Here is a 130109-nt window from a genome sequence, read left to right as displayed (position 1 = left end):
CTGTAAATTACAGGGGTTTTTCTCCACTTTTATGATGCATGACGCAGTTCCCAAATCTCTCTTGGCACATTGTAACTTCTAACATATTGACCAACAGCGAGTGGACCTTTGCATCTAATGTATTGATGCGGAATTCAGCCTTTAAAAACAATATGCACAGAGGACGATGACAATGTCAGTGTTCCCTCATTGTCAGTGACTTGTTCCTAATGTGACCATGTGGTGCTGAAAAGCTGGCCTACTATGGTAACAACTAGGTACTGTGTGTACCAAGAAAATGAAATTCTAAACCATGAGAGGAACCTTAAGGAGCATCAGTTAACGCTCACCCCAACTTTTTTGGGACAGTGCAGACAGTGACTCTTGAAATGCCGCAAGAGGGGAAGATTTTGATTCAATTGAAAGCCTAAAGCATCAACATCCAACGCAGAAGGCAGACTTCAACGTCTACTATGTGACATAAAAGTCACATGAAAAGTTATGCCTCAAGGCCGCCACACACATGACGATGAACGAAAGACTGACAGGTAAAAAAAAAAAGTTCTATACCCACTTTCACAGCCAGGTGAAGTGTTCAGACAAAGTTTACAAGAGGGTCCACGACCCATATATGCTCTCCCGTGCTGGGCGACAACACCCCACATGGTGCCCCCAGAGACACAGGACTCACCGTTGCCTGACACCATCATCTGCCCTGAGTTCCTGGTAGGCTTTACTGAGACCTTTCCTGCTACGAACTCATGCCAAACCCATGTCAACAGCCAGCATGTCCCTGCACCAGGGAGTGTTGCTGGGTTGCAATTCTCAAAACAATGGCCATGGAGATCAATAGAAAATGCTGATGCTTTACGTCTACACCCTCAAACATAAACAGTGTTATCTATAATTACACGTCCTAAAATAAGTCGACATGATTTTCATGCATCATGAACAGACCGATCTTTCCTCAACATGTTAATCCACGATTACCAAACCAGCGGTAAATCTCTGACTGAGGACCACAAGCTGGGCGGCCACAGGCTCCACAGACGTCTACAAAACGGATGTTTGCAAAATAAGTCATGAAACAGAGTACTGAGCGAAAGGAGGTCTATTTCTGAAACACTGTTGCATACAGCGGTGAGGAATCTTGACCCTCACAGAACCGATTTACGGATTCATTCATTACCAACATAAGATTGGTTATTTTTGTTATTTAACATATTAACATTAGTTAATATTAGTTTGGCTAATGTGATACATCACCGACAGCACTTACTAAGAAGCACAAATTGAGGTTGTAACCTTGTAAAGAGGGGTGCCTGTGAAATGGATGGGTTTTCAGCAGCATCCGCGTCGTGCAGAAATAAAACGCACCACGTCACGCCAAAGCTTCTGCTTTATTAATCCATGCAAGTGTGGGCCAAAAGCTTCCTGGATGTGAACACGAGTGTCAGCCAATGTGCGACGGAGAAATTGCTTAGTCGTGTCCATCCAAGGCATCTTCCATCCCGAGAGGCAAGCAGTCATCCAATCTCTTCTCACTTTTATTTTAGTAGCAACTCCGACTGCACATCCTGTCAATATTTTTGGCACAGGACCGGTCCAAGACCGGTTTGGCTCGGTAGAAATATCATCACTGACAGATCCTCATTCATTTCTTCAGACTGTTTTGTCAAACCAGAACATGGTGAATGCATGAAAGTAGATTTAATAATGGCCAGTGCGAGACTGTGGCTACAGCAGTTCTTGGGTTATTAATAGATCCGGATGACGTTTTAAGTGCCCTCCAGCTTAATTGTTATTCTGATACAGTATTGATCCACAGTGATGTCACTCCTAACCTTTCAACCCGGTTCAATGTTTCAGGAATTTAATTTGTTGAGCACTCAAAGCAACAAATGAAGGGCACAACCTGCTTATTTTTGCTTAGACCTGTTCTCTGAAGTCGGATTTTCACTCTTGAAAGCTACTGTAGCACAAACTGACACACTTTTGATGCCAACAGTGGCTTGCTTGCTGTTTTCCTAATGGGACTTGCAACACATTCACCAGAGGGCGCTACGTACGCTCCCACTTTTTCACGTTATATCCCAAACTACGCCACCTCAGGTTCAAACTGTAGCATAATGCTAAATATATCGTGCGCTTATTTGCAAGCATTGAACCTGCAAACCCTGACCACTACAAATGACCTGAAACGTACAAAGAATGTGACACACTTAAGATGAAAATGAGTGATAAACTAAGGCGCTTGTGTATAATTTCTTCGGATGAGTGAAATCACATGGAAGTAGGAAGCACTGCAGGCGGGGAGAGAGGAGCAGGACTGCCGTCATGGAAACCCCCGAGATATGACGGAGCGGGAACACTTGAACGCAGACAGAATCAGGACGCTATTTATGCCCTTTTCACTTACTTATCATACCTTCGGCCTCGTATAGATGCACGGCGTTAATGTTGCGCCCTGAGGTTAAGTGCTTCCAATCCGCTCGCTTTAGACGTGATGAAACATCCCAGGAGCAGCAGACACACGCTGCCTGCGGGGGGCAGGGCACCGAGTCATCACGCCGGCGACTCATCACACCGAGACGCGGCTAGTTTCCTACTGGAGAATAAATGGAGAGTCCCACTTGTGGTTACACCGCCACAGAACAAGTCCTTCACTGTTGGAGACATTCATTCTGATCTCATCATGAATACATTTCACGCGACACTTTTTGACAAAAGGTTCAACAGTTAAGATCTTTCCTCTGTTGTCTTGTCTGTGGTTGCCATAGCAACTTCATTGATCTTGATCTTCCTTAATCGCTAGACTTCTTCACGCCTTCCTTTGCTCACATCCGCCCTCGACCCACTACTCTCACATCTTGTCCTTTCCAGTCCCTCCCAACGCAAATCTGAGTATCTTCATCTCTGACACTTCCAGTTCTGCTTCCTGCCATCTCATCTTGCTGCAACCCATCAGTTGAAGATCACCCTATTCACCCTTCTCCACTCTCCTCTTCGCCTTCCTGGATCGCAGTCATTGTAAAGTACGTATTGTAATTACAATAGTAACAAAAACAAGAAGACAAAGTCATGAGACAAATGTTAAGTTACCTAAAGTAAAGCGAAGCCCATGAGGGCAGAGCACGTATGACATAGAACTAAATAGTTTTTAATATGATGCAGTGAACAATTTTACGTTCTCACAATCCCATAAATCTTGCTCAGATTGAGATGAATTTCCGCATCTTCTTCGGCATAAGCACATTAGCTACATGAGACCTCAATGGGTTTCTAACATAGCTACGTTTTTTAAGACAATGTCACCAAATTATGAAACATAAAAATTTTAAAGCTCTCCTGCTTGAATGGCCACTTAACTGAAGTGAAAGATGGTTCGCTCCTCGCCATCCACTGCATCTCCTGACGCCTTTGGCAGCGCATCCTGTACTATAGTGTTGGAGTTGACCAGACCAAGACCGATGAGGGGTCGAGACCAAGACTGAGACCTAGCTGAATACAGATACCTTTTCAGTTCTTGATTTCTTTTGCGGTAAGAAATAACTGTCTCCATATGACTGAGAAAACTACGCTTTTGTATACAGATTGGTCTTGGTGCCAGGGCGTAAATGCAGTATTCAGAAAATGCATAAATGATCTGAGTAATTAATACATGACTGGATTTCCGGGCCAAAAATCAGCTGAACTCGATGGAGTGGCACTAATGGCATCAGGGTCGTGATCTCTGACTCAACAAAGCTAATTTCCATAATCTCCAGACGAAGATCTGCTCACTGACACCAGAGCCGTCAGACTGGACGATTTCGCCTTTACTACTTCAAAAACAGCTTTTTAATGAACCAAGTGCTAATTAAAAAACAGAATCTCATTAATGCACCGTCATCATTAATTAAGGCCGACAAACAGATGGTTAGTCGCCTCGCGACTCTGGAGTGGTGAAGCTAAATGTCTACTTCCTGGATTCATTCGGTAAATGGCCTTGTGAAATGTCTAAAAGAACCTCGGGGAGTTGGAGAAGGAGGGTCGCATATGTTCCAAACCGCTCTGCGGTTTGTCATTCCAGCATTGAACACGCGAGTCGGCAAATGTTTGAAAGCTAAATGAAGATTATTGTCTTTTTATGTGTGTGAGAAAGTATCAAAGATGAGTCTTAAAAGAGCATCATCCAAAAACAAAACATTCTACTCAAAACACATACATGTCCAATAACAAAATCTTGACGTAAAGCTCTTCCATCTTGCATACAACACGTCCCATAATGCACTGCAACTGTCATAATTACTTAAAAACTCCATTCACTGCATTTTTGTTATCATCTATTACTGAGTTTGATGCCTCTGATATCAGGGCATTTGTTTATATCATATTTTATGTCCTCCTCTGCTCTCATGCTAACACTAGTGGTGGGCTCATGAGGCTTCATGAAACAGTGTTCTCATTTTCAGAGCCCACTAGATTCACTCTTTGCTCAAAAACCTTTGGATTTTAACAACCATTTCACATCGTTTTTAAACCAAGAGCTCCATCTCCTGAGCTCTGAAAATGAGGACACTGTTTCATGAAGCCTCATCTGCCCGTCACTAGCTAACGCGAAAGTAAGCCTCGGAAAACAGCAGCCACAACACGCTTGTCCAATTTCAACCTGCCTTGACATTTCTGTTCCGTTCCTGGCTCTTTCTGTTGGACCTCCGAGACGTGACGATCAACCTGTCAACTGAGGGCAGTTTCACTCAACACCACATGAGCGAAGTGCTTGTGGCGGCACGTGGAGGTAAAAAAAGAAGACGCCATTAATCTTCCCACGTTTCGGTGTGAGTCCACGGTGTGAGGCAAAGCAACGTGCACCTGACAAGCAGCAGCAGGATGATTAATACCGACTTCCTTCTGTCCTCTTGAAGGGATGTGCGGGATGAATAATGTATTTTCAACTTACTAGTGCATTCAATTGCCTGTTTTTTTTAATGCCCACTTTAAACGGAAATTGTAAATTAATTTCTACGCTTTTAGGTTCAGGGCATGAAAGAGTGCTTTTGCCTCGATGTCATCTTTGGTTGCACAACTAGTCATGTAAATGACTTCAAAACTGCGACACACGTTTGTAATGACTCGTTCTGTAAACCCCCAACCAGCTCATGAATGGCTGCCTGATATTTGAAACAATTTCTTCTTCCAAATCGAATGAAAAATGTCCAAATATGTAAATTATTGGGTTTGTGTGGCTAACTTTTTATGTCTGGAGACAATAATCACTTTTGGTATATGGCTGCTCTTCCTGAGAATGGAAATAAACCCTCATATTTTCCTCTTTTGCTGAATTTTTTTCTTTCTTCCCTCACACTTGAGGAGCCGACCTGGATGAGGGTAGTTCACAAAAGCTGGAGATTGCAACCTTGACGGAGCATGTAGTTGACACATTGACAGGCGCATGCTCGACAGAGACGCAGCTTGCTGGAGACACCATTACAGAGGGCATCATCTGCAGGCCGCCATCAGCCATTCATGGTGATTTGCTGCAGCAGACTCCAACCACTGGAAGCAGTGGGGAAAAGCTGTTTTGTTCTACACGTTCACTTTCATTCTGCTGGATAAAACACAGGCGTAAAATGAAGCTGGACTCATCTTTTCAAGTGGAGTTGCAAGATCAAGGCGAATAAAACTAATATATCAAGGATCCTCTGAGCGAGGAAAACTCAAGAATATGTGCGGTGATGAATACAATAGCACTTTTTGAAGATAGATCAGACCCGCTATCAGTCGGAGTTGGCTGCAACAGTGTTCTCCAGCCCGTGCTTTCCGTCATGCCTCTCCAGAGTCATTTCTCTGCATCATTACCTGCTCCATTTGTTTCCAGGAGACCTCTCCAGAGTCGCCGGACAGAAATTGAAATGGCGCCAGATATGAGTGGATATCATTCTGAGGCCAACTCACCTAGCATGAGACCTTTTTTTCAATTCAGAAAGTGGAGGAAACCAGAGTTTCCAGTGGAAACACACACACGCCAAAGAACAGCGTACACTGAAAGGACACTAGTTTAAAAAAAAAAAAACCAAACTATTTTGATTCATGATCCAAACCTTCTTGCGCAGGACTAACCACTGCACCACTGAGCCATGATCTTGTCACATGACATTAATATTTTGATAAACAGACGAGTCACTGCACGACTGAGGGAAAAGATGTTCTCCAGTCACGTCTCCTCGCGGTGTCACAGCACCATGTGTCACACTGAAAACAGATGACAGCGACCTGTTGACCCGCCACATTTTTGGCAGAAACTGTCGGGTCCCTAGTGTTGGACACACAGCGCTGCTAATGACTCACGTCCACCTCCCTCAGGGTTGCATGTATCTGGTGGGCCAAGGGTGAGCCAAACAATATTCTCCTCTTCCGCTGGGTAATGGGAAACAATATTGGGGACGGAATAAGACTAGACTAGGAGGAGGAGGAGGAATAAAAAGGAGAGTAAACGCCATGTTATTTAACTCAAATACAAAGCAAGCTCATGTCAAATGATTTCATGATCAACTCAACTTGTTCAATCACTTATTTCAATTCAAGTCTCCTCCATACATTTGTCTTTATCAAGTCTGCAGTCCTGTCTGCCTGCCAGTTTGCTGTGTAGCTACACACCATAAGAGTTTGGTCTTTTGGTCGAGTTGTCGTGACGACCGTGCACTAACAGAGGCGCTGATTCAAGGATTTATCTGACCCCGCTTGTCAAGTCGGCCCGGAAGAAGTAATGAATCGTCTTCACTTGAAGAGAACCGTCTCCAGCATCACGCTGGAGATCATTTCATGCTGTGTATACTGGACACAAACACACAGAGCTGGTGGGCAGGAGATTCTCTGCAAAAGCTCAACGCAGCTTTTGGAAATTGTGGAATCGTGTTGAATTTTTTTTTTTTTTTGCCAATTATTTTTCACCACTCACACAAACATGATCAAGGAGGTCTTCCAAAGACTCATCCTGGATGTGAACTCAATACTGTGACTTTGGCACCTATAAAACGCCAATCAACCATTTGGTGTCCACGACAAGAATGAGGACAACATACAGACTCGAGGGACATGTCAACTTCAACAGTGACGGGCCTCAGTCAGCATCTCAGGCAGGAGCACAAGACGACACGTGGGTTTGTCGTCACACTAACTTAGGTGTGGAAATACAATAGCATATTGCCAAGATAACGTGACATTTTTATTTTACTTTTAATAACAGGCTTGTTTATGCAGCTTTAAATGCTTCTGTGAATGGCATATAAGATCGGATTAAACCGAAAGGGACACACAAAGCACAGCTCATCCTCCATGTTTGTAGTTCTTAATCGCAAGTTCTTTTCGCAAACGTACTTTTAAATGTCATTTTAAAGTGAAGCTGCTCTATTTGTATGCGAGACTTGGTTCCCGCAGGTGCAAAATTGGATCCGAGGGGACCTTCATCGTCGACCACGTTTCTTTTTCTCTTGAGTTGACTGTCGGAGGTGCACTTGCTTGACAACAGCGCCGCCTAGCGGAGTCAAAGGAAAGTACAACTGACTCGAGTTCACGGACTTGACAATATTTTCGGACAAAACCCCAGCGAGATTTAGCCAGTCTTCTGAAATTGAGCATGTTTATACCGGGATTGATTTATGATTTTGAGTTTAATCTTTTCTGAATTATCTGAAGCCCATCTGGACATCGATTTAACATTTTTTCCCCCTTCATTGTCATTTTAATAAACCTGTTGAGTCTACTTTCTGAGTTTCACTGAGCAGTTTTCGGTTGTTTGACTGACAGGATGTGGTTTAGTTCCCTTGCCTCCACACACCTGGCTTTTTTGGGTCAGAAAAAGTCAATTACTAGTGGAAAGGAGAAATATGTGTTATTTAAGAAGGTGGACAGATAGGAGAGGCGCTGTGGGAGACGCTCCCAGCAGACAGAGATGAGAGGAAAACGTTTGTCTCCCTCAAGTTCCTACATTACTTTGGCAAGTCAAATTTTAATCGAAAGTACTGTAAAACAGAAATGATGGAATCAGTGATAGAATCTTCAAGTCAATGAGTAACAAACAAGACAAACGCAACACAAGCCCCACTGTAAGTCAGCAAGTTTAAATACTTATCTGGGAGAAATCATTGACAAGTCATGAGTATTTCCATCCGTCACTCAACATTTAGTACTCACTTTGTGTCAGAAAAGTTTGTTGGAATCACTGCACTCCTGGCGAAGATTCACCCAACCCATGCGATCCCCAAAGATTTATTTGAGTTGTGTACTCAAACGTGAACAAAAGTTCCGCTCAGTATTTGACCGTTCAGAAGAAGCACTGACTTGTCTTGACAAATGTGTTACAGCTTGATCTTTGGTCCTCTGCCCATCAGTTAATGATAGACTAGTTAGTTCCAATCAGAGAGGAGGGGCGACCAGGTCGGTCAGGTATGAAAGGGGTTCATGCAGATCTCATCAGCTAGTCTTCCAGTCTTCAGTCCTCTTAGCTCCATGGCATTGCGGATTTCTTCGTCCCGTTTGAGGTCATGCGTTCGTTCAGTGGGTGGACATGAACCCAAGGTTGCTTGGAAGCCGCGAAGATACGGTTGGTCCCAGTGGTGTCGGTAAGTTTACGGTCCACGGTGAACCATTTTCCAGTGGGAGATAAACATGTCTCCATCAGGACCTTCCAAGCAGACAGCCCACCTCACAGGGAGACTCTGACCAGCAGCTACGTCCACGGCACCTCCTCGCTCCCAATGCTGTCACTCACTGTGGCTCAGAGTCTGGACCAGACAGTCCAGCGTTCACCTGATAGAGAGGCGGTGGTCTTCCTGGAAGATGGCATTCGAAAAACCTTTGCACAGTTTCAGCTGGACGTAAGCATCTGGCATTTTCTACCCAAATACTTATACTCTCATGTGAATAACAGCTCTGTGTCCCTTCTGTTAAACTATGAGGGAGATCATCCGAAAATATCAAGCTTTTCTGTTAAGATTTTTGGCAAATTTTTCAAGTTCAAATATATTTCCTAGATATCATCATTTCTTAAAAGACGAATGTCATCCTACTCCTTTATCATATTATATGTATATGCTTCATTTAGTCCTTAAAACACTGTCAAATAACCCTCACCCTTTATTGTTTATTCTTTAAAAAAAAAAATCTATTTTAGTAAAAACTTAGATGGTCTGGAAACCCAGAGCGCCATCTAGTGGGCTTTGTAAAGGAGCTTTAAACTGCTTTTTAATGGATTGGCCAACTAATAAAAAGGGCATCACAGCTCTTCTGCTCTCTTATTTATCTGGCTGTTGCAGGTAGACAAAGTGGCTGCTGGTCTCATTGCTCTGGGACTGAAACGTGGCGAACGGTTGGGCTTTTGGGGACCCAACTCATATGAGTGGCTTCTCTTCCAGTTCGCCACAGCCAAAGCTGGAATTATACTGGTGAGTTTGAGGTCCACGAGAGAGAAAGATCATGTGGAAAAGCCCTGTGGGGCCGTTATGTTCTTGTGTGCAGGTGTCGCTGAACACAGCGTATCAGGAGAAGGAGTTGGAGTTCATCCTTAGGAAGGTAAATTACAGTTAAATATCTGTGAGATGCTGACTTCTGTCAATAAAAATGGAACTCACATATTTTATCCTCATCACAGAAAAGACGGTGAGCTGAAATATTTTTGTCCCGTCACTCCCTCATTTAAACCCTTCATTTCAATCGACAGTCAATGACATTGCTCAATAGTTTCCCAGTTAAACAAACAAAAGATCCATTCATTCTTAGTTTTCCAGAGGAAAAAATAACTTCATTTAACCCCCTGAAACAAATTCCATCAGGGAGTTGCACTTCAATAGCTCATTCTCATGCCTCTTAGATACAAAGAGTTTTCCTTTGTGTTCCGTGAGAATCAACCAGAACACACACAACAGGATGCACAATGCAATGTTATGTAATCCAGCCATCGCTGTACACACGAGGTATCAAACGACACACTCAGCACAGTTGTACTATTCAACCAGTTTCAGCGGAAGAAATGAAATCCAAAATATCAAACATCCACATGAGGGTGGAACCGAATGTCTTTGTTAAATCACAAACAAATCTATACCGTTTATGAATTAAAACGCTCTAGTGCGAAGCGTTTAAGAGCAATGTAGAATGAAATGTTGCTTGCACAGACAGTTGCTACTGTTCCGCCCAGGTCCAGTGCAACGCAATCGTGTGTCCGAGCTCCTTCAAAACTCAAAGATTTTGCGACATCATCAAAAGGATCTGCCCAGAGATGGAGACCACAGCAGCAGGAGCCTTGCGGAGCTCCAGGTATGAAGGTAGAGAAGTTACTCTTGTGACACGCACTGACACTTGTGAGCGGCAGGTTGCCACACTTACGACTGGTGATCGTCACGGAGAGCAGGCAGCCTGGAACGCTGCACATGGACGACGTGTTTCAGGCCGCGGAGAGCCGACATCACAAAGAGCTGATGGAACTGCAGAGCAAACTGATCCCGGATGAACCCATCAACATTCAGCTAACATCTGTAATGGCACATCTGTCAACCCATGAATGTATCGGATGTGAACTGAACCATGCTTTCAGGGGACAACCGGGAATCCAAAAGGAGCCACTCTCTCTCACTTCGGCATCGTCAACAACAGCTACTTCGCGGGTCTGAGACTGGGGATGAACGTGAGTCGTAACTTGGCTCCAAACGTGTTTCAAACGTCTTAAACACGACTCATTTCAACCAGCAGCGGCCTGCTCGCGCCTGCGTTCCTGTTCCCCTGTTCCACTGCTTTGGCTCGGTGTTGGGAGGGATGTGTATGGCAGTTCATGGAACCACGTTGGTCTTCCCTTCGTCCAGCTACAACAGCCGAACTAATCTACAGACCATACAGGATGAAAAGTAAATAAAAAGAAAACACCTCAATCGCTTCCATTTAAAGTGACAATTATACTCCCGATTCCAAATCCAGATGCAACTTCATTTACGGGACTCCGACGATGTTTATCGACATGCTGTCACAGAAGGATTTACACAAGTTTGACTTGTCCTCGGCTGAATTTGGTAATTGCTATCAGAGCTGACCCATCCTCGGAGACGTACCAACAAGACTTTTGCCTCTGTTTCAGGGCTAATGGGAGGGTCTGCTTGCTCCCCTGAAATTGTACGGAGAATAAAAACAGACTTGAACATAAGAGGGATCATGGTAAGTGATGTATGGCCTTGTATATATTTAAAGATTCACACTCATGGTCACTATATACGTATAGTCACAGACTACTGAGATGCTTTGAAACAGCTTGTCAATCCAGTAAGACTTGAACTCTGACACAAAGGCCGGTCCAGAGAGCCATGGAATACAATATGATTGCCGTCACACAGGTTGCCTATGGAAGCACCGAGAGTGGCCCACTTTCTTTCCTGACGTTCCCCTATGACAACAACAACAAAGACAACGTTGGACACATCTTACCACACACTGAAGTAGGTGTCCATCGTTGAAGTTTCACGATGAACGCCGTGTGATCTAGAATGCTTCCTGCAGGCCAAAGTCGTGGACCCGACTACTGGAGAGATGGTCCCTCTGGGAGCCACAGGAGAGCTGATGATCAGGAGCAGCTGTTTGATGCACGGGTACTGGGATGACGAGGAGAAGACCAGGGAGGTTATTGGCAAGGATCACTGGTACAAAACCGGGTATGGAACATTTGATTTTTCTGCATTCATTTCTGATGAACAGTAGTTGTTCATCAGGAAATACAGTCAAAAACAATCTAGATGAGGAAACAAAATGTTTTCCTTGTTAATAATGACAGCAAAAAACAACTCGACTGAAGTGAAGAGGATTTTATTAAGTAGTGGCATTTTGTTGCTGAATTGGTGAAAGACATTCACCAAATGAAACATGAAGTGAATGAATCATTGTCCATTGTGTTTATTTAAACCAATGACATTGCATTTGTCTATAGCTTGTGATGCCTTCATTCCTACTTTGATCAATTTTGCATGGTCTGTGGAACGAATGGTGGCCCTTGGGTCATGCTTGACCCCTGTGTACCGTTACATAACAGTCTGGGTTATGAAATCAAAGGATTAAAAAAAGAAAAACAGTGAACATTTACATTGTATTATGTAGATTATGATAAGAATTGAGACATTTTTATGAGAAAGATGGTCTCATAAAAATTTTTACAGTACTAAGTTAAGGCAAAATGAATGCATTGACTTGCTATGCAGGTGAGGTTTCTGTAGTTTGCGGATAAACAAGATGGGAAACAGACAAAAGAACAAAACAAACAAACTGGTTCTGGTGACCTTATTTAGTCAAGTGAGTAGTAAGGCACCTTGCGTTTTAGCCGCCATCTTGAGAGGGAACCTTTTCACTGACATGTTCACGTTAAAGTACGAATTGTCGCTTTGTTCTCTTCGTTTTCGACTTCAATTTAAAGTTTCAGTTTGAGGCGCATGTGTGAAGCCAACGTGACCTTTAGCTAAGGACAGAGTGAGTTGTCATTTTCAACACAGACAAACGTTTGAGCTCGCGCGTTCGTCAATGTGTAAGAGGTGTGTCAAAAAAAGCTAGTTAGCATAGCAAAACATTTGCAAACCCGAGGTTTAACATAAAGTAGTTGAGTCGCTATCGACAAACAAAGCTGGATTAAAAGTCTCAGGAACGTAGAAGATAATGTTGGTTGTAGAACGTATTTTAAAAGCTCTATTTTGGGGACATATAGTCACTAGACCGCCGAATGAGTAAGACGTTTGTTGTAATAAATGGCGTGTTTCTCCCTTGCCTTCAGCGACACCGCGAGCCTGGACAGCCGGGGTTATCTCCGCATTGAAGGTCGTATCAAGGACATGGTCATCCGTGGAGGAGAGAACATCTACCCCGCCGAAATTGAGCAGTTTCTCTACACGCATCCCTCAGTGAAGGAGGTGCAGGTGAGACTCGCCACCGACAGAGGGCGCCACTGCGGAAGTAGGGTCGACAATTTCAGCCCGATAAACGAGCATCAGAGCGTCTCGCGCACCCTGGAGGAGGAAACAGCTGGAACACAGGGCTGCTGTTATTATACAGTTCAGTGCGTGAAGCCTGCTGTCGGTTGTTAGTCACATCTCAAGTCGAGTCCACAGAGATTGTCCTGCCTCCGCAACTCATGACATAACTTCATTTATGTTCTCGCTGACCTGGACATCACTGCCCCCCCCCCCCCCCCCTTCTCATGTGGCTTGCGACAGGAGAATAAGAGGAGTCTATTTGTGTCTGGCAGGTGATCGGGGTGAAAGACGAGCGGCTGGGTGAGCAGGTGTGCGCATGCATCAGGCTGAAGGAGGGACACACGTCCAGCGCTGAGGAGATCACAGCCTTCTGCAAAAACCAGGTGGATTATCACACCAGTGCTGTGTGGTTTGTCATGATGATGAGATCTAAGGTTGTCTCTGTCCCCAGATCTCTCACTTCAAGATCCCCCACTATGTGGTGTTTGTGGACAGCTATCCTCAGACCGCCTCTGGGAAGGTACTTGTTGACTTGAGGGAGTAGCATAATAGTAACAAATAAGCCTCTGTTTCTTAAATTGTAAGATCATTTTTCAGCATTATTTTTAGACAGAGGGCAACTTAACTTACCACTGCAGCACCAGCACAATTTTCATCATCAGATCGTGACCTTTAATGTCTAAAAATGAACAAGCAAGAAACTTAAGATGCAGCTTTTTTTAATTATTATTTTTTTCCTACTTTATTTCACAGCATTCATTTGTATCTCTATTGTTATTTTATGCATATTTTCCAGTTGGAGCATATATAATATATATATATATATATATATATATATATATATATATATATATATATATATAAATATATATATATATATATATATATATATAAGCAACAGAATCTATGATGCATCTGCATGACATGTAATGAAGTTAATAGTTAAATTAGAAAATAGTTTATTTACATATACATTAACAGATGGCAGGGAAATGGGAAGTCATATAAAAAAAAATATATATATATATATCGGCATTCAATAAAACCGATAACAAGAAAGCCACCAAGTGAAACTGTCAGAGCACAAACAAAGGGATATTTTTGTTCGAGTTGCGTTGGAATCCAGTCTTTAAAAATGTGTTTTCTTTACAGATCCAGAAAAACAAATTAAGAGAAGAAATGGAAAAGAAATTAGGACTTCTTTAAATCGAGGGGGAAATACATCGGCCAGCACGTTTTGTTGTTTTCTTTCATGTTGCATTACTGCGTTTTATTCCCCAGAAAATAAACAAATCAACTGCATATTTCATTGTCAATCTTTATTTAGTGAAACAATTCCAACAAACATCGTCATAGGCAGCAGCTACAGCTGAACACACATTCTGAAATAAATAGGACTTTAATGTCAGTATGTACAAATTTAGCAAACTTATCAATACAAACTATGTACACTGACACCAGATCAGTCAGTTCGGTAACAGGCTTTCACTGTGACCCAAAATCATTTGAAACACAGCTGTGGAAATACTTCAAAAGAGGGTTTAATTGCAGAAATCCAGACCTGTTAAAATCAACTTTTTATTTCAACAATTTAACTAACAATTTGCGCTGGTGCTGAGTGACAAACAGCAATGGTGGAGATCGATTTCCCACGAGGCCTTCTGTTTTTATTCATTTCTTTGTCACAATAAAAGCACGGAAATTTATAGTGATTTTAAAAAAAAAAAAAAAGGCAAAACCTGCTCCTGACAAAACGCTCGCTTGTGGCGCAGAGTAAGGAGCCACTTAAGTGCGGGTTTGACCTTGAGGACAGAACCAGCTGATAACAACTAGCAGCCACACAACGGCGTCGCGGCTACATGGCTTCTGAACGTTCAACATTCACTTCAGTCATACAGTGGGTGAGGGGCTGCAGTGACCCTGCCCCTCACCTAACACATGCACCAAAATGAGAAATACTGCTTCTTAAAGTTAAATTATATCAACAGATCCCTTTTTTAAATAGAGTACATTCTGAGTGAAATTAGCTTAAATGTGCAATTGCAGAGGACACAAAGGAGGTCAAGGTCACGCAATGACCTTCTGTCATGTTAGTAACACAAGAGACACATGCAAGTAAGTTTCAGGACATAAGAGCTGCGAACTTTGGGTATGTTTTGTTGCACCATTGAGCCTCTTGTGCTCCCCAAAACTTCCACACACACACGCACGCACACGCGCACACACACGAACATTCAGTGTCACCACAAAGCATTGGCTGGACTGGAGTTGGAGCATGTGCCACTCACACGCTCACAGGCAGGAGGCCTGACGGCGACACGGTTCTGGCAGATGCCATGGAGGTCATGGTGCTTGGGTCCAGTCCGTTTAAGGTCCTGCACACACAACCAATGATAGAGTGATTTTCCAATCCAGCATATGGATAAGGTTAAGATCCGGCTAACTGATAAATATGTTTAAATTAATTAAAATGGAAAATGATCCATAAATACTATAACAATAATAATCTATAAAAATGATTCTGTTTTATTTCATATTATATTTGGGGAAACAAAAGCATTTTTTTGATTAGGAAAGATCTCTTATTTTATATGTACACATCTTCACATCTCAATCAATCCAGACTCAGAAAAATGTATATAAGTATATAAAAAGTATATAAGAAAAAAATCCAAATGAATCGAAACACAAGCTGCACCTTTCAAGTAAATTACGAAGACAAACAGTTGCGCGGCTCTAGACTCACGTTTTGTCGTAGCAAGTGGTGTGAAGTGAGTGCGAGAACTTGTTGGAGTTGTTGCTGATGATGGCGCTTTTGTCAGTGGGGAAGGGCTTTCGGGTCGCTTGGTTTTTGGAGAAGTTCTTGCAGGCGGCAAGCTTTGATTCCAGCGCCTTGTGAGGGAATCAAAAACCCGTTGATATAAAATCTCATCTAGTTCCAGTTGGAAATCTCAGGTGCTTCAGACTCACCCCGACTTTCCTCAGCAGATCCCCTACAATGTTGAGAGCGGTGATTCTGGCGGTGGGTGTGAGTGATGAGCTTCCACACCCGTTGGTCAGAGCTGTCGGACATAAGCCCGCATTAGTTGTCTAGTAAGTGGATTTACACCTGCAGTGTGTAAACAGCAGCGGTGTGGCTCCTGACCTTTCGGACTCATGAAGGTGAGCTCGGCCGCCTTGCCCACCGGCGTAGCTGGTAGCGACAAAGACGCCTGCACGGCCGAGTCCATCTTGTCTGCGTCTAATGTTGGAGAGCTGGGAGCCGACATCCTGTCTGTAGTTCTTTCCCGGACGGCCAGTTCCTGTCTGAGGTCTGCGGAAGAGACGCAATCTTGTGAATGGGAAGCAAACACTGGCGACAGAAGCTGGAGGAGACGGTGTTTACCTCGAGCTTCGTCTTTCAGCCGCTGCACCGACACCAGCAGAGACTCCTTTTCATCCAGCTCGCTTTCCAGGAAGGCGTTTCTCTCGATGGCCTGGTTCAAACGACCTTCAAAGTCCTCCAGGGACACGATTGTTGCTCTGATCAAAAGCAGGTTGGACACAAATTAAAATTCATTGGACCTTATTTTTGAAGACATTTGAACCCGAAACTCTCTTCAGGGCAACACACCTCTTGGCTCTCTCCAGGTCGTCGTTGGCCTGCTCCAGCTCCCTCACATATTTGTGAAGCTGCTCCTTGATGCTCCGGGTCTGACCCAAGTCATCCTCCAACACAGAAATCTGTTTGAAGCTCTGCGCGTACTGCTGCTCCAGCTTCTCCTGTAGGGATGAAAGTCAGACATAAAGGACGTTATCACTCACTCTCCGCAGCACCGGAGGGGAACAGAAGCATCATGTGAATGATCCACATTTAGTGACTTTCAAAAGGGAGTCTTTGTTCCTGGGAGAGGCCCGTTTACACGCAGCGGAGCAGCCTGACTCAGCTGAGTTTACCGCCATGTGATGAGGACAATTTAACATGGAGGCCATTGATTTCAATCCTGAGTACACCTTGTGCTTGTGGTAATTCCAGGCCAGACTGTTTTCTATTTTCTCCCCATCCATCCCATATTAAAGCGAGCCGCAGGCCTTAAAACACAGGTCTTATTAACACCAAGCGCTGGAACAGCGAACATGGATCAGATAACCTCTTAAGTAACCGCTGACGGCTTTATTGGTAGCGCAAGTTTCAGACAGGCCAAGTCTGAAAATAAACCATGGCGAGCGGCCAAGTACCTTCAGGTTTGACACCTCGTTCTTCAGCCTCTCGTTCTCCGTCTGCAGGTCTCTCAGGCGATGTTCGGCCTGCGTGAGCTGGGCCTCTAACTCGGCCTCCAACTCTCGGCTACCTTCCTGGAACTCCTGCAGCTCCTCCTGGGCATCATGGCAGCTGGAAGGACAGAGACGTCTCTTATCGGACGCGCTCCATTGCATAACACTTACTAAATCTTAATGAGATTATTCAGATTTTAAAAAAACAGCGTACAATTGTATTGACTGTTTGAATCCACTCCTAAATCAAGTGGTTTCATCTCAAAACAACAAAAAACATTTTTGAGATTTTCAACCTTGAGCTGATCCTCGACCAGAAACAAAACACTTTACAGCTCAGCATTGTGCAGTCACTTTCTAAATAGAGGAGACAGCTGGAGCATAAGGGGTGGTTCACATGCATTCTGTCCTCAGCTGTGAGAGGTGAAAGGTCACGGCAAAATGAGAGGGCACAGAAACAGGAAGTGAAAGACAAAGTGGAGATGTGTTCTGTTGCTCCACACCCAAACAGCAGCTTATTATCTAACAAACTCATCGACAATTAACCCCAACCGTTCGTCATTTCCTGGAGCCCACGCAGAATGACATAGTAGCTAACAGGGAGATCAGCTGACTCCCGCCGAAATAATGGCCGTACAGAGAGCTGGAATTCATGAATCAGTTGTTGTGCCTGTCGTTCCACACATGCCTGCACAGAAAAGAGCCTGCCTCATCAGCATGCCGCACATTTCACCGCTGTTTGACACTTCACCTAGACTTGAGTAAAGGGTCTGCCTCCAACAAAATTCCCACCTGTCCACATACCTCCACAACTACCAGGAACAATTACCTAACCAGCAGTTACACAAGCCAGCATTCATGTTCACTGTATATTAGTACTTCAGTAAGTTTACCACATTAACATCATTTTATTACATGTTAAATTACTCAGCAATTCCTGTAAAAATATGCTCAATAAGTTTTAGAGTCTGTTTTCCTTCAATGCACAACACATCAAACACAAGGCCGGGGGCCAAATGTGGCTCACTAGAACTTTAAAATTGGCCCCCAGCCTATTACAGTTTCACAACCAGGTACATTTGTGTGAAGCTACTTTGACCAGGAAATGTCAAGGTTCTAGTGGCAGAAATCTCGATAACTTATACATCAATTTGGGAGAAACTCTTAAGAAACTCTACCATGGGAATTCCCAAATAGCTGATCAATCCTCCATTTTAATAACTGTCTAATACAGACATGTGGGATTGTTAGCTGGAAAAACGCCCAACATTTTGTAATATGATCAAGGTTCTGATTCAGACTTCAGAGAAAACTCAATTTTCCACAGCATTGCTGTCACAACGTCCTCTCACTTCCCTGTCAGCTTTTAGAAAGCATCTCCACGCCAGTCCATTTGAAGCAACATTCTATTATATCAGAATAATCAAGTCAATGTTTCCATGTGGAAGCAGGACACTGACTCACACACACAAGTAAAACCTCAGTTGCTACCATTCTACATGAGTCAGCAACTATGGTTTCTGTTGGCTTAGTGTTGGTGGTGGATGGGGTTTTCTCCCACCATACTTTTTCTCCATACAAATGGAAGTTTTCAGTTCTACAGCGACATTTAAAACAGAGCACATGAAATAACCTTCAGTGCAAAAGAACAAAATATGACACTACTATTATCAAGCTTGTGAATGTATTGGCCCAAATTCATTTTTATTGAAGCTTTGAAGTACTTTCATCCAGCAATTCTTCTCATCAGAATCCATTTAAAACCCTCAGTGAAAACACAGTCCTCAAAAGACTTGTGGGTACAGTCCTGGATACCAAACTGTGAATTGTTTTTCCATGAGCATTTGTACCCACAGCTGAAGTTTCTAGGAAAACCACTGGAATATTTATCCACACCACAGATGTGCCACCTCCCTCTGAGAGCAGACCGAGATTTCAGGCCACGAATAGAAAACGCAGATGTCTGATTCAGCCAAAATTTACATAACCTTTTCTATGTTGGCCGACTGGGCAAGTCGCGGTCACTCGAGAGATTAAGATTACTTCCATAGAGGCCACATTGCCTACAGTAATAGGGAGAAAACCTTTTAATATTTTCCCCTTTGTTTTGCTCCACAATACATTCTCTCAGTTCTGACCAAGTTTCAGCTTCCCCTTGTTGACATAACTCGGAAAAGGTCTGGTGTCCTGTTCATAGGTCATGAGTGATATGACTTTTCCACTTTGTTGCATAAGCTCTTTTACAAAAAAAACTATGAATAGAGAGCCCTCAGATCCAGAGCATGTCGAATCTCACAACAAAAAGAACTTACCTTTTCTTGTATTTGAGAGCTTGTGCCTTCCAGTAAGCCACTTCCTCATCCTTTGACAAAAATTTTGGAATCATCTCTGTGTCCATGTCAGAGCACACTGCGGGAAAAGTTGGGAAACATTTATATGACAGCTTCAATGGCTCAGGGTGAAGGCACTTTTAGATTTGAATAGACGGCCTTTATTAGTCCCACGGTGTGGGAATTCAACTATTTATGCCAAGCAATCTGCTACAATAACATTCCTTGTGTGTGTTGTTGTTTACGTGCCTTTCTTTATATAACATAAGATGAAAACTATAATCCAATTCCAATAGTAATTTCAAACTGGGACAAAAAATAACAAAAGAATGAGGGTAAATAATTTAAAAATGACTTCCTTTGGCTTAGTTTAACTTATTCATTAAAGGCGTGTCTTGGAAGCACATTAAGAACGTGTCCCCAATACAAGTCTGGATTTGCCTAAACGCAACACAAGTGACAGGGCAGTTGAGTGTCAGTCATGTCAAACAGATTTGGTCCCTACTGCCTGTATGAAACTCTATGAATTCATGAGTTTAATCCAGTTTCAAGAGCATGTATAATCTTGTGGTACGTGGATTATAAATTATAACCACTGAGAAAAAAGGCCACCATGACATCAAGTTTAATACCATTATAAGTGACAATTGAAAGTACAAATCTAAGGAACACTCCTAATAAGGGCCACCGCTTTTGTGGAGTAGGTGGTCTGAGCTCCATATAAATCTGATCTGCCGACATAATGTTCCCGCAAATGTACTGGATCACAAGGGCGGAAACAAGGGAAGCCACCCCTCAGTAGTTCCACCCAGTATGACTGGCTTACACTCATGAGTTGTACGACTGCTTCCCTCCTCAGACATTCCAAAGTTCTGGCGTCAACAACTTTTTCTGACAGGCCTCTCACATGTCTGCACACTCCTCTTGACCATCATGAGGGAATGCAGGGACTAAAATACCAGGAAGATGAGGTGCCATTGAACACTACACTTTTAGTTAATGTTTTCTTCACTATTAGAATTTGTTTACTCAGTTATGGATTGTAAAACAAAACATGAACAGAGATCTGCCATCTCTTTTCACATCATTATTATTAAAAGCAGAAAAGACACAATGGGATAAAACAATGGAAAACAGCAAGATAGTTCTCTTGTCAATAAACATCACAGAAGCCGCTCAAATAGAAACTATTGAGGTTTATTGAAGGACAGCTGTGCACTGAGTGTCACTGGGTTTGAAAACAGATTTAACATATAATAACCTGTACATTAACATCTTTTACATCAACTGGTTTCAAGCTTTTCTATCAAGCTTGAACTATGTTATTTTGGAATTAGTCACCGTTCACTATGGTTGCTGTAACCATTCACACACACAATGTAATGGAAGAGCAGCAGTTCAATAGGTACATGCCACACTGCTTCACCTCTTAAACTATTTCATAAACTCAGTCAACTGGCCATGAACTTTGCGATTAAAACACGATAGTCCTTCGTAAGGTAGAGCCAGTTTAGACGTCACACACCAGAGAATGTGCTGAAATGTTTCCTGTGTAACATTATCTCCTCACACATCCTCTTTTACTCTGCAGTTTTTAACCACATGAGTCTTAGGGACCAAAACGATGCCATGGCTAGTGAACACATATGCTAGCAAAACATTAGAAGCAGGTATATGTCAAATAAGAGCAGCTTTAGCTGAACATTATTAGCTATTATATTCAAACTATATTGCTAATACGAGAAAAACAGACACTATCAAATACAAATTGGTGTAATTTCGTAATAGAAACACAGTTAAAGAATATAGCTGACGTGACAGCGAGACGTCATTTCTCGCAGAGGTCGATTAGTCATAACCGTACGAGTGAAAAATACTGATTTGAATTGAAGAAATAACATGAGAATACCTGCTCATGTCAAACAGATGTCCGAAGGCTTGTCGGTTTTCCCGTCCCGGTACCTGAGAGTCCCTCTCACACACACAGTCACACAGCCGGACTCTCCCACGACAGAGCTGAAGACTCCACTGACTACCGTGTTTAGGAAATTGCCAACGCGTCTCCCGGAAGCGACGTCAAATCCCGACGTGAACGTGCTGACGTCATGCAACTTGCGTCAGTACAGGGCGGGTCCGCCATAGACCTAAACGTGATAGAAACTGCCGCACCTTTTTTTTGTGTTTAAATCGCTCTTTATTGGGTTTACTGTTTTCGCCGCGTGATGGCGTGTGATTTCCATAACAAAACAAAGTGGACCATCATTACGTGTCCCAAGCAATGTCACCCGAAACGCGCCACAGAAAAACAAACTGAATAACAGGAGCGTTGTAAAACAAATGAAATACCTGTGAAACAAAATGCAACGTTTAATATTTTATTAGTGACTGTCTTGACTGCATGAACGTTTTTATTAATCAATATTTATTGGATTAAATTTACATAAAATGTTTTGCCCAGCAAGAATGAAAATAAATATCATCTGTATGAGTAATATTGGCAACTTAGCATTTTGACCTCCGACCCGTCACACATATACTCAGTGGGCATCTAAACGCTTACCTGGTAAGCACCTTGAAATTCAGGTCCAAGGGAATGGTACATTCCATCATAAGTGCATGTGTCCAGGAAAGCTCCTCCTGCTTATCTGGGGAAATACCAAGGTGTTCCTTGGCCAGCAGGACTTGTAATCTTCCTTGTGTGTGCTGGGTGAGTCCAACCCTCACCTGAAGACTTTGGGTCATAAAGGCACTTGTGGGGACCTGAGCATGACCACCTCATAGACCCGTCCTTCATATTTCTCTCGGGAATTGTTAGCGCATTGTGTCATATTGTTGGCACAATACAAGTTCAAAAAAGTACTTTTTCAATGACTGACTTCGAATGCCTTTTCATTTTTCTCATTTGCGGCTGCTTTTTTCCACGCCGCGAGCCACGACAATCATGATCCTCTGAGTAACGCCACAGGGGAGGATGCAGAATCTGTTTTGCAAATATAACAGATTGATTATTTCCCTGCTTTCCCTTTCTAGTTTGAATCGTATGCATATTTGCAGCTGAACTGAAACAAAAGTTGCTTTAGCTAAATCACGTTCAAGTTACACAACAGTAAACATGACACTACATTTTGCATTTTTTGAGGAGATTTAAGACACAAAGACAGATGCATAGGAACTTCAATTTTTTTAAACACCATACTTGGTGATCTATCTAAAGTAATGATGCATCGAATTTGAGAGGTATAAGTACTGCAAAATTATGTATTAAAATGTGTTTTTTTTTGCAATGGAATCATTAGAATTTCCCAGAGTATCATGCCATTTTCTAAACCTGTATTATTTGAATTATAAGCAAACTAGATAAAGACTGACTGCTGTCCAACAAAATAAATAAATATGAGATAAGTATACCATATAATCCTGAGAATTTAGCAATTCTAGATCAATGTAAAAGCTCAGTATCAGATGCACTTTTTAAGCACAAATTTATTTAAAAATAAATTAATACAATTTATAAAAGATTATTGTTGGCTCTGTCTTTATAGTTGTAATTAAACATAATCATTAGTTACTTATTTCATGAATCAGGTAAGTTGTGTTGTGTGTACTTTTTGGCATCACCTTTGTTTGTAACCAGCGATTAAAGTGTTTTCCTGGTAGCTCTGGCCAGGTATTTCCCCATAGCTTGATACAATGTGAATACTATAATACTACCTCCTCGTCCAATAAAAAAAAAAAACAATAAAAAAAAAATCTTCCCATGTGTTGGGGATCACCGGAACCTAAAAGCACGCGGATTGTTTTACTGTAAATGGCCCGCAGAACGTCGGGGTAATTCCGGCGGTTATTGTTGACTCACAAATTTTCAGGTTTTCTTTCCTCCAGTGTGGCAGTACATAAACGCTGGAACCCGCTCGTCCTCTTCAGCCGGGACCCAATCAGTGCAAGACAGAGGTGGCAGACCCAGTTGGACTGCTCTCTCCACCTCCACCCACTCCACAGTCATGATCCCTGCTGCTCCTTCCACTTGACTCGGCGTCGCTCTCTGTGACTTCTATGGCATTTTCCAGAGACCCGGAGGAGGCTCGGGAGTGCCCGGTGTGCTACGAGGGATTATCCGGCGCCGAGCGGACTCTGAGCTGCGGACACGTCTTCTGCCACGACTGCCTGGTCAAAACTCTGGTCAACAACGATGGCCACATCAGGGACACGATCATCTGCCCCGTCTGTCGACACCTCACCTTCATCACTAAGCAGAAGGAAGCGCTGGTGTCGCTGGCAGCGGAGAAGAGCACGGGTGACGGACAGACGCTGGAGGTTCCGCTCCCTCCGCCGCCGAGCCAGCAGGTCCCTTCCTCCGATGCGTCCAGCTTGGCGACCCGCTGCTTAAGGGGGGTGTCCGAGCGCATCCGACGGCAGAGGTTAATCAGCCCGAGCCACAAAGCATCTCAGATCTTCATCATCAGCTCCCAGGGGAGACCCATGGCTGAAGATGATGCTCTCAGCGCGGTGGAGACTGTGGTGCAGCCTCCACGCAGGAGAAGACGCAGGTTGTGCACAACGGCTCGGTGTCTTCTAGTTTTACTGTCGACTTTCACCATTCTCGCACTGGTGGCTGCAACTCTACCCTGGATTTTGCTGGCGTAGCCTCCATCTTCCATCTGCCTTGCCAAAGAACAATTTTTTAGGAGCATTATCATTGTGACATTATTTGATGGTTTTGATTTTGTTTCCACACTTGCCTCCACAGATTTCCCTGGTCATCACGTGAGCAAAGAGCAAACATTGAATTTTGTCTCCTAGCAACTGTCCCTATAAGGTTAGAAAAGCCAGGGCGACCTCTCTTTTGTTTGGCATTCCTGAATGTGTCATGTCATAAGTGTTTGAAAATACTTGTCATAGTTTGGAATCCAGATTATTATTTGTTTTGTAACACAGGAACGACTTTTTGAGCCTCAGAAACGCAATAAATGCGCTGTTCATTGTTGTGCAGCGGTGTTGTTGGATACGTGTTTCCAAGCAGCAGACTGGAACTGTCTGGATTGTAAAAGTTTTCTTACAACATCATGCTTCTTTTCTCCAGAGACAAAGGGAGCGGTTGCATTTTTTTGGGACGTGAATTGAGAGTATTATTTGAGGGGGAAAGTCGACTTATATAAACAAACTCATCAGGTAATGTCCTGCAATAATTAATGCATGTGAAGGAGATAGATTTGCAGGTGGAGATGAGCCGACTGCTGCAAGGAGATACGCTGCGAAACAAAGGCGTCGAATTACTCACTACTTGTACGTCACTGTTATGTCAGCAGCTCCCCAATAAGTCATCTTAACTTGGTCGCAGTGTAAGGGCCAAAGCTCCAAGGAGTGGGGAAGCCTCTTCATCAGTCAGGGTTGTCACCACCTTGACAGACTCGTACACTCCTAGTTTCCCTGCGTCGAAGGCCGACAGCCATCCTGCTCATCCAGTCATGCAGGTTACAGATGAGGAAGGGAAAAAAAAGGGTTGTCACAGCATAAATAATAATCGTCCTCATGATCCCTGTTTGTGATTCACTGCCCCTTACTGCAACCCTGGGTGTGGCTTGCTAAGAGACATGATTTGAATTTGAAAATGAAGGGGAAAAGGGGGTTGACCGGATCAGGAAATACAGCCTTTTAAAATGAACATTTCCGTATTATTGGCGAAAATAAAATATCGTGGTAAAAGCAGTTTTAAGATAGCTTGTAGTATTGTGCACACACTGTGATGATAATGTTTGCTTGGGTGTATTGGAAATACACCTCCTGTGTGCCTCTGCGTGTTTGTTTACTTGTGAGAATGACTACCAAGAGTCCAACAAGTTATATCCAAGAAATGTATTCCCTGTCAGAGGAGTCTAATGCGCCTGACTTAGCCTTAGCAGAAGTCCAGTAGAGCGACAAAAAACTATCTGAGGTCTTGACCCGTACCTACACAAAAGTTTCTCCACGTGGGCTCCGTCCTCATCTGATTGGTCCTCAGCTGTTGACACCAGTCCTGGTCGCTGGCTCCCGCGTAACCATGGCAACGACCACAAGGCATGCGCCCCGGTTCCGGACCCAGGTGTTGCTTATCAGGACCAGCTCCTTCCCAGCATGGTACTTCCCAGCCTCCTCCGTCTGACCTTGGACCCTCTAACAAGTTTCAATGTTTGTTCCTCCTCTGTGGTGCACTCTCGTCTTTGGACTCCACCTGCAACTTGAAATTCTCACACACACTCAACCACACTCCCTCATTCAGCATTCATGCATTAGACTTAGACTAGACTTTATTGATCCCTTTGGGATGACTCCCTCCAGGAAATTTATATTTCCAGCAGCAGCACTAGAAAGGACATGCAGTCAGGAAGAGCATCACAGAAAAAAAAAAAAATAAATAAAATTGAACTAGATAAAAAAAAAAAAATATATATATATATATATAGTAATATATGTAGTATAGTAACTACTTTACGCAGGCAGATGGAGGACACCGGAGCAACATTTGAGGACGTGTTTCTATCAAAGTTTGGAGTTAGCAGAGATTCAAACTGCTCCCCAGGTGTAGTATTCAACATTTCACTGAGACTCAGACAAGGAATATCAACACTGATGAAGACTGTACAGATAGTGACGGCTGCTTCTGTGCACAGCGACAGTCCAAATGCAGCGCATAGTGAGGTCAAAAGGGTGGTCAAAATACCTTTATGGAGGTCGTGGGAATAGTAAAAAAAAAAAAAAAAAAAAAAAAAAACATCGTCAGAGGATCAAATAAAAAGATGCAATTCACTATAACCGCCGCATGGTGACGTCATAATATACAAACTGGACAGTGATTTTACTCCCATCCAAACTTTGGGTCTCACTGAAGATGTTTCTCATCTACAGTAAGCCTTCGTCTCTCACTGTTTTCAAGCTACAGCCTATTGAAATGGTGGAATTCACTATCCATATTTCTGCAGCGGCTCACGCATTCCAAAAATCGTATACATAACAAGCCGTGACTTGTTTGATTAACGGGTGTAAACTATGAAAACTAGTTCTATTGTTGCAGCATTATCTCTGGAGACATGGGAAAGAAACATCTCCCAGTATGGGGAGTAAAAAAAAAAAGTAATTGTCCTCAAGCATAATGTTATCTGTGTGCACTGCGTTAAATGAAATTTCTCGTGTCAGCCATTTAACGCAGTGGAGATATTGAATAAAAATAATTCATCAGCAATATACCCACAGCGTGAAGAAGGGCACATTCTCGAGTCGACACAAAAGAATGACACCACGTGAGATTATAAAAAATGTATAGTTTAATATATATATTTGTATATTTTCTGACATTCTGATAAGGATAGCAGGTTCGGCTTCACAGTACACACTGTGTTCCACTTGATATGCTAAGCAGAAGAGGGGTAGAGGGGGAGCGGTGGGGGCGGGGGGTGAGCGGCATTTTTCAGTTGGAACGTCTAGTGGTGTTTGAGGCAGCACCTCCACTCCTCTACTGTATTGCTCAAAGGACCATTGGCCACGATCCACATTCTCCAGAGTCAGCCCCATTATTTGCTCCAGTGACACCTTCACAACCCTTAAAAAGATGATTGACACAAAACATGTTTTTTTTCAAAAGACTATCTAGTCGCATGCAAGTTTTTTCCCCCCCTTCAAAAACACCTCCCACCCACACAGAATGTAAACAAGCCGTCGCAAGACAATTGGTGGCGAGTGATCTGAGATAGTAAAATAAATACTTTATGTGGCTGTAACTTCCAGCAATCCTCGCTGTAATACTGCTGTGTTTCTGTCATGCAAGCAAACCTCCACTCCACAATCTCAGAGCGTAACAAAGATCAGGTAGATTTCACTGTCACATTCCGTCACGACCCGACCTCCTCTGGATCCAGCAGGGGGGGGGGGCAAAAAAGCTTTCATTACATGATAAAGAGAAACAATAGTGAGGGCACTTAAAATAGAATCACCACAACCATCAATATATTTACCAAAATCATCATACACCAACCCACTGAGGACACACCGAAGCAGACACACGACTTAGATGAACGTGAGGTCAAACTAATTGCACTTAAATCTAATTCCTGTAGTGGCGACAGAGAAATTTAGTTTGTGTGGTATCATGAAAATAAGTATAATTTCAGGTGCTAAAAACCAATGCACCACCCTCAACCCATTTATTGGAATATGTTTGGAACAGTTCATTTTATAACAGGCTAAAATTTTCATTAAGTTAGCGGTAACCTGCAAACACAACAATACCAGTCAAAAAAAAAAGCATCCCAAACGGCAGTATACAGTTTGAAGCGCAAAAGACATGAGAGAACTGAAAGGTTGAGAAAGAATTGTGCCGGTGTTAGCTGCCACTTGAGCGAGGATTTGAAGAAAACAGCGCTAAAAGCAAACCCAATATTTTCCAGTGGAACAATGCAAGATGAAGGTTCCAACAGAACACCTCCATACACTGCTAGTACGAGTAAGGCATTGCTAAACTACTGTAAACCTTAATGTTCGTGCAATACAGGAGAAAAGTAACGTACAAAACTACAACTTAAAATTGTTTTTGAGGGTGGTCCTTAACTTTTGCCCAGCGATTTTCTCAAATCTAACCAACACTGAGAGAGGACATCATCACTTCACTCATGATCAGAGAATCTTGATGTGTGCAGGGAAAAATAACATCTTCTTCACATAATAAATATCAGCACATATATTATTATATCTTTATAGTCAATATGCATTTTACATATATCTCCTCTTATATTTATATACATTTATCTATGTACAGTCTTTGTCTTTACACTGGGTGGGGGGTCAGAGGTCATTGAACCTGAAGCACTTAGACAAGGTTGAGAAATAGAGAGCATACAAAAACCTCGAGGCAGTGTAGTCATCCATTCATTATTATCAACAGCACAAGTTTGGTCGAAATCCACTCTCCACGGACAACGGCAACGAAGACACTCACGCCAAGTAAAGCGCCGCCCCCCTCCGAGACCCCTCCCACCGACGCGGTTGGTTCGGTTTTTCATGCAAATGTCGCTGTCTTCAGGACAGAGAGGTTCAAAAAAGTTGTAGTTTACAATGACATTCTTTTTGTGCTGGTACAAAGTGAGTTAAACTAGTGACAGGGTGGGGGTTCGTCCGCTAACCAAACCTGTCCCCAGGCCTCTCCTTAAATGTGCACATAGCATGAAGACCCTGCAAGCTTCTCGGCATCTCCCTTAAAAAAAAAAAGTTGTATCATTGTTCAAATGAATTAAATCTAATAAGGCAAATAGAAATCAAAGCACAGAAATACAGACCACTGCAACAATGATCAAAGCAAAGCTAAAATCTGATAGATATCCCAGTCTTTCCTCCTAAAGGCAGCTGTTCCTCCTGTATGGCATTTTGGTGTTCTGTAGTCACATTACGGGCTAGCGAGCAGTGGTGCGAGAGGTTTTGTTGCAGCTTGCAGCAGGAGTTCCGGTGGGGTGTCTGTGAGGCCATGTGGTGCGTCCCTCAGACTTTGGCGGTGACAGTTCAGAGCAGCCACAGGGGGTGTCACTTGTGCATTAGGTCATAGAGTCGTGCTCTGGGGCTCCTCCTCAGGCACAGCATCCCTTTCTGGAGAGTCTGTCACTGCCAGGGTTCTCCTGCAGGGGGCACCGCTGAACTCATCGATGAGGCTGTCCAGATTTACATTGATGGAGGGGATTTCATAGTTGAAGATATCTAATGTTGAGCATGGGGGGAGAGGTGAGTGTCATGGGCAGAGGAGGACATGGTGGTGATTTGTTAGAGGAGGAGGACAGAGGGGCACGAGGTGATGACAATGAGGTGTAAACAAACGGAAGAGAGCAGAAGTAATATTAATTGTTTGGGGTCGGAAACTGTATTAAGCAGGGCATTATAGTCGATTAAAATAATAGGATGTGCTTTAAAGGGTCCATAGAATATCATCTGGTTTGTTTTCTTCACAATCTATCAGAGGTGGCTTGTGTCACGCACCTCACCCTGGCTCTCCTGAATCTGGATTAAGTTTTGCTCAGGACTAAATCTACATAAAGACAGAGACTTCATGTATAAGAGGAACAATTTCTGCGCGTCCAAAAAACCTTGTTTTTCACAGCCTAACAAGAAACACCTCATGGGAAAATAATTTATCAATATTGTTATTAAAATGAGAACATTTTTATTTCTGATTCAGCTCCCTATTTAAAACCATTTCAGAAGCATATTCAATTCAATTCTATGGTCCCTTTAAATTCAACATGTTCAACACCAGAGAATAACCAGTATGATGGGTCAGAGTTTTGGTGTCCGTAAAGACAGTAGTCACAGGAATGGTTGCACAATGACACGTCACTGCACACGCTTCAGAACAATGGCCGGATAGGTCAACACAGAGGCAACACGATGTGTGCAAGACTGGCACCAAGACTCCACATGGGCTTGAGGCATCGATGGAGTTTAATGAGGACCACATATTTTCTCTATTTCGAGCTCCGATCGTCGGATTATTTAGCAGGTCGTCGTAGAGACTGATGGCTACTCCTATGATGGGATGAAGAGAGGTTAAAAGAAAGCGATGGACCTGCCGAAAGAGGAGTAGGGGTTACCTGAGTCCCCCTGAACCACTGGCAGGGGCATTAGAGGGGGATGTCTGATAGCGCAAAGAAAAAAGGGAGCGTCAAGATGGATCTTTGGAAGCACAGAGTCTGCAACAAGAGCGCAGTGTGGTGCACTCTGGGAAATCCTTGAGCCATGCATGAAGAAGAAGCAAATACAGTATCGGCTAGAACAGGATTGAGCGACTCGCCGGATTGACAGGTGTTTGAGCCAGGCTGCAGGAGACCCCAGAGGCAGCCACACGGCGAGGCCAGGCAGTGAGATGGAGTGCATGGGGCGGGGGCGGTCTGGCTTACCCTAAAAGTCCCCCTCACACTTAGCCCACAATGAATCCCTGGCCTCACACAGCTGCAAGGTACACAACCGTAGCAAGGGGAACAAGAGAGTGATAAATATAACAAAATAACAGGAGGATAGGTATATTGACAGAACGCCTCATCATCAGAACATCACATGAGATATCTCGTGGTTTTGTCCGAATGGGTTCACAGCTGAATTTAGAGAGACTGGAGTGGTGGTGCCTCTGACCTACCTCTTGCTGCGTGAGGGTCTGGGTAACACAGATAAACAGAGAGCACATGATGAGTCTAATGGCGACTTCGATACGAGCAGGACAAGCTATGCCTCGCTGATGTTTCCAACCATTACCCAGAAACATCATCACATAACACAAGCCATGAGTACATCTGCTCTTCTGAGAAGCTCCAAAATGCACATTTACCGTGTCTCTCTGTCAGATGTCTTAAAAGGCAACTTTGATTTCATTCACAAAAGGGACAGACAAGAGTGGTTTATATAGACAGTAGAGACCTAAACTCGGCCCCCATCTCCATTTGACAGAGCCACAGCGAGTCTGAGAGTGGGCCGCTGTAGCCCCGTCTGTGGTGGAGGGGGTGTGCTTGTCAAGGACTGGTGATTACCTGTTGACATGCTCTCTCCTGGAGACAGTCCATCCTGAAGACCTTGCTCCAGGGGTTGGGGAACAGGGGGCGGGCCTTGACCAGTGATCCCTGGGGGAGCAGGGGGTGGCTGTGGAGGGGGCAGGCTGGGTCTCTGCCGCGGTTTAGTGGCTGGCCGCGACTTGGTAAGAGTCCCAGTCAGGGAGGGAGGGGAAGAAAGAGAGTGAGGTGTCCCCAAAGAACTCTGCCCAGGGGATGGCGGAGGCATTTGTCCAGGGGGGCACACCAGTCCATAAGGAGAAGGGGTACTAGGAGGCGTTGGAGATAAGCTCACTGGTGATGGCTGACCTGTCGACTGGTCGGACATCCCTCCAGACTGGACATAAGGGACCTTTGGGGGCACCGGTGCCAGCTTTTTGGAACCTGGAAAGACACACGATGGTTATCGTACAAGATTTATGTGAAGTCATTTCCCTTGTTATTTCAGGGATATATGCGTGTCGAATATTACAGCTCTTGCTGTTTGCTCTGTGGACCGTGTTGTCTGAGGAAGGAAAATGTGTGCACTGGTGACAGGGTCATGGCCAAGGTTCACTGACACATGTTGTAAACCAAAGCTGGCTTGTATGTCCCAGCGAATGAGGTCAAAAGTGTCATATGCGTGTAGATGGCGTAAAAGAAAACATGATTCATCCCACGAGGCCACCTTCTCTCCTTCACTGCGACGCTGCTTCACTTCACAGCAACGCAGAGGTGTCGGGATCAGACCATATCAACAACCTTCACTCCCTGTCTCTTCTTTACGTCAACCCTCTCCTCAGACTGAAAATACTCACCTCTCCCCTCACGCTGAAGAAGTACTTTGTGGACAAGCCAATATTTTTATGGCTTATCTCAGGATTCTCTTCCAGGTAGAACTTAATAATAATATCGCAATACTTGATTGTATTGTACTTATTGTATCATGTTTTTGCAGAATTATCACAATACCTAATACAGTTGGTTATATCAATATTTACTACATAAACAGTGACAAGTTTTATTCCAACATTTTTTGTACACAAGTTATTTTGTTGTTTAAGGGTGCGATTCATTCTCTGTTGCAAAATTTAACCGAAAGTCGAACTGAAGTGATGTGACGTTCATGCACATAATATTCTCCTTCATTATCTGACTTTCTCTCAAAATTACAATTACAATACTGAAACAGTTGTATCACCACTCCCGTATCAGAATACCTATTATATTGCAAGACACCTGCCAATACACAGGCCTAGACCTTAAAAGGAGGGCTGTGAACGATTTGCTTTTGTCTAACTTGGTCAACCCTGCCACTGGAAACACTCCCTCTGCTGGGAAAGCATCCTGGGGAGAACCATGTCATATCGGCAGAATCACAGCTGTAAAGAAGAAAGCTTTTTTTGATATTGTGCCACAACTTGAAGCTCAATTCCAAGACAGAAAATGTGGAAAAGCACAACTAATGTTGCCAACCGACCATAGCGCTGACAAGTAACAGTCCAGCCGATATCTTGAGTGTAACTCTTTGGCAAATTGTTGCTCATAATTCCCACTGTGGACGCTGTTTCTGTCCTTTCCAATTCTGTTCAAATGGCACCTCACGCAAAGCTTTTGCTTCAACACCATGGTCGAATGATCCATTTGATCTGTCCATGGAGGTCACCCCAGTTGTCATCCGAGGACTCTTTTACTCACAGAACAGAACCCCATTAAGTGTCAAAAAACATGATCCTGTTATTTTCTCTTAGGTGTGGAAGACTGCGATTTACCTGAGCTAAACATAGCTATTACTCCTTTGACAAAGTTGTAATAACCAAACAAGGAACAAGACGGGACAACATTGCAACTCCAAAAAAGTAGAACCATTTGAGTGAAAACAAAGCAGCGAGATAGTTGATACGATCTGTACCCAAAGAACATAAAAAAGGACAATGAAAGATCTTTATATGGTGATGGTGACAACCAGGAAATGTGCTGACCTTTGCGAAGAGTGTGTGGACTGTGCTCTGTGGAGTGGGGGGACTGACTGCTGCACTGAGGACTACAGTTTGGGGGGACTGTCGGACTGGCCACTTGAATGGCTTTGTGTCCAATGACAGGAGAAAGTTCTTTACTCTTCAGTGAACTGGAAAAGACAGACAAACATAATAAAACTTTTTTTCAGTATCACCGACAACCTCCGCCATCATCACAGCTTTAAACTAACCGCACTGTTTCCAAGGTTACCAGCATCATGGCTAAGTACAATGCAGTACATCAAAACTTCGTTTGGAAGCTGTGGAAAAGGTTATAGTGGAAAGAAACATGATTTTAATCCAATTTTGTGAGTGAATTACAGGTTTTGCAAGTTGAGCGTGAATCCATTTGATCCCACTGTGAAGAGCACTGTATTATTTAGACTTTCTCACACAACAATACCAATGTAGCACATTGGCAGGAAGGTTCTCTTGAACAATGAAACACAAAACTCCAATTTGTGCAAACCATGAACATGTCTACCAAATGTGATAGAAGCAAACCAATGATCTTAAATGTTGTTCTAAAGCCTAGTTTGGTCACAAATGCTTGTGACATGGTCACTAACCGAGCTGCTGTCTCAGTGGTTGATGCAACTTTTCTCCAACAAATAGAACATTCGAACGGGAATCCTGCGAATTATCGGGTCACTAGCCATTCTGACTGCTGACAGAAAAATTGCTGTAATGATTCACGCTGTCCTGTTTGGTTGTAACACCCGAGACGCATGAGTCAGGAAACTGCCACAGTTGGTCGATTCATAATCCAAAGTATTGGCCTTGCTGCAGGGAACTTCTACATATATATTTATAAACCCTGGCATGACCACATTATTGCAGACATGTTTTTATTTAAAATGAAAAGCTATACAACCTGGACGCAAACCAAGTGGAAAAATGTCTATAAATCTAAGGAAAAACATTCTGTTCAGGTGGATGAAAACATGAGGATTAAGATGATAAAATGGTTACAAGGATGCACAAAAAAATCTAAGTATCAACAAGTGCCAACACATTTGATCCATCATTACTAACTAATAAAAGTAGATTCTTGCAGTCACCATTACCAACATTACATTGCTACGCGGTTAAATCTTTTGATACCGATGTAGCGTGTTTGAGAGCAAGGGAGCCAAAGCCAGAGTTGAGGGAACCATTTTTTTCATTGATGATTCTCCATAGCTCATTCACTAAAATGCTTGCAGCAGCCGCCCTTTTTGCAAGCCATGGAATAAATACATTCATGCAGTCACATCGATGCATTTATTTTCCATTCTGCTTTACGGGCTCGATATAAGAGAGTAACGTCTTCAGTTGCTAGGCAACCAGTGACAGTCAGACGTGGACAAGCAGAATCTGATACACAATTGAGGGGTCAGAAAAAAAACAAGAGGCGAGGTGATGGAAAGGAGATCAGGGCTGCCACTCGCCACGGGTGTGTTGTATTTACCTAGTCAGCCTGGGGGGTCCTCGTTCTCTGGCACATGGGCAGGCTGCCCACGGTGGGGCCGGGGGAATGGGCGTTGAGGAAGGGTTGCTAGGTGGATTGACAAGGGACTGGTCATGGCGGGTTAGTACCAGAGGGGTTTTGACGTAGAGCGGTGAAGCGTTAGTATCTGGTGCCGCGGCATGCGACAGTTCACCGGGCGGACTGTGCTTAGGGAAGTGCAGACAGCTGGGTTTGGGGTTCGAATTGATGTCAAGTGACGAAGAGGAGGAAGAGGAAGAGGAGGACGGTATTGGTGCAGGGGGAGTAAAGCCAGACCAACGTAGTGGGGGCGGGGGAGAGGCAGGGGGCTGGGACTCTGGACCTGGTGCCACGGGGCGGGCACAGGGAGGGGGTTTGGGATAGAAATGGTGGTGGGCAGTGGCAGGGTAAGGAGGGGGTGGGCGGTCGTCCCCGGGGGGTGGGTGGGCATGAGAGGTGTCCGGCCGATGGGGCGAGACGTTGTCTGAGCTGTAGATATTAAGAGACAGCACAAAAGACACAGCTCTAGTGATTGAACAGGGACATTGCAGCGGCATCAGCTGTTGTGCGGGTGTAAGTGGGTCCACCACAAAACAAAGAAATCAAAGAAAGCCTTGAGGTGGGGGGTGGGCGCCACACTTTGCACAGTGTCCAAATACATGAAGAAGCACAAAGAAACAGCAACAGAAGGTGTTGTATTGCAAAAAGAGGGGATGTCGGTCTCCTCCTGTGAGCAACTTGTGTCTGCACACTGCAGTGGAGCTGGCCATATCGCCACACTTGCGGTTAAATATGTCATCTGCGCTGCATATAGGACGCATATCTGCTTTAATCCCATATGTCTTGTGTGCATTAGGGGTCCTGCAGGCAGCTCGGGGGCAGTGGCTATCAGACACAAAACCCTTTCACTGACTGAAAGAGCCACAGGAGAGGAGGGCAAAGCCAGCCAAGCTAGAAGCAGTTTTTTTTTATCTCTCGTCTGCCACACAGGCAGAGCCAGCGACCACGAGGTGATTATTCATGTGTTGGAGAATGATAACCACACAGAATGAATGATGAAATCACCCAGTGTCAGGACAGATGGAGGAAAAATCCACACGCAAAGCTAAAGAAGCCAAGCCGGAGTGACGATGGTGTTCGGTAAGTGACCAGTGACAGACCACAGTGAAATGAAGCAGGGTGTCAAGATTCGTCTTCCGAAAAAGTGACCAACAGCCGAGGTGATGGTTGATGACGGTGGTGTAAAAGGACCAGCGGGATAAAGAGGTTGCTGCAGTGACCTACCAAACCCTTTCTCCGAGCGGTGGCGTCGCCGACGGGGACATGGCGAACTCTCCCGGCTGCTCCGGGATCAGAGTGTCTGCAGGGGAGCTTCCCGGTGGCGTTGAGGAAGTCTTGCGTGCCAGTGTGGATGAGCCTTTACGTGACACCCAGTTAGTATCCATGACTCTGACTCCCATGCTGAGAAGGAACACACGCGAGCAAACATTTAGGGAAGTTCAAGGCCATGGGTGTGTTCAGAAGGGGTGGAGGGGGGAGAAAGATATGATACGGTACCTTTGGATTTTCCTAATGCTGCGTTAGTAGGGAGAGACAGGCAAAAGGAAGATGATATCAGAAGTGATTCACCGCAAAAGACTTCAGGAGACTCTCAAGGAAAATGAGTGCGGATAGTTTTTAGACAGGTTTTTAGGAAGGAGAGAAGGAGTGTTAATACTTATGCTTCAATGATGATGTAAGGAGGCGGGGGGATGTGGGGGATTGTCGCCTTTCATTTTTAGTTTCATGAGGAAGAAAAGGTTTCTCTGTCATCACCTCCATGCGTTAAATTTTAAAGTCTCAGGTCGGATGGAAACCAGCAACCTTTCCCTTCACAGCAATGCAAGTTAACAACTAGGCCACTGCCAAGTCGCATGCAAATGAGCTCTAAATATTGTACACAGTTACTATATATTGGTCGAAATAGACAAATAAAAAATTGCGTTATTTCAGTGACCACGACAATTACAATGTATTTGCGATGTGCCCCCTTCAGCTCAAGATACGTGGACTCAGCGAGTGGCTCTTCTTGAGGCAGTGAAATGATGGCATCTTCTTCCACTACTAACTTCTCCATGGTCAGAATTTCTCTGCATTTTTGTTTCCCAGGGCCATTTCCTAACGCAGAAAGGCAGTACTTCACTGCACTGGCAAACACATAAAACGCGTCACCTAAATCCAACCTTTATTTTTCAATGGCAGAAGATGCCGTGGGTGGGGAAACATTTACCACAGTTGAAACACTGAGGCGTTAACAGGCAACGCAGAACTGGTAGCAAATGTAAAGGCCCATTTATGCCCACTTTATGTATGAAATTCTACCCATCTGTGTCACTGATCACATGCTTCGATGCGCTCTTTACGTTTCAATTGCTGTTCACCAATATATCCACTAGGGGGCGCAGCCCTGAGTCAAAAGTTTGTGACAACTACAAACTCCAAAACAAACCTGGCGACTTTGAATCATTGATAATGTACCTCTTGCACAAAGAACGAAACAGAAGCAGTGTTGTAGGAGGCAGTGGTGGTGAGGACTGGAGGGCGGAGAACTTCCGCCATTGTTATGTCTTCTTCGTGTCTCATTGGAGTTACGTGTCGGGTAATAACAGCAATGCTGCCCCCCTTCGGTCTCTGGTGGTACTGTCTGTATCCGTACGCTTTGTGGGAATATACAGAAATATGGACAAAAGGAAGGCAGAGCACGGACAGAAGGATCCGCATGCAACGCATAAACAAAATCTATTTGAAATGTCCATGTGAAAATGTCCATATAAAGGCCACTAACTAGCATAATAGTTGACCCTAACTTTTTCGGACTTTTGTATTTTTTATCCCTCTATGGGCATGATTCCAAATTTTCTGTCTTGAATTTTCTTGGCGAAATGATGTTCTCTCCTCTCACCACACCATGCCAACACGGTCTCACGCCTGCTGCCTTTGAGTCATACTGCAACTTTTTAGGCACCAGCTTGCAGAGCTGTTGGTCACGCTCCAAATTTCTTTCAATAAATCAATTAAAAGATTCGGTTTTAATCATGTCCCCCAGCTATAGAGGGATTCGTTGCCACTTCTGACCTCATTCATGCACAGAAAAAGATTTTTATTGAGGTTTGACTGCGATATTTCAGTGATTTTCCGCCAGCTGGTGGAGTGACTCAGGCCAGGTGACGTGGTCGCCAGACTGCGAAGGAGGAGTGGTGTGTGGGTAGATGAGGAGAAAGCAAATATTTTATCTGAAGAAACGAAGTGAAAAAGCAGAGCCACAGTCCTGTTTCCACGGCGACAATAGCACAAGAATTCCCAGTGAATTGAAATGAGCCTCTTTATGCAGAGGAACGAGGATGGATCATGTTTAAAATGAGAATGCGGTTTTAATGAGTTTCTCTCCTCAGATGGCTGAATGCAACATCAGCTGCGCGCGTGGGCGCAACGAGATAGAAGAGCGGGATGCTGAGTGAGAAGTGGGCAGCACAAGGATGCGGTTGGCGTCATACCCATCCTTCTTGTAAAACTCCAGCATCATGTTGTCCGTGGCAACGCTGAGTGGGCGTCGGCTCTGGTCGTGCGGCTGCTTGCGTTCCGCTTGCTCCATATCTGGGGAGGGCATGGAGCTGTAGTTGGAGTTGTGGTTGGTGTGGATGGGGCTCCCGTAGCTGCCGGTCAAGTTGAATTCAATGTCTGACGGAAGGATGAAAGGAGACACAAATGAAGTCCCTGTCATGAACTGCACCATCTAAAACTATTATGAGCTAAATTAGTGAAGTTTATGTGGGACTCTGTCGCCTACAGATGATTTTTTTTTTCAATTCCCACTTTAGGCCAAAGGTTGAGACAATCTAATGACAGTATATTCGGTAGTGATGGACACATGAGGCTTCATGATACAGTGTTATCATTTTCAGAGGCCACTACATGGCACTATTTGCTGTAAACTCTTGGGATTTCAACAACCATTTCAGAGAAACCTCACATCATTTTTAAACAGAGGGCGCCATCTCCTGGGCTCTACAATGTTTCATGAAGCCTCATCTGCCCATCACTAATGTTCGGTGTCATTGGAGTGTAGGGTGATGGTAAACTGTAAGGATGAGGTCTTTCACAATGGTCCACCTTTTCCCCAGGAGAATCATCAACCATGTTGTTTGTTGCAGAATTTGTGATCTGTGATTGGGAAAAAAAATAAAACAAAATACCACAATAAAACTAATAAACTTACTAAAATTTTGAGTTGTGGGATTATAATTGGATTTTTTATGGAGGTAAATCTCTGCCATGAACCCAGAAAAACTGAAGAGAAATATGCAAAGAAAGTTGTGCCATCCAGTTTTGAATACACAAAAAAAAAGTGCATTTTAAATACAAGTAAATAAATTAATTAAAAAAAAACTTTGAATTTCCGTCAAAAACCTTATGAATACAAACATATTTTTTTCAGTTTAAACATAAAGAAGATTTTTTTGGATTCAGATCACGATGGCAGAGATTTACCACCATAATTTTTAAGGGTCCCCAAATTTGCATACCTAGACAACTGGGGCAATTGTTGTTTCATAAAGTCTTTTGGCTCCTAATATATTTTCACATTGATTTACAGGGTTTTTCTGTTTAGTCTTAATAATACTTAATAATAAATATAAATAATAATAATAAATATAAATACTAACTATATAAATATTATTAAAAATACAAAAACAATAAATTTAAGGAGTACACATAAATATGTATTATTATTATTATTATTATTATTATTATTATTAAATAATAAATAAACATAAAATCATTAATAATACTGTCATAATAATTTAGAAAAAAGCACCATATTTTCTCTTCTTTATACACTACCAATTAAAAGTGCAAAACCTGTATGTTTTCATTGTTGGCCACTCGCAGTTCAGTTTAAGGACGAATAAACCTCAGAATAACTGCTTTTCCGCAAAGATTGGTGAGTCACAGCTGTGACTGATACCTCCAGGGAAGAACCAGTCTGCGTGCTGGATGATGGGCTCGATGACACTGACTATCTGTAAGGACAGCGTGGTCATCATCTCCGTCATGTTCCTGTAAAGGCCAATAGTTTAAAAAGACAATTTAAAAACACCAATAACCAACAGCGCCAGTACGTACGGCTCCGTGTGTGTCCAGAGTAAATTGGGGCCGAGGACGATAGCGATGTTTCCGGGAGTCATCTTGTTCGAGTCTTGATAGTCTGTCAGCTTGGCTAGGAATTTGATCAGGTATCTGTGGACAGTGATCCAGATCAAGAAGAACTCAAGAATGTCCTCAAATGTAAATGGGTCCAGTGACATATTCCATAATGCAACGCAACAGTTTTAGACCTCAGTTTGCTTTTTTAAATGAAGAATAAAGCTGACCTGAAGTTATTCAAGTTGTCAGTGGGGAGTTTTTCGCATGCAGCCATTAGCGCCTGGAGCCGCTTGTCCATGTCTTGAATGCTGAGAACAAAACCCCAGAATATGAGCGTATTCTACAACAAGCAAATGATTTAAATGCAGAAGGAGCTGGCTCACTTTGAAGCCTGGATCCATTCATCATAAAGTTCAGTGGTCATGAGCGGATCCGGGAGCTCACGGAGGTACGACTTCAGAGCCCCTGGGGGTGAGAGAGGGAACAGAATGTCAGCTGGAAGCACCGATAAGGCTGCGCTCCACATTCAGGCGCTGGAAAAGCTGCCAGATTCAGATCACTCAATTTGGACTTGTGTGTGACACAGACAGATGTCAGTTGAAGGGAGTCTGAATAGATAGATGTGTTTACATTCGCAGCCAATGCTTCCCGAAAATAGGCCAAAGAATCAGCGTCGATATCTGTCCGACTAAGATCAGGAATGTTTTTAGCATATCAAAGGGGCTGTTTAACATTAGAATAAACTCAAATATGAATTTTTCCACCAAATGTATTTTTTTTTGTGATGTTGAGTAATATTAAATAATTGGAAAAAAGCATTTAAAATTATAGAAATGTTTTCTTGAAAACTTATAGTAATTATAATTATATTTTTTATTACATTTACTTTTAAAATACCCTAAAACATTGCAAAATATGAATAAAAATAATGTATTTTTGTATGTTCATTCCATTGGATCACATTTAGTCCCAAAGTTGTAGCCATTACAGGGCAATATATTTAAAAATATATATTATTTACAAATATTTATATATATTAAAAATATTATTAAATTATTTAAAATATTTTTATTTTAAAAATGAAAATAAAATAATTAAAAAATATATATCAGAAATTTTATTTTTGCTATGCACTTATTAAATTCTGACTCATATGTTTTTTTATACAAAACTTTTCAAGAAAAAAACGTATTGTTTGCATTGAAAAAGAGGAGAAACAATGCATTTTATTTTTTTAAAAAAGGTCGGTTAGGTTGAATTTCATTTTAAAATTAAAAGTTTGCACTCATGAATCATAGAAAAACACCCCCAGCATTTTCTTATAAATTTAATTTATCTTGGCGCTCTAACTTGATGAAGAAAGTTGAACACAGCGGGTTACTCAACAAGGAAGCGGTGTGATTTGGGAGAGCAGCTAATGTTCTGGAAATAGCCGGAGGAGCAGGCGAGCATGTGGGTGCAGCTCACCTGCGATGGCGTGCGGGTCAGAGGAATACTCCTGCACATCTAAAACTCCACAGTCCAGCGACGCTTTCAGCTTCTTCAGCTTGGAGGCCGACGGAGCCACTCTGAAGAGACCCTGCAGCCCACCAACGTATTCATGAACAGACACAACCGGACCCGCAAAATGAAGCCTTCATCCTCACCAACGCTGACAGCGCACACCAGAGTTTCACTCCTGCAATTACCCGCTATGATCAAACCAGTCGACTCACTTTTAGTTGTCGAATGAAAACCCAGGAGACTCCAGCGCAAGCATAAGACAATATCCGTGGGCCGGCGGTTTTTAATTTAGAGCCAGAGAAAAAGCTGACGAGAAAGATGTGAAAGTGTGTTTTGACAACAGAGAGCGCTCACCTCCTCCTGCATGCCACATTCCAGCAGCATGGTGACGCACGCCTCGATGGGGAAGGCGATTTCTCTCCCACTTATGTTCAGGTGTTCCTCCAGAGACTTGCCAAACGACGGTTTCTCCACCCACGCCTCTGTAGCGGCGCAAAGAAAGACCTGATCAATCTTCCTTGCTGCAGAATTCAAAAGATTTATTCACATTTCAAATGATTCTGCAGCCTTTGACTGGCACTGCTAAGTATTCTCTCTTCGGAGATATTGATTTCCCCTTTATTCCCCTTTTAAAATACACGTTTTATTTGTTGTCATTTTTATTTAATTTTTCCCAGGTTCAATTGTTTCATTTTTTGTTATTTATTTATTTTATTAATTATTTGTTGTGGTCTTTGCATCACATCAATAATAATTGTTCTGAAATTACTACATTATTGTATAGTGATTTGTCTGTAAATAATGAATCTTTTTTCCTAAAAACAAAACAATACATTTTGAAAAAAAAGTATACCAACTTCTAGTTATACAATTTATTATTTAATGTATTATTATCCATGTATTATCCGTCTAGTTATCTTGACTTAGATTTTATTTATTTATTTGGCCATGATATTTTTTCACATATTATACAGGTAGGTATTTATTTATTTGTCTCATGTTGTTTGATAACTTCTTTTTTATATATGTATGCTGATGCTTCGTGCATGTCTTTGATCCTTGTTGTGTATCTTTAATGTCTTTGGAATGTGTCTTTGTTGTCATTGGCTGCTGCAACTTGTTTAATTTCCTCACTGTGGGACGAATGCTGTCCAAAATAGATTATAATATAGTGTTTATTTTGGCAACATTCATCCATTCACTCATCTTACTTTGTGGTTGTGGGTACAAGAGTCTATCCCAGGAGCTTGTGGCTTGGACAATAACATCAAAGGACAAAATATAGTCCTCAATTAAGATCAGTAGATTTTTAGGGCAGTGGGAAGAAACCAGAGTGCCAGTCTAAATTCTAGCGTCAGTAGCAGAATTTGACCCCAAAGACAGTAGGTTCAGTATCATTGGCGTGTAGGATGATGGTCAACTGGAAGGATGAGGTTTTTCATCATGGTCCGCCTTTTCCCCAGGAGAATAATCTACCTTGTTTTTTGTTGCAGAATTTGACATCTGTGGTCGGGAAAACAAAACAAAACAAAACAAATAACACTAATAATCCTCACTAAAATCTTAAGTAGTGGGATTATACTTTAAATTTTTATGGAGGTAAATCTCTGCCATCGAGATTTGAACCCAGAAAAAAAAAATATGGCAAGAAAGTTGTGTCATCCAGTTTTCAATACATGAAAAACAAACAAAAAATGTACATTTTAAATACAAACAAATAAATAAATAAACTTAAAATAAACCTTTTGAACACTAACTTATTATATTCAGTTTAAAGTCGTAGCTGGATTTGAACCCCCAACCTTCTTGCCATGAGGAGGCAGCACTAACCACCATACATCCTGGAGGACTCAAACAGCTCAAACAAATAAACAGCCCTTTTACAACTGAGTGACAACAAAACTCTAACCAGACAAACACTCTGAGATTCTATAAGCCAATGACGATCGGCCATTGAGATAGCAATGGTTGCTGCTCCAGATCGAGAGCTGACATTTACACACACACACTGACCTTGCTGAGCTTTAATTTGCGGCAGGATGCTTTGCAGTATCTCCAAAGACTTCCTGTGATACTCCGCCTGTGTCTCTATCATCTGTGGAGGGCGAGATAAGATGCGTCTGATATGGCGTCGGGAACAAGGGTAATGAAACGCACACTTACCGTCTGGAAGTAATTTGCATAGTCTATTTCTTTGGCCACAAAACTGTACATGTCTGCTGACAATTGATCCTGAAAGATGAAAGGAAAGCGGAAAACACTTATAAAGGCATTAGCATTTTAGCTTAGCGTGTGGGGCAATAAATGAGAGACATGTAAAATTCTGTCTGTAGTAGATTTTTCAGTGTGTTATGATGTGAGTCATCGTGGAAGGTTACAGTCTCATGCATTGACTGATATTCTATCGAAAAATAATAATAAAATAATAATAAAAATTCAGCGTGTTTGAAGCGCAAAACCTAGTCCATCTCAGGCTAGATATGCTAATAGCTAAACCACTGAGAATGCAGCGTTTTTCTGTCCTTGCTTACCCTGCAAATCTCCATGCGAGTGGCAGCCTCTTCCATCTCCTCTCTGAGGGACTCGGACTTCGCGCCCGGCTGCAGAGTGCTTGGGTGACTTGATGACTTGGAGGCTTGATGAAATCTATAAAACCAAGTCATCAGATTGAAAACTATTCATCACAGATGATGTTCTCCTTACCTTGTGCGTGCGGAGTCCATGTCCAGTACCAGTTTGGCTAAGTGCTTTCGTTGCTTCTGGATGTTGGGGATGTCCACCTGAAAAATGAGGGGATTAAGCACTATTTTTGAGACGTGACCGCAATGACTCACCTCGGCCAGTAAATATAGAGGCTCCACCACGTCTCTCTCGATCTGGAACTCGAACTGGATCAGCTCCTGCGCCAGCTTCTCCTCCGTCTCGCCACACATCTTCAGCATCTTCCTGTTCAGGTTACATTTAGAACAGTTACCACCTGCGGACGTGCGGACACGAGTTTGGAAACCCACCCGAGGAGCGAGTCGTCCCCCAGCACTGCGGCGCCCTCCACCATACATTGCGCTAAAATGGCGAGCGGTAGTTTCTTCTGCGACGAAAAGCATCGCACAAGAGTTTGTCATTTCTCATCGTCGCACATTCCTGCTGGATCCGACAGGATGACGGACGCAGGGACGTACCGAAGGTGACTTGACGGATCTCTTCTCCACGTCGGCCCCCTGCTGGCCCTGCAGGCAAGCCGTCAGCTTCTTGTGAGTGCTGTGTGTCACTTGTTTGACCAGATCCAGACGCTTCTCCACCTGCGGCACACACACGCCGTGACTCAACATCTGCTACTGTCTTTGTTTTCTCAATGACTGACACTCCCCGTAAACCGTCTTCTACTCAACACCTTGGGTTATCACGCAGTGTTTTTGATGATTCATTCATTCTTTTCCACCTCAAAAGCTTCACATTAGCGTATGTTTTGCCTTTTGGAGAGAAGCTCTGTCATCTGGCTGAGACACAGAGTAGAACCACCAGTCAAAGTAGCCGAAGATGCTGCTCCCCTTGATCCAACTTCAGAAGCGAATGTGTTTAAATCCCTTATAAGTAACTTCTCTCTGTCCTTTTACTTTATCTTCCCATTCTTTTTGGCACTCACCACAGACTGACTAATCTCCAATAATCTCACGTTATTGCTCCATTCCTTGTTTGTATGTTGCTCTTCTATTTTATTAAACTCCCAGAACCAGCACTTCCTATAGTCCGACTGAAACACAGTCAAACAAAAAGCAGGATATTAAACTGTAATTACATTTTTATCTCTTCTTTGCGCTTGAAGCTAAAACTAAATGAATTAGTTCTCAAAAGGGAATAAAAGGTTGCGTACACATGTTTATTTATTTTACCTGCAAAAGGTCCTCGCTCAGCACTTCTGTTTTCTCAGCCCTGGAATGAAAATTGAAAATCAATAAATAAATTAATAAAAGAGTCAACTACTCACAACTACAAAACATGCATAGATGTTCATCTCATGAAACACAAATGCTGCTCAGTTTATTCAAAGTCTTCAATTGTTGGTGGAACCAAAGAGAGATGATGGGAACAGAGGAAAAATGTTTACTAAAATAAAATCTGCATGAATAGTAAATAAATCAATAAATAAACAGGCATAGACGTTAAGTAACATATTAGCTATCCAAAATGAATGGTTAAAAGAGACTGATTATTATTATTATTATTATTATTATTATTATTGTCATTGTCGTTGTCGTTGTTGTTGTTGTTGATAATAATAATAATAATGCCATGGGGGGGAAAATACAAAGTATAAAATATGATGGAAATGATCTGTGTATATATTTTTATTATTATTGTATTTATCTATTATCTAAAAATGTATTTCGAAACATTCAAGGAAGAAAAATAAACACAAATGAAGTGACACCAAATGACAAAATGAAATGTTTAATTATTAATTAATTGCCACGACATGCCTCTGAAAAATGTCAAAAATATTCTGCACTTTTAAGTTGCAATAGAAAGACATTTCAAAGTACACGTCTTTTCTCATACATAAATATATAATGTGCGTCTTTGATAGTATTTCCCTGCCTGAGCAGTCAGAAGGCCACGTGTAGCCTGAGGGACAGCTCACATGGGGAAGAGCAGAGACAGCGTCAGGGAGGCCAGATGGTTAGGACACGTGGAGGAGAGACAGTGGACATGTTGGACGAAGAATGTTGACGCTGGGAGCAAGGAGAACAACGAGACCGATGGGGTGGTGGCCAACTTCCTTCGGGAAAAGCCGAAAGATTCTCTTTACATTGTTAACTATAGATGCTCACAGGGAGAAACACTATGTTCTATTGTTTAAAAAAGGAAAACCTCAGGACATAAAACCTGGTTACGAGACACTGATGACACCTCTTGTTCTGCGACTTCAGCCGAACACCTCAGCTCTCAAGTGCAATACAACTCGGCCCAAACAGTTTCACGGTTGGTCCGGCGCACATGTTTTCAGCTCGGGTCAAATTTGGTGGATTTTCACACACCATTAATCTGACATTGATATATAACAGAGGGGCCCGCACTCCTGCACCTGCTCTTGTGTTTGCTCGGTTGCTAGCCTGCGCTTCCCTCAGTGTTGATCCAAGATGATTTGGGACAGTTGCACGGCGCGTTGTGAAACCAGGACGCACGTGTGGGACTAATGGAGCAGAGGTCGCTAATTCACATGGGTCCAGTGAGACTCTCCCTGGTCCAGAAGGTCGACAACATGTGTGTACTTCAGATCAACTCATGAGGAAGATTCCGAAACTCAAGTTCTTGCTTCAATGACTGGCGTCTTAATCTGGTTGACAATCTATCTTTCAACATCCGCCTCAAAACCTCTTCCTGCTATTGTGCCACGCCGACTCTAAAACAACTTTTTATTAAAGCATAAAAACTGGAACAAATTTCATTTTTAAGTCGTCGAAGCAAGTAGGTTGAAGACTGAAGTGTTGTTTTCACCCATGTCTGCAGACTCTATTCAGCCCTGACTCAAAGTCATGGCGCACTGATGCGCGGGGCGGTGGGAACTGGGTCAAACCGCGTACCGATGGATCCAGTCACATTGTGAGTGTGGCGAGCTTTGGGGAAATTACAGGAAACATGTGTAACAGAATGATGCGGGAGATTCGTGCCATGGTTTCTGAAGATAACTCTGATTGCAGCACGTTGACTACATGACCTTTAGAGGACCAGGAGGGTTCAAAAGGTCAAGTGAAATACCTTCTGACTTACACGCCGAGTGCCAGCAGCTGTTTAATTTAAACAACTTGGTTAGACATTTGGACAGCACCTTCAAATCCAGAAATGCTTCTATCGTCGACATCTGAAAAGGTTTGCTGAAAAAATGCAGTGATTGAGTGGTAACTCCATCCATCAAACTACGGGTTCCGGGGCCAAATCTGGCCGGTGGTTTCAGCTCACCGCTTGCAATGTCTCTGGTTTCAAATTCAATTGACAACTGAGATATTCCACTTGTGAGGCGAGATGAACCACCATCCTCCTCTAGGCGGCAGCATTTCCACTTCAGCCTGAGACAAACTGAAATATCGCTATTTTTGTGAAGACTGAATCCAAAAAATATCCAAGACCTGGAAATAGTCTTAGATAATAGGAGTAAGTTTCACATCCAACATGAATATATGTATGCTAGCACCACATAGTGTAATGTTCATTTCTGTTCCTTTCATTGGTTCCTGACTGAGGTGCGACTCCAACTGGCCACCGTCACTGCGCGCCCCTCAGTCACAGTCACAGAGGAGTTCGAGCTGCGACCGGTCGTAGTGTTCAAAAGTGTGGCTTCGTTTTGTTTGCGAAGATAACACGTCTTAAGGTTGAGCAAACCCCTTCGACACCATGATAGAATGGTGAAAGAGTTTTTCCGTGTACGGTCTGTGACGCCACACACTCTTGAGCTAACAGCTAGCATATCGGTTAGCACGGAGCTAACTTGTAAGTTGTAGATGTAGTGAAGCTGCTCTCTGCTAGAACAACCAGAACTGAACTTGGGAGCAACACTGAACACATGGTTTTAGATTATTATTCAAATGGGACCTTTTGATGTGGATGCTGATCAGATATTTTATATGAGATAGATATATGAATATGATGATTTTAAAGTCTTCAAGGACCAACAAAGACCTCTGTTTTAAAGAACTGGAGCTCTCTGTCAACAGTTTTATGCTTCATGCTTCACAGGGTTAATGCATGTTCCTGGATGATGTGTCATTATTTTAATATACTATGCATCACAGTGAGATGATTTAAGCAACTTTACGTTCAACAGAAATTCAAAACAGGTTTCGTAGGTTTGTTTAAATAAAATTGGGCGCAATATCCAAGAGAAAAACCTGTCTGTGGGCACTTCCTTGCTGAGTCCTTTTCTCATATGCTTTCCTGCTGACGCCGCTAAAAGCTGCTGCAAAGTGAAACATCAAAAGCAGACCTCAGATGGGGGATCTGCCGCAGCACAACATCGCAGGATGTCGAGGTATTGTGGGGTCACAGGGACGTCGGTGAATCGTAGAACATGATGCTGCCACCATCCAGCCGGACAGGGTGAGTGAACCCAAGTGCATGGCTGAAACAGTGAGTATTATTAAACAAACTGTGCTCAACACCAACTTTGGGGAGCTGTAAGGTTCCAGGTCAAAAGGTAGAAAACTAATGCCACGGAGAAGATCCAGGAATCTTGTGCTTACTGAAAATGAAACCCCTGCTTTAAGGCTGAACACCCTAAAGATGCCCCATCGTTCCTCTCCTTTTTTCCAGGGTAACTTTGCTGAATCCAAATTCACTACTTCAAGCCTTGTAAGCAGTCACTTTGAGACCACCAATCTTTTTTGGGTAGTAGTAAGCTTTAAACATTTAACAATGTTTCCAAAGAAATTACTGACCGAAAGGATGAGATCGCGGATACAAGCGGCTGAGATGAGTTTCCTCCGCAGGGTGGCTGGACGCACCCTTAGAGATAGGGTGAGGAGTTCGGTCATCCGGGAGGAGCTCGGGGTGGAGCCGCTGCTCCTCCACATGGAGAGGAACCAGTTGAGGTGGCTCGGGCATCTGATCCGGATGCCCCCTGGACGCCTCCCTGGGGAGGTGTTCCGGGCATGTCCTACCGGGAGGAGACCCCGGGGAAGACCCAGGACTCGCTGGAGAGATTATGTCTCCGGTCTGGCCTGGGAACGCCTCGGGATCCCCCGGGAGGAGCTGGAGGAGGTTTGTGCGGACCGGGAAGTTTGGGCTTCCCTGCTCCGAATGCTGCCTCCGCGACCCGACCCCGGATAAGCGGCAGAAGAAGGTGAAGGTGAAGGTGAAAGAAATTACAAAAGTTGGATAGATAATCTGAGTTTTGGCTTCTTTACTGGCAACGGTCAATGAACCAGAGGAGAAACAGCAACAAAAACATCAGGATGATGACTGTATTGTAGTGTTTTCAATAGATGAACAGGAAGTAAACAACATTTTAAACAGCGTTGTAACAAAGGCAAAAGAACTGTATGTATTCCACAAAAATAGCGCATTAAAATACTGGAATAGCAGAGGTGAGAGTTATGAATTTGGGGTACATAATCCTCAGTTAACACCTACAAAACTTCATATATTAATACTACTTAATATAAATGCTGAATACATTAAAACAAATGCAATGATGTTGTCAGTTGTGTTGGCATAAATGGCTGTTTTTTTTTTAACTGATAATCCCCAACTGTGTCGAATCCTTATCAAAGCATCCTTTACTTATAAGCAAGTTCAACAAGCCTTGAGCCAAAATCGGCATATTTTTGAATCCTCTCATTTTCATGTTGCTGCTGTAAGTGTGTGAGCGTGGGAGACTTTATCCTGCAGGGCTGTGAACAGCAGAATGCAGAGCCCAAACAGAGGAGCAGCACGGCTGTATTTGCTGTGTAAAACAGGGGCATGAAATGAAAACATGAGCTCCGCATGATTTATCAACATGATTTCTGCAGATTCATGACCCGAGCTTCAAAGTGAGGCTTGTGTATCTCTCCGTAAATCAGTTGGAAAACAACACACTGTCTTGTGCATGGAGTATTGTTTGTTTATCAGAGGCTGGTATTTCCTCTGAGAAGCATCAAACATCATCAGGCGAAGAAGACGGAGGAGACCGTGAGCTTTATAAATTCAGAACTCTGCGGTAAACAGCGGAAGCCTGGGATCTCGAAGAGTAAAATGCAAAGGCAACACTGTGAAGGTTGACTGGGTTGATGAATAAGCAGCAGCACACAATGCGTCCTGGGACGGAAAAAGGCACGTGCGGCTTTTTGGCAGCCATGTGGTCAGTGCGTTCCTTGCAACCATCTGCCACTTCGTCTTCACCTGAAACAGTTTAAAATACTCCCAGCCCGACATGTGGACTTGTTTTTTTTTAAAGCCTGAGAAAGCTACACATCTAAAGACATGACATTAGAGAGCAAGCTCACATGAGCTCAGAGATCTTCTGTCGAGCTCACCATTATTGCGACATTTAAAAAGTGCTGATAAGATAACTCAGTTGTGTGTTTACAGCTCGCTGAAAGGTACCACTCACCATTATTTTCCCATTTCGGACGCTGTAATTTAATATGCTATTGACTATAAAAGCATGCTTGAGACAGAAGAGAACGGAAAGAGACGGTGAATATCAATAGTCCTTAACCACCATGTTTAACCTTGACAGCACTGTCTCATGGAAGTGTAGACAGGTGTAATAAGGGAGGGAGAGCAAGACAGGTTCACTAGTAATTCCAACATACAGTTTTCACAGTCACGCGGCGGGAGCAGCTTGAAATACCGATGTGAAATCTATGGCCTTTAATTTATCTACTGAGGGACAGTGTGCATTGAGATGTGGCAAAGTGTTACACATAAAGTCATAGTGCCATCAGTACAAAGGAGCCTCTGACTCTGGAGTTGATAAATCTCTGGCTGAACAAGAGGGAGGAAGCTCCACTTGTTCAGCCAAACCAACGTGAATAAAGGACACTGAGATGCAGTGACGGGCTTACGAAGCTTCATGAAACAGTGTCCTTATTTTCAAAGCCCACTAGATGGCACTCTCTGCTCTAAAATCTTTGAGAGAAACCTACAGTAGCGTCATCTTTAAACCATGAGTGCCACCTACTGAGCCCTGAAAACGAGGACAGTGTTTCACGAAGCCTCATCAATCCATCATTACCGAGATGTGACCTCAAACTCATGAGAATCCTTTATAAACTCCCAGCACTTCTAAAGGGCTAGCTCATGGTAACAGCACTGGAACAGCGTCCGATACTGAGAGTCATGTACATTGATACTCAAAGATATCATTAGATGGAAGCTCCAATATAATTATAAATGTCCAGTTGTCCTTCCCTTCGTGCACATTAAACATCCCATAATGCACTGCAACAGCAGTTACAAGAGACTAGGGATGGTTATCGGTATCTGCCTGGATGGATCACTTAACATTACATGCCATAATGTCTGAAACAAGGTGTGTAGCCAAATATTTTAGCTTTATTTTTTAAATTATCTCAATATTTTGGTGATGTTGCACTTTTATTTATTACAAGCCTTCTGTTTTATTAAAGCCAAATGCACGACTACAGTGCTGTGGGTTTTTTTGGAGTCACTATTAAGAAGTAAATACTCATAAACATTATTGGATTTGTATTGACCGAGCCTCAAGGCTGCAGTTTCGGTAAGGGACGTGAAATAGTGCAAATTGTCAACTGCAGACTGAGCATTGTGTTTTAAAATGTTTCAAAAGTGATAGAATAAAAGGTAAAATAAATGAGCGGCAACAAAATTGTGTTAAAAAAATCAGATCCCGAGCTTGTGTATTTGCACTTATACTCATAGAATGGCCACCGATACCTCAAAACCGATATCATGAAGCAGCGTGCAGTTTTTGAACGTCAATTTAAAGTAAGTAGTGGAAAAGTTGGGTTTGTACTGCAGTGAAACTTGTAACCGTCAACCATGTACAAGAAAAACAAACGGAGAACTATTTACTTCTCTGCCTCTCTCTGTCTCTCTCTCCCTATCTATCTATCTATCTATCTATCTGTATCGGTGAGCACTTAAATGCAACTATTCGTTTTGGGAAAAAACGGTGTTGGTGAATCCCTGGAAAAATATTGGTGGAGGTCTGCACTTGTCACTTTTTTGAGCTTGTCAACACCGTACCACAGTTGGAGCCAACCGGTCAAGCAGCACATCTGAATTAGACACGGTTTACATAATAAATAAATAAATGTTAATGATGGTTGCAGCCTGCTTTGCCCTTTAGCGCTGCGCTAATGAAAGCATGACTGAGCGACGGCTGAGAATAACGCAGAGTCACATTAGCACCAGACATATTGCATTTCTAGCCAAAGGTCCCTCGCATCACTCCTTCAACAGGTCAGTGTGATTTTGGAACACACAACACAAATGTTCCTGCTGAAGCCCGACGGGACGCTATGCTACATGCTAGTTCTACGGCAGCGTAGAGAGGGCACTGGAGCAGAACGGTGGCCGTGGGCCTCGGCAGTACAGCACATGGCCTGGAGAGCTGGCATGAGAGCCACAGTCAGCGGCAACACACCATGACAAGAACGAGTCGACTTCATGCTAGAAATGCTCCATGAATATTTCCACGTTTTTTTTTTCTCCCCTCCAGACATTCGCCATGGAAACGCCGCTCCTGGCTCAGCCCCTCCTGCAGGAGAGCGATGGATGATGGGTTACTAAAACAGAGAAACCCACTTACTGTAGTTGTCCAGCTAACTAGGTCACGGTTCTGTTAAGTATGCAAGAATAACTGTGAGAGGAGTGTACACACAAACACACACACCCGTGTCCAGAGAGGGAGGGAGCGCGGAAACACAAGCACTGAGTTATCTCTAACAACTTTATTCAGGCTGAAGAACCTCCAGAAGACTTGGTGTTTACACTTGACATCTGCTCGTGCACCGACACACACAGCCATGAGTCACAGCCCCAAGTAGTCAATTATGAGTCGGGAATGCAACCTTTACGGTGGGATGAGAACTGATCCTTCCCTACGAAAACGTGGGTGGTGGACGACAACATTTTGCGACTAAACAGCCAAATGAGAGTCGCTAGGCAACCGACACACAAAAGCTTTGGCCGCGACAGGAGGCGCTCATTCTATGTACATCGGAACTGTTGAGTTCATAACCCAGAGGAACTTTAGGAACCCCGATGTGCCTCCCTCTTTGGTCCCATGATCGCGACAACGCGAGCCTGTCAGAGCCTGTTGAGATCAAGCAGCCATCCCGAAAGCTAGCTGTTAGCAAGGCTGACTCTTGGAAACAGCCTGCTCTCTGTGTAAACTGGAGCAGCACGCGGCTCTTAAAGAGGTTTCTCTTTTGCCGTGGCAAGTGAAAAAGCTCCACTTCTGTCACTTCTTACATCATCTCTCCTCTGATGGCCAAATGGGCCGCTAACAAAGGGTCTTTATGGTGGACACTGTTGTCTCTGAGAGGCACTAACAGGGTTACTGTGGGGTTATCGACATGGATTCTATTACACCACACAAACATATGCCGTAGAGGCCACTGCAAGTCGTACAGTACATGCTGACACAGCAGCATGTTGATGGGAAGGGAAGCTTCATTAGTATTCAACGGAGTTTCCTCCGGTATCACAGCGTTACCTGTCACCAACCGCATGTTCCTTTGGGCTCTCACATGCTGTTGTAGCAGGCGGAGCAAATCATTGAACGCTAGCTCTGAGTATTAAGCAGGGCTATTAACATATTACATATATCTGTTAATAAATATCTTTTCAAGGCTACTGATAGCATTAGCTATAGCGCTACAGAATAAAAAGCAAGAAACAAATCCAAGACAGATTGTTGTGGGACGTACTAGTGGAGAAAAAAGAATCCTCCCACTGACAGAGATTAACAGGCCATTCACCGTTTGATGGACTGCTAAACAGTTACAGCAGCGCAGTATCCCAGCATCTCTCACACAGTGATCTACCACTACAGTAGTTCCTATAGCCCTCGCGTCTGCCATTTTGAATGACATGTAACTCACGTCCAATCCGACTTACGACAGATGGTCGGAACCGATCTCGATCGTAAGTGGGATGTTATGGTTTCTTGACTACAAGTGCCTTAGTATTCAAGGGTGTTATATAAGCACATATTTTTATGGCAGGATTCCAGTGTCTTGAGGGGGTACAGCGAAGGGGAACATGCAGAGGAAACCAACAAAGGCACACTACTCAGGCGACAAATAATCTTGAGCCGTCTGTGTCGCATGTTGACGCATTTGGCTATTCGTAGAATCGCATGATTCCGCTTCCGCTCCCGCAGCATAGCCTGCTGTAGTTGTAGCCTGTAGGGAGCATGTCAGTTAAGGGAGTGGTTGGGGGTTTGGATGCCTTGTAGCACCATTCTTGGGACACGCGACCCATAGAGAAACAAGTAGAGGGGGACGTTTTGGCATGAACTGAATTGGCGACAATAAAAAATAAAAGGTTTTCATCATGATGTCAACTTCACTCCTTGTGTGTGTCAACATGGAAGATTTCCGTGCCAATGTTCAATGCAAAAGACGGCTTGACAACACTATGTGAATCCTTAAGAGAGGGAATGTGTTGAGGCAACACTGTATCACATACCTTTAGTTTTATTAAATCCATGTTATTACCAGCCATCCATATTTTTATTGTAAATCTTCAATAATTTCTAACTGCAAGTCAAATGCCCGTTCAGAATGAATTATTCTCAGAGGTTCTAAAAGAAAATGAATACCACAAAGCTTAATATTACTGAAATGTTTATTTTTGGTTCATTTAGAACAGGATTTCCCCATTTCTCTGTGAGAAAAAAATCCCGACAAGCCCCTCATACTTGTGAGTTCCTCACTGGCACACACACACTCTAAAGCCAAAAATGGCAGATGGGTGAATGAGCAAAGTGCTGGTGGGAGAAAAGCATCTAGGACTCAGCAGCCAACCTGCAAATGGCTGCAGATTCCGATAATAGCTTTGTTGAGTGGCGAGTGAAGCCTTAAGAAAAGAGCAGCGGGAATGATAATGCCACAGAACAGGTTTCATATAAACTTCCTGTGCAGTCTCCTGCCGCGCCGCCTCAGACCCAGATAGGGCAGTGAGTTGGGAATAGAGAAGTGGGTCAAGAAGGACGGAGGGAAGGGGACGGCTGAACCAAACTCATTTATCTGCCCTGTTTGAGGGCACCCGAAGACATCCATCAGGGATGAATACGGATCAAACAGCTCACTTCAAAGCACATTAACACAGAACATCTCAAACAGAATTCCCATCACCGATGTTTGACAGTAACCTAACATGAACAATTGAAAGGAAACTTGTCTCCTTTCCCCGAGCAGCGTCAGCCATTGTCTCCTCCGATGAGCCAATACACAATTTCTTTAAGGCCAGGAGTATGCATGGCTGCACATCCCCCGGTCGGAAGGCGACCTCCACGCAGGGGATTGGCCAAACAGGAATCACATGACGCAGATGTCACCCTGCCAAGCAGCGGCTGAAACACCACCCTCAGGGAGCCGGAGTGATGCTGACACAGCACACCTGAACACCCGCTGACAGAAGACCTTCACTCGACCAGCTACCTTTGAAACGGGACATGACATTCATGTTAAGCACATTATAAATTCACAACACCAGTGTGGAAAAAAAGATATTTTTTCAATAAATAAAATCTTAATTTTACCATCATGATAAAAAGGGTCAGTTGTAAGCTGCTTTGGGTGGAAGTAGAGAGCGATTAAGAAGGTCCATTAAGAGAGGTCCACCAGTTTGCGTTGGGCTTTCCCGTGGGCCTCCCTCCAGGTCGACTTAAAAGGCGCCCAGGAGACTCACTAAATCATGATTAGCACGGTTTAAAGCACAATTAAATTAAAACAACCAACCAAAAAAATCCGCTTTCACAGGCTGAGGAGAAGAACTTGTTCCGTCGCCGCCATTTCACAGGAGCGCCGATACAAAAAAGACAGACTTGAAAAAGTGGGTGAGGAGGCAGCAGTGCCCTCTGCATTGCATGAATCAGACTCCGAAATAAAGAAAGCTTGTGTCGAAATATTGGTTAAATAAAAGTAGGGATGTTTTGTGTCTCCCATTTGTCATCATTTTATCTACGTATATTTTGAGTTACAACTCACTCACATTATAATAATAGTATTGTACATATACATGGATTCACTACAGAAGTTTGATTCAGACTTTAACAATATGAAAAACTTTAAATGGCGGAAATCTGAGAAAAATTTGATCATGGACCCGACACCAAAGATAACTATTGAGAGTTTCAGAAATGCAAAACTCATGTAGTGCTATTGGAACCGAAGTACTTCCTCTAGTGTGAAAGCACCTGATATTTTCAGACAGAGGAAGAATCCAAAAGAAACCCACTCTGTACCTTTTTATATGAGCTGGCTAGGTGGAAGCAGAGGCCGCCTTTTTTTAAGGTAATGTTCTTACTTGAAATGTATGAGGCAAAAATGAATTTATAAAACGAACATATACATGAATATATTTTTAGTATTGACTAGTTAAAAAAGTCAAGACATTCAGAGTATTTTCTGCCAGCAGAGTAGCAATGCATAAAAGCTAATGCAATGCAATGAAAAATAAAAATAAAAATGCCTGGGTTTACTGTATTGCATCTATTTCTTTACTGTTAGAAGCGTCTGGTCTGTAAATCCCATTTTGTAATCTAGTAAAACCTTTTACTACGCAATCATTAGACAGAGTGAGAAGACTGGAGTCAACATTTACACATTTCCATGATACTCCAGCGGGATTAACTAGCAAAACAAGCGGAGCCTCCGTCCTCCAAGACAAATCGGAAGCGAATGCATCACACTGAGGAAGACCGGGGGGGTGTTTGTTGCGTGAACAGTTCTATTAAGTCGCCCCATTAACCTGCACTCACAAACATTTGTCTGACTCCACCCAGCGATCCTTCACAGGGACGCTACTGTGCATGTAGAACAGGCTGTGTAATGAGGGCTCATAAATATATTTAATACTAGCATGGCTAGAAAGACACAGAATCCTCATAGAGATATATCTCCAGCAGATAAACCTTGTTTGTGTTGCGTTTTTTACCCAATGCTAATATGAGAAATGTCGGTTACATGGTGTTCAGTCAAGTGAGAAGAATTTAAGAAGCTTTTTCAGATGAAGAACGACAAAACATCTGTTTCAAAACCAGACGGTGAATAAGACGGCATGCACTGGTGCTTTGGGATATCATGTGACCTTTCACCCCGCTGTTATGATCAGAAGGCTGCATGTACAGTAGCAGCGGGCTCCAGTTTCATCTGTTGCATGGCAACAATGACATGAAAACATCAGTCTGTGTCTACTTTGGGGAACAAGGGGATCTGATAAACACAATATGTCTTTGATTTGGTTATTATCATCGTCACTGATCACGAATTATGGACACATTCTCAAGACTGCTGGTCTGCTAACAAGCTAGCTGCGGCGATGTACCAAGAAATCCCAGAGAAAATACAGTGGTACCTCGGTTTTCAAACGTCTCAGACTTTGAACAAATCAGAGTTCAAACAAAAATTTCGAGATTTTTGCTTCGGATTTCGAACGAAAATTCAGAACTGGAACGCCCCCGACAAAAGACGGAAAAAACCTAATGCGCACGGACCGATCAGCTGACCCACGACGCGTTTGTTATTGTGTATAACGCACCCTCTGTAGGCGCTCACTCCAGGGTTTGATGTCCTGTTGTGGGCTGGAGCTGGGACAGGGATGAGGCGAGTCTGGGACAGAGCGTGACTTGGTTTATGACTTTGTCACAGCCAAACTGCACAGAAGCGCACATTCAGAGCTGGACACGCACCGGGCACCTCTTCACTTCTGGAGAGACGTCACTCACTCGGCAACCCCTCCCACATGCAGCGGCCACACACATAGAGGAACAGCGCACCTGCAGCAGACACTCTACATTCACTCCTACAAAAGACTATTTTAAGGCTTGGAACGCATTATTTCTTTTTCCATTCATTGTAATGGGAAAAATTGATTCAGATTTCAAACAAATCGCTTCTCGAACGGCCATCTGGAACGGATTGTGGTCGAGAACCGAGGCACGACTGTATGAGTATTTCTATAAGAGACACACCCACTACACTCGACCTTGTTTAGGATAGCTATTCATAATCAAATAATAATAACAATGTAATGACAATAAATAAACTGTTAAATGAGTTGGCGACGGTTCAAGAGTTGACTAGTCGTGACATCAAATGCTTTTCAAATGTTGAAAAGTATGCGAGCATTTCATAAAACAAGGACACATCAAAGGACATTTCTCACCACGTTTTGAGCACAGTAAAGTTTCAAAACAACATTTAACACTGCACAAATGTAAACTATGATTTACATACATTTCCCATTAGTATTAATATAGTAACAGAAAATACTAATATACTAATCATTACGGTATTCAGTGACCAGTCGATCAAAATATTAATAATTAATAATAATAATGAAATAGGATGTGCCTTCTGGCTCAGCTCTTCTATTGACTTCATTTGCTTTTATAAATATTTTGCCACTCTTTCTCCCCATATTTCTAGATCATATTTGGTTCCTTTCAATTATTGTGACAGAGCAGAGAAATTTAAAAAACCTTTAGCTTTGAGGGTTAAACAGTGGCAGCTTTGGGGGGTTATTATCAGTTTAATAACTGATATCTGACATCCTTCCGGGATTCTCCTGTAAGAATACAGGGCTGCCTATTCGGGTGGAAGCCGTGGGGGACCCTTGACTGGGTGGGTGCAGGTAGCTTTCAAATCCGGAATCACACCCACGGACCAATGAGTCACTCAGATATGATCAGAGAAAGCAAGAGCCGAATAGGTGTTCCCCTCCTCCAGAGAGCACCTCAAGCATATTATGACTGGGTGGAGGTCCACACGCAGGAGCCCAAAAGGTCACGCCTTAGTGAAGAGACAACTTGACGACCTTCACTTCAGGACTGCGTGGGGCTGACGGTGCCCCCGCCTGGGAGGTGCTTCCCTCCGCCAACAGCTGACATTACTGCGTAATGAAAACAGTGCGCCTTTTTCCTCTCCATCCTGTCGCAACCACGCCGCATCCCATTCTGACTGTGTGCGTGTGAGTGACAGGGGCCACATTCTGCCTCATCTGCACAGCGTATTTGGGGGAGACGCCGGTGCTGCGGGGGCCCCGGCTGCGTGTGTGATGGGGTGTGCCGCTGCGATGGTCTATATTTAATGCACCTCCGTGGGCTGCGTGCGGTGGGCAATGCGCCTACACGCCGCAGTCCTCCAAAGCGGACTACGATTCATCTCAAAGAATATATTTAAATGCAGCAGCCATTCATAATTCATATCTACGCGCAGAACAATTGGTGTTTTTTTCTTACCTTCCCACCGTTTGGTTGGCGAGCTGTCGCATTCGGTTGAACTGCTTCTTCATCTTGATATTGTCTGCGTTAACACCTACAGATGGGAATATTCCGCATGATATTTCTCAAAACAAAAAGGTCCAAAGAAGCGCAGCGCGAAATCCAATCTGCCATGCCTCCCTTCCTGCATCGCGAGCTGATCGCAGCGAGAACTTATTCCACCATCACATTTTTCTCTGACAACGCTTTCGCCTCTCTCTCGCACACACACACACACTCACACACGTCTACACGAGCCTGCGCAGGGATGCTGGAGGTTCAGGAGAACACAGGCGGAGAGCGACAGCGGTGACAACTCGCGGCTGCGCACTGAGGACTTCTGGGTAATGTAGTCTTGCAAGCTCCAGCTCGCAGCAACTAAAGTGACATCACGTGTTACTGTACATCGCGATGAAAGTGAAATTGCATTGCAGTTTCTTTCATTCAATAGATATAGAAAATGTGAAGGCAGCAATAATCAAAAGTCTGCTAAACTTATTTTATGTATATATGTATATAATAACGAGTTAATTGCAATTACTCAATTACAACATTATTATGTTTAATTATTATTAAAACAATTTAATTTAACGAAACCTTTGTCAGTGCAGGAGTTCCTGGTCCATTGATCACACTGATGCACAAGACACATGGCTGCTAGGATGAGAACAACAACAACAAACATGGAGGAATCCCTGAACAAAAGCAAACAAAAGCATCTGTTTGCTTTGGTTCGGGGAGGTTTTTCACTACACAATGTTCCTGTGTTTCCGCTACTCTGAATGGACTTGAAATTCTTATACAAATATTTTCAAGACATTAAAAGAGCTTTAGTTTAAATAAGGTGATATAAAAACTTGAATATAGCCACCATCGTGACTTATTGTGCTATTGTTAAACTGATGCAAAATAAATAATAATTTGTTGTTTAAATGTACATATGGGTCCTTCATTTGCTTCAGTAATATACCAAATTCATTCAAATTGAAAAATGTGGCTCCTTGTGGCAAATTCTTATGCCATTAAAAACTGCGATTAATAGAAATGTATTAAACACAAATTCTCTAATTAACTAGATTTTTTTTAAATCGCTAATGATATAAAATAATATTATTTTGGATTTATATATATATATATATATATATATATATATATATATATATATATATATATATATATATATATATATATATATATACACACACAAAAAAACCTGGGTATTATAAGGCAGATGTTATTAACTCAATCAGCCAATTCACTTCTTCAACACACAAGAGATTCACTTCTGGACCTAAATTCAAATTCATTGACCTTCATTAAATTTCCACCCGTTCATGTTTAGAGGTTAGCAGACAAATTATTGTATAATCTCAGTCAAGATGCAAATCTAAAAGACTTTATTTGAAAGAGAAAATATATTTAATGAAAGCGCATGCATAAAATGACTTGGAGGACTGGGTTTGGCCCCTGGAGTGTGACAGACTCTTCATGGTGTCCCGTCACACTACGCTCCCTTAAACAGTATATTGTTTTTCAAACGATAGATATGGACACACACTGATCCATGGCACTGAGCAGTGTTCCGGTTGTGACTTGCTCAAGGTGACCTCAGCAGGACCCAGGAGGGTCACTGCTCTCTCTTCAGATGGGGATGATCAATACCTCTGTTTTGTGTCCCGAAAGACAGAGCCACTGTTGCAGTGTTGGTCCCATTGGAGATTAAACTCTTTACTGAATCTGTTGTTTTTAAAAATCATGGACGTAAAATAATGTCAGTTTAAGCTTATGATGTTAGTTATGGGATGACGAGGGGCTGCAGTGCATCCAAGCTCCCCGGGGTGAGAGGCAGCAGACACCCTGGACCAAAAGGCATCTGCCTGCCGAGCATCTGATGGAAAGCTCACTCTGACAACATAATGCTGAACCGCTTGATCCAGTAAAAGATAGCTCTGGATCATCATCTTTACCGGCTGAAGCAAAGATATTTGTCACTTTTTAATCGCCATTGTGAGATTTACAGCTCATAAATCGGTCATCACTTAGTGAAGTGAAACCTTCTCCATGATCTTTTGTCTTTAAATAGCTTTCATTTTCATTCGGATTTTGAAAGCGGAATCCTTTGTCACTGCGGCGCTGCTTGGCAACACTGCCATCTAGTGGCTCATATGTGGTTATGCAACTAAAACATGCGTCCCCGCCTCAGCGTTTTCTCAACTGCCTTCTTACTATTGAAAAATAAATGAATGAAAAAACGGTCAATATGCCGAAATATGTGAGTCAATATTTTTAAAAAGTGGAATCTTAATTCTTTCTTTTCACACATTAAAACTTCACACGTTGCTTGAAATGTAATTCGACTTTAAACGGATTATCTATATATAATATTTTAATTAATTAAATAAAAAAAAGATTTTCGGGAACGTTTTTAACCAATTTTACGGATCAGCCTTCGCTTACAATTCAGCTTATTGTGTAGGTTTTCAATATCCAGCAGGGGGCAGCAGTGCCTCACCCTGGCGATCAAGGTTCGCAACTCCTCAAACGTTACCAAAATATACGACTATAAAGCGCAGGTATCGCACTTTAGAGACCATTGCTCATATGTGCAAACTAAACATTCACATTCAATATACATAATTCGATCAAATGATTAAAAAATGTTTCCAACAATATAGTTTTTTTTATTACTTCAATTAATATTTAAAATTCAAGATGGAATTCTCATTTTTTAAATAACAGAACTATAACTTTAAATATCATATATGACACACTATATATTTTTTTTTCACCCACAACTTTATTTATTTTGGAACACAATTTTTCTCGTCTGGTGGTGGAGTCAGGATTGCAGACTGTCAGCTTGCCCCGCAATGGAACAATGTATGCGACCCACTGCATATGTTTATGTTTAGGTTGGTTCTGTGATGGTGGTGAGATTACAAACAGTCCATGTGGAAACAGAGGCTTGAAGCCTGGAGCCAGGAAGGATGTCCTCTGGCTTGGTGTCACCGAGTCCTAATGGTCCAACAGGTGGGCTGCGCACCATTGCCAACAGGCTCCGAAGCCTCGGGGTGAGAACCTCACAGAGAATGGCCTGTTCTCGCCTCCCATTAATCACCTGGGGATGGAAACGGAGAGAGGCGCGGGATCCCTCAGCCTTGATCTCAACCTTCTGACCTCGGCCGATCATTTGTTTTCATTAGTCGGCACTCAGACTGACCGGTCAGGCCCAGACCCGGATCACACCCTGCCCCCTCCACAGCATGTCTAGCTGGGTATTCCCCACCGCGATAGCTTCCTGCTCTTGAGGATCTCTGGACGTGTCTAAATCAGCATGGGTGACTCCTCACATCCGCACGGCCAGACTCCGTCCACAGCTGACTTTACCACCCTCCTGCTGTGACACAGGAAGCGCCCATATTTCACTCTGTTGAATATCATTTCAACATCCCAGAGGTTTGAAACGGAGCCAGAGGGGGAAATCGAATGATCATTTTTCATCTGGTGTCCGGCTGTTTCTGTCAGTGAGTCGATGACGAGTGCTTTTTCTCTGACTCTCCATCAGTGGGTGACTCGGGGACCAAATGTTTGTCTAATGAGGCCCTCTCCCAGGTCACGACCTCTCCACCTGATGACCTGCCGCTGCTACTGATATGTGAGCCGAGCGTGTGCAGGGCGGCCCCGAAGGCTCCAAGTGTTACACCAGCGCATCAGACTAAAACCAAGCACAAATTCTAACGTGATCAGGTTATTGCACATTCATTTTTTCCCTCCACAACTTGACTCACTTTTTAACATAGTTTTGACTGGTGGTGGTCTCACCGATCATGGCTCAACTCTACTGAGTACAGGATATTGTAGTTCCGAATGAGCAGGACGCAGTCAGAACATGAAGTTAAGTTCTACGATTCATCTCTACAATCCACATCCTGTCTGACCATGTCATCAAACCTTTGGCCCACAGGCCAACTGCGGCCAGCAAGTAGATATTTTGTGGACATAAAGGTTTATTGTGAGTGTGCACTCCACTTTTTTTATTTTTTCCAAACCCACATTTTGAGTATTTAGATGTTATCGCTCACTTTTTTTTGTGCGACCGCCTTCCATGGACCAAGCCAGGAGAATTTTTGGCAGCCTTTAGTGGCCTTTAAAATTTGGGACCTCTGTGCTGGCCATCGTCCAGCACACGGTGTCGATGATTTGTCGAGAAGAAAGCAGCATTGGAAATAGATGAAGTGATGATTGAATATTACAGTGTTATTACGTACTGCTGAGAAGGTGATCGGTTGCAACCTGCCACCTCTTCAGGACCTGTATGCCTCTAGGACCCAGAGACGTGCAGGTGGGATCAGAGCCGACCCTTCTCATCCTGGTCGTGGACTGTTTGTCCCTCCTCCCTCTGGCAGGAGGCTACAGTCCATCCAGACCAGAACATCCCATCACAGGAACAGCTTCTTCCCCTCGGCCATCAGACTGTTGAATTCGTGAACAGCCTTGTTGTTATTTTATTTAATTTATTTTTTTGTCAGCACTTTATTCCAAAACCCTTTCCAAAACACTACTTGATTCTGATTCTGATGTCTGGTCAATGCTAAAGTTGTTAGCATTAGCATCTTCATTTTCATTTCTTATGTGGGCAAAATGTCTCACAGTTAAATATATCCTTTCCATTCACTCACTCTTATGTGTGAACACATATCTGTGAGTGTTTACTTAAGTATATCTGCGGTCCTTTCATTACGCGAAGCTAAAACCAGCGTCTTTGCATTTCTCATTGAGTCATTCAAAGTATCCAGTCTGACTGGACGCTAAATGACAGTGTGTGCTGGTTCAACCAAACCAGGCCAGGGCGGGATCTAATGGCATGTTATGAGCCGGAGTTAAAAGGTGAGCAGTGGACACAGAGACGATCACGTGTGTGTTTTATCTTCAGACGCGCAGCATCACATTACCAGATCAGTCAGTCTGGGTGTGAAGGGAGACAGACTTTTGGTCTGTCATTAAGGCAAGTGTGGCATGTTCATTCAATAGGTGGGTGCAGCCGAATACGAGTCTGTATCATTTCAAGAAAGCGGAAAAAATAAGCATAATCAGCCGAGGAGTGAGTTAAAATAGCAGGATGTTTGGGTGGCAGGAGACAAGGCTTTCCACTGAGGGTTACTGAGGAGCTCTGAGTGGTGTTTTTCAAAGGTGATCCAAGGTCATAATAAGCAGGAGGTGCAGCGCCACATCTAATGAAAACTCTGAGACTTCAGAGGAGGGAGGATACTGCGGGTCTTCAGCACCAAAGACACACGGTCCAACACACAATATGCCTTTCTCAGGTCAAGAGTGGAGACTTTTGTGTATGAAATAGCAGGAGTGCCAACATAAGTGGAAATTTAAAGGGAAATATGCACTTTTTTCACTTTGTTTTCTGCCTATTTATTTCCAAATTATGACATGAGAAAATAGACAAACAAAATAAATAAATAAACAATTGTACAAAGGAAGATTTACAGTAAATAAATGTACTTATACTTGACTTCATTTTAATGAAATGAGTTCAGCTATGCTCAATGTGAGGGAAAATCAATCTATACGCTAAAAATTAAATCTTCAAATACATTAAAGAGAGAATTCAAATCATGAATAATGTTTTATTTATTTATTTTTCATTTTATTTACAGAGAAGAACAAAAACAGAAAATTAAATATGACAAAAAGTTGGAATTGTTATTGAAAATAAAACGTCTTAATTTATTAATATATTGTTTTTGTAATTACAAGTTCAATGAACACTAACAATGAAAATAAAATAATATAAATAATAATTCTAATATGTGTTGCTGCTTTTTCTTTTTTGTTTTTCAAATGTTTTTCAAACAACATGAGCCATAACAACAACTATAGTAAAACCAAACAACAAACATAATAAAAGTTTCTATTTTTGCACTTAGTTTTGTATAAATCATGTTTACCGTACAAATACAACATTCAATATGTGGCGCATAAATGTAGGGCAATAATATTGGGCAAATAAATATTGCAATTTCACTTGCAATGTCCATTATAAATACAATTCAACAGATGTTAATGCATTTGAGGTCCTTTATATTATAAAAAGATCCAGATATTAGGCCATAATGAAAGTTGAGGTCTCAAGACATCAAACTGCAAAACTGGTGTGAAGATGTTTCTGCTAACATCATCATCATTTCTGAAGATGTGGGTGTGAACACACAATTAAACGCTGCCTCCACATCTGTTATCAGGGGTGTCAACTTTCACGGCGAGTCTTTATAGGGTTGCGAACATGCTTTAATGGATAATCGTACCTGAGAAACAGCTATGTGGATCAAGGATGCTCGACTGTGTAAAGACCAGTCTCTGGTGACAAATAAACATGAGCCTTCACACCTTGTCTTTCTTTGATACAAGATGCCAGGTGTCTCCTCCTGCAGAAGTGAGGTGTGCGACCGTTTCTAGCAGCCTAAAGCTCACGCAGCAAGATGATGAGAGGAGTGACAACCTTTAGCCCGTGGCGAACCCACTGACGCGTGAAGTCTGAGGATTTCACTTGGCATGCTTCTCCGTGCCACCAGCGGCTCCGGCAGTGTTGGGCGTGGTGCGCTGCAGCTGCGCTTGTATTGTAAGAAGCCACGCGTGTACACACATGCAAACACACACATTTGCTATTGCTTCAGAAAGAAAAGCAGGACGACTGGGCTGACTGTCAAACAGCTACATGTTTTAGCCATAAATCTTGTTATTGAGCACAATAGCTTTTCACCAATCGCCTCTGGGGTGAACAGTGGATCAGATTTTATGTCATTTTAACAGAGTCTCTCTGTAAAGGTTTGGACACCATCCCCTGAACAGATCTGTTCAGCACATATCGGCAACAGTCAAAGCCTTCAATAGATCATAAATCACTGCTACACAATGATGGGACCCCCTTTCAGATCTGGGCCAAATAATGTGGAGCGACTGTGATGTCATGAGGAAGGGAAGAGCGGAGTGTCAAACTTATTTGTATGGACTTGGAAAGCCCTCAAGTGAGGGGCGACAGTTTGGCGATCTTGAGATGTCAGGCAAGCATGTGACCTGAGGCAGCTTTCTTATTGGACGGGTCCCGTATTTCTGACGAAACATGTCGTTCACTCAGATCTCATCGTGTCATTCAAAAATGACGCCCTTCATCTTAAGCCTAGCTGCCACATTACGCTCCAAATCCATCAGAAATCAACTGCATGTTGAGAGGGAAACGTGACGTGAACGCTCTTGGGGTTGAGGGCTAACAGGAACTTCTATAGCAGGTGGCCCAGGGGCCGTATGTGGCCTGTATTTGCCTGTATTGTGTCTTTGTTTCATTTGTTTCATTTTTGTGTCTCTTATTCCTCAAAATAATTTTTTTCATTTTCTTTCTTCTATGTTTTGAAATAATGTCTTTTATCTCTCGTAGTAATGGTTTTACTTGTATTCAAATATAATGCATACAAAAATAAATATTTGTATAGGTTTGATGGCATATTTACACATATTAATATCCTTACTTACATTAATTTTTAATCTATCTATCAATCTGTCTATCAATCTGTCTATCTATCTGTCTGTCTATCTGTCTGTCTTTCTGCCTGTCCATAGTCCCTCCCACCCACCCGCCATCCATCCATCCATCCATCTGTCTATCTATCTATCTGTCTGTCTGTCTGTCTGTCTATCTATCTATCTATCTATCTATCTATCTATCTATCTATCTATCTATCTATCTATCTATCTATCTATCTATCTATCTGTCTGTCTGTCTGTCTATTTATCTATCTATCTATCTGTCTGTCTGTCTGTCTGTCTATCTATCCATCTGTCTATCTGTCTGTCTGTCTGCCTGTCCGTAGTCCCTCCCACCCACCCGCCATCCATCCATCCATCCATCCATCCATCTGTCTATCTATCTATCTGTCTGTCTGTCTGTCTGTCTATCTATCTATCTGTCTGTCTGTCTGTCTGTCTATTTATCTATCTATCTATCTGTCTGTCTGTCTGTCTATCTATCTATCTGTCTATCTGTCTGTCTGTCTGCCTGTCCGTAGTCCCTCCCACCCACCCGCCATCCATCCATCCACCCATCCATCCATCTGTCTATCTATCTATCTGTCTGTCTGTCTGTCTATCTATCTATCTATCTATCTATCTGTCTGTCTGTCTGTCTATTTATCTATCTATCTATCTGTCTGTCTGTCTGTCTATCTATCTGTCTGTCTGTCTGTCTGTCTGTCTGTCTATCTGTCTGTCTGTCTGTCTGTCTGTCTGTCTGTCTATCTGTCTATCTATCTATCTATCTATCTATCTATCTATCTATCTATCTGTCTGTCTGTCTGTCTGTCTATCTGTCTGTCTATCTATCTATCTGTCTGTCTGTCTGTCTGTCTATCTATCTATCTATCTATCTGTCTGTCTGTCTGCCTGTCTGTCTGTCTATCTATCTATCTATCTATCTATCCATCCATCTTTCTTCCATCCTCAAACACATTTCCATCCTTGAAGCTCTCGAAGTCATGTTATGTAGTGGAAAGGTTTTCCATGGTCACATACCATCTGGTGTCGGTGTTCCACACAATGTGTCGCTGGGTAATGATGTCACCACCGGCAGTTGGGATCAAAGTTTTAAAAAACCTTTTAATGAGTGAATGAAACTTCAAATGAATGACTCGATGGTACTTATTTTTTTTTAATCACACTTCAAATATTTATATCAGCAAAAGACAGATGAGTTTGTTTGTTCTACTTCCTGGTCTGACTACTAACACATCGTGATTGGCTGACATGTACCGTACTGTCGATGCACCCGCAGGCTGAACATCTGTTTATACACACCTTCACAAGCACCTGTACGACGCCATCATTGATCCGGCGATAGACTTCAGGTGAAGCAGAACTCATGATGCCAGCTGTGCAACTAGCACTCCTGCGCGATCCATCAACCACTCGCGGTGGAAAGACTTAGAGGCAGGATATGAGCGGCGATCGCTCAGAGACAGCAGGAAAAGGAGCGAGTCCTCGGAGCACGTATATACTCTGGCAGTAATCACCAGTCTTAAAAGGCTCGGTCAAACAATGGAAGAGCCATAAATCAAATGCTGAGTTCCGAGTTCAGGCCTGTGCAGAGAATCGTTCCCTAAAATGTGATCATGACCTGGAGACAGGAATGTATAAGCACCGCGGTTTGTGTGGTTCAGGCTGTTTGTCGACTCGCAGGAGCGCGCAAGCGAATCTGGAAGAGGTCAAAGTTTCAATGCACTGTCAATACCTTGTAATGAAATATGCATCAGCAGCGCTGGTTCCGACAGCGATGGCATGTTTGTCTAATGCTAATGAGCTAAAGTCGGCCTCGCGGAGAGACTGGATTATCATGCTCCTTGTGTGGGCCCGGCGCCATTACTTTATGCAAGGATAACACGGCTGTTGATAAGTGTCCGTGGAAGTACAGTGCACTTCTTCCACAGGGTCCCTGCTTGGCGTCGTGGAATGTAAGTCGGCTTCGATGACAGACTGACCTCACTTCCCTCCAACCCAAAGCTGAACTCCATTAGCGGCTGCACGCAGTCTGTAATTTCACCAACCGACGATTATCATGTTTGTCTGCTCTTTACCTTCAGGGTTTGACTCCGCGTCCACAAAACCCGCTTTGCTTCATTTCAGATACAGAGCCACATGTACAGTCGGAAAAACACCGACCGAATGAGGATTAATATACGTTGAAAATGTGTTTTTCATAGGAGAGGCATCATCAGGTTTGTGTGTGAGAATTCCTTGGGGGCATTAAAATAACTGGAAGAGAGGAATCTGTCTGCACAATTACACTGAGAGATATGATGGAAGTCATAATTTAATGAGGCCACTAGTTCTTACATATGACAGCGAGTAGTGGAATAAGACAGTGAGTTTTTCATGCACTATTCGAAGTGTATTTGCATGTTATTCACTCAAAACACAATCCGCTTTAAAAAAAAAGGGTTGAAAAATGTTTTTAAAAATATGTTTGGGAAATTAAAAGTGAAGTAGCAAAAAGAAGTTGGAGTTTATGTTGAGAGATCCAAAACTGAAGGCCAGTTGGTCACAATACTAGATGCCTGCTTTGGCCGTGTTTGTTGCAGTATGTGGTCTCTACAAGCTAAAGATGGGTTTGAAGGCATTTGGATTTTGAAATATTTTAAGAATTGTTTTTTTAGAGTCTGATTCGATCAACAAACTCCCTGCTGAGACCAACAGATTAATGAGTCCAGATCTCCAAGCCAAGAATCAACTGGAATTTACTAAAACATACTGTATATTGAGTTTGAGAGAACTAAACTCAATATGCTCTAGTGGGCTTCATGAAATCAATTTATGGGCCGAATTCGGCCCCGGAGCCTTGAGCTGGACACTTGTGCTATTGGTATTTTAGAGTCATTGGTTTTTGGTCTTTTGGGAGGAAATTGGAGTGCCCAAATCTCACCCCAGAAAACCTGAAGTTTCATCAATGACCTGAAAGCCCCTCATGTACTGCAACAGTTGAAGTTAATACAGGTTCATTGGATGACAAAGTGAAATTTAATGTCTCTAAAAATTCACTTTTAGGCTCAAGATTCATATTATTTTACTCATGGTGAAGGCTTGGTAGCAACTTTCTGATACCGAAATAGAAGTTTTTCTGAGGTTCCTGCTCCACGGTCTCCTGTCATGAAGGTAGAGTCTGTGTCATGCTTGATGTGCTCGCCTGGCGTGACCTTGTCATGTGCTGTTGGTGGTGACAGAGGAGGCCTGGGGGCTCTGGGACCACACAACCTTGTCATTTCTGCCAAGATCAAAGACATGCAACAGAAGTCAAGACCCTGGATGGAGGCCACGACACGACTGAAAACTCTGAACTTGGGAAAACTGAAGCATCGGACGGTTCAAAGAGGAGCGTTTAAAACATGGTTTCGACAAGAGGAACGATCACTCAGAGGAGCTGGAGACACGCTTCTGATCGGCGCACAGAAGCAGGGCAGGAATGTGGTAACAAAAATACGGAGATCACTCCGTTGGGAGACCTCCACCCAACCTGCGCTTTGCTAGGGAAATCAGCTTGACCACATCCCTTGTTCCTCTGAAGGTATTTCAGCCTCTGGACTGAGACTCAAACCCGGAATGTTAACAATTGCGCGCAGATTTGTTGCTTTCAATATTTTTCATTTTGCCAAACCCATCTGAAATTCCTTTACGATCTGCCAGCCCATTCTCGCAAGGGAGAGCATCCAACTTTTGAAACTCTAGCTCTGTGAAAACATGAATTATGACTTCATACATATTCAAAGACTCGGTCGGAGAACTGAACTATCCAGGTTGTAAAGTCTGGCCTAAAGAATTTCCGCTTTTCGCATCGTAAATTCCTCCCCTCATCTCCTTCTGGACTATGAAGGTGCTCTTTTTTATTTTGGTGAAAGCACCTGTTGGAATAATGGCCGGGGTTTTCATCTAGGAAATACTCCCTGAGGGACACCCGGCCTGCAGGCAGTAGATTTGGGGATATCTGGTTGCTGCTGTCGCTGGTGTTTGCCCACGGCAACCTTTTGAACAGCACCAGATGACATATGTTCGGCGACTAGCCTGCTTTTCTTTGATATTATTTCAGTCCAAATCTGACAGAAGCGCAGGGATTTATTCTGGCTACATTAGCAAGCACGTTAAAGGTGTTAGTTTTGAGTCGTACCAGATATTTAGGCAAATGTATTGACCAATGTAATGGTTCTCTGTGGTCCATTTAAATGGGTATACAAAGCACTATTGTATTTTGAGGAAGTGGGCGGAGCCAAAGGTTTTTATCTAAAAAGATTTGATTTAAAAAATGTGGCTTCTTTTCCAGTTGGTACAGCAAAAACATCGGTGGAGTTCGAGTTTATGAAGTCCACTATGAGGTGATACAAAATTCACACTATGATACAAAATTCGGAGCTACTGACGGCATACTTACGTATGAAAATATAAGTATGCCGTGCCACTCATATGGGTTGTTCCGGCATTCGTAACAACAACAAAGTGTGTTCTGGGTATCAAAGGGCCGGTCATATGCCCTCTGGCTCCTGGCTTTATTCCACAACAGAGCGCAACATGCAGCGTTTAAAAAAAGCGAAGATATTGTTTCTTCTTTCATTCACATTACTACACATATTACTACACTTTTAAAATGTACCCAACCTTAGAATGACAAAATTCTTGTCTTTTCTTTTTCACAAGATGAAATTGAGCACGATTGTCGGTCCGCCATGGTTGTCTTCGTATTGCTATCCAACTGTTTTCCAGGTTAGCCTCGATGCTAGCCTCCACATTTTCCTCTGTGAGTTGCTTTCAGCCCATTGTTTCTCACATTTCAAGCTCTTCTTCTTGTAGTGTAGTAAGGAGGCCATGTCAAAAATGATCTGTCAGCAAAATAACTCAAAAACAGATTTCAATAAAAAAAAATCGGGGAATAAGAAAATGGAACCTTCAGAAGAGTTTGGTACTCAGTTGGTACTCGGTACTCCACTATCTTCATTTCAAGTGTGTGTTGTGCTGGCAAGTTCTGGAATCCCAGCTCCCCCTGCTGTCTAAGACTATTAATAGTTTTGAGCACTTTATCCTCCTCCTATTTGTTTACTGCAGAGATCAAACCTGATTCGTGTCAACCCCAGATTCAGCATTCATGTCTGATTAAAGGGCTCCCAGCAGGGAGTGGAATTCTTTACAGAGCTGGCTGCAACACAAACAGCTGAGCCTCTCTGAGCCGCTCCAACCTGTCCGGGTGTTTGTCGCCAGGTGGACAGAAGCGAGGGATGAAACTTTTTCAACAAGATCAAGCCAGCAAATCCGCTCAGGTGCTTCCTTGAGAGCCAATGGAGCCTCTCAAGCTGATCTCCAGAGAGGTTGGAGTCAAAGCAAAGCACCTTGGAGCAGACCTTAAGCATCAGAGCTGCGCCGTGATCTGCCTAATAACCCTGTCATTACAGGGACGGCCTTGCGTGGCGCTCAGCCCGCTGTTGTCGGGGCAGCAGATGAGATCACTCGTCTGTCCACTTCAGCTCCGACAGTCTCAGATCTCTGACATCACCATGTTTGTTTCTGTATTAATGTGTTTGAGAGTGTGTACATATTCCATTCAATCGCTCAGCTCCAAACATGAGCACACACACTCATATTCTCAGTGTGTTGACACACCTGCTGACACGCTGGAAGTCGTTCTTAAAACATGCTATCAGCAACAGGTGGACACAAAAGCACCTTTTTTTTAACACGTCAGAGGATGTTAATATCCATCCTCACACTTTTGTTGGCAGAAAATAATGAGATAACTACATAACTGTTTGACTATGTAACACCTTTTGAGTTGGACTGTTGACAGTTAAGTGTTTTGCATCATAAGGCTGCATTTATTCATGTTGTTTTTTGTTATTATTAACTGCCATATATATATATATATATTCTCTTTTACACAACACAAATATTAAAATTAATGCAAGTGTTATTTCATCTGCAGTAAAGCAACTATTTGAAGCTCCAAAACAGACATTATTTTGCTATTTTTTTATTTTTTATTTCATCATGTTGTTATTAATGTACACAAGTTTTGTGTAAAAATACTCATAATTTATTCAATCATTTGTATATTATTGACGGGATCCTATCTTGATCAACTGAAGAAGCAAATATTTTTTTTCTTGTCGACCATTTTAGTCTAATAATAAGTAATAATAATACGTCTTAATAATAATAATAATAATAATAATAATAATAATAATAATAATAATAATAATAATAATACAGGTGAGTGAAAAACATGAAGTCTTACTTGGGAGCTATTTAAGGCCAAATGTCACCTAGGAGACATAAAAAATGATAAATAAAATGTCAAAACACAATATCGTTGAGCGGCAAAGTTGTGTCTCAAATAAGCTAAATAAGGCAAACTTGTGGGTCCAGTGACGAAGAATGAGTCAAATAAAATCATTGTAAAATACAGTCAAAGCTGGGTGGAAGAGCCTCCGGGGACCAAGGCAGATGTTATTTTAGTCTAGATTTATTCATTTTCTTGAAGTATGCGCTCAAAAATAAACACATACTTGGGACTGAAGGAAGATTTTGTCACACCATTATTTTGTTTCAACAGTAAGTCTTTGATGTGTCCTTGTAGCACTTTCTGGGGTCCAAAATTGTGGCGTTCATGAAGGCGCAAAATCTTTAGTTTAGCAGTTGAAGATGGATGATCAGTGATAAACAAACACAGTGAGATGAATCACCCTCCCAGACGCCTCAGCTGAAACACATTTTGACACTGTCAACAGTTTTGGATGGAGGCCAATGATGGTTCAGGTGTAAGTAGAAGCTGCTGTTGCTATTCTTTGGTGTCGCATTTGCATTTTCCATTTCAAAACAAGTCTTACTTTGATGCATTCAAATTCCACCAACAGAGCGACAACACAGACTAAACAGATCACTTCAACACTTTTATCAAGGATGCGACACTGAAGTCTGCACACACACACACATCATATACAGCAGTGTGAGAGCGATGAGATAAGGGGCTTAGATGAAGGGGGGTGGGGTGGGGGTGTCTCTGCTGGAGCTCTGACTGACATGGCAGCTCGGGGGGTAATCCCGCTAATCCCCTTGCTGGCTCAGGGGTGCAGGGGTACTGGAGGCCTTTGACCCTGGACCACGTCGAGGTGCTAACACACACCCCTCAAACCTCATATCTCCACAGACGCACACCTCAAACGGTGTCGATCATTGACTTTTACTGAGGCCCGAAATGCGCCAGTCATGTTTGCAGAGCGGCACGTTCCTGTTGTTCCCAGTCATTAGGACGGATTATGAGACAAATTAACTTGAGCACAACCCTGGACAGGAGAGCAGCTGATCCAGGGTTATCGCCTGTCGCACGCAATCTGATAAAGACGGAGTTTATGGAGACGTCTGAAACTGAAACTGCAGGTTTATGGCTATTTATACGTATGATAAGTGGTTTAGCTAATGATAATGACTCGCGATAAAATCATAAATCAAACCACTCATTCACATGATTTGATGCATCATCAACAACAAAGCATAAAAAGTGCAAAACATCAGGAACTTTCAAAATAAAACACATATTAACCACTCTGAAACAATCCTGCTTGTTGGAGCCACAATATTAAATGTGTTATTACGGTTTGTTGTATTGTATTAAGTGTAGTTTTTTGGTTTGACCAGAGGTGGTGCACTTACCAGCCGTGTCTTTTTGGTTTGGTGTTTGCGGCACGTCAAAGGTCCCTTTCTTTTTTTTTTTTTGGGAGAGAAATACAATAAAACATATTTGCACAAGACGAAAACAGGTCTGCTTGCAGAACACATGAGTTCACCACCAAATGATGCTACACTGCTATTGATTCATCACTAAAATATGTTTATATTCTTGTAATATCTAGACTTCTAATCCTAAGAAAAATCAGTTGCAGGGGGCTGCTTTTATTTGTACACTTGTATGTGCCTAGCTTTTTCCCAAGGGAGCAGTCTGGCAACTTTAGTCTGGAAGTCTGTAAAGTTATTTGGCAGTCACAATTGGTGAAGATAAGGAGACGCTATTTTTAGAATAATCAAACTGCATTCATGCAATCTGAAAAGATATACAGTGGTACCTCGGTTCCCGACCACAATCCGTCCCAGACGGCCGTTCAAGAAGTGATTTGTTTGAAATCTGAATCGATTTTTCCCATTACAATGAATGGGAAAAGAAATAATTTGTTCCAAGCCTTAAAATAGTCTTTTGTAGGAGTGAATGTAGAGTGTCTGCTGCAGGTGCGCTGTTCCTCTATGTGTGTCGTCAAAGGAAATTAACGCAATGGCTAGGGTTTTACTTTGAAGAGCATTCCGGATATGCCGCTCACTCACGTTCCCTTGACGCGCGCCTCTCCTCCTAGATAACTTGGCGCTGGTGCGAGTGCGCGCAGTCCCTGAGAACAAGTGATGGGAGCGGAGGTCCACCTGAAGAGTCCCGCAACAGAGTGTCACTTTTGACCCGTGGTTTTCTGGAAGTTCGCACGTGGAGTTGGCGCGGATGAGCGGGATTTTCGGGTGAGACGAAGTGCTCTCCGGAGGTCCAGGATTTGCGTCATGGCAGAGGTGTGAGCGACTTGAGCCAAGATGAGCAGGAATACAAGTTCGACCCGGAGCTTCTATGGAATATAGTCCGGTTCTGCACAGCGTCCATGTGGTGCCATCACCCCACGTGAAGAATAAACTCTTTGTTTTCTGTATCATGTTGTCCCTGTGGGTCTACATGATCTACTGCTGTGTCGGCTACTGCTCCACCGTGCCCAACCTCACCTACAGACGCGACTCCGAGTCGGAACCGGAGCAGCAGGGCGCGTCGCTCGGCGCGTCCAGGGACTTGCTGAACAACGACAACGACTTGGACAGCAGGGCGGAGGACTGGGAGGAAAGTCGAGGGGAGGTGAGGGATGACAACTTGATGTTCTTCAACGAGACGGAGACGAAGAAGCTGCCTCAGGCGATCATCATCGGGGTGAAGAAGGGGGGCACCCGCGCGCTGCTCGAGTTCCTGCGCCTGCACCCGGACATCAGGGCGGTGGGAGCGGAGCCGCACTTCTTCGACCGCAACTATGACAAGGGACTCGACTGGTACAGGTACTGCGCCCACTTCCTTTGCTTATGGACGTAAAAGTACGATTAAAAAACATGTATCCGTTAGTCATTGATGGGGTAAAGGAAGTCGAGTATGTAAAGTGACGCATTTTTACACGATTTATTTTAAATGTAATGGTTTTATTTCAAATATTCGGAAATGTTCACGCGTATCTACACGCATTTTCCGTAGAAATACTATTGACTGTGGACTAAACTGGAGCATTTTTGTTCTCTTGATGTTTTAGCTCACTTCAACTGAGTCTAAAAAGACGCTGGGGCTGTTTTAATTTAAAGCTTATTTATGCAACAGTTGATAAACTTATCGAATATCTAATAAATGCGTGTTGATATATATATATATATATATATATATATATATATATGTATTAGTTCTACTTTAAATCATATATAATGATTTAAAGTAGAACTAAAGGGTGAATAATACTTGATAAACTGCTACATAAACTTCTGCCTCATTATTGTGGCGAACAAGATGAACCCAAAACTAAAAAAAAAAATTGTTAATGCTAACTTTTAACCTTATTCTTTCCCACCTTATGTAAGAAGAAGAGGGTCAGCGACTTTTGGTGACAAACCACTGGACTTAGTACTTCTACGTATACTTCTGTTTTGCAATCCCGTTGTTTAGTTTTCCGAGAGAAATAGCAATGATTGTGGCACTGTTTTGAATAAAATAATATGACTGTAATAATGGTAAAAATTTGATTCAAAAGAGGCTCCAAAGGAAGTGGACTCCCCCTTTGGGACACACTTTAAAGGATTCTACCACACTGTTGACATTGGGTTACCTGCTGATGTTTAGTTAAAAAGTTGCGAGTTGGTCATGACTCCTGCTGAACTTTCTCTCTCTATCTTACACAACATTTTTCCAAAGAGCGATTGATTTTCTCTTCTTCCTGGAACACGACCTTGCTCTGATTCTCAGTGTTGTCTGCGAAGTTTAGATCGTGAAATTATTGACGCCTTTAGTTCCCCAAATGGTTGAGCCTGGAGGTGTCACATCTGAGCAGCCACATTGTCAATAATGAGAGATGCTGCTGCTGAAAAAGTCCATCTGAGTGAGTTTGGGGATTTACCCAGGCAGCGTCAGCGTCGACTCCTCAGCGCCACAATAGAGGAAGTGAAGCGTTCGTTCAAAGGACTTCTTGCTTCTTAAGCTCCACCAGAATTTCCGGACAGGTTCTGAACAGTTTTTTGGATGGTCACTCCGTGGATAGTGGGCTTTTGTTCGCTGTCACTGGGTGAGCAAGCAGAGGAGGCTTTTAAAGAGCTGTCCAAGGTTCTTCACTTTTACCAGAATATCCGTCACATTTAGTGATGTTAGTGCACATCTTTTCCTTTTGAATCCCAAAATGAAGCTCTGCAAGTGCTCTCATGTTAGCTAAAAGTTCCTAGTTGCGGAAAGCTGCTAGCAGTAAACAGTGGAACAAACAAAAAACACACAGAAATTGACAAAATGGAAATCACAATTACGAAAGCGAAGTTATGAATACAACAGTGCAATTACGACCTCGGAAACGGAATCGCAATTACAAAAACAAAAGCCCAGCCCACGGCATCAGGATATGCTAAGGAAGATGCAACATGTGCTTCGATTGAAAACCTAATGTGACGCTGAAGTCCTCCTTCTGCGTCAGAACAGTCCACTTTCCCAATATCAATATACAAGTAACATCCGACTTACAACTGGGATTGGTTCCGACCAACAGGTTGTAAGTTGGTTTGGACGTATATCGATTCAAGCCATTCAAAACAGCCGACGTGAGGGTTATAGGTCCCACTGTAGTGGTAGATCGCTATATGAGAGTGAGATGCTGCGATACTGTGCTGCCGTAACTGTTACGCGCTGCGGTGCCAGACATTGAATAAAAAAAAAACAAAAGCATCTGCTGGCCGTAGTCGTAAGTATGGGTGAACGTAAGTCGAGCAGGTCGTAAGTTGGATGTTACTTGTATTACGCCATTGGAGTGAGGGTGGGTTGATAGAAAAGTGAAGTAGAACCAGAACATAAGAGTCACAATTTCAGCAGCAGAATTACAAAAACATAATGGAATCACAAAAACGGTTTTGTTACTCTGAATCAGAGCCACCGTATCCCATAAAATCCTGACAATATGGGAAACAAAAATGCTGATTTAAAAGAGCAAAATGGATGATTTCACAATGTCGAATGTCAAATCCGGAAGTGAAAGCAGAAGATGCTTCAAGTGAGACTGAACTCTATTTTCCTAGTTCTTTTTCACTTCTGTTGTGTTGCTGCTGATTTATTCCAGCATACGCTTCCCTTCACGGCGGCAGAGATGAGCAGAGAGCGGGGCACTTCGCTGGGTGGGCTTATCAGTTCCTGTTGGGGCATTGAGTTGTGCCCACACCATTTATCTGCTGTGATTGGTGTGTCCATGCTGCAGGAGGTCTGCTGTGGAGCCGCGAGGCCCCCGCTCAGCGGGACGCCGGCCACAATGCAGCACGTTTCCATCGACAATTGTGCACACTTGCTTAAACAGAGCACATAAGGCAGCTCCCGAAGTCGTGGGAACGACTCCCCTCCTCAACACGTTGGGGCCATCAAATCATGTAGCGGGGCGTTAGCGCTCTAGCTGTGACTTAAAAGCCGCCATGCCTCTTGAGGATCCACATGTGGAATAATGAGCTGCCTTCTAGCTAACTCACCGAGGGAGTCGACAGCCTAATCCTCCTCTCAGCGCCGAGGAAGCTTACCGCTGGCCGGAGGAAGATAGAGGGCAGTACGTTTTAAGCAAGTCCTCAGAAAGCGCAACGGAGCTGAATGAAAAGGGGATGCTGAGGAACCCCTGAGGTCTGCATTAACCCTGACAATAAAGGAGGAGACAATTAGTGTGAAACATGTTTTCTCTGGCTTCACTTTGTATGCAAATGTGCTCAGAAGGGTGAAAGTGGCCTTTGACGGCGCTCGGCGGGAGTTCATCAGAAGGAGCATTCACTGGAATCTGCCCAAGAAAAGGCTCCGCTTTTAAGCCTTCATAGAGTTGACTTTCAGAGATTCTTGCGAGGAAAAGTTACATTTCCCATGAGCCGCTGGAGTCCGGCGGTTTTCGCTTACTCTGCGTTTCGGGTCGGTCCAAACCAGCAAGCTGTCCGTTCAATTCATCAGTGGGAACGCAGAAGGGAAAACGGGATTGATGGGACTGTTCAAGCTTATGGACAAGAGCTGCGTTTATTTTAGCTCAAGAGGTGTCAAACTGAAGAGTGGAGGAAGTGAACCTGGAATTAAAAGACATAAGAAGCGTCATCATTCAAGCTACCACAAACCAGCAACTCAGACTGGGAATCATCCACCAAGCAGCTTGTCTCCATTTTTACTTTGGCTCTATAGCTACCTGTTTTTAGCATTACAAATATCAGTGATCGCAATGAGCTCAATGGGACAGCAGGTGGCAGTAGAATGCCGGAACTTATGGACCAAACATACACATTTGTGATGGTTTCATGTGGTTTCATGAAACACAATCCTAATTTTCAGAGGCCACTAGATGGCACTGCCTGCTGTCTTTAAACTACTGTTTCAATAGAGCCTCGTGTCATTTTAAAACCAAGAGCGCCACCAACTGAGCTCAGTTTCATGAAACCGAATCCACACTACAGAGCATTCCAAAATACAATGGTCCCTAGTCCTTTCATCAACATTTCATTCAGCAAGCAAAATGTTTGCAAATGGGAACGATCACCCCTTTTGTGATGCAAATTATTAGCGATTTCAGGTATATTTTTAAACTCTTATATTTTATTACAGTCAGAAATGTGGAATGATTGATCATGGAGGTGCAATAACATTTTCAATAAAGTGATTATTAAAGAAAACAATACACTTAAAAGGAACACTCTGGTTTGGGGAAAATGTTTAAGTTTTAAACTATATAAAATCTGTGTAGGTATATACAGTGTAAACTCAGAAAAGCAGTAAATATCAGGCCATGAACTTACTGCAAAATGAGGAATTATGATATGAAGTAATAGGAGGATAGTGGGCAGCTGATTTGGTGGAGAAAGAGCTGAGCTAAAAGGCAAGGTCGTTCAGTTAACACTGGAATGCTCACTACTGCTGCAGACAGCACCGAATTACTTTGTAAAGACTAAACCTATATAAGAAATGTGATTTTTAATGGGAGCATCTACTACTCCTCATCTAAGAGACAGCATCTCAAAGTCGTTGTGAAGCTGCTTAGTTTGCCTGTTATGAGGACCGTCTGGTCGTGAATATATATCTCTGATCCTGAATGGTCAACTTTCTTGGGAAAGAAGTCAGTGAATGTAAAGTTTTGGTCGCTCCACCCTGCACAACTGTTTAATACTCATTTCTGTGTATCGCGAGGGTGTTTTGCATCCATTCAACATGAAAAGTCCTGCAGACTGCTGACGTCAGTCTTTTATGAGGACTGAAGATTTCATTCGCCGCAGCAGTCCCCAGGGGTCGGCTGGAAGCAATTTGTCAAAGCGTACCACTTATTACGGCACTTTGGAAACAAGGAGACAAAACAAGTTTACTCCATTATATCCCCCAGAGTTGTGGGCTTCCTCATCTCTTCCTCTGGCTGCATCTTCAGAGGGAAGATGTTGCTTCCTGCCACTTTTCTCGCCGTCTCTCTGCCGCTGAGACTCCCCGATTGTCAGGGAGCCAGACTCTGCCTCGTCTTTCTTCCCTCCAGCATTCCACTGTCAAAACCTGTTTTAATTCAAATGATGCGAACAGAAATGTCCAGACCGTTGATCCCTGTGATATCAAGACATCAAAAAGACTGGTTTAGAGTCAACGGTTACATGTAAGATGAGGCACCATATATCACTGTAAATAAACCATTTATTCCTATGTGTATTAACAGCATATTAGCCTGTTATTATACACTATAATGTACTTAAGCGTGACTATATTTTACTCCAGAACTCTGAAAGTTCACCTTAACAACACTGTAATTACTGAATAATAGCTGCAAAGAAGCAAGTACTAAGTTTATTGTTGTTTTATTTGTCTTCCCCAAGCGTGTAAGTGTATTGAATCAACAAGTATTTACTACCTTACATACCTTTTTCATGTTATTTATATGGGAAATTAATTGCTGTATGACTCAAGATTATTTTCAAAAATGTAATCTTTTAGTGTGGTTAAGCTATTCATGCAATTATTTTTGTTTTCCCTCAAAATTATTTAGTAAAAATGTATTCCATGTCATTATGTCTATCATAAAAAAATGTCTATGTGGATGACAAATATACTTGATCAGATGTGGGAAAGAAACTCAATTGTCTTTAAAATATATAGTTTTTTTTAAATAATATTCTATGAAGACGGAGAGTCTGACCTTGTTTCTTTGATGTGCAACAGTTGGTCCACATATGATGTGAAGAGACACAAGCATTTTGTGTTGATCCTGCTGGGATTTAACGGAAAAGAAGTTATGAGTGTGTGTTTAAAAAAAAAAAAACCCTCTACATTACTAGGAAAACACAATTAAAAAAAACACAATAATAAAATAGTACTACTAATAATGTAAAATAAAAACACATAATAAATGTTTCCATCATTTTATAAAAGAAAAAAATAATGTATTCATGTTTTATAATAATCCTATGAGGTCACATCAAATACAAAATTCAGCATTTACTTGAGAGACGGTGTGAAGCTCAGTCACCTGCCAGGCATTTTCAACTGTTATATTTTTCTCTTAGAATAACAGTAAAGTCAGGCTGATTATAGAAACAAAAATAACACACTATACTGTACGAATCAAAGAGAGAGAGGGCTCATCATTTTAGGATACAAAGACAGCACCAGGAGGCTGGTTTCTTTCGCCGCTCCCTCCAGACACCCACCTCCATAACTACATGTCAATGAACAGTTGTGCGAAGGAAGCCAGGCTGGTACACACACTCTTCTTCTGTCCTTAAAGCTGGGCACGTCTGACTGCCAGGTGTCAGGAGAGCCAGTCTTCCACTGCATTTTCCCTTCAATAAATGAAATTGGTATCATTCATAAAATATAAAAATATCAAAAGATGTGTTTCGATTCCCACCAAAACCTTTCTGAATGTACTGCAACAAGCACAGACTAAGAAGCATGCTGTCTCGGCTTGGTGCGTGTCAACCCTTTGTTCTGTCGCGTCTGCACACTAGGTTTCACTGTTTGCCTCTAAATGATGCCTGTTTTCACAGTTGAGACTGATGCAGTGCATTATGGGACCTGACTTAGATATTCCAATTATGTATTTGTTGCTCCGGATTTGCTACCACCGCTGTTGAACTTTGAATCTAGAAATGAGGCCCAGATTAACCAGTGCTGCGGTGCGTAACTTCCCTCTGAGGACATGCAGCCGTCTGCAAACACACCACCTCATGCAGGCGTTATAAATTCCTACCTTTGAACCTGTTTCCCGATTGCCGACATATGTACGGGAACAAAGCTGCCACGTTGGTGCGGCGTCTCCACGGCAGCCAGGTTGTAATCGACACGCCTGACTGCGTCGCAGACAAAACAAGAAAATTACCCCGACACACTGCTCCTGACATGATAACAGTCTTGTTGATGTGGTAGAAGGTGGTGACTTGTCTTGTCCCAGACTGTGCAGATAAGTGGACGGGCTCAAAGCTTTTTAAAACGCTGTTTCGATGAGTTATTTATCTTGTAGTTCCAGGTAGCAAGTTACCAATCTAGCATTGGGCAAGTAGTTGAACTAGAGAAGTTTTTAAAAACCTTATCATCTACTCATGGTTCATTCAATCTGGACTACAGAGAGTCCACAAAGAATCCCTAGGTCATTGTTCGTGATTTGCATTCACAAAAACTGTGGCTTATGTAAAGCAGCTCAAAAGAGCAAATGTCCATTTTTGTGCTGTGTTTTACTAGATGGCTTTACTGACAACGGCTTTCTCCCATGTCAGTTGCATGTTGTATTTCAGACTCCCACATGTTTAAGTCATCTTGGGCCATCATTGTGTTGCAGTGCTTTATGGGGCTAGTGACTGGAGGCAGTTTAAAATAATGTTAGCGGCCATGTATTGGAATTGCGTGTGCTGGATGTGGCCTGCTGACCTTACGTTTGACACCATGTATGAGTGATACAATCAACTACGACTCTGCTGCTTTGTGTCTCTGTTACTGCAAAAAGAGTGTATTAAACTTTGGTTATAAACGACTGATTTGTCAATGAACTTCATGTAGATACAGTTCCCACAAGTTCCTGTCACAAGACTTTTGCACAGTCATCGTTTTACTTTTAAAATATTCCTCCCAAAGATCCCAGTACTAATGTGTGGTTTTGTAAAAACTATGTTTAAAAGATATTGTAGTCGTTTATCAAGCTTTTCTTTATATCTCCAGATAAAAATCTCCAGGTTTTAATATGTCAGTTGTAAAACAAGATTTAAAGTTGTGCAACTTCCATTCACTGCACATAATTCCTGCTGCGTGAAACACAAAGGGCTTTGTGGACTCTATAGAAACACAGAGGAGAGTGGAGATAAAAATAAGTAGAGTCAGACGCACAATCATTTAGAGCCTTACACAAGGAAGCATTACAGTGGAGGAAGCAGGGGGCAGAAGGACGGCGGATGAGGGGAGTTATTTGGGAAACGGAGTCTGCAGTCCTGACTCCACCGCCCCACCTCCTGGGTGAGGAAACGGCAGAGGAATCAGTTAAAATGATGATTCATTAGAGGCAAAAAAAACCCAAAAAACACAGGAGGTTTGTGTCTTTTATTTCTCCAGGAAGAAGTAGACTGTTGATACGAGTGTTTACTCTCCATTAAAGAGCCTCTGTGTTCCACAGCTGAGCAGTAAACAACAAGTAAAGCAATAGTGAGATTAGCCCGCTCCGGAGAGGTGACATTAGGTGAAGGAACTGTGTGCGGCACGTAACCCCCTTGTGTATTTCTGTGCCGATAAGTCGTTTCCACGTTGCTCCTTAACAAAGTAAAAGCTGCAGCCGTGGCAAAAAAAGTGGTGTTTGAAGGTCCTTTAGTGCGCGCCAACAGATGGCGGGAAATTATGGTCACACACGGCCGCTCCACTTTCCTGTGCGTGACTTCAATGGATCCCCATAGATACGCGTTGGTTTATTTGGAGTCACTCTGTCTATTTGACGTTAAGAGAGTGGGTCAAGAACCCAAAATATAGAGTGGTACCTCGGTTCTCGACCACAATCCACTCCAGGCGGCCGTTCGAGAAGCGATTTGTTGGAAATCTGAATCGATTTTTCCCATTACAATGAATGGAAAAAGAAATAATGCGTTCCAAGCCTTAAAATAGTCTTTTGTAGGAGTGAATGTAGAGTGTCTGCTGCAGGTGCGCTGTTCCTCTATGTGTGTGGCCGCTGCATGTGGGAGGGGTTGCCGAGTGAGTGAGGTCTCTCCAGAAGTGAAGAGGTGCCCGGTGCGTGTCCAGCTCTGAATGTGCGCTTCTGTGCAGTTTGGCTGTGACAAAGTCATAAACCAAGTCACGCTCTGTCCCAGACTCGCCTCATCCCTGTCCCAGCTCCAGCCCACAACAGGACATCAAACCTTGGAGTGAGCCTCGGAGGTGTGGAGAGCGAGCACCTGTGACACTCTACCACGGTCCAGTGCGGAGACAGGAAAGGTTTTACACCTCAATATGAAGAAAAAACAGTCAGTAAATGTAACTAACGGGACACGTCTGCATACAGAGGCTGCGTTATACACAATAACAAAGCGCATCGTGGGTCAGCTGATCAGTCCGCGCACGTTTTTCCAGCTTTTTCGGGGGCGTTCGAGTTCTGGATTGTCATTCAAAATCCGAAGCAAACAAATCTAGAAATTTTTGTTTGAATTCCGAGACGTTCGAAAACCGAGGTACCACTGTGCTTGGAAGTTATAGCTGAAGATGGAACGCAGATAAGCTATGCTAACTGAAACGGCTAAGACCATTTGTTGCTCTCAACATGAGCTTATTTTTAATTTTGTGTGGTTTTTATTTGAGTGCACTAGGCACTCAGGTTACCTCCCATTGTCCAAAACAATTCATTGCTGAGTGAAAATGTAGGTGTGAGACACTCGCCTTTCCCCGTCGTACATGCGCTTGGAGAAGAGTTAGAATAATGAGTTCAGGACATCTTAAGGATACGGAACCCATTGGGATCCAGGTTCTTTCTGGAACCAGCCCCGTCCTGTCGGCCAACAAGGCAGTCAACCATCCCCTAATGCTCCTGAGTGTGTTTGGCTTAGTCCTAATCCCGACTGGCTCTCTCCAGCCATTATCCAGTCAGCGTTGCTGCTAACTGGCTGCACTAGGATCAACCCCAAGGCAAAAATATGGAAAAGAGTGATCACGTAATTTTTCCCTCCAGGAAATCTGAAGATGTTAATTATCATCAAGTAAGGTATGGAAGGTGCAGCGCCAAGTATTGGCATGACATTAAGGAATAGAATACGTCCTCATTCACTGGCTAAATCCTCCTTTGTGTCCTGTAATGAGAGTGTGGCGTATTTCTGTGTGAGGTTGGAGGGAAGATCGAAGTCTTAAGGCGGCAGAGGGAGATGAATGTCTTCTATCAAGGATGGTATTATGAACATGTCAGCGGCTGTTTACTGTGCTCTCACGCAATTGTACGGCCGATAGAACTCCGGCTTAACCTGGCTGCTGCTTTCAGTTATGGAATGCTCCGCGCCGCGGTTGAAGATGGTCTTTCAAGTGTTTTAATTACCCTCTGATGTTGATATAGAGAGCGCTCTGCTTTGACACTGTGCCTGGGAGGCGAATCAAAACTCGGATATAAAGGAGCTGCAGGGTCTTTTCAGCACAAATTGATACATTAGCTGCTGCTAAACATCTCCACTTGGAAACGGTGCGCGTTGGCTGAGCGCTTCATGTAAGCGCTCTCTTCCTCTCGCTGTCTAAAGGACTGACTTAAGACGGTCGGCTGCAGTGTGACCAACAAATCAAAAGCATTCAAACTAACAAATGTCTGGATGAGAGCTGCGACGCCGATCGACTATAAAATTTCAAAAACAGGTTCATTCATCACCTGGTTCTGATGTCATTGTTCTTGTTTCACTATCCACCGTATGAGGAGAAGTGCATGAGGCTCTGGGACCATGCGACCCTAAATGTAAAGGAGCGTCTTACAGAAGACACATCAAGGGACACATCAAAGGACACGTACCTTCCACACTAGATTTTGAGCAATTGAAGTTAAAATGTAAAGTTTCAAAATAGCATTTAATACGACACAAGTCTTTACATTTTACATTCTTTTTTTAAATTCATATATGTTTACACAAGTAACATCCAACTTACGACCTGCTTGACTTACATCCACGGCCAGCAGATGCTTATTATTATTAGTATTTTTTTATTATTCAATGTCTGGCACTGCAGCACGTAGCAGTGCGACAATGCGTACAACAGTTACAGCAGCACAGTATCCCAGCATTTCACTCTCACACAGCCATCTACCACTACAGTGGGACCTATAACCCTCACGTCGGCCATTTTGAATGGCATTCGACTTTCGTCCAATCTGACTTACGATCGGTTGGTATGAACCGATCCCGGTCGTAAGTCGGGTGTTACTTGTATTCAATCAGCCATGTTGGCGTGTTTGTCAACCCCTACACGTCGTATGCCGACTTGTCGACTACTTGCTTAGCTAGTCAGTCGACTCTCAAAATAATCATGAATTGCAACCCTAATCTGCACTAAGAATATCGTGATAGCGTTTCAAGAAATTAAACTTCTCATCTTTGCAGGGAGCTGATGCCCAAGTCCTCTGACGGCCAGCTGACGATGGAGAAAACGCCGAGCTACTACGTCACTAAGGAAGTCCCTTCCCGTATCCACAACATGTCCAAAGACACGAAGCTAATCGTGGTCGTCCGGGACCCAGTCACTCGGGCTATCTCGGACTACACACAGACTCGCTCCAAAAAACCCGACATCCCTTCCTTCGAGAGCCTGACCTTCAAGAACAAGTCAGCGGGTCTCATTGACACTTCGTGGAGCGCCGTTCAGATCGGGATGTACGCTAAACACCTGGAACGCTGGCTGCAGTTCTTCCCTATGGAGCAGCTGCTGTTTGTCAGCGGGGAGCGACTCATCAGCGACCCAGCGGGCGAAGTGGCTCGGGTTCAGGACTTCCTCGGCCTCAGGAGGGTGGTCACGGAAAAGCATTTTCATTTTAACCCGGCCAAAGGCTTCCCCTGCCTGAAGAGGCCCGACGGGAACAGCAAGCCGCACTGCCTGGGGAAAACCAAAGGCAGGACCCATCCCAACATCGACCCGGACGTGGTCCAGAGACTCCGTGACTTCTATAAGCCCTTTAACAGCAAGTTTTACAAGATGACTGGCCACAACTTTGGCTGGGACTGAGTCGAGAATGACAGTTATCTTTAAAAAGATATATAACTCTGATGACATTGGGCCGCCGGCTGAGCTGTTGCACCAAAAATGAAGTGACATTTCTGGTTGTGCATTCATGAAACAGTCATTAGTTTAGTAAATTCATAAGACTCAACTTCTAGCTGTATGTGTGTGTGTGTTATTACAGTATGTCATGCTTCCCATAAACATTCATCAATTCCCTCAGAGTCTAAACGTACACTACACAAGTCTTTACATTTTACATAAATTTTTAAAATTCATATGTTTATACAAGTAACATCCAACTTACGACCTGCTCCACTTACGTCCACCAGTAGTTATTGATCTCCTTTCGAAAAGAACATCCCACTTTGTGTTGCCGAGAGGTTGAGCGGCAACTATTATCTTTTTCATTATTGCCTCCTGTATTATTTATTATTTTTCCAGGCTTGAAAGGAGCTCGGACGTGAGCTGCAAACCAATAGAAAACTGTTATGGTTAGGAAAGAGAAGCCAAAATTAAGCTTTTAAATATTATTTGTGTTTGAAATTTATTTTCTTTTACTGAAAAAGTGTGTTTTTTAGTTTATCAGTTTTTTTTTATAGCTTATTCAATGCATTCAATAACAACAGAGAACAAAACAAAATGCTTTCAAAAACATGTAGACGCCTCAAGAATACTTAAATATTAAATTGAATCCGTTTCTTCTTTGGATTTGTCATCGCTTCCATTGTTGCCGTGCGTTATGGGATGTGGTATAAACCACGTGTTTTACACATTAATAGCTGTATCACAGGTTTGATACGAGTTTGACGCGTCTGACTTGAAGTAAAAATATTTTTCGCATATCAATAATTTCACTTCATTTCCCCACCACATAGTTCTGTGCCAGAGGCCCAATGTCATCGCGTGTCTGTATAGTATTTGCTAGATGTGTACAAATTCCAGAAGTCTATTTTATGATAATTTATTTTTGATGATATGAGCTCACTATGCTGCCTAACCACTCTTGATTTCATTGTCCTGGTGTGAGTTCAGACCTGGCAAAAAAAAGCACAAACTTTTACGGGTACGTTCAATTCTTTCTTTTTTTAAGTGACATGTTTTGCTGCTTCAGTCCCCAGAACCAAACTAGTAATATCCCCTTCAACATTAAGGTGACCCTCCGAGGTCCGTGGACTCACTTAGTCAGGTCGAAGCGGGCATCAGCTGATCCGGTGTCACTCGCCAGGTGGATCAATAGTGTAATAGCTCTTCATCGTGTCTATTAGACCTGACTGATGGCACCGCTCTCTCAAGCGCTGCAATAAAACATGGATCCATTAATGGCAGGGGGAGATTACGCCTGACCCTCCAGGGCCGACTTGATAAAATGCGTTTCCACTGGAATGTTTGGGCTTAATCTCCGCCACAGAATGTTCCAAGGACCTTCTGGAGGAGTTCCGCTCATATTCAGTGAAACAGCTCTGCTGTATAACATTCATTTATTTCCCTTTTGGAACGGACTCTGATTCATTTGCCTGAGTCGTGGAGTGAAATGGCTCGAATGGATCATCGGCTACAGCCCCTTCATCACAAGTGAGAGTAAACGTGTAAACGCCGTCCTTGTCCCTGGTGTTCCAGCAGATGATGTGCGTTCCCTAAGTCTTCGGACAGAAGCTCTTCAGTCTTGCCAGCAGGGCTTTGAGGTGAAGGTAAAAAATGGCGTCGGGTTCGGTTGAGTTTTAATCAGCCTTTTGATGTTGAGATGCTGTGGAGCAGGTTTGATGGAGCAAAGCAACAGTCGTGTCATTATTATTTTTTTTTTAATGAAGTGAACAATAAAATTATTCAACCAAACAAGAAACTGATGTCTCTTTTAATGTGAGTGTTTTATTATTATTATCATTATTATTATTACTTGACAGAGTAAGTGGCATCCTATCTATTTTTCTGCCTTTTTATTTTATTTATTTATTTTTATTATAAAGTTAATACATAATTTCCCTGCATTATTTGAAACAGATGTCTCTTTAATGAGTGTTTTATTATTATTATTATTATTATTATTATTATTATTATTATTGTTATTACTCGACGGGGAAAATGGCATCCCATCTACTTTTCTGCTTTTTTATTTTATTTATTTATTTTTATTATAAAGTTAATACATAATTTCCCTGCTTTATTTGAAACAGATGTCTCTTTTTATGAGTGTTTTATTATTATTATTATTATTATTATTATTATTACTTGACAGGGTAAGTGGCATCCTATCTATTTTTCTGCTTTTTTATTTAATTTATTTATTTTTATTATAAAGTTAATACGTAATTTCCCTGCATTATTTGAAACAGATGTCTCCTTTTATGAGTGTTTTATTATTATTATTATTATTATTATTATTATTATTATTATTATTATTACTCGACAGGGGAAATGGCATTCCATCTACTTTTCTGCTTTTTTATTTTATTTATTTATTTTTATTATAAAGTTAATACATAATTTCCCTGCTTTATTTGAAACAAATGTCTCCTTTTATGAGTGTTTTATTATTATTATTATTATTATTATTATTATTATTATTATTACTTGACAGGGTAAGTGGCATCCTATCTATTTTTCTGCTTTTTTATTTAATTTATTTATTTTTATTATAAAGTTAATACATAATTTCCCTGCGTTATTTGAAACAGATGTCTCTTTTAATGAGTGTTTTATTATTATTATTATTATTGTTATTACTCGACAGGGAAAATGGCATCCCATCTATTTTTCTGCTTTTTTATTTTATTTATTTATTTTTATTATAAAGTTAATACATAATTTCCCTGCATTATTTGCTTCAACTAATAATATTGTTTTCTGCAAGGAATATGATGTCGCATTGTATTTCAGCTCAGGTTTAGATTTGTATGAGACAATAAATATACAATGAAAAATACTGGCAAGTGGCCAGATCATTGTGTACAATTTTGCTTAGGAAAAAAGTTGAATGTAAACATGATGCAAGTCAGAAAAGTAGATGACAGTGTGAGTACTTCCACTTTGAGTCCAAACAATGATAATTTTCTGTGACATCTCTGTGAGGTCATATCTCTGGCAAACAAAAAACACGCTGAAGCTGACTTGATCTGACATAATGGTGAAGTCACAACACAAAGAGAAACATTTTATATCTATTTGCTGAAGAAAGACATTGTTATGGACTGTTATGAATGTTTTAAAATATCATGTACTTGTTTATTCATTTTACAGACAGCAACTTTAAAATGAATATTGGGTGGGAACAGAAGTTCCCTCTTCCTGTTGGACTTTCTATTGTTTGTGTTTTTCGTTAGTTCCTTGTCAAATTTCAGACTGTTAAAAGTATTCAGAGGCACTGAGTACCCTTCATAGAATATAGGTTACGTTCAGTAACATTGTTTTTTTTATGACATATTTCATCTGTAAGCACAACTTTACTAAGTACATTTTTCCGATTCCCAGAGCTCTTATTAGTTTTTTTTCCACTGTACCTTATTTTGATGCAAAAATTACAAACTTCTTGCCAGTTTGAGAATATTTCTCAAACTTAGATTTTTATCTCCTATGTATGAAGTGCAAAGCAACTTCTTTTATTTTCTCTATATTTTGTCTTTTTAAATATTTATATATACATTTTATATGAAATACATTTTTATTTCCCCCTTTTTTGTTTCTAAATATTTTTGTCTTTCATCATTTTTTGTCAACATAAATCCAACTTGATATGAAACGAAATAAAATATAAATTTAATGTGACAGTTTTGAGGATTTGGACTGATCAGCTATGAATTGAGAGAAGGTCATTATTGAAAACCAGCCAGGAAAAAAAATAAATAAATAAAACCCACAATAAATGATGTCAGAATGAGACCACGACCACAAATGAAAACATTTGAGACAGTGACACAAATAAAAAAGCCATACAACACGACTCATTTATCATATTAAAGAACGCTGTTTTTTATTGAACATTCATCATGACATCTCTTGTTCCCAATATATTCTCATAGAGTTAGAATTTGTTGAGCCTTGCTTTATGGTTCAAATGACCATTTTCTTATTTTTTTTCACCACATTTTATTCTAGTTTTGTGTCCCTGACTGAAATACTAAATAGTCTCCACAGTAAATATTCATTTTTATTCATGTGTCAAGACTAAATCCCGACGTACGTTCCCTCTAAACACGTTAAAACAGTTAGTAGTCTGGTGGCGCGCACACATCATCCATCTCTCGTGCTGATGTTTGTCTCCCTGCAGGCGACGGAGCTCCACTGTGTAATTTACCATCCTGCATGAAGTCAACCAGCTCATCAGTGCAAAGCTGGTAAATGCTTTGAGGGCGTCGCGTCCTGCGCTGCCAACACGGTTGCCATGACCCCTGCGAGCAAACTCATAAACAAAGCGTCGGGTTTCTCATGTGCTCAGAGATGACACGTTATGAAAAAGAGGTTTCACTGTTGGTCCCTGAGAGACACTTGACACTCAGGCCTCACAATATGAAGCAGGTCAGGTTTCGATCCCTCATCGATCACCGGCTCGGAACACATTTCATCTTCGTGTTTGGGTCGACCCACCATTCTCATAATGGTCTGATCCTGAGAATAATAAACTTTATACAGCGCCTCTCAGGACAACAAGGTCATTCAGCAACACAGTAATTTCCTGGTTGTAGATCAATAATTTTAATCTATCTAAAGGTCAGTTAAACAGTTGGCAGCTTTGGTAAAGCAGTGTTTATTACATTTTTTATTTATTTGTATATTTTTTTCACTTTTAATAAGCATCATTAACGGACCATACGACCTTCCAATATCCAGGTGCTGTGGTGCAGCACCCTTGACCAGGGGTGGCCAACCAGTCAGAGGCTCGGAGCCACAATGTTTTACTGTGCTGCTGAAAAGAGCCACATCCTACACATATCACACCAAGAGCTGAGGAAACCAACCCTCGGAGCTTGGTGAAACTTTGGCCTGATATTCTGGCAATAAACTTCCCGACCAAGAAACGGAGCAGGAGTGTCTGACGATTCTCTGTCAGCGTGAAATACGGACGTCACGCTACTTAACAGCATCAGAAACATTAAAAATTCATATCCCTCTTGTAACCACGTCCTTGTCTCCCAACTGCAGCCTCATCCGTCAGGCCGCCCGGCTGAACACGGCACGGAGGTCAAGGTTCAACTGAGATATGAATCATCCCTCTCTATTAGGGTACAAGCTTTATTTAACTCCGCAGCTTCTTCAGTCACCTGAGGCAGCAGGAGAGCGTGAAGCCACTCTCCCTAGCGGCAGGATCGCGCAGGAAGCTGCTCCCTCTGCAATTACGGGCATGAGAGGAGGAGCGGCGCTGTAATTGTCAGGCTCCCGACGGGGGAATTGCTGTTAGCACACATCCCCGCGGGCTGTTGTTAGAGAGGCTGCTTGTGTTTGAAGGTTGGAAGACACGGAAAATAGACACCTCCGAGCCGCTTCCACTTGGCAAGAGCCGCCAGGGAACCAAGTTGGAGAAATAAAACATCAGGTTTATAACAATTACAGGAGGATGTGCAGCAAGATTGAGTCACTCAAACCTCTTTACAGACAATAATCCCACTCACTGACGCTGCCGCTGCTTGAGCCGCAAGATGTGATGATGTCGGCCCGGCGGTGATGTGGCGCCTGATTTCATCCTCCAAAAATCCACGCAAATGCTAGATGTATCTTCTGCTATTCGTCTGAAAATAAATAAAATTCAGTCAATGTGATTTATTTGAGTGACGTAAACCCATTTATTTTATTCGATTTCTGGGTTGAACCTATTTGAGATTTAAGAATCAAATAATTCACTTACAAAGTGTAAATAAAATAAATGAAAACCTTAAAAGAAAGTCAAACAAACCCATTAACTGAAGACAAACTAATCTAATAAAAGTAAAATGCCAAAATTAAAAACCATTCATTTGGTCTGGCGTTGAAAAGATAAAAGCTCTTCTTAAGGTTTGAGATTATAATGTTTAATTTTTGCCGGATTTACAGTGGTGAATAAAAAAGTTTGAACGCACATTGAGCTACTGAGTTCATCGACTCTTGACACTGAGCAGAGGTGGGTGAGGCGTTCACTGGCGCTCTCATCTCTGCCTCCCCCCATCTACAGTGATACTGTATATAAAGCAGCCATGAGTTTAACTCAGGTGGAATATATGCTTTGAAAGTGGACGCACACAAAAAGACAACGGCGATCTTTTCAAGTCAAGAAAATTTAAATTCCAACCTTTTAACAGTAAAATACATGTCAGACGAATAATATGTGTCTCAATTGTGGCCAAATATTGGCACAACACAATTGGAAAATTCCCATAATGCAGTTCTGATTTTGAGCAACAGGGTTTCCCACTTTACAGAGCAAGGCCCTGTGTTCCCGCGTGGTCAGCAGTGTGGTCACAGGAGTGGAGCTTCATGGTGAAAGTGCAGAACATCTCTGTGATTTTGGAGGAGATCATTGTCCTGGAGGATGTGCCAGATCTTCCATCCGCACTTGGATGTCTTTTTGGCTCACTCTCGATATCTCATATCCAAAGGATCTCAAGTTTTCATGGAAATTGGTTCTGATAGTACACAGCATGCACGGTCACTGCAGAAGAAACTCCGTATTTTAACCCTTTTTTAAATTTTTTTAATTTTTATTCTACCATGTAATTGATGCTCTATACACCTGTGGTGGTTAACAACTAAGCAGATTAGTCATGTTGACAACATTAAAAAAAAAAAAATTTAATATTCAGTGTTGCATATTATTAAGCACAGGTGCTTTTCTTGACAGTTTTTTGCGCAGCAAAAAAAAAGTGTGGAAATTTGTATTTATCTGAATTCAGCAAATAAATATTATATTTAAATATTTGCGAAATGAAGAATAAATAGCAATAGCATTCAGAGAACAGCAGAAATGTCATTGGTACAACAATGAAACGTCAAAAAAAAAAGAATATGATCAATTAAAAAAATCTGACTGCAAAGGTTAGTTATCTCAATTTATCTTTTTTTTTACAGTGTAGGCAACTTGGGGTGAGAGGCACGGACCAGTCAAAGGACACACACAGCATCTTTAGAAAATTGGGACTGAACATGTCAAAATGCCTCAAGCGACAGAGAAGTTGAAACAACAGTCAGAGCGATTATCAAGTTCACCAAGGTGGAGAACAGAGAGGCATTAAAGCGTCTGAATCATCACGAAAACTCTTCCCACGACAAACGGAAAAGAGCAACTTAATAGTCTCTCCTAAAGAAAACTTGTTTCAGCGCTCCATAAGACAATCGTCTCCTCCACTAATCTTTCATGCCGCATTGAACAAACTCCTAATCCTAATCCGATAGGAAGGGCATTAATCTGAGACAGACAATCCGAGTTGACATGTAAGTGCTGACAGAGCCAATCCAAATCCTGCAGCGAGACATGCCTTAAGTGTCCCTGCTGGGCTGCGTCCAGGTAACTTGGGCTGGAATATGAACAAGGTTCATGACCATCGATGGAGTCTTCCTGTAAATCTGGGATGAATAGGCCGCACCTCGGGCTTGTCAGGTCAAATGTGAGCAGAGACGGGTGTCTTGTGCAAGCGTCTTGTCAAAGCAAGCTGCATTATTCATCTCTGCCAGCGGGCCGTCGCTTAGAATAACAGCTTGTTGATGTTGCGCTGATACCGGGACGATTTATTTCTCCAAGTGGGTGAAAACTTTCAAACTGGCAACCTCCATGAGCAGAAACTTTCGAATGTAGCCACTAAATTATTCAGACGTCAGTAACAGTTTATAGCTTTAATTCACCATTTTTATGATGAACTCACATCACATCTGAAAGGCATTGTATCCATGTCCTCTATGCATAGTTTAACCAGCGCTCCCCATAAGTACAGCAGATCTTTGAACTGAACACAAGGATGTCAGGACTTTACCGAACTGTACCATCTCTGACATTTAGCTTTTATAATAATAATAATAATAATAATAATAATAATAATCATAATCATAATAATAATAATAAAAGCGGGGATTATATATATATATATATATATATAAACAAAATAATAAACTAAATAAATAAATATAAATGCAATACAAATAAAATACAATAACATAAAAAGAATACAGATTTCAAATAAATTAATAAAATCATAGAGATATATTAAAAAAATCTTTGTGTAATAGTTTAAGGTTTGAAAAGACTTATTTTTAATTTATCAGTGGATAACTTAATCTAGAAACCTCTTTCGTTTTTAGATTTAAACGGGGTTGCTTTTTGTGTTTATAAATGTTCATTAATGTTTATTCAAATATCAATGTAAAGCCCCTGAATAGAAAACAATATTGAACCTTGAATAATGGAAAAAGTAATATGACAATTAAAATAATAAATAAATAAAAGTGTTTACAAACCATTGAAAATGAGTTATACGTTGGTCAACAGGTTGTTTTTTTCCAAAAATATTTGTATGTGAAGCCTAAAACTCAACAACATATGAAGCACGTGATTTATCAAAATATTTATTTAACTTGTTTTAAAAATAAAAATATATTGAACTAAACTCAAAACACGCATACTGTACTTTAAGTGATATTGAAAAGAAAATTGTTCAGATGTCACAGCATGAGCATCTACACGACTCAGTATATCTAGACAACCTTTGTTTGTAACCTATTAGTTTGTAATGTTCTATAATATTTATACTTTGAAGTTGAAGGCAGATATGGGAATGAATAAGAATATATTTCGAATTGAATTAGCAAAACAATGTGACATTACGCGAGAGTTTCAAAGACTTTTGAGACATGTTAACAGCACTGTTTTTATGGTGCTGCCTGCACTAGGTGTCATTTCACAGTGAGCTAACAATAAAGAGAATTAAAAAAACCAAAATTTGCCTGATAAAACTGCAGAGTATTTCGCTCAGTACAGTCAGCTCGGGGTCCTTTCTTCAAAGACCCATCTGAGTTGATGTTTTGTCACCACACTTCAAAGCCGGCGACAACAACACATGATGTTGCAAAGACTTGGTCTTGCATCAGCGGCGCTGGTGTAACCGGAGATTCCCGGGAGGACGGGGACGGACGGGGACACACGGAGACGCGCCGCCCACCGGCCAATCTGCAGCGCTCTGATCTTAATGCTCCTTCTGAGGTCTCTTGTCTGTATTTGTCGGAGTCGCCCACCTGCCTGGTTCCACTTTGGACCCTCCATTGGGGCCTGTGCTCATCCCAGCGGCTGCCACTGTCATAACATCATCTTCGAAGACAACATCACAGAACCATAAAAACTGAGTCTCCGAATTTATCTGTGCACATTAAGCTGTTTGTTTGTGGAGGAAAAGTGACTCCATAAATCACGTCTTATGAAAAAAGTCCCCCCCCCGACACCTCACTCAGACGTCTTATCCTGCTTTCACCGTAATGAGGTGTGCAGAGCCCCCGACTCCGTGTACAACACCTTCATAATCCAAGAAAGGGGGGGGACCCTCGGTGGGATTACAGCTTGGATTGTCTGTTTCCTGGTCTGCTGTCTGTCTGCAAACTTCCAGAAAAGGCCAAGCTTTGCTTTTAGCCGCAGCTAATCTGAAGTGCAGGGCAGAAGAGGAGCGTCTGGAAAAGCCCCCGGACCAGCCACTTGTGTTTCCGCGATAAGGGTATTTTTAAAACAATGCCGCTGGAGGACAACCACGGCTGGCGGAATGAAGTCCAAACCTTGGTCTGAGTACAAGACCTGGAGGAACAGACTAGATTCATATTTCCCCAAAATGAAAAAAAAAAACTTCAGGATTCCAGGACTTGTTAACTTAGTTAAAATAAGAGGAAAAACTATTCGGGATAAACACTTCAAGATAACTTCATGGCGTTTTCCAATGAATTGGTTGGTTAAACTCCTGCTCCTGGGACTGAAGCCGAGGCTGAATGCATCCGAGAATTTCCCAGGACAATCTCCACCGCGCTTATATCGCTCATCTTTATAAACATTCGGCTAATCTGTGCCATCCCTTCATTTTGAAGGACATTACAGCGTCTACATAAAAGCAGGAGTCGGAGAAGTTTGCAGTCGTTTCGGAGGTGAAATATTGAACGTTGATGGCGGCCTGTGACGGCGTTGCTGGCACTTATGAATGTTTAATAACGTGTGCATCTGTAACTCCCTCCTCGTGGGACCTGCCCGCCGAGGCTGCTGCTAAGTGATAATGAATGAAAAGACAGCAACACACATTAAAATGATATTAAATCACTCTTAATGGGAGAACTGTGGTCCGCTGTGGACGGTTGCTGGCTAATGGAATTAGCTTCTTTTCTATTGATATTGGGCGGAATAACTGGATTTTTTAATGGGAGTTGGAAATGCACTCAAATAAACAGCTGTTTCATTCACATCAATTTGGGGCAGGAGGCAGGGGACACTCTGGAAAGGTAGATCACAAGGCACTTATGGACAAACAGGAATTTAGAGCGGGTGTCAAACTCAAGGCAGGGGGAGCAAATCTGAGCCACCAGATTAGTTCATGTGGCCCAAGCGAGCTTTAGTTATGTATAGTTAGCACAAGGTTAAAGACTGGTTTAAAGTGTGGAGCGACATCACCTGTGACCTAAGGTGAGTGCAGTGTTGAAGCTTTGCCGTTCAACAGGGTAATTTCAAGTTGGCTGAGGTCTTAAATGTAAATAATTCATCTGGAAACCTTCAAAGAATAAACAAGGGAATGAGATGGTTGATGGGATTTATGTTTAGGCGTCGCAAAGAAAAACCAGTGGGATGCTTCAAACTCAAATGAGCCAATTGAAACACAGACCCACTCACGGTTCAATGAGTGAGAGTGAACATTTTGGCCTTTTGCATGAGTTTGATGGCCTTGAGTTGTGAAATAAAGTCTGTGACAGTAGGAACCCAGCGCTATGTCAAGCAGGAATCCAACCTGCAACCGGGAAAACGTTGCTCAGAGGACGACACTGCAGTGTGCAGGGGGCGTGAGGGAATTATCTGGTCACAATTGCAATTCAAGAGTGATGACGCAGTGTCACTGCAGCGCTTCCACACAACCCCAATATGAAAACACATTGTGTGTATGTAAGTGAGCAAGCAGTTTTTGGTATCAAAAACTACATACGGAGGAGGTCTAGAACTTTTTTTTTTTTTTTTTTTTTTAATGCCTGTTTGTTGTTTTTAAAAAACAACAAACAGGCGAGAATCTGAGAGACTTTGGTTCAAAATGATAAACATATTTTCTTCACAATACAGTCAAGGTTGAGTCGTGCCGTGAACAATGAATCTGGCTCTGCAATAATGTCACAGAAAAAAACATAATCCTCTTTAAACCTTAATTTATAAACTTGGAAAGCAGCTGATTTAAAGTGAGAATCTTTTATATGGTGTTGCAGCACTTTTTAACTGTTTATTAAAAACCATCATTTACTCTGCGACACTCAGTGTCAGTCACTAAGGCACATCACTTTTCATAGCCAATACTTCAGGTACTTTTGTGACGCTCATGAATTTGGTTGCCAATTATTTATCACTTTGCACTTTTGTAGACTTTCACCCATGAGAGGGTCTTATTGCAAGTTTTCTCAACATTTTCTTGTAGTTTCAGCACTGCTATTTGGTGAACAGTGACGTGGGTCGTGATGGGATTTAAAAACTAGCAGTGAATAGAAGTGAAAGTATAACGTCAACAATATACTTATGTGGTTGAGTGTTACAACTATATGCAGGTACCCTCCAAAATGCTCACTACAAATCCCACAATGCACTGCAACTAGTACAACTTTTTTTTTTTTTTTTAGGTTTGAATTCTGTTTATATTCCTAATGAAACGCTGTCACTTTCTGACCTTAAAGAAGCATTGAGGATGATGTTTTTCCAGCCCATAGGAAGCTGAGCTCTGCTGGAATGCGCAGGCCAACGGCAGAGTGTCCGCCACCGGGGTCAGACACGACAAAATTTACTTTTTGTTTTTGCTCAAAACTAGGCACTTTGTTTCCCTGTGAGCGAAGGAAATCATCGACATCTTGTTCTGAATGTTTGTGGCGGCGAACACTACCATCTGTATGTCTGAGTCCTCTCAAGGTGTGTGGACATCCCGGTGTGAAAAATAAATCCTACCGTTGTGAGTTGGAAGAAGCTTGTTCAAGTCTGTCCTGTGACCAGACAATGTTGCTCAAGTTTGACGCTCTTCCATGACTAATGTTTGGACCACTCAGTCTCCAAAATATTTATCAAAAAGCGAATCCTCCCCAGATTCCTGGAATCTTCTCTGATTTCTTCCCATTCTTCACCCCGCTCCACTTCCAAGCCCCAGCTTCGCTCCGCCACATCTAAAACGCACCGCAATTATCCGGTAATTCGCTCCAAACCTCGATCTCCACTGCTCCTCTCTTTGATGACTTTCATTTCGTCACGTTGAGAGACAACCAGACGGGTTTTTTCGGGGATCCTGTGGTTGGACGCAGCAGCTGGTGCAAGTTATGTGGAGGAACTATTACTGCGTTTCGTCTGATCTGTTCGCCGAGTTTCTCCTAGTTTGGAGACGCTCCTCTGCCATCAGCCCGACATGTCGGCAGCTGGCTCCTCACCCAGAGAAACCAGTGTGATGCTGCTTCTGGAAGCTTCTCCCAGCTCTTAGATCAACTCCACACTTAACTGCCATCACAATGCTTTAAATCTTGACAAACAGTGAGGAACTCAGGTCCAATTTTCGCCCAAACTTTCAGAGCTTTAGGCTGCTGTAGATCCTAATAACAGTCATTCTTCACCACAAGATGCGGCGGTATGTAGGTCAGAACTGACCCCACTGGATCATTTCTTTCACATGCCGTCTTCTATTGAGCCTCTCAGTCAACATTAGTGAGATGAGTAGCTGTGAAGCCGATGAGGAAGGTGAGTTTCGGGGCCGATCGAGGTTGTTTTTCTTCAAAAATACACTCAGCCTGCCATCGCCTGGATGGGTGTGACTTTTGTTCTCACCTGTCAGAGAGAGTGGAGAAGGCTCCTGAGAGGAGTGCGGAGGGCGTCTATTTGAAGTAGTGGGTGAGAAGGATAGACTCAGTTTGGGTCGATCACTTGCACACACAAACGTGTAAGGAAGAATGTGAGAAAGGGGAAGCTAGCAGTCTGCAGCCCTGACTCCACCACCTTAGTGCACAACAACTATGGCGACCAGTGTCCGTATGCTAATCCTATCTTAGCAAAGATGATAAAGATCCAGATTTGTGACCAACAATGTGCTTTATATTTAAGAGAACATTACCATTGGCTCCTCTGTTATGGAGTTCAATGCCCTATTTTTAAGAGCTTTTTAAGCTGCAATATTCAGCCCAGCTCCTCTCCATGTTGTAAAACAAACAGCAACCAGAGTCGAATTTTATTCATCAAAATGAGCCCCATCCCTCCTGACTCCATCGACCCCCTGCAAGTGCCCATCCTTACACCCCCCCCCCTCCCACTGAAGTTTAAGAAAATGTCACAGCAGATCACGTCAACCGGGACATTATCGCGGCTGCGTCCAGTTTTTAACCTCACAGCGCTAAACAGTGTCACATTACTGCGTGGCGGCTCGCGAACGCGTCCCCACCACCCAGTGACCCAGCGCTCGCTGACGGGACTCGCTGGCAACCAGAGGAGACAGAGCAGCTAATTGAATTATCTCGACGATCCTGAGGGCGGAGAGGAAGGAGGGCAAGGTGCATCTAAAATACTGCATCATCTCAACCTCATTTCCACAGTCACCATTTGAACGTGGGGATTTAATATTGTGTGAGATGTTTTGATCGTCGATGTGCTGGTCGGGTAAAGAGAGTCGCAGCCGGGGAAAGGAGAATACGGAATTTGGAATGGAAGATTTACTCTAGGGATAAAAAAAAAAAAAAAAAAACTCAAAACATCGATTTAAGAGATTTTTGAAAATGAGTGAATAACAAGGATGAGAATGGAATTAATAATGAAAAACAACAGAGAACCAAAGAGGGCATGATCTAGATCCTTGTGGAATCCCTGCGGAGAAATGGCCGGACATAGTTACATATTTATAAACACTCTTTCGGATTGACTCAGCTAACTCAGCAGTAGTGAATATGAGCTTCAAGAAGAATCTTTTTTCACAATTTAAATCATGACATTTATTGTCAACAAAGCCAAAAATAAAAACACATTGTAAATGAAAGTGTAAAAAAAAAAAAAATCAGAAAAATTAAATAATAAAATTAAATAAGTTAAAGATAAAGAAAATAAATATGATTAAATAAAAAAAAATTTTTTTGAGTGAGTCTCTCTTTTAAATATACATTAAATTTTATTATTCATTTCGTTTTTTTCCTTTTACTTCTTTTTTATTTTTTATTTGATGCATAAAATATGAGTTAACAACCGAAAAGCTCATTCATATAGTGACTTTTCGGTGAAAATGAGTCAATAAAACAAAACAAAAAACAAAACAAAACAAAACAGTCATTGCTATGTAGTCAGTCATACACAGCAATGTTCTGAGAGAAATATATAGTTCGTCCATAGTGCACATCTACAGTGAATCTTAGTAGAACACCCTGGACAGGGTGTCAGTCCATCGCAGAAATTTGAAATATAAATAGGAAAAAAAACAAATTCAGTCAGGGGGGACTGAATTTTAAACCAGCAAATTGAGTTGTCTGTCAGCTCAGCTCTTTTTTTCAGACCGATACAGCATCTTCAGGGCTTCACACTCATGAATGCAACAGGGAAATTCTCAAACTCCAACACCCTCACTAAGATGGACCAGTCATCCATCCCTGGTCCAATGAGGAACCATGTTCTCAGACTCAGAGGATCTTGAGAACTGTGTCCATTGTGCAGAAATTCAACCTGGTCCTCTCTAGAGCTCATGCTTTTTGCAGATGATGCGGTTCTCTCTGGGACGACCGAGATGTTGACAAAAAAGACAGGAAGACAATCGAACCATGCGATTTAATGCTGCTATTTGAGCTCCCCAGCAGTGCATTACTAAAAGTTCAGAAAGTTTCTTTCATAAAGCCTCTCTCCCCCTGGAATAATGAGCAGACTAAAATAAAGCACAATATCTGACCTACATTGTAAGAGCTTGCTCTCAAGTAATTAATCTTTCAGAAAGCTTCTTAGGACAAGAACCAGCTTTTTCCCTTAATCTAAATTGAAGACAGTATAATAGATATTAGCCTTCGCTGGGGTTATGACAACACCTGACGCTAATCCACACGAGCGCGAGGCGGTGGCTGTTGAGCAGGAGGACGATAGATGGGAGGTGGTCAGTGGCACTGACAGTTTAAAGAGAAGCGCTGTGTGGTTGTGGTCAGACACACACACACTGCACATGGTGTTTGACAGGTCAAATCTGGGGTTTTATCTGCTGTTCAATGACATCTGTGACACTTTAAACAGGCTGAGAATAGTTTGACTCCGGCAACGCCAATGACAAAAGACAAATGATCATAAAATGTGACCAACATTATTTTTGACAGAATTTTGTGCAACGTTTAACATGAATTGCCTCATCCATGAAAGAGTTTCATGTTTTCTGTAATGTTTTCTCATGTTATTTGAATATAATCATACTGTACGCAACTTTTCCAGACAGTTGGAATATTTAATATTTTCATTTTTCCCTTCTTATCCTTTATATTTTTACTGATTTGATAACTTAGAGTAATATTATCCTGTCATGACTTTTCTCAACTCTGCTTTTGATATATTTTTAGATTTTACATTTTAAAAAAACCCTCAAATTATTCAACTTATTCAGCTCTAATATTTATCAAATATATTTTGTAGTTCAAATTGACACCTCGATAATATTTGGACTTTACAAATCAAAAAAGAATAAGATGTTATTTCGGTTGCTTTATTTTATGTCTCACTAGTTTGGTCGGCTTGGTGGATGTAACTACGGTTCTCTGAATGCACGCGAGCCCCAAGAGGGATAACAAAGAACCTAAGTTTAATGGGTCTTCTATTGCCCTTTTGAATTTATTTACATTTGAATGTATTATGTTGCCGACTGCCTCACGACCCACAAGTCCAGACCATTCACTTCTCCTTGTTGTCACAGACGTGTTTGCACAAGCTGTAACCAGCGACTAAAATATGATATTCCGACGATTCAGGAGCACGACACTCCCGAAACAGAGAGCTACATAACAGCAATAATCCGGAGCCTGGAGGGGAGTGTTTAACCTGTGATTCATGCTGCATGGAAAGGGAAATAGAGCTGATGATTTAACTGCTGAACCTGATCTTCACTGTTACTGCAGGAGGTGTTGAGTTTCAAGGCTGCAGTTTTGAATATTTAGATAGTCTTTGTTTACTTCAGTGTGAGGTTCAGATGCTCTTCACGGCCAGGAGGTATCACTCCGTCGGAAAACTGTTCAGATTGTCATTGTGAAGCTGAAGTGGACTAACTTACAGCTGAGCGGAGGACATTGTCTCACTCTTTAATGGGTCTTAGGGAGCAACAGTAATTCAGTCGATCGCATCAGACAATGGTCCGCGCTCTCTCCCTCTCCCTGGAAACCACACTCTGCTCTGCTCGCATTATGTAACTGCCGTTTTCAAGCATAAGCAACAACTGAGCGTGAAGAACACAACAACCAAAGAGATGGAGAATTTTTTTTTCTTGTCTACTTTTGCCTTGACAGAAGGTCGAACTTTCTGTAGTTATCAAAGTTAACCATTACTAGACCACCTGACGTATTTAAGGACTCAAGTCAAACATCCGTCGTCAAATCCATTTGTTTTTTTTTTTTCTTTATATGTTTTTCATTTTCAGTTCTCTGCCACTGACTCACCAGTTTAGGCTGTGACATAAGCAGCCATGAAATGAATCACTGCAGTAACAGTTTGCCCCTGCTATCTAAAATGTGCAAAAGAAAGACCACAAAACTGCTCTCAGGCGTGAATATATTTTGCATTTCCACCTTGTATATTCTCCACTGCTAGCTCGGCACAAGCTCATTTGTACATTGTACAACATGTGCAGTTTTTTTCTACCAGCAAAACCTGATTCCAAACTTGTTAACCCAGAAATGTGGACAAACGTATACACATATAGGAGAGTTGAGGGCCTCATGGACCAGGACAGGAACTCGAACAAAACCAAGAGATGAGATCTGAAACACAACAAGAACTAAGGTTCAATAAACACACAATAAACAAAAGGTAAAGTGCACAGGGCTGTCAATACAAGCTCATGGGAAACTACAGTTAGTCACCATCAATACACAGTCGACAATATGAGAGGAAATGGGACCTAAGAAGAGAAAGTAATGTGGACACGTAACTTCAATAAATAGCTCAAGAAATAAATCACAAGAACGAACTGAGAAACAAGAGGCCTATTTACCAGCATGGGGGCAAAGACAATCTGGCACAGCAGCCTGGAACCCACGAGCTGAAGTAGTGGAGCACAGGTGCGCTGATGATGGGTGCAGAGTGGTTCCTGCTGTGCACCTTGTCAAGCTCACACAGACCCAAAGAGAAGGGAACAGGAAGTTGAAAACCAGAATAAAAGTAGATCACAACTATCTATCACTACCCATAATTCACTGCAACAGTGCAAGCTTTACTCAGAGGTATGACATGTCTGTTTGTAGTATTTACTCAAAAACAAATTCACTTCATTCGCTCGACCCTTGAACTTCCAGCCATGTAACCTAGCTAATGATTAGCGAGGTGGGTCAATATAACCTGTGCGGTGCATCCGCGCCAGGATCAGGAGCGGAGCTGCCCAGCAGCTGTGGAGCCTCTTTGGACCGCAGACAAGGTGACTGCAGCCCAGATCAGACGTGGACCGGGTTGTTAGATGAGACCGTGGAGTCACTGTCAATATTTGCATTACGCAGACGTTTGGGAGGAACTTGTTAACCCCCGTCTGAACCTGGGAATCTGCGGTGGGTTGATCTCCGCGGCTCTGATCCTGATGTTTAGACGTCTGAACTCTGTCAAGGATGAGGGTTAACTTAGGGCACAGGGCCAGTCCCAAACTCCAAAGTTCAGAAATGACTGTTTTCAAACGGAAACTAAGCCTTCACAGCTGCGGAATTACTCAGAAATGACCATGAAACACATCAGCACCCGCCTTTTGTCACCATGAAAACTACACTGTAATAACCATCAGTATCAGCAGCTTGTTCAGACCAAATGATATTGTGCTATTGGAGGCTATGGATTTCAGGAAAAAGAAAACCACCTGAAGCTATCCTGTTATAGCGTTTGAGATTTCCCAGTGGAAAGTTTTCCCCTTGTCCAAGCAGCAGTCCCACTCCTGAACTTTGCCTGGTGTTTGCCAAAGGTGTAATCCCACCTTCCAAGTCTCCTCAGCGGCCATCAGGACGCTCATCATCAGTCATGAGAGGAGGGAGGTCCCGCGCTGGGAAGACAAACAAAAGCAGTCCAAACACCTCCGCCCGGGTCAGTCTCCACCGGCCGTGGACTCGGGTCAGCGGGGTTGAAACAGCGGCTCTACTTTAGGGTGACCTTTGATAGGCCGCGACTACGATCATTCACTTGATCTGGCAGCAGATATGAGATGCATTCAGGCCTTTAAAGTCTCACCTCGGATAATCCTCCCAGAAATGTCTTGGTCTCCCAGTGGACTAACAATACTGCTCACCTAATATCGGCAATATCGGTTTTCACCTGACTGGGAAATATAAAAACACATTGACTCAATTGTATACAATGTAACAACAAGGAAGCCCACAATGATATCAAAAGTGTCATGTCATTTGCAGAGATTGAAATAAAAATCCATTCAATACACGGCGTTTAAAATATTTAGAAACTTCTACTGCAGTGGTGTCCAACTCAGTCACTCAAGGGGTCAACATTTTAAACACAGTCCAAGTTGCGGGCCCAAAATAATCCGCATTTATGAACAGTCTTTAACAGGAAGTGAGTGAACAGAATGTAAAATCAGCCTCTAGTTTAATTTTAGCAAAGTGTCGCTATACTTGAATTCCCCAGACCACGTCACTCATTCCCTTCACACTCTAGCATTCATTTGGAATTTTCCAGATTAATTTAGGGCTGCAACTAATGATTATTTTGAGAGTTGACGGCTAGACAAACACACCAGTATGGCTGATTGTAGTGTTGTAAATTCAGCAGAATATAAAAAAGTATGGAAAATGTTGTAAAGACCGGAGTACAAGTAACATCCGACATATGACTGAGATCGGTTCCGACCAACCGGTCGTGAATCGGATTGGACGTAAGTCGAATGCCATTTAAAATAGACGACACAAGGGTTATAGGTGCTACTGGATACACAATGTCAATGTGTTGCGTTTTTACGATTATATACCAAGCTGTTTACATCTGTAACTGTCATACGCGTAGCCTCGCTGCTACGTGCTGCGGTGCCAGACATTGAAAAAAAAAAGGACGTGGTCATAAGTACGGGTGGACGTAAGTCCAGCAGGTCGTAAGTTGGATGATACTTGCAGTGTTAAATGCTGTTTAAACTTTATATTACAATTTCAGTTGCTCCGACATTTCTCTTCTTACGGCGGATTGTACTATGAGAACGATCATGACTAGCTGACTAATGATGTAAATGCCAGTGGAAAGGTACAAGTTATATATACAGTATTAGTTGTAGTATTATTTGTCGTACTAGCAGTAATAGTAGTGGTGATGTTTTGTTCTACTTAAAAATAGTGTTGAATGGTTGACATGACATATCAAATCTAATCTAAAGCTCTTGTGGGCCGCATAAAATTACCTGGCGAGACGGATTTGGCCCCCGGGCCTTAAGTTTGACATGAGTTCTATTGCTTGTAAATATGCAATACATGAAGTTGTAGTGCCAAGTACGTTTTTTTTATTCATTTATACCAACCTCATCAGAACCAGTCTATCGCCTTGAACAAAAGTTGGCTGGAACTCCACCCACAACAAAGACAGGCGCTCTGCTCGCACCATCTCACTGCCTCCCCAGAAAGGAAAGCGCTCCACCAGCATGGACGTGCAACGCTACGACCTGCTGTTTAACAGTGCATTTCAGTCACTTCAGAACGGACGGCTCTAGATTGCGGTCGCTGCTGGATTAGAAGGCTTTCCATGTCTGTTTGGAGCGGTGAATAATTCATCCTCACTCTCATTTTCCTCACTCTGCTCAACAAAAAAGCCGGGCTTTAAATGTTAAAGGCTTAATTATTCACGACCAACAGCTCGCGCTATAGTTAAAAATAGCTAAAAATATGCTAGAATGATGAAGTCGCTTTGGTTCCCAATTTGAATCTATGGTGGCCCTGAAGGGCAAAAGACAACACCAAAAGAAAAGTACGACCACAAACCAAAAAGCACATTTACCAAAACAGAATCGCAAGGTTCCTCCCTTGCTACGGTTTACGATTCCGTTTTCTTAATTGTGTTTCTGGTTTGGACATTGCAATTCTGCTTTTGTAACGGTGCTTTTTGGTTTGTAGTCGTACTTTTCTTTTGTGTTTGTTGTTTGCCCTTCAGGGCCACCGTATGAATCGCATTCATTGCCTACACCTGCGGGAGCAAGACTTGTTGTCTATTAGCTTTGATAGCGTGAAGCGTTGTTCATTTGAATCCTAAGAGTCTCAGTATCTTTCCTTGTGATGGAGTTAGCAGGAAGAGGATCTTTGAGATTCCTGTGCACAGCTCCAGACCGCGGGGGTCGCGGGTCAAAGGTGCCCCCAGGTTCCACATCTGCAGCTCTACCCGGATCCTGTCCGGAGCCGCCGTCAAAGCGGGCAGCCAGCCACACGCTAATGTGTATTAGCAAGACAATGAGGGCGGAGAGGGGCGGGCGCAAGACGGGCTTTGATTTCCCCCAGATTTATAGCCGTGATGAAGTCAGCCCTGAATGAAGTTGGCCCCGCCCCTTTTCTCTATCGTTTAGCAAACATCAGAAGGCTCCGGCGTTTGTCCCGGAGTCAGACACGCTGGACATAAAGGCAGCAAATCTTTTTTTTTTTTTTCTTCAGAGGAGCGGTGGCACTTCAGCCCTCTCTGAAGTCCTCACAAGTCCCATTCAGGGGGGACCCATCAGCTGGCTGGGGCCCTTTGTGTCCCCTGCTTCACAAGCATTAACAGCGTAACATCAGGAGGACTGATCCTGAAGTGTCCCTGGGTTACCGACAAACATGTCGCTGTTTAGAACGAGGAAGAGCCGCACATTACAGTCAGATATTCTGGAGAGGTTGATGTATGTATACAGCCACCAAAGTAAGCAGCCAGTCAGCGGTGATGAAGGTGGCTTCCTCTCTGTCCTCGCTCCCCCACTTCTGCAGTAAATTCTAAGTGCCCCCCGGTGACCCTCCCGGTGATAAATAACCCTTAAGGTTAACCACATTTGAAATGGAGCTGTGAGGCCGATAGACCTCGGCGGTTTTCTTTCTGACAGACTCAATATGTTATCTTCATGTCCTGGGACTTTCACCAGAGCTGCGCTTTCTTCACTGCCCCGTTGTGCGACAGCTGATGAAGGCGCCGACAAAAAAGGCATGTAAATCTTCCATCTGTGAGAAGATCTTCCACGTGGATGTGAGCGCATGCACAGATGGTGTCGGCCCATATGATGTTGCTGTATAGCGTCTGGTGCGGCTAAAAAAAGCACGGCGTCGATCCTTGTCTGCCGGTGTGATATAGAGTGCAAGCTTTTCATTTCAGCACATTCAGATGGCACATCATCACAGACGTTTAAAGATACTTTTTGATCCAATTTTGCTCAAGATCCATGTTTGGTAAATGTTTTGTTTTTTTTCTTCGAGGAAATACATCGCGGTCTGTGTGGAGTTTGGGTCCAAAACTTGTGGCTTATGGTCGAGATGAAGGCTGCTGTTGGAGTTGGAGGGAAAAAACAGATGGGATGTCGATGAGTGATAACAGAAAATATATGAATGAATGATGAATAATATATGAATTAAAGTGGGTTATAAAGCTTCTAGTGTAGTGCCAGCTTGTGACGTCAAGAGTGAGAGGAGGCTGGTGTGACGTCCGCAGAAAAACTGCCAGAAAACTGAAGAACTGCAAAAGTCCTGTCACCATCTAGTGGACTTAAGAGGAACAATTTGGAATATTGGCTCTGGGTATATTCAGTGCTTGAGTGGAAAAGAGTGTCATAATTCCGTAATAAATGCGAAAATACATAATATTTGTGCGGATGAAAGGAAAATAAACCAAAATAAACGTGGAAATATTAATAGAAATGTCTTAAAACAATCAATAAACAGCTCCACATTATTTCAATTTCCAACTTTATTTCCAAATGATGGCACTGGAGAATTATTAATCACAACTGATGTTTTCATTTGATATTATATTATTATTTGTCTTTTTTTTTTTTTTATCAAATACAAACACTTAAGAATCATCAAGAACCATCAGCAACAACAATATACTTAAATTCTTTATAGTCTATATTAGTTTGAGTTATTGTTGTAATGATGGTCGTTTGGATTCAAACATTAAATCTGGCTAATAGCGCTGTTTCTATTGAATTTATTCATTCTTGTACAACAGCGCTCCCTCGTGGTAGAGTCATGCCACTACATGAAACGCCTCCAAGTGTTGAGTTTTTCAGAAAACAACTGAATCGTAAAAGAGCGTCATACTGTGTCACTGTGGATTTTCAAAGGTTTATTTAGAAGAACACTGAGAACAAATGACAAGATGGGTTTGTACAAAGCAAATGAATCACAGCACAAAACAAGCTTGCAACATAGATACACAACATAGGCTTATAACTCAGTATAGTAGAAGGAAAAAAAAGCACCATTTTCAAAACTAGAATACAAAATTTATTTGGAATATCAAGTACAATAGTTCAGGAAAAAAACCAAAACCTTCATTGTTCTCAAGCTATTTGATTTTTTTTTTTTTTTTCCGTCAGGAAAAGGACGTAACATCCAAAGTTAAGGCACATAGTTCAAAGCTTTTGACAGTCAAAAAAAAAGAAAAATAAGAGTCAAAAACAGCTTGAAGTTGAAGTTACATTTCTTTGGCACAGCTGCATGATTGGTGAGAGACACAAACTCCATCACGTAAATTGGCATGACAATGTTAACATGACAACTCTATGTACAAAAAAAAAATAAAAATGAAGGTAAAAATGTTATAAATATGTCTAAAAACCACAGACGCTATGTACAAACTTTGTACTGGAGCAAGGCGGGAATATGTGCTGCGACCACGGGATGAGTGGAAGTCGGGTTTGAAACTCTTTCAAAGCACACGGAGACAGAAGACCTTTTGTTTGGGTGCGACATGAAAGCCAATTTCTAAAAACTCTCACGGTGAGAGATGCCTTCAATGTATCAGGGAATGATGGTAAGACATGTTAAAGTGTAGTGTCAGTCTGTGGTCTGTGGGCAGTAGGCACAGTGCGGTGTTCCGATCCGAGGGTCTCCTGACTACCCCGCCCTCATTCCTTCTTCCTCAGGACGATGTAAATGAGGCCGCTGATGAGACAGAGCGGGAAGGCCACCCAGGCCAACACGTAGGCGTAGCCGAAGCTGGCCCCGGCGATGTTGTCCGGGCTCATGACGGTGTAGATGATGGCGGCGCACATCACGAACAGACCTGATCACAGGAGGAGGAATCAGAGGGAAAGTGTCGGAAGGCTGCGACCCGGTGATACGCCGGACGATACTCACTGGCCAGGATCTGGAAGATGGCGGTGAAGAAGAAGCGGCCGCCCTTGACCAGTTTAAAGAGCTGGAACACAAACGCGATCAGGGCGAAGAAGCAGAAGAGCAAGGAGAGGATCATGAGGGCTTGCACCGCCTGGATCCAGTCTGGAAGAGACGTATATACGTGTTAAACACCTCTGACATCCGATACACCACGGCCGCTCGGTACCAACCTTCATTACTGGCTGGCTTGCAGTGGTAGCCTCCATTTACATTAGAGCAAGAGTACCAGAGATCTGTGGTCAAGGTCCCAGACACAGTCCAAGTCTGGGAAAAAAAAAAGTTGCAACTCACTGAGGAGAACTAAGTGAAGGTGCTGGTGAATGCAGAGGTCGCAGACTTACGCTGGCTGCCGTGGAAATTATGAGGAGCAGGAGGATGATTAAGTGCAAGATGAGCACTCCGAGCAGGATGAGCAGCATTTTCAAGTATTTCTAGGAGGAAAAAAAAAGGCCCATGAGAAGGATTATTCATGCGCCAGGCGCGCCGCTAGAGGTCAGTGCGCCACCACTTGTGCCGAAACCGCAATGTTTACTTCAATGTGAAAGTATCAACTTACGCCTAAACGTGAAGAAAGAACACGACCTGAGTGGTAAGTGAAGTGTTTAGAAGACGGTTAAAAACTAGCGAGACTGTTAGACAAGTCGAGTAAATATTGGCGGGAGAAAAACTGGCGTTTGATTTGGTCGTAAAACGCGTTGGTGTGTTTTAAATCAGTTAGAAGGCAGCTTTACGCGCGGTCAGTCAACGCACCACGACGCATTCACAAATACAGCAACGTTATTTTTGAAATACTCCAGAGGTGATTTAATCCAGTGAGGAAGTCCTTGTGCCTCGATGAAACCCAAAAAAACAGTCGGTTAGAAGCGAAGCTCCGAGGTTGTAGTCCAACTTACTAAAAGGCAAAGTTGTTCCCGTGGACGCGGAGTGCTGAGGTGGACAGTTGCGGAACTATCAGCGAGGTTCTGCGTCTCTCGACTCTTTTTCTCTCTGGCTACTATTCCAGATGTGGCTCCCACACCCCACACCCACTTTGTTTCCCCGCCTGAAAACACCGCCCTGCGGGCCACGCACGTCACCGTGCGCTCCTCTTCCCCCTCCGCCATCGTCTGGATTTGAGTAAACTCGAAGGATTTCGGGGATTTCTCGTTGTTATTTTTACTGACACTATTGTTTGTGAAGGAAAAAATTTTTTTTTATAGTACTCATGCATTACATTTATTAACTACAGCATTCTTTACATGGCGTCCACATACACAGTGACACATGAATCTGAAGTAAAACATGGCATAAACACTCCATTTACAAGTGGAGCCACACAAGTTCTCACCGAAAATGAACTCACCATTCATTAAAACACTACACAAACTTTAGATATCTACAAATAAGAGAAAAAAATTAAGACAAATACAGAGTCACTCTATAATGAAATTAATAATAAAATCATATGACGATATTATTACCAAAGTAATATCAATATTATATTGACATTTAATGGGATTTAAAAATGAAACCACTATATATGTTAAAGATAAATGGTCTAAAGAACTAGGTGAAGGGATAACAACCACTCAATCTCATGAATGGAGAGAATTTTCATGGAAAATTAAATACGCTACTTTATTACTCCCCAGATTAAAAGTGAACAATATAATCAAAATCAGACGTGTTGGAGAAAATGTGAGCAAATGAATCCCGACCATGCACATATCTTTTGGAGTTTTGCAAGACATTTTGGCAGGATATTCACGGGATAATATGCAAAGTGCTGGGATACACAATACCCTTTTCTGGCAGTGTATTGTACCCTGGATATCTTGAAGGAACTGTTCACAAATCAGACTCATAGCTGGTCAAGATTTTTTTGGCGGCTGGGAAGAAGGCTATGACAAGAAAATGGCTCCAACCTGTTGCACTGGACGTGGGCCAGTGGACTGACATTGTTCAACATTTGTCAGTTATGGAGAAACTCACATTTAAGTTGAAAACCATTAAGAACTATTTTTATTTAAGTCATGTATTGTGTCATAATATAAGTATCCCTTTTAATTTTTTTTCTTTCTTCCATATGGTTTAGAATTTTGCATTTCCTTTCATTTATTTATTTTTTATTTTTATTTATTTATTTATTTATTTTCATATTAGTACATGTATACGATCAGGTTTTCTATGATGTACTTCAGTGAAATGAATAATGCAGTAACTGTATTCTATATGTGCATCAACAATAAAAAAAATATAAAGTTAAATAATAGAAAAAAAAAGCTTCTTGTGAAGCTTATCAAAAGATGCAAGGCAAAATAATTGTGCTAAATAAAGTAAAATAAGAATAAATAAAATAAAGTAAGCTAAAAATGAACAATAAAAACGAATTTAAGTAGCATTATTTTGGAGGCACAACCTTCATAAATGTACAAAGTAGAAGCCATATTGATCCCGTGATCTCCCTTCCTTCAACAAGTCCTCGCATGGCTTGGAAAACATCTAAAATTGGACCCAAAGTTAGCAACTGTAGAGCGAGTGCAGCATCGCGGAGCCTCACTATAGTCATGAAGCTAACCGATGCTACTTTCCTGAGCCAATTGGTGTGCGAAAGACAAACTAGCATAAGCGACCCATGCTTATGAATAAAACCCAGCACGTCCGACCAAAATGATTTTTCTTAAATTAGCAAGGATAATTTGCGGCATATGTCGGAAAACAAAGCGTGAAATGATGAGGAGTTACTGTACAAACGAGATTTTCAGTGAGAAAAAAGCAACAATCTAGTTACATCCTTCACAACTCTGTTTGAGCTCTTGCCCTCGTGTGTTTCGTAACATGACTTAATGCTGACCGTCGCTGTGTGGAGCGCCCACACCTGTCTAAACTGTCAGGACAGTGCAGGCGGTTCCCTGACTCGCTCCAGATGTCTCTGAGTGTCTGGAGAATCTTGACCGACACCTCCTGACTGACACAATTCAACCGTCCGCTCCGGTCCTCATCATGAGAACAGAGCGGCCCTCTGGAGGCCCCGTGGAATGCCCTGAATGCCTGTGAGTGTGAAGCCGGCCTTCTGTTTACTCCTGCAGAGAAGGGAGAGTTTGTCCCGCTCCGAAGGGAGTGAACACGCCTGCAATGCTACCTTCATGCTAAATGGATGGAACAGCTTGCGCACGAGAGCGGGTGACAAAGATTGCTGTGTTCCTGCATCCTTCATTACGCCTTTCTTTGCAAGCGCTGCATGTAAATGACAACGGTAAGAGTTCAGTCTCGTGCCCCAATCCTCTCTCTCCATACCACGCTTGGCTCTTCAGTTGGATTCCTGCGGTCTGTTAGTAAACACAGAAGGGGAGGACTCGTGGAGTCAAGCCCAGACTCACTGTGGGAGTCAGGGCTGTGTGGGCAGAGGGAGATAGTGTGATAGAGTAAGAGATAGGGAGACCATTCGGACCACTCGTGGGGCTGCTTGTTTTAAAAAAGGAAAGGCCGCAGGGGTCAGCTGCTGCAGGGTGAAGAGTCAATCCAGGAGGCACAGCCAGCGCACAGTCAATGGACTCACAGCAGATACAGTTTTATGGTCCCCCCAGGAATGAAACTGCTAGGTGCTTGACAATAATAGGCGCCAACCCCACCGGAGTTTTATGAGAGCAATTCAACTTTGTTCATGATTAATAAGTATGTCAAGGTTCTGCCTGATGGAAGTCTCCGAAACGGCAGGCAAGCATGTGACCAGGGTCTCCCTCGTAACAAAAGAAAATGATGGCGTCTATATTAATAAAACAATTTCGTTTTTTCTACAGAGAAAACTGGTCCAACTAAACTGACTTAGACAAGAAGCAAAAAATAGACAGTCAAGAATAGCTGACTTGTGTTTCAAAAACAGTACCATCTCGCAACAGTTATGGTGCATTTCTCATGGACAGTACGTGAAAACAGATTCCAATTCAGTCAAAAACTGGAGTTGAAGTGGAGGTGGGTTGTGTAGAATCTGAATGTTGGCGTTTTCTAAACAAGTTAAGACAGGCAAACAGCCCTAAAGGCTCATTTATGCTCAACGTAACATACGGATCCGGATACGGGCGAAACCTTCTGTCTGTGCCGTGCGTTCATTTTGTGCGTATTTCGGCATGTTTCCACAAAGGGCAGTGTTGCTGTTACTACATGATATTGAGCTCGGATGAGACACGGAAACGACATAACAATGGTGGAATTCCTCCGTCCTCCAATCGAAATGTATTGAACGGCCTCCCCGATCTCCGCCTCCGGCAGCGCTGGTACATTATAAATACTTCTTCTACAGTTGCCATGTTGGTTCTGGAGTTTGTCGTCATAAACTTTGGACTGCGGGCTGCTCCCCCTGGTGGATATATTGGTGAACAGCAACATTAATGTGAAGAACGCATCAAAGCATTTGATCAGTGACGGTAGTGTTTGAAATGGACGGGTACAATTTTCGTATGTAAAAGGAGCGTAAATAGGAGCTGTATGTTGCCGGACGGAATAAATGAGCATCAAAGCCAAAAACATTGCAACTGATCTGTGAGTTGACACAAAGACGGAGAAATTAACTGATGAAAAAAAGAGAGCAACAGCTTGACACCGCCTCCTACAGGAGCACCAGCAAAGTATTCTTACGCGGTGCATGTATTGATGGGGCTCATTTTTCACAATAATGCAACGCGAGAATGTTTTCCTTCACTTGCTGCGACCAATCTCTCTGACGGATTAGCTTGTGATGTCAACATGATCCTGGAGGTGCGTCGAGATTTCAAGCACTGTTGCCGGTGAGTCTCTGCACCAGAAGTGCCATCACCTCGGTGAAAACATTTACTAAAAGCCCTCTGAAAACAAACTGAGTAATTCAACTCCGGTAACCCGACTCCTGGCCTCTTTTGTACTGAGCCAGAACGCGGACACGCCTTGCTCTGATGAGGGTTCTGCTCGGCCAGTTTTGTAAGACGCAATGTTTCTGATATAAAAATCTGTGCCTTTATTGAATTTTAAAAGGTTGAGTTTACTTAGTATAGATGGTCCATCATTTCCTCCGCCAAGGAGGAGGAGAAATTTTGAGCAAGAAACACAGAATTTTGATGCTGTTCTGGACTAGCAGTGTAACACTTATAACTATTTACAATGACAGTAATATTTTACATACAAATATAGGTATGTATCAAAGTAGGAATGCAAATAAAGGTGCAAGTGAGTGTTTTTCTCATGTCTTATAATTTGGCGACATCAGAAATCAAACGTAGAATTTACATTGGCAGGAATGGTGCCAAAGAAAAATACTCAACAATAAAGAATGGGAAATGTAAGAGCCTAAACCGTGTTGTAAATCTATGCAAATGACAAAGCAGTTTTAATATTCACTTTTGAATTAAGAAACAGAGCATGAAAATACATTTTCTTTCACTGGATTTCGTAAGTGAAAAGGGAATTTCTTGGCCGAAGGTGTTGAAGAGCGCATGTTTAGATTTCCAAACGCCTCTCCGGAGTCACGTTATTCCTTTGGAAGTCGTATCAGAAATTTTTATCACAGTTGGACAGCATTCCTGGAAATGTCCTCCAATGTGTGTCTGAACTCTTCCTCAGTTCATCCCTCATCTTCATCACCTGCAGGAACAGCTTCCCGGCTCCAATAGCAGCCTGGGATTTGGGATTCAAGTTTATGATCTTGGACATGAGCTCATTGGATTGTGCACGCCCTAGCGCGGCAGCTGGACAGTGGATTCCACTTTGGGGAAAACGGAGGAATGATGGAACGCCCCAGTGATCCTTCATCCATGGGAGCTGCTGCCAGAACAATAGAGAACACTAAAGCTCCTCTGCCAGCAGGATCAGATGTCACCGTCCGCCGCTGACACTCGTCACACGCTGCATTCCGAGCTTCATACTTGCGCTGTGATTTAAGGCAGCGCGTCTGTTCCTGCTGAAACCACAGACGCGGACATTCCGCTTGCAGATGCAGCTTTCCAGGATGTGTTGGTCTCTTTCCGTGTGCCGCTATTCCTCAGGGTTTCGCTGGGCTCACCGTGCTCCTCTCAGTGTTTGTGTTCCGCCACTTAGCCACTATCAGATAACAACAGTCAGGCCACGAGCTGTTGGCTGCCAAAGAGGGCAGCAGACCTGTGTCAAAGGACCGGCCACTTAACAAGTCCATGTCAGATCTGTCACACGTGATGATAAAGAGTGTTAACACGCCGGATTCCCTTCATCCTGAACCTTGTGGATGACTCAGTGCTGTCATTATCATGCAATACTGATCTCATGTGTTCCTTTTTGGCACAAAAATACTCAAATATTGAGGCCCAAATATTCAAACGGTAAGGTCTTTTGTATGCCTTATCCAGGTACCTGTGACTATCATCATCGCCTATTGAAGTACATCCACCCGTCCGTCCGTCCATCTTGAATTGAGACTTGCCAACCATTCTCCCAGCGAATACTTCTGCCGGGTTTCTTATCCATCACCTGCACATTTATCTACCAACCAATGTTCCTCCCTATCGTTCAGCCCCCGACTATTGGTTAACTCTCCAGTGACTGTGCTGTCAAAAACTACCAACATCCCGACCAAGAGTCCACCTGTTTTTCCTGGACTAAACTAAAGATCCTCGGTCTCACTTGCTTTTGCTGCAGCACTGTGTCGTGGTGTGTGCCGCATGATACACACTCTTCAACCAACAGCCCACCTAACCAACTTACCCAGAAGACCGACCATTTGACCTACATACCTTTGAACCACCTTCCAAGCCACCTCTCTTAACCAACCACCCATCCATCCATCCATGCATCCAACTATTCATCCATTCATGCACCCAATCATTCATCTATCCATCTATTAACCCAACCATTCATCCATCAAGCATCATCCATCCATTATCCCAACCATTCATCCATTAACCCAATCATTCATCCATCCATCCATGCAACCAACCATTCATCCATTTATCCACCCAACCATTCATCCATCCACCCACCCATCCATCCATCCATCCATCCATCATCCACCCACACAACCATTCATCCATCAATCCATCATCCATTAACCCAACCATCATCCATCCATCCATAAACCCAACCATTCATCCATCCATCCATGCACCCAACCATTCATCCATCCATCCACACAAACATTCATACTTCAATCCATCCATCCATCCACCCATCCATCCATCCATCATCCACCCACACAACCATTCATCCATCAATCCATCATCCATTAACCCAACCATCAACCATCCATCCATGAACCCAACCATTCATCCATCCATCCATCCACACAAACATTCATTCATCAATCCATCCATCCATCCACCCATCCACCCATCCATCCATCCATCATCCACCCACACAACCATTCATCCATCAATCCATCATCCATTAACCCAACCATCAACCATCCATCCATGAACCCAACCATTCATCCATCCATCCACACAAACATTCATACATCAATCCATCCACCATCCATCCATCCATCCATCCATCATCCACCCACACAACCATTCATCCATCATCCATAAACCCAACCATTCATTCATCCATCCATCCCTCCATCCATTAACTCAACCATCCATCAATTTGGGTGCAAAATATTTGAAGAAATGCAGGGAAAAGTCTTTTGTGTATACAAATGGTAGCTGGTAGCTACCATGGTCTAATAAAGTCATTTTAGCAGGATACAGCTGTGATGGGTGTGTACTGCAGCCGGCTGTGTGCCATCTCTTCATTACGATAAGAGCTGACAACATAACTGCATGTTCCCACTCCAGACATTTCACTATACGTTTGTTATTCTCGGCGCAATGTCTGCAGGTTATTGGTGAAACCATCAAACATCTAATCATGTGTGAAAAGAGAAGCAACACATTCTAACATCTAAACGCCCCACGCTCCGTCTCACCTCCTCCATTAGAAACTATGAGGGCCCTCAAATGAGCCGTGACTGTGCCGCAGATCTCCATTGGCTGAATGCTGAATCAGATAACGCAGGGGGGGGAAAATTCCGGAGCAGGGAAGGAGGCTTAGTTTCAGACTCTTTAGAGAAGGCCAGACCCTTCCTCCCCAGCAACAACAAGCAAATAAATCAGGGACATACGGCAAGACGAAGTCCAGATTGTGGCACCCAAGTGATTCTAAACATGTGCTAATCATTAGCCGCTGGCTTCCTGTTGAAGTCGATGTCATCAGCGCTCGCGTCCCGCCAGGCGGGAGCGGCGCACAAACTGTTGGATTCACAGGGATTCTGCCTTCAGGGGATTGGAATGAAGCAACACACTCAGAACTGCTCGCTTTAATTCGCGCTGCTCTTTCAAGTGCAGATGAATTTCGGACAAACAGAATCACAAACCCCACGATGCCTCAGTTTTAATCCGACTTGGAGTGAAAATTGAGATCCAGTTGCGTCTTCCAGCGTAGTTAAAGAGCCGAGGAGAAGATTTCTGCCGCACCTTCTTCTGCCTTGGCAGACAAAAGAGGCGAACTTCCTCCGCCGCGGTGAGCAGATGAGGTTTGATGGGAGGGAAAGTGTGAGCCAGTGAGTGTTTTCTGTTCTCAAGTGTTGCCAAGAGTTTGTAAATTAGGTTTTCAGAGACGCGCCAGGAAACCAACCATACGCAGCAAGTCGTATTTCAGCCAAAGTGAGAATCGTTTTAATTAATCCTGAAGAGTTGGGCATCAAACACGGGATTGTTCAACAGCCACTGCGTCACTCTTCTATTTTAGGCTTACAGAGCACTTTCACTTGTAGTTTGTTAACAAGCAAAAGAGCTCCAATTGTTTTCAAGTTACTTCACACAGGAGTCTTTCACTTTGCGCTCTCAAAACTATTTTCACCAAGATTAAATATTTATCTTCACTCCCCACTTGGACTCCGCTCCAGCCTGGATGGATTGCTGCGTTCACGTTTGGAGCTCTTGTGTTGCAACCCCGCCAGCATTAGTCACCAATATGCTGCCTGTCTTCCCTTTAAACCGCTCTCCATCCTGATTTGAAAAGCAAATGTTTCTATCGTCATTTGTTTTGGTTGGCAAAGTAGTGAGTGCTGTAGCCTCACACCAGGAAGTTTGCGGGTTCAAACCCAGCTGGAGGCAGGTTCCACCACCCAAAAACAAAGAGGTTTACCGATGACACTGAATTGTCGGGGGGTGACGACGGTCTGGAATACTGTCCAGACTGACTTCATTCAAGTTTTCCCTGGTATTCCAGTTACATTTATTTGAAACCCACAGGCACGTCATGGTCAGCTGTTTATGGATCGTGAAGGAAACATGGAGAACCTGCTGCCATGGCGCCTCAGCGCGTACACCCAGCCAAATGCCCAACAAACTCACTGCTAATGTTGCATCTCAGTTCATGTCTAAACCTTAAAATCTTTCGCCACACAAGTCAGAGGGGCCTTTTTGGCAGAGCCCCGGAGCCCGTGGATCACTTTGTCAACATCTCAAGGGCATATATTCAGAAGTGGCTTCCCACACACTTTCACTCCAAATATTTGTCTGACTCTCTTAAATCTTGATTTTTCTCCAGAAGCTTATTCTATTTTGAAAGCAATAAAGACATGAAGCTTCTGTTGATATTCAGTTCAATATGTTTGTAATTTTTCAGTTTTAGTATTTTTTTTTTTGCATCAATTTTAACAATGACAATTTTATTATTATTATTATTATTATTATTATTTGTTTTGTTTGTCATTATTTTTTTGAAAACTTTTAAAATCATAAATTATAAAAAAAAATGAATATTACCTTAGTGAAATAATACCTTTTATTACATTTATTTATTGATCTAAAAAAGTATCAAAGTTTTTAGTTATTTACATTTTTAATCCAAATATATTTCTTTAATTTAATGCATTTTTTTTCACTTTGAGAAATAATATTTCGACAACATCTTCCTGCCATAATAATTCTTTACCATCTGTCCGGTCATTTACAAATAGTAGTTGAACAACTTGTCTTGTATGCAGAAGTCCTTATAAATGTGAAATTAAAATGCAATTAATCACGCAAAATTATCAAGAAATAAGGCCTAAAAAATTTGAAAAAAAAAAATGGTCTTTTTTTTTTTTATAACGATTTTATTTATTTATTTATTTTGAGTCACAACTAAAAAAAATTACTTCATACATTTACATTTACTCTCACAATGACAATAAGCTGCGGGCACAGATTATTCAGAGCAAATGTACTTATAAATGTACTATTCTATATTTACACCAATAGAAAAGAGTATATACTTATAGTGAAAATCGAAGGGGCACCAAGTGCTTTCTGAACAGCAAAATACAGAGATGGAGAACAGGTAAATGGCTCCGGCGACGTGAGCGATATCAAAACCAGTCAGAAAGTCACATGATAAGACAATTTCCCTGGACATCCTACATGCAAACACCAGCTCTGAGACGCGGCGAGACACCAGCAGGGTTTCCTCAACGGCGCTCGTAAAAGCAGTGACTCAGAGGCCGCAAACTCTTACCGCTAGTCAAGTCATTAGCATACAACTAACTTTGCATCTGTCCTCCCTGCAGTGGAGGCTGTGTTTACTCCGGTCCACTCTGTATTTGGCTCTTCTGTCCACTGTTTGCGCTGAAGCGGCCAAACAAATTTCATCACAAAATGCTGCTGGTGTTCCTCGGCGTGGCAGACTCTGTTTGGTCAAACATGGTTTGTTTTGGAGCGTGTGCTCATGCCGTGCGTGTGTGTTCTAACCTAGTGCCCGTATCGTGGCCTGCCCAGAGGAAACTTGTGGCCGTCGCTGGCCTGTGGAGGAGAGCATCATCCGTCTGGACTGACGCCCAGAAGCAGCCACTCTGAGCGACTGGCAGCCCGTCTCGCTGACGGAGCGAGGGAGGATGGATGGAGGAACTCTTGGCGCTCGCTCACTAAGATCTGTGAGGAGATTTCAGATGATAGTGGCGACTGCGTGGGATTTGTCTAACCTCGACCTGACAGGGCAGTTAGTGAATAATACTGGTGATAATGTGTTGCCAGTTTAGCACTGTTTATTTATCCGAGGCAGGAATGTTCCGCACGCTCACATCTGTGTACACAACAGCGCCTCCTTGTCAATAGAGAACGCTGCCAGCACAGGAATCTTTGGAGCGGAAATAAAAGGCTATTTAAAAAAAGAAACATTTTATTTTAGCAGTAATTAAAACTGCAGTAATCCTCAGAATCCCTGAGGGAAGAGTGAAAATCTGCAAATTTCCCAGCCACAAAAGCACTTAGTTCAGGGCAAAAATAATTCCAAACTTGTGAGCCAAATAGAATCCAGGACACTTCAAAGACATAAAACGTGAACTGGTGAGAGAAAAACACCACGTTGGGGCTCAAATTGAAGTCAATGGCTGAAACTGCATGCAAGCATGTGACCTGACGCTGCTCTTCTATTGCTTTTAACGCAGATTTTTCCATCCGCGGTGGATAGATATCACATCTAAGCTGATTTAGTTAAAGTCATTTTAGCAAAACTCACAGCTATCACAAAGAATAGATAGGACTGTTATATTGTATAAGCAGCAACACAAAAATATTAATATATTTAAATAATAAGGTTAAGGTTTTGATAGGTCAAAAAAAAGTAACAATGATTCATATCACACAGTGAAGATACAGTTTAATATGAAAAACAAAAAAGGCGACAGCATCGACACCAAATAATTTACTGTGCCTTTTCCTTGAGCCTGAGAGCTCAGATAATGCTCTGGTAGCTCATGTTGGTGGATTTTGTTGCGACTCCATCTAAGATATACAACAATTGACCTTCGGAGGAAGCAGTGAAAAGTGCCCAAAAATGAGCTTCTAGACTGAAAAACAAATCAAGATCGGCATACAAGTGGAGAGCACTTTTGAAAGAGCTACTTCTTCCAAGGAGGTCATGGAGTGAAGAAATTCTCTGGAAGTACTGATGATAAGATACGATTTTGCTGGTTGTCTAGATGAATAACATGTCAAATGATGAAAGAATGTATGTGAAAAGATCCAGAACTGGGCAATAAAAATGTGTGTGAATCCCCATAAGGGTGGTTTGGCGGAGGTGTGCACTCTCTGAGTGCCATCCTAGTTTTTAAAACTATTTTGGTGTGTCATGAAATAAAGAATTGCTCAGGCATTAGAGGCCCATCATGCGAAATTAAGACAAGATTCAGGGAGGAATTATGATTTTATTTGAGCCGACCACCGCGACCAGCCCCAAAGACAAATACCTCTGTCTGTGTTTCTCTCTGGAGACTTTTTTTTCTCTTTAAAAAATGGATGAGCAGAAAGCCATTTAGCGGGATTTAAGTCGAAGCAAATCCCTGCTGCTCCAGACCCAGCTCTGGATCCAGCCTCCATGAGAGACGCTGGGCCGTATTGTTATGCTTTATGCATTCCAGATGAGACCTCAGGCTGCTCCCCCACCCTCCAGTGACGGTTGGAGAACATGTGTTCTGCTGCTTTATGTAATGGCCTTCAACTTCTCATGACTAAAGAAAATCTGGGTGTGGTCGCACGCACACGGGCCGATAAATCCCCGATAACTTTTGCGAAACACCACCGCGTTAGATTCCATTCTTCTGCTGCGTAAAAGAGGAGAAAATATGACACAGATTGAGGCGCCGCGGCTGCTGGGGGAGGGGGTGGAAAGACTTAATTGAAAGCAGTGGTTTTTTTATATTTTCCATTATAAAGTTACAATTACTGCTTGTTACGGTTTAGTTCCAGCTTTGCTTACACAAACAAACGGTTAGAATCTGAAGAACAGAAACTCATGGAAAAGTCATATTTTAAGCCCCAGGAAGAAAAAAAAAACTCACTCGCTCACAATGCTGCCGACAAACCTACAATACCACATTTGGGATGGGGGGGGGGGGGGGGGGGGGGTGGGGGGGGTTTCCGCTGAGAGTTTTTTTTTTTATTCTCTGAGGTCATGGTTGGGTTTGTAGATCTCCTGTCTGAAGAGGTGGGCGGGGCTGAAGGCCGATCCCTGAGAATCAGCTCAGGCGAAATTGCAGAACGAAGAACGTGGAATTTGTCAGTTTGCGAACTTTATTTATAAAGCAGCACTTCTGCCGACATTTCCTATAAAGTCCTCCAACCTCACTCTTCTCCTCTTCATGTCCCTACGTCCATAATCCCCATTGGTTGTGTCTCTTTCCATCTCAATCCTCAACATTCCTCGTCTCTCCTCTCCAAACCATCTGGCCTCCATAACTCCAAACTTCTCCACGTGAGCTGTCTCCCTGATAACAACTCCAGCCACATTTCAGCCCCAGAGAGGGAAGCGTCATTCCTGGAAGACTTAAGTGAAGGATGTGTGTCAAAGCCATGGCCAGAGGGTCAAGTACTGGTTCGCCACATCATGTCATGTGGTCCACTAGAGACAACTGAAAGGAAATATTGAACAAAAATGACATTTCCCACAGAGATCCCGCTGTAGAGGGTCGCATTGTGACGCTTTTCCCAAGCAGCAGAAAGAGAAAAAAACAACGCAAAATAAAGGAGTTCAATGACTGTGGTGAGAGGCAAGAATGACAAATAGTTCAGATGCGACTGGTAACTTGTTAAGCCAGAGACGATAAATCACAGTGATAGTGCTTCATTGGAGGTGACAAAGTATGACCTGCGTTCACAAGTCAGTCATGTCTGTTGTCACCAGCGGTTTCTGTTTACACACTACACACACAACCAGGAAGTAACCAGAGCTTCTCTTTCATTCGTGGGTTATTTATAGACACATCGAGTTAACAGCTCTCAACCAACACGTTTTTAAAACTGCCTTCTCGTAGGCTTTTATCCATTGCAAAAAAAAAAAAAATCTTGGAAATGTAAAACAGGTTCCAACTTGCACACGTACAACCGTTCTCATGGCGAGCGGTTACAGTTTCGGTTTCATTGATAGACTCTGGACCTTGCTTTCCTTTTTTGGATGTAGTTGGCTCGACTGCTCGCGGACTAAACCTGTGGATGTGCAATTACGCTTTATTCTGGTACGACAAAAAAGTATGCATGGCAGTCACATAAGTCTCCTCCCGGCTCCCGACATCACTCCACGCCCCCTCAGGGTGGCCATCCCACTATTTGAGAAGGACTGAGTTAAAGGTAGTTGTGGTAGCCAGCTACGATCTTGAATTGAAAGTAAGAATACGCCAGTGAGCAAACAACACTGTCGTTCAACAACAAGATGTTTCTGTGCTTCAGAAAAAGAACCAAGTGGATTTTTCAAACTGTCTTGGACCATCTAGCATTTGAGTTCTTTCTGGTTCAGATGGCCGAGTTCTAATGGAGGAGTTATTTTAAAGGAAATATTTGTAGTTTGATGTATCATTATTAAGACGTAAAATAGAGATAAAATTCCGTGTGAAGTGTGCAAAAATAAAATTTGGTTCGCAAAAGTTTCGCAACACTTTACTCAGCGGCATGAGTACAGTTGTGCCGGATGTAGACATCGCAGTCTAAACAGGGTTAAAATCTATTGAATTTTCTCAATACCAACTTTTGTCTCCTATTACTGTTGTAGTGCATTATGGGTATTTGGGGAACTAACACAAAAGACTTTTAAATCGCAGACCCTTTAAAATTATATTGTGCCCCACGTTTGGCCTGCAGGCGTTGAGTTTGACTAATCTGGTTCATGTTAATCTGGAATTGACAACACATCCCAATATATTGACGGGGACGTTTGCGTCCTATGTTGACACTAAAGGCAGCCTTCCTTAGTGACAGTGCCATGAGGAAACACAAGGCTGTTTGACTGGTGGCTTTAAACAGCAAATGATGCCTTGTGTCATGTAGAACGAAAAGGCAAACCACACCCTCGGTTCTTGAATACGTGATGCTCTGCTCACGGGGTCAGAATATGCCGCGGAAGGTTGAACATTAGAAAACCTAATGCATCAACACGCAACACTTATGGTGCCTTTGGCTCAGCATGGGACACAAAAGTCCACTTCCCAACGCCAATATACAGGCCATGAGAGTGAGGATGTGCTGCCCCAAATCTCCGAATACACACTCCAAAACCTATACAGGGCACAGGACTATGAATGTTTAAAACATTACTTTACTATATGAGCTTGTGACAGGGCAATAAAAACCGGAATACAAGTCCATTCGCCTCAGAATTCAGAGAGTACAAGGCAGCACATGTTCAAACAAAGCCAACCTGACCGACAGGTCGTGACTATGAATGCAGATGGTTTCAGTTTCACTATTAACCGTCTGCGGTTTAGCCAATTAGAGGTGTAACAAGCGCGGCGGGACCCCTGATGCAACTGTGGGATTGGATGAAGAAGCCGATGATGATGCAGATGAAGGAGGAATTTCCAAACGTTCTCCTACTAGCCATTTCCATGAGGTAGCCGTTCCTCCTGCGGCGCTGCTCCACTTCTCTCACTGACAGAACAGACTCCAGGCAGCTGGAACAACACACACTTGAGGCCACCCTGGTCCCACCCAAGGCATCCCAGGCACGCAGGCCGCTCACATAGTGGTCTCTAAATATGCCCACGCCGTGGCTGTGGCTGACTCACTCTCACTATTCGTGTCTGTGGACGGCGCGTGCGGAACTGGGGGTCGGACTTTTCAAAATGGCAGCTCCGTGTCGGGCCCCAGATGTGCGAGCGCTGGAATGTCCGTATGTAGCTGACAATTAGATTAGGGAGGAATAGAGGGAGATGGAACAGTGGTCTACTCTCAGCCATCCTCCCATCCCAGGGGCTAAAGTGACCTCACCCTGCCTCCACCCCTTGCATTCTCCCTCCAACACTTCCTGGCCGGCCCTGAAGCTGCAGCACAGCTGGAGCATGCGGCAGGAGAATCGTGAAAAAAAAGAGGGTGATTGCTTAAGCAGGCTCCTCGCATTTGTTCCACCCGGCTCTGAATTCAGCGTGTGCCCGCTGAAGCAGAATACACCGTCGGCACAGTGGATGTCGGAGACGGGATGCCAGCAGACTGTCGATCGGAGTAAACAGATACAGATGGATGAAGCGGACGGGGACTTAAAAGTTCCATTGTTTGGTTGTGATATGTCTTTGGCTTTTAGTTCACATCTCATTTCATTTGTCGACACACAATATGTTAAGTGAGTCTAAAACCTCCACCCAAATTCTGATTTATAAATGTGCTCAGTGGGACAGCAGGTGGTAATAGCATTGCAAAACTTGCTCGCACAAAAGCAGGGAAGAACCCATTCCTGTTATTCACTTATGAAGCAGCAGACAGACACAAACACTAGTAAAAACTAAACCTCCTTGGCGGATGTAGTAACAGCCACTTATCGCTCCAAACGTTGGCATTTGCTACTTGGGATTTTAGGATAGTTACATTAGCTTTGAACTTTAAAGCGTGGCCGCTACTTTCAGTTTCTTTTGAAAGTCCAATTTTCCGTGCAGCTTTCAAGTCTGAGAGGACGCCGTTATCATGCCGCATTTCCAAACGTGTCAGTCTTGGCTTTAGCGCTGGTAGCACGGGTTTGCAATGTGACAAACTCAACGTTGTTTTTGACTCGCACGTTACATGACTTCCGTCCTGCACCAGAGCAAAATAGATTCAAAACTTGTGCAAGTTTAAGCTGCACATTCGTCCCCTTCTGAAATCCCTGAAACAAACTACCTCATCCACTATTGAACCAAAACAAATCCCTTCATGCTCAATGTTTCCTAAAAAAAGATGCTTGTTGCTTGCCAGTGACATCACATGAAAACGGCCATAAAAAAAGTGTCGATTTCAAGCTGTCTCATGATAGAGACGGTGTGTGACAGCAGAGGAGGTCAACTGATAAGATGCTGGTCTGCAGAGGAGACCTGACCCGACCGTCGCCTCAAGACGGGCGTGGAGGAGCGAGCAGGACAGCAGGCTTGGGCTCATTTGTACATTTTCCCCTCTTCCCTCCAGCTTGGCCCTCAGGGAATCACGGCCGGAGGGAGGGGAGCAAAACAAGGATGACGAAATTGACCAACACCCAGAACTGAATGCTTCAAAACACAGGCTCTGGGATTCATCACCCTCGTGTTGTTTTCTATCTCCTGACACGCCCTAATTTATGATACATCCAGGCGCGAGAGGGTCCGAGCTTTCACACAGAGATTTCCACTAAAAGGTGTGCGTTTATTCCGAATGCGGCCGCGGAACAGGGGTAGTGTAATGGAAAGTCGGCTGGAGCTGACATTAGTCAGCGTATGAAATCACAGTCCACGTGAGGGCCGGGGTTTATGAAGCTGGCGGAGGAATGCACACAGACAGACAGAACAGATCTGTGCTCACAAGCTAACCAGCATGAAGAACAGAGAATCGGAAGCAAAGCCTTACAGTTACGTAAAACGTGAAAATTGTCAGCTGGCAGAAGCCAATGGCAGAAATATGTGTGATGGTTCATGGCTATTAAAATGACTAGCTGACAGTTACATAATGTCTGCAGCCAAAACCTTATTTTTTGAAGTAAACAAAGTGAAAACTATTACTACTACACTTCTGCAAGTCAACATACAGGTGTCCAAATGAGTTTGTTGGACGAGGTTCCATGAACACAGTCACTAAACTCGACAAAGTCGGTACAGTATTTATGTGTAAAATCCTGTGTCAAATGAATCATGTGTTTGGTTGTGTTGCTGTAAGACAGCGAGTCAGAGGAAAAGCGAATCCATGACTCACACTGTGAGTCATAGATTTGCTTTGAACCCATGAGTCTCATGATAATACTTTGTCCCAGAAAGTGGAAGAAGCAGTATGAGGCAACATCCTTGTGCTTCTTTAATATAAAAAGCCAATAATGTAACTGAAGCAGGAGAGGGGGGTGTTGAGAGACAGTTCTCAGAATCCAGAAGTAACTGGAAAGAAACACAGTTACGACGTAAAAGTAATCCAACGAAACTGCAGTTGTAAAACAAGGGTGCTAGTGGAAACGCCAAAAGGGGACCAGAGGTCAGAGTTCAAAGCTGGCCTGTGAGGTGTGACCCCTTGTGATCCCTCACTTCCTGGTCTGGACTCCACAGTAGGCATGCACTGTCTGTCAAACAAGGAAAGCATTGTCAGGACCAACAGCCCCTGTTGGGGCGGCGCCAAGTCTATGTTGGCAAAGAAGAAGAAGAAGTGAACATCTGAAGACGCTCTTTTCAGGTTCACTGGTGAAGCGAGTGCTCGGCTTGAATGTGTAGGAAGAGGGTCGGTGGACATCCCGCCTTGCTTTAAGCCAGCCATGAGGGCGGATGAGGGGGAAGAGCCGAGCCCCCAATTCCATCCACTGTGGTCATGGCTGAGCGGCAGCCAGGCCAGACCTCCCGAGGATCCGTGGCAGGGACTTCTCTTCCCAGGCTGGAATGGAAAATGAGAAGTCATTGTAGCGAAAATAAAGAAGCCAACTGTTGTGCTCAGGAAAAAAAAAGCAAACATTTTTACAATAAAGATTGGGGACGACCCACGCTGGTACTGTACAACACCAGCAGTTACTTACTCACATTCCTCACGTCTTAAAAAGGCGGTCACCGGAGACCCCAAGTGTGTGTGGTCTCCTCCGCCGGCCCTGCAGTTGTAGGGTCAGCAGGTCAGCTCTGGGCACTGGAATGTTTACGTTCGCCTCTCCTGTTCTCTGCACTAATCTCCGCGCTGCTGTGTCTCCATCTGGCCTACCTTCGACTCAAACATCAAGTTTGTTGTATTGGCACTCACAGTGTGGCAGCTCACAGCTGCGCTGCATTTGAAACAGGCGAAGATAAATGAGCGCGGGTGCGGCGTTGAGGTCTAATCGATGGTGAGTCAGCCGAGGCGAAATCTGTGTCATAACACTTATAACGCACTCCGCTTTTACATTAGCGGATCCTGGCGGGACAGGAGGGACCCTGACGGAGAGATTTGAATAAACTATCAGCGAAAACGTTTGACGGAAACGACATGGCTGACTGAGTGGAGGATAGACTGTCTTCAGGGCCTAGTTAAGTTTTAGTGCTCTGAAGAGACGCTCCTGACAGATGGAAAGAAAGGTGCTGTCTCAATCCTCAGCTTCTTTATTTGTGACTCACGAAGAACACTATATCTGAAATATATTCCATTGATATGTTTTTTTTTATGTTATGATGAATAGGAAAATAGATATTTTATTTTTTTAAAAGGGCTTCAGTTTGGATAAAAAAAATAAAATAATAATAATTCAAGATGTATGTGCGAATAAATGATTTAAACTTTCTCTTCTTTACTTCAAGACATCAGCTCTGAATGTCCAGACTATCAGGTGGGTGCCTCCGTATCTCAAGGTCCTCGTGTT

At 42.7% G+C, this 130109-nt stretch overlaps 6 protein-coding genes across 12 annotated transcripts; 3 read left to right on the top strand and 3 right to left on the bottom strand.

Annotated features, from left to right (window-relative positions):
* Positions 1–8469: 8469 nt before the first annotated feature.
* On the top strand, positions 8470–14258 carry LOC128751387 (medium-chain acyl-CoA ligase ACSF2, mitochondrial-like). The gene is made up of 16 exons (XM_053852348.1): positions 8470–8582; positions 8642–8837; positions 9276–9404; positions 9478–9531; positions 10157–10275; positions 10331–10493; positions 10553–10642; positions 10708–10859; positions 10930–11021; positions 11087–11163; positions 11340–11441; positions 11503–11654; positions 12758–12899; positions 13229–13339; positions 13408–13476; positions 14109–14258. Exons 1-16 carry the CDS (start codon positions 8470–8472, stop codon positions 14160–14162), a joined length of 1815 nt encoding a protein of 604 aa, XP_053708323.1. The 3' UTR covers positions 14163–14258.
* On the bottom strand, positions 14249–21594 carry ndel1b (nudE neurodevelopment protein 1-like 1b). Its single transcript, XM_053852889.1, has 9 exons — positions 21450–21594; positions 19523–19619; positions 17175–17328; positions 16570–16718; positions 16342–16478; positions 16102–16269; positions 15927–16018; positions 15703–15848; positions 14249–15331 (listed from the first exon to the last, which is right to left on the bottom strand). Exons 2-9 carry the CDS (start codon positions 19606–19608, stop codon positions 15241–15243), a joined length of 1023 nt encoding a protein of 340 aa, XP_053708864.1. The 5' UTR covers positions 19609–19619; positions 21450–21594; the 3' UTR covers positions 14249–15240.
* A 1918-nt stretch (positions 21595–23512) lies between these two features.
* Positions 23513–24536, top strand: LOC128751465 (RING finger protein 222). Its single transcript, XM_053852498.1, has one exon. The coding sequence runs from the start codon at positions 23594–23596 to the stop codon at positions 24182–24184; it is 591 nt and encodes a 196-aa protein (XP_053708473.1). The 5' UTR covers positions 23513–23593; the 3' UTR covers positions 24185–24536.
* Positions 24537–26832: 2296 nt separating this feature from the next.
* Positions 26833–59528, bottom strand: arhgap44a (Rho GTPase activating protein 44a). 7 transcript variants are annotated; one of them, XM_053851674.1, is made up of 23 exons: positions 59174–59528; positions 45132–45171; positions 44421–44540; positions 44253–44329; positions 44076–44187; positions 43945–44021; positions 43773–43887; positions 43405–43473; positions 43255–43336; positions 41596–41723; positions 41206–41317; positions 40122–40203; positions 39966–40046; positions 39718–39831; positions 39560–39651; positions 38088–38271; positions 36112–36129; positions 35839–36015; positions 34537–35043; positions 33051–33196; positions 31072–31473; positions 30448–30499; positions 29108–29254 (listed from the first exon to the last, which is right to left on the bottom strand). In XM_053851674.1, exons 1-22 carry the CDS (start codon positions 59224–59226, stop codon positions 30492–30494), a joined length of 2796 nt encoding a protein of 931 aa, XP_053707649.1. In that variant the 5' UTR covers positions 59227–59528; the 3' UTR covers positions 29108–29254; positions 30448–30491. The 7 variants fall into 7 exon arrangements, 6 of the variants coding, with proteins under 6 accessions (XP_053707645.1, XP_053707650.1, XP_053707646.1 ...); XM_053851670.1 differs by lacking the exon at positions 30448–30499 and having other exon boundaries at positions 26833–29254; XM_053851672.1 differs by having other exon boundaries at positions 29103–30499.
* Positions 59529–75165: 15637 nt separating this feature from the next.
* hs3st3b1a (heparan sulfate (glucosamine) 3-O-sulfotransferase 3B1a) lies at positions 75166–89145 on the top strand. The gene is made up of 2 exons (XM_053852287.1): positions 75166–75853; positions 86606–89145. Exons 1-2 carry the CDS (start codon positions 75384–75386, stop codon positions 87222–87224), a joined length of 1089 nt encoding a protein of 362 aa, XP_053708262.1. The 5' UTR covers positions 75166–75383; the 3' UTR covers positions 87225–89145.
* Positions 89146–109816: 20671 nt separating this feature from the next.
* LOC128751181 (peripheral myelin protein 22-like) lies at positions 109817–112030 on the bottom strand. Its single transcript, XM_053852048.1, has 5 exons — positions 111785–112030; positions 111233–111322; positions 111062–111155; positions 110853–110993; positions 109817–110778 (listed from the first exon to the last, which is right to left on the bottom strand). The coding sequence occupies exons 1-5, from the start codon at positions 111992–111994 to the stop codon at positions 110621–110623; spliced, it is 693 nt and encodes a 230-aa protein (XP_053708023.1). The 5' UTR covers positions 111995–112030; the 3' UTR covers positions 109817–110620.
* Positions 112031–130109: the final 18079 nt, after the last annotated feature.

The sequence above is a fragment of the Synchiropus splendidus genome, chromosome 19 (assembly GCF_027744825.2).
Source record: "Synchiropus splendidus isolate RoL2022-P1 chromosome 19, RoL_Sspl_1.0, whole genome shotgun sequence".
NCBI classification, from domain to species: domain Eukaryota; kingdom Metazoa; phylum Chordata; class Actinopteri; order Syngnathiformes; family Callionymidae; genus Synchiropus; species Synchiropus splendidus.
This window is presented reverse-complemented; position numbering and strand designations above follow the sequence as displayed.

Coding starts and splice junctions, on each gene's coding strand:
- LOC128751181 (XM_053852048.1), bottom strand. CDS start 111,994: ATGGCGGAGGGGGAAGAGGAGCGCACGGTGACGTGCGTGGCCCGCAGG. Junction 111,323..111,784: donor GGGAACAACTTTGCCTTTTA/GTAAGTTGGACT, acceptor TTTTCCTCCTAG/AAATACTTGAAAATGCTGCT. Junction 110,994..111,061: donor CAAGCCAGCCAGTAATGAAG/GTTGGTACCGAG, acceptor CGTCTCTTCCAG/ACTGGATCCAGGCGGTGCAA.
- arhgap44a (XM_053851670.1), bottom strand. CDS start 59,226: ATGAAGAAGCAGTTCAACCGAATGCGACAGCTCGCCAACCAAACGGTG. Junction 45,172..59,173: donor GCCAACCAAACGGTGGGAAG/GTAAGAAAAAAA, acceptor TTTTCATTCCAG/GGCTGAGAAAACAGAAGTGC. Junction 41,318..41,595: donor AATGTGGCATGCAGGAGGAG/GTGAGCGCTCTC, acceptor GGTGGGCTGCAG/GGTCTCTTCAGAGTGGCTCC.
- LOC128751465 (XM_053852498.1), top strand. CDS start 23,594: ATGGCATTTTCCAGAGACCCGGAGGAGGCTCGGGAGTGCCCGGTGTGC.
- LOC128751387 (XM_053852348.1), top strand. CDS start 8,470: ATGGCATTGCGGATTTCTTCGTCCCGTTTGAGGTCATGCGTTCGTTCA. Junction 8,583..8,641: donor GGTTGGTCCCAGTGGTGTCG/GTAAGTTTACGG, acceptor TGTCTCCATCAG/GACCTTCCAAGCAGACAGCC. Junction 13,477..14,108: donor CTCAGACCGCCTCTGGGAAG/GTACTTGTTGAC, acceptor TTTTCTTTACAG/ATCCAGAAAAACAAATTAAG.
- hs3st3b1a (XM_053852287.1), top strand. CDS start 75,384: ATGGAATATAGTCCGGTTCTGCACAGCGTCCATGTGGTGCCATCACCC. Junction 75,854..86,605: donor AAGGGACTCGACTGGTACAG/GTACTGCGCCCA, acceptor TCATCTTTGCAG/GGAGCTGATGCCCAAGTCCT.
- ndel1b (XM_053852889.1), bottom strand. CDS start 19,608: ATGGACACAGAGATGATTCCAAAATTTTTGTCAAAGGATGAGGAAGTG. Junction 16,719..17,174: donor ACGAGGTGTCAAACCTGAAG/GTACTTGGCCGC, acceptor TCATCCCTACAG/GAGAAGCTGGAGCAGCAGTA. Junction 16,019..16,101: donor CACCTTCATGAGTCCGAAAG/GTCAGGAGCCAC, acceptor TATGTCCGACAG/CTCTGACCAACGGGTGTGGA.